The sequence below is a fragment of the Centroberyx affinis genome, unplaced genomic scaffold (genome assembly GCF_046629955.1).
Source record: "Centroberyx affinis isolate AG114_WGS23_722 - 3 ecotype Tasmania unplaced genomic scaffold, CSIRO-AGI_Caff_v1 ptg001577l_1, whole genome shotgun sequence".
NCBI classification, from domain to species: Eukaryota; Metazoa; Chordata; class Actinopteri; order Beryciformes; family Berycidae; genus Centroberyx; species Centroberyx affinis.
This window is the reverse complement of record NW_027280027.1, coordinates 30495-173148: the sequence shown is the minus strand read 5'-3', so window position 1 is coordinate 173148 and position 142654 is coordinate 30495. Positions and strand designations below refer to the sequence as shown.

The following is a 142654-nucleotide window of genomic DNA, read 5'->3' as shown; positions in this document are numbered from 1 at the left end:
GCTGTTTTGGTTTGTCTGTACTTTGTTGTACGTTAAATTGGCTGCATACCCCAGATTCGGCGGTGACATCATCAGTGATGACCTCAGCGCAGCCAGGGAGGCCCACGCCGTCTGATTGGCCGCAAGCCAAAAGCGTTATGTCAGCACATGCCACCCCGGGACTCTGCCTCCCCGCTGTGATCCCTAGGCCTCTCTCCTCCCTCTCAATCTGTCACTTTTTTCCATATCTCTCATTCCCCTCTCTCTCTCTTTTTTACCTCATCATACTTTCCACTGTCATTCGTCTGAGTTTAGCGTTGCTGTCTAATCTCCATTTTTGCCCTTTTTCTCACACACACGTTCATTTAAAAGTTTAGTACCTGATGCTCTTGTCCAGACTGACTTAAATTGAATGAGCAGGTAGGAGGTTCTGCGTCTCACTCAAGAACACTGCTAGAATTTAACCTGAGACATTCCAGTTTGAGAACGGTCTCTCTAACCCCTCTTTCATCACTTCTTCCATTTATGCCATGTTTCTTCCAATCCATCCATCCCTCTCTCCATCTACCTCTTTCTCCACCTTGACTTTTTTCACCATGTTCCTCTACTCCTCCCACATCTATCTCGCTCTCACCTTGGTCTGCCATTAGGACCCGGCTATAAATGTTTCAACTTGCAACTCTCTCTGACCCTTGGATTAGTGAAACTCTAGCTGTGGGTAGCGCTCCGGCATGACTCCTCCCTCTCTCTGTGGCTGACCACAGGCCGGTTCCCGGGCCGCTGTCCTCCCTCCTCCACATGAGGAACAGACAGAGACAACCCCTGCCAGCCTCCATGCCTGGCACCCTGCCAGACCCCGCCATGCAAGGGGCATCTGCTCAGCACATGCCCGTAAGTACCGGGTTTGTACTTGCGCTCACACACATACATTCACATTCAGACACGCAACGCATATGATTTATAGATGCAGCTATAGTGGCCAAAGTGGTCAAGAACCCCGAGTCAGAAATATTCATGGCCGACAGAAAAAATCACTTCACTCTTGCGGATGAATTAATCAAAAGTGTCAAACTCTAGATGGATGTGACCGTGTGGGGAACTCTTCATACTTGAGGTTATCTTTGTGTTAAAGCTTTTTCTTACCCCGATTTGAAAGGTTATATTTGTGTCATTTTTTTTTCTTTTTTTCTTCAGATGGAGAGACAGATGTCCGGTATAATGGGCATACCAGGTCCCGCCCACAACCCTTCCTGTTCCTCGCCTCAGGTACTGACCAGTTGGGGTGAAACACACATATTTTCCTTTGGTTAATTTCCTTCTCCTATGGCGATAACATGCAGAGTATGAATTCTAAAAGGTGATCTGTGTTGATAGTATTGACCAGTAAGTCACTGATCACTGAGTTTGAAAGCATTCTCCTTTCATGAAACGAGCTGAGACTCTTGTGGCCAGATAAGAAAGATACAAGCCCAGGCATGCTCAAGTGCACACACACACACACACACACACACACACACACAAACACACACACACACACACACATACAGTATATACACACACATACACACACACACACACACTAGGGTTCGACCGATTCTTGAAGACTGATACCGGTGCAAATGTTTTTGACACAAATGTTTTTCATTGACACTGTTGATAGCTAGTATATTGTTGTATTCATACATTTTATTTACTCAAAAACTACAAGGATTCAGTATTTCCCACAGCTTCTGAAATAGCATTTAGACAATTATGTGACGCTGAAACTCTCTATTGAAAGCCATACTAATGAAATTAGCTGGGTTAGCAGCTCTTTAGGCAGGGTGAGGCAGATTTCATTACAGGCTTTATGGACTGCCACCCCTGAAGCTAATTGAACAAAATCCTCCCACATCACACTGGAATGATATCTGATATAAAAATGATAATAATAATAATGATAAAAACATTCACTAGCTGTGGTCAGGAAGGAACCTCCATCATATCAAAAGTAGACAGTATTGGCTGACTGATATCCGATTTTTAATAAAAGGCCAATATCGTCCCGCTATATTGGCAAACTGATATACAGCATCAGTCTAACCCCAACACACACACTCACACAGGGCCCCATTCTGCCTCTGGCAAACCTTATTCCTTTCTAATCAGGATAGAGAGGAAACAGAGTGTAACTCTACACTTGAACACACACACTCCGGTCTGGATTAGAGGAAGTCACAATCTCCATGCTCTCCCTGACTTCCCTTGTTGTTTTCTTTTCCTTACGTCAACAAGCTCCCAAACTGTCCCTTACTGTGAATTTTACATTTCCTCTGTCGAGGTGTATACAGTATGAATTGTTAAAAATATGTGTGAAATCAAAAGCAATACCAAAACCTCAGAGGGAAAAGTGTGAAGCGCCCTCTATCAACACACACACACACACATACACATACACACAGGCAGACACACACACACACACACAGGATATGACCTCATGCACAGACCCTGTATATGGAGTAGCGAACGAAGAGTGGTTTCAGGTTTCAGAGCCTCTCAAGTCGCTGGTTCAAATCTGAGCCTCATACACGCACACACACACACACACACACACACACACACAGGCAGAGCTTTGTCACTGGGTTGTACTCAAGATGACGCTGTCCTCACTAGAGAAGAAAACTGTAGAGCCTTGGGCTAGTTGGAAACAGTAGACTACTCATATCAACTCCTCAAGACCTGTTCTACTCTAGTCTAGTCTTTTCCAGTCCAATCTAGTTTAGCTTAGTCTAGACTTGTACCATGTTGTCCATGTTGTGTATGTAGAGCTACCAACCAAAAGTGTATTAATTGATCTCAAAATATCAACTTCTCAAGGTCTATTCTATTCTATTCTATTCTATTCTATTCTATTCTATTGTATTCTTTTCTATTCTGTTCTAATTCAGTCTTGTGAAGTGATGTGTTGTGCATTTCCAAAGTATGACAAAAGGACTCTGCATTTAGAACTAGTAAAAAAAAGTGTATTAACATGCCTGTGTTGTACAGTAACTCTGCAGCCGTTTTATTGGAGTGGTCTGAAGGGTGGAAAGTAAACGTTTGACAAGTGGATCAGTGTTTCATGTACAGTATGTGTCTTCATTCACTGATCCCTCCAGACAGAAATATCAACCTGGTGTGTCATCCCGTCCTAGTAGAGATCGATGATGTAATCATAGGCCACGGTGTCAGGGTGTTTCTATGTAATAAACAGAGCTGAAACACCCGTGCCCTGTCCTGTCTAGTGTGTGTGTGTGTGTGTGTGTGTGTGTGTGTGTGTGTGTGTGTGTGTGTGTGTGTGTTTGACTGGCAGGCTGGCTGGCTGGTAGAGCTGGCACACACAGCTCACTGACCTCATTCTTGGCACCCGCTAAATGTGCTCCCTTTTTTCACCGCTGAATGGATGCGAAAAAAATAAACTTCTTCTCTTAAAGAAATATTGTGTAACAGGGAGCGATAGTAATATTGGTGCTGTGGGGGCGGGGGGTGATGTCATGCTCCAAACATGACCTCTCCCTCCCTCCCTCTCTCCCTCTCTCTCTCTCTCTCTCCGCTGCTGAGTGTAGGAGAAAGGTGAGATGAGGTTTAATTTAGCGCTTACAGTGTGTTTAGTCAGATGATACGCGGGAATGATAAAGTGTGAAGGTATCAAGCTGCAGACCAAGGCATTTATTGGAACACATTATTCCCCTTATCTACAGTTGTCTTCACGGCTGGGGAGGAGTAGGAGAGGCGGTGATGATGGACTAAGTGGGGTTGTTTGGCTGGCAACAGTTTACTTATTTACTGTGGAACACTTCAGTAATATTGAGACATTCTTGTACATAAATGCAGGACATCGAGGGGATCTAGAGAAAACGTTAGGCTACTTTGATGGCAAGGGAGCCTTGTTTGACCCGGGGTGGCCCCTGGGTTAGGATCTTATGTCCTGTTACTAATTTTGATGGTGGTAGATAGATAAATACTTTATTGAACCCGAAGGAAATTCTGGTGTACAGTAGCTTCCAATGTGTACTTGTGTACAAGATAGGAAGGTACAAATAAAAAATTCTGAAAAAGCACCATAAGAGACTAAAACAAATAGGAATAAACAAAGATAAAAACCAGTCCTGGCAGAGACTGGGAAAGAAAGAAAGTGCCTGTGCAATCTGCAGTATGTAGACAACTATGCATATACAAAACTGAGTAAACTAGATCTAAATATATACATATATACATACACCCACACATACATCATCATATACTGTATATACATACATATACTGTACATACATCTCAGTGGCCCAGATCCCGGGGGACCAGCCCCCTGAATAGTGGAGAGGCGTTGTAAAGCGTGATGGCCCAGGGAACAAACAAGTTCATGGAGCGATCCTTCTTATAGCCAAGAGAAATCAACCTGCCACTGAATGTGCTTCTCTGGCTGACCAGAGTACTGTGGTGGGGGTGGTTGGGGTTATCCATGATGGATAACAGCTTGTTTAAGGCCCTTCTCTCTGCTACAGTTGCTAGGATGTCCAGCTCCATGCCAAGCACGGAACCGGCTCTCCTCACCAGTTTGTCCAGCCGCCTTGCATCCTTCTCCTTTATGCTGCCTCCCCAGCACACTACAGCACAGAAGACGATGCTGGCCACCACAGACTGGTAGAACATCTGCAGCATTTTACTGCAGACATTGAAGGACCTGAGCCTCCGTAGGAAGTAGAGCCGGCTCTGCCCCTTCCTGTAGAGGGCGTCAATGTTCAGTATCCAGTCCAGTTTGTCATCCAGATGCACCCCCAGGTACTTGTAAGTCCGAACCGCCTCTACATCCACCCCCTCAATGGAGACCGGCCGCACAGGAGTCCCATGCTTCCCAAAGTCCACCACCATCTCCTTGGTCTTGGAGGTGTTCAGTTGGAGGTGGTTCCTCTTACACCAGCCGACAAAGTCCTCGACCAGGCCCCTGTACTCCTCCTCCTGTCCCCCCTTAATACACCCCACAATAGCAGTGTTGTCTGAAAACTTCCAGTACAACTTGGAGTTGTACTGGAAGTCTGATGTGTAGATCATGAACAGGACAGGAGAGAGAACGGCCCCCGTACTACTCACCACCGCCTCCGAGATACAGTCCCGCAGTCTTACGTACTGTGGTCTTCCGGTTAGGTAGTCAGTAATCCAGGTCACCAGGGGGACATCTACCTGCATCTCTGCCAGCTTGTCTCTCAGCAGATGGGGCTGGATGGTGTTGAATGTGCTGGAGAAATCAAAAAACATGATCCTCACAGCATTGCCCGTATTATCCAAGTGGGGGGCGGCCCGGTGCAGTATGTAGATGATGGCGTCATCCACTCCTATCTGCTCCTGGTAGCCGAACTGCAGGGGGTCCAGTGCGTAAGAAGACGGAGGATCAGCCGCTCCAGGGTCTTCATCACATGTGATGTTAGGGCCACAGGTCTGAAGTCATTCAGCACGCTGGGGTACCCCTTCTTGGGCACTGAGACAAGGCATGATGTCTTCCACAGTTCTGGAGCCCTCCTCAGTCTCAGGCTCAGGTTGAAGATGTGCTGGAGGGGCTCACCCAGCTGGGCAGCACAGGCTTTGAGCATTCTCGGACACACCCTGTCCAGGCCTGCTGCCTTACCTGGGCGGAGCTTCCCGAGCTCCCTCCTAACCTGGTCCGTGGTGGCGGTAAAAAAAAAATCCCACCCACTATGAGAGAGCTGGACGATGGCTGCGTATCACCATGCGCTCCTCATATGTAACGCCAAACGTGTAATAAGCCTGTAGGGAACATAGTGACAGCAATGGACAGTATTGTAATGAAACATACTTGAAATATGTGTTTAATTACTTTTGTGTATTTTGTAATTTGTATTTTGGCTGGAGTACTTTCTAGAAGAGATCAGATTACTATAAAACCCTGCAATTAATATTACGTTGCACCCAATGCCCCACCTTCCTCCCTTTTATTTTGAAACATCAGGTAACTGTATAGTGTCATTTTGGTTGGAACTTTTACTTTGAATGCCATTTTGATATTTGGATGTGGGTTTTTTTTTTAATATATTTTTTCCATCTCTGCCTAATGATACCTACCTAATAGAGTGGCAATATTCATGAATTTGTCGTCATTTGTCCTCCATCACATTCATCACTAGGTTTGGAAATATGTGGAGTATTACTGCACTGAATTATTCACACCATAATTATATAGGCATAAATGACCAAAAGTGCCTTAAATTCATTGAGATCCAAAAAGAGCTTCTATAATGTTTAGCAAATAACTATGACTTAAGAATATGAGTCTGGAAAACATTCATCTATTCATTGCCTGCTTATTCCTATTCAAGGTCATGGGGGACTGGAGCCTATCCCAGCATGCATTGGCCGATTCAGAAAACAGTGAAAATCAGATGAAATCAATCGTTTTCATATAATTTAATCCCCAAATCTAAGGTGTGACTACATGGTCCACTCATACCTGCTTCACAGGTCCTTGAACTATCCCACAGTGGGAACTGGTTGTCTGTAACATTCCTAGAGGCCATAGTAAACACAGACAGATCATGCAGTTTAGGTGAGAAGGGGTGAAAATAAACAAGGTATCATGGGAATGTCAGTTTCTGATGCTCCAGTGACCGCTCTGTTTATCTCCCAGAAATATAACTCAGTTCAGATGAAAGATGAGATGTTTATCTTTCCCCTCCCTTTGTCACATGTTATCTTTTTCCCCCATCTTTCCTATCATTATCAAGTAAAGCTATAATAATGCATAAAAAAGATGCATGATAGATTTGACAGAGGCACCCATTTTCAAGAATTATAATCCCAAATCCCAAAACCAAACTTTAGATTTTCACCAGATTTACAGTACCGACTCCTAAAAATTTTTTTTTAAATAATTTTGACAATTACAAGTATACATCACAAGTGTATTTGACATATTAATCTCAAGGCAACGTTTGGCCTTTTACCCCCATGCAGAGATCCAAACAGTCAATGGGGCACCACCACCAACAACAACACCACACAGGAATGGTCACCAGTAGCAACCACATGACATCCATGGGTCACATGATGGAGATGATGTCACAGCGCCAGCAGGCACCTCCGTTGCAGCACCACCATCCTCATCACCATCCGCTTCCAGCTCCGCCCCTCACCTACCAACAGCGATGCCATGCCCCGCCTCCGCAGCATCTGGGGAACACCCACAGCCGCCAGCTCCACCAATCAGGGAACGGACCGCACGCTCCGGCTCACCAATCACCGCCATCCCATCTGCACCAGGGCTCGCCTCATGTGCCGCCCCTCTCTGTTCCAGCACAGGTACAGTTTACTGATTACTTTGATATTACAAATAACACCTGATCTCATATTTCCTGTGTCAGCTTCAGGGAATGTGTGTGTTTGCAGGTATCTCCGGTGGCGCAGCAGATGCAGTCCTCCCAGCAGCCCCATTCCCAGCATGCAGTGCAGCCTGGTGGTGGCTGTGGTGGTGGTGGTGGTGGTGGAGGAGGAGGGGGAGGCGGTCGTCGCAGGAGGACATTAGAGCAGGACCCGGACGAGCGCAGACAGAAGTTTCTTGAGCGCAACCGAGCCGCAGCCACCCGCTGCCGACAGAAGAGGAAAGTGTGGGTGTCCTCGCTGGAGAAGAAAGCTGAAGAGCTGACGCACACAAACCTGCAGCTACAGGTAGGTACCTGGGCCCATATGAACATTTCATAGTGCAATTATCTTGACCAAAATTATCACGATATACAATATTATCTTGATAATTATTAAAAACATGAAAACTGTTAAAACAGATGCTTCAATCATTTTAAAACGAATCCTATCACAAGACAGTTGACTTTTTTCTTAATAGCAAAATTATAAAATGCTGGTTTAGCTTATAGAAACTGTAAGGATAGTTTTAAACAACACAAATAAAAATCCAAATAACAGCATTTACATGAAGTCAAATGAGTCTCAAATAAAGAGCTACTGGTCTGTATCAATTCAGTCAGCAACATGAATATAATTTTTATTAGTGGAAAATAAAACATCAATAATGACAGACGAGAGCACGATTATCACAGTGGTCACGATAATAAAATGAGTGGCGGTGTCATAACCGTTACTGTTTTTTTACTGTGATATATACCAGTCTCATCCCTAGGTATCCCTAGGTACACACTGTCCACACACAAACACACAAAAACACACACAAACACAACCTCCATTGATGCTCATTTCTTCATGTGTTCCCAGAACGAGGTGACGTCACTGAGGTCGGAGGTGGGTCAACTGAAGCAGATTCTGCTGACCCACAAGGACTGTCCTGTCACCGCCCGCCAGAGAGAGGTGCAGGGGTACCCCAGTGAGTAACACCCCTCCCCCACCCCGCACCCCTTTCTAGAAATCTCACCAGCTTTCCCCAGCGCCTGACACCGGCCGTCTCCACCTTCCACCGAGGGTATAATTTGGCTACCTTATCCCATCCCCAAAATGTCCCCTGTGAATATATGCAGGCGAGAAACAGCCCATGGTTGTAATTGTCCTGCTATGACAAACCAACCCCCCAAAAAACACTTCAGGACCTAGTACTGTACCTTGAGGCACACCACTGCTGCAACTACAAAGCACTTAAGAAGCACATCCCTGCTTTTCACCTCCAAGTACTAGCACACACACTCTTATTCCCATGGAGAAGCAATCAGCGGTAAACGCTGCACTCTTTATTCTCTTTTCAAGGGAATACTTCACCATTTTATGTTTCATACTCATGTCATGAATCGGACCTAGACTGATTTGCTATTTGAAATGCAATGGATTGCAATGCTACTTTGCTATTTTGCCTCGCATGCACCTAGCATGGAACAAAGCGCAGACCATGCCCATCTTGCACTCCAGGCAGGCTAAAGTTCATGTTCAATACCAGTTGAACCTGTAACTGGCCTGTAATGAAAGATATTGAAAGACACTCTGCACCTTGAGGCTTAAATGAAAGCATCCATTATGTTTTTGTTAGAGTACAAAGAGGGATGCAATATTGGCATGTGTTACATTCATATATTTCTACTGTTGTATATTTACCTGTATGTACAGTATTCGTATGTCAAAATAAAAGAGATATTTTCCTTTAATCTGAACTGTAATGAGTTTTTTTTCATTTTCGCTGTTTAGCTGTTATTAAAGTTGGTATTGAGGACGTTCTCCTTATGGTTAAACACTTAGAAATAGACATGCACTGCCTGTATCCACATAAACACAAACACATGTACGCTCACACACACACCCACACACTCAGAGACACATTCACACATACAAGCAAATGCAGAGAACAAACGGACAAACATACACACACCACGCAGTATCGCTGACTGTGATTGACAGCTGTCTCTGTGTCCAGCTGCAGGGGTGAGCCCAGGAGGAAGTCCCGCCCCTGCATGTCCTGGGTCTCATCTGCAGGCCATCCAACACAACAGCATCTCCACCTCCTCGACTGCAGGAGGCGACACAGGGCATGACCACCACCCGGGACACTAGCCCTCATCACATAGGGACCTTACTAGACTGAAACAGCCTCCTGTCATAACTGCGCTTTAAATGTCTCACCTAGCTTCAGGCCCTTGTCTCCTCTTTACTGTGTACATAGATGAACTTTTAAACTGGATAGGTGGTTTCATGAATCCAAATGAACACGCTTGAGGTATTTTTCAACATTGTTAACACCCTTTCTTGTTTATGTTGGAGAGGAGACAAGAGACGGAAGCCACATACTGAGCCATACGCCTAGTTTCTCTTCCATGACAGGTGCAAAAACGACTAATTCTAAAAGCCTTGAATCATTTACTGTTAAAAATTGAGATGGAAAACGTGGCACCTGGATCCTATGTAAATTATGTTCACAAAATGTCTGTTTCTGTTGACAACAATCTGACCATTGCCTGCTACCCATCGACTATGTATTTGTAAGCACACACACTATCATAACACTTTATTTCGGAACCTTTTGCTCTTATATCTTGCACTATGTCCTAACAAGACCTATATTATGTATTAGTTTGTATTTTTCAACTGAGTAAGTGCAAGCGCACACCTTATACCTTCTTTTAGATCCAGAGGCAGACTGTAAAAAAACAAATACAGTTGTGTATTTTGTAAAAAAAAAAAAAAAGGAAAAATATTTGTTTATTTTAAGATGTCCTTATTTCATAGTCTTGTAAAGCAGACCCACGTCTCTCTTTGAGAGCAGTTTGATACCTGATTGTACAATATCTCTTTGAAGCACTTGATATTTTTTAAGTATTTTTTATCATAACTGCCCTAAGACACTAGAATAACTTCTAAACCGCAACTTGTGTCTCCAGTCCTTGCTCAGTTTTATTTAGGTTACACTTTTTGTACTGTACAGATGTTGACAATCGCTGTAAATCTAATGCTAAAATAAAAACACTTATTCTTGGTATCTCCTTGTTTTTTTTAATTTTTATTCATTTCGTAAGGAATCAAATCTTTTGTGGTACCATAAATTATGTGAAGATTTTGAGTGGCCATTGCTGGTTAGTCTCAGTAATCAGAGTGAGGTAAGAAATGTGATTCTGTACATATACGGTCTAGTCTGCCATCTAGTGACTGTTTTTGCTAGTGGTTTGCCATGACAGTGGAGTGGACTGGAAGGTGGACCACAGCCTGCTTTATGTTTAGCCAAGTTAAAGTAATGGCTGCTCTCTTAATATGTGAAACATGACAAAGCAATGATGAGAAATGCTCTGTTTTCCCCCTTTGTTTATTCTGGGGTTTAATTTGTCTGACCACATTCACCGTCAGTAAAGGGCACTATACCACACTTAAAGACTTCACTTACTGCTGGTTGTGAATAGCCGACTGTAGTGCAGAACACTGAGAGCTATATCAGATGTCTTGATGTCTTCCTGTTCTGAGCTCTTGACTGTCTGCTGTTATGGTAACACTTTTCTAAAGGGCTCTGTCATACTGTATATATATATGTGTGTGTGTGTGTGTGTGTGTGTCTGTGTGATTTGGGTTAAGTGTGGGAGGTACTCCACCCTGTCTACTCAAACAAAGGGCCGGCTTAACTATTGCCAGACTTCATCTTGCTTGACACACATAGCCTACAAATGCATGCGTGTACTCCACCTCACACACACACACACACACACACACACACACACACACACACACACACACACACACACACACACACACACTTCTCAAATACACTCATACTCTCTTATTCCCATCTCACACTCACAGATTGTGTTTCTTTCTAAAAAACACTGACTGACACTGAATATGTCCTTTGCTTCACAAATGACATAAATGCTAATATTTTGTAAGTAATGTACTCAAGACAATTAATAACATCAATGATATGCAATAGTGAGTGTTACTTTAATGTCAGAAGGCCTTTTGTAGGAGTAGGTGTCATATTTCATTTATCACCACTCTCACTTGAAATATACACCCCTCTGCCTTATACTATGAGTGGCTTAAAATATATTGTGTCAGCCATGGAAACTAATATCTATTATGTATGTGAATATTGCACCATATTCATCCTCAAACACTCAAAAGACAAATCAGTCACATTGTTGGGGATTTTACTTCTCCTTCATGTACTGCAGAATAATACAAAGTTCCATATAAAAGTATAAAAACATAGTAGAAGTTATACAAAACAAGTATTTTTTTTCCTGCCAACCAGCAGCTATCATTACATATTGTACAAAATCATATGAAGAGACATTATGATGTCTATGAGTTCAATATTAGCACCAGTTGAAATCAGTGAACAATCACACATGCATACACACTTGCACTCACACACAAGTCACACATTTAGAAACACTTGCAGGTGCCAGGAAATGAAAGAGGAAAGACACAAAGCAGGAAGAGGGAGTCAGAGGGATCGATTTCCTCTAGTGTCTGAGAAGGTCCTGATGAGCTCAGCTGTTTTATTGTCACTTTAGTCCTGCCATGATAACTGACAGTGTTTTTCTTGTGGTTAAAAGAGACAAAATGGTGAGACCGCTGACTTTGGTTTGTTCATGACCACAAACACTCCCATGGTTTTAGTGTGATACTGCACTGTGTCAAGTGAAGTTCTAGTTCTGCATTCTAAAGCCTTGAGCTACACTACGGATAGCAACACAACACATAGCATGTCCCCTCTCCACACTTCCGTTTAATGTACAGGTAACATTTACAGGGTTCTTATGGTTCTAGTCAGAGAATCTCTGCATGTCACTGTCTCTGCGAGCAGTGTTGTTGTCAAGAAAGCGGTCACAGGGGAACTCGATGAGGTCCCCCTCCTCTAGTGGCCCGAGTCGTGGCGGACGGCTGCTCTGGTAGCAGGTGAAATCAGTGGAAACAGCGGCGGTGGCCATGGCGGGACGAAACGGTCGGCGGGTGGAGTACATGTGCCGCACGTGCACCGCCGACTTCCTCTTCTGCAACCTCCGCTTCAGGCTCCGCCCCAGCCAGACCCCGCCGATCACCAGCAGGAGCACGGCGTTCCCGGCCAGCGTGGCCACGGTCACCAGCTGCAGGTCAGAGGTCAGCCCGCCGCCTCGGCTGCGCCCCTCCGGGAGAGTGACCAGCCCGGCGCAGTGGTCACGGGGCGCGACCTGGCACACGGACCCTCCCACCACCCCTTCCACGCACACCATGTAGGTCACGTCCGAGGTGAGTTCGCGAAGGGTCACCGAGCGAGCTGCGCCATGGGCGTAAACGTAGCGGGGGAAGCGGTCCTGCGTGCCGAACCGGTCGAACAGAACCCGGTAGTGGACCTCATCTATCCCCGGGCCGGGTCCTGGTGTGTAGCGGTGATGCTCCCTGGTGGTCCAGTGGACGGTGACAGTACTAGAGGTGATTTGGTCCACCGACACATTAGTGATGAAATGGCGGTTGAACACACACGGGTCTGTGATCACAGGTAGGGCCTCCTCCTGACCTGACCTCAGAAGATCAAACTTCTCTCCTGATTGGACGGGGGAAGCGGTGGTGAGCCCTGTGTTTGGATCATCAGGGTGTCCGTCATGGTTGCCAGTGAGACCTGGTGTAGTTAGTGTGGAAAAGGCTGGTGGATCTGTTCTCAAAATGGCATTTGACCTTCGTCTACCTTTAGCACGTGACCTCGGGCTGACTGACTCTTTCTTTGGTTTCTTTCTCTCCACTGAAGGAGAGGTTTCTGCCACCTCTGGACCCCCTTGGTCTCCCTGTATTCCCACCTCTTCTTGACCCTCTCTCTTCCTTTTCTCTCCCTCTCTCCTCATCACCCCCTCCCTGCTTCCCTCTCCTGTCCTGTTCAAGTCTCCTGCTTCTGTCTCCTCAACCTCCTCCTCCTTCTGCATCTGGCCTTCTCCACCTTTCTGCCCTGTCTCCTCCTGCAGCGTTGCATCTCCCTCTCCTCCCCCCCGGTCCTCCACCTCCTTCTCCAGGACCCCCCCTCCCCGGCTCTCCTCAGGCCCGGCTTGGCTCCCACACAAGTGGGTCCAGTTCCCGAGGGGCTGCAGCTGGGAGCTGTTCACATTGTCCAGATATTTACCCCTCAGAGTTGCTGGGTGATGACACTGCACAAAAACAGTCAACAATTTGCCCTGAGAGTGTGCAGAGGTCATCCATCTCTTTAGTTCCTCCAGGCGACAGTCGCAAGTCCAGTTATTGCCATGGAGATCTAAGTCGTAAAGCACGTTGTTGAGGGCAAAAATGTCACCGGACAGGCTGGTGAGGAAGTTGTTCTTGAGCTTCAGCACTCTCAGATGTTTAAGTTGTGTAAAAGCCAAAGAGTCCACGGTGGAAATCCGGTTGCGACTGAAGTCCAGTTCCTCTATGCGCTCCAGAGGGTCGAGGAGAGCGGCGGGGATTTCCTCCAGCTCGTTGCCGTCAATCAGAAACTCTCTGAGGCTCGACAGTCCCTTCAGAGCTCCGCTGTCCAGACGGGAGATTTTGTTGTTGCTGAGGGAGAGTTTGGACAGCTTTTTCAGATTCTGGAAGACGTGGTTCCCGATATATTGAATTTCATTTTCAGAGAGCAGGAGAGTAGTCAGGACTTTGAGTTGGGAAAAAGTGAAGACATTGCGCACGGCTGACTGCTTGTTATGGGCCAGGTTTAGGAAGCGCAGGTTGGTGAGCTTCGAGAATGCGTTTCTGTGAATGTGCTGCAGCTGGTTGGATTCCAGATGGAGATAGTGTAGATTAGTCAAACTCTTAAAAACAGAGTCCTGCAGCAGCTCTATTGCGTTGCCATCCAGACGCAGCTTAACAAGGCTATCCAAGTTGGCAAAGAGCTCTGGTGTGATTTTTTTGATGTCATTATTATTGCTGTATAGAATAGTTAATTTCTTCAGGGGTTGTAGAGTCCCAGTGGGTATTGTTGGTAATAGATTATGTCCCAAGTACAACTCCTCCAACTTGGAGAGCTTCTCAAATGCTTTGGGGTGAATGGTTTGTATTTGATTGTACTGTAAATTCAACCTTATGAGGTTACTGTACCGTGTGAAGTCGAAGGCGGAGATGTTGCCGATGAAGTTTCCCCCGAGGCTGAAGACCAGCACCTCCTCGGGGACCCTGGTTGCGGTTTTGGGCACGGTGCGCAGCCCGCGGTTGGTGCACAGAAGGTGCTGTGGGTGCTGACAGTCGCAGCGGTCGGGACAAAATCCCGTCGCCGGTGAAGACGTGATAAGCCCTTCGAGCGACAGCAAGAAAAGGCATATCACCGCCACGAAATTCCCGGTATCCATTCCCACAAGGCAGTTGGCACAGCCGGAGTCTGATGCGGCATTCGCTTTGTGTTGTTCAGGTGCAGTCGCCCCTCTCCTCTCTCACACTGCCGGCTGATACGTCCATTATCCACTTGTTGCTCTGGAAAGTGGAGAGAAAAGTGCTGTACACATCGGAGAAGCTCCCGGGTCCATCACTAAACAGGATTATCCATAGAATAAAATAATTTGTGCAGTGCGCTCTGATGCCGTCTGAGGAAACGCTCACCTCCCCAATAAGCCTCCATCCCCCCAAGTGGTCATCTGCTGCAAATTACAGAGCTCCAGAAAAGCAGAGTTCAGCGCGGAGCGCGCTCACACACACACTCACTCACTCACTCACTCGCTAACACACACGCACACATACACATACACACTCACACACACACACACACACACACACACACACACACTCACACACACACACACACACACACACACACACACACACACAAAAGATAGTCCCTCCCCTGCAACTCTACGTCTCTGCCAAAACCAGATGTGGACAACTCTTGATGCACGGGATCCAGAGCTTTGTGCGCGTACGCAGGCAATCAAACACACACACACACACACACACACACACGCACACACACGTACGCACGCACACATGCATACTATTGCATATACAGTATCTGAAACTATGGTGAGAAGTAGCCTAAACTGAAAGAGGTAGGGAGAGAGTGTGAGGGAGAGGGAGATTGAGAAACCCTTTGACCGAGTTTTCTGCGCGCCCCCGCAGCCACCGGGGGTCTCGGATCTGGATCCGATCCTCGGTATGGACAAAGCAGACGGGAAGGTTTCCTTCCCACGGAGAGTCCCAGGGGGACCCCGAGCTCTTGGATTCCCTCGCACTAGAGTGCATATGGAGCAAACCAGGATCACTTATAAAAAAAAGTCTAACAACGAAAAATATTCCTAAAATGTACACTTTAATTGTATTTACTTGCATGTGATATATGACAATTAGTTCTGTAGCTATACTACACACATGCTCGTTGATGGGTTTTGCTCCCCACTACACCCAACGATTATCTGTCGGCTTACAAAGACTGACCGAATTCATTATTACTTTATTATAGACATTACTGAACAAGCATAATGGCGATCAACACGTCAACAGCCCAGCCTGGATCTACTCTGTACAGTAGGAACACTATCAGCATGCAGCCTCACTATAATTTACCCACATGCGCTCATTAACGCGCCTTGTGCTGCTTGGGGAGGGTCGCGGGGAGCACAGATGGTTCACATTTGCAGGGGAGGAATTCGGGTCGTGATGTGTGTGTTAAGACTGACGAGGCGAGGTGCCAGATCTGAGTTAAAGATCTGCAACTTGAAAGTCCGGGAAATAAACGCAGGGGGAATGTGTGTTCGGTGCAGCGGGGCATGTGTAGAGCTTATAGAGAGGTCTGCAGACTGAAGAATGATTCTGTGCAGTGGACTTTGAAGGTTTGTGCCCCGGTGTGTGCAAAGCACGCAGTGCCGTTGCCAAGACATCTGCACATTTATGGCACATGAGGTAGAGTGCTTACCCCTTCACACATAGGGGTACTCAGATTAGGCCACATTTTTCTGGTAACTAGTAACGTTACGCGTTAGTTTTTTATTATTGTAATCCGTTATTCGATTATTTTTTATTGCTTTTATTTTTATTTCACATTGTTCCATTTTTTGTTAGCGCAAATTACAAAAAAGCAGAGAAAAGCTTGAAATAGAAAAAAGTCCTGAAAACAGAGTAAAGTGACCAAAAACACTGTTTAAGTGGGAAACGCAAAAGTAGACTTCTATAGGCTAACGAGTTACTTTTAATAAAAAAAAAGTTACTTTTAATAAAAATCTTGTAATACTTTTAATAAAAAAGTAACATTGTTGCGTAACTAGTTACTTTTAAAAGTAACTTTCCCCAACATAACTCTCTCTCTCTCTCTTTCTCTCTCTCTCTCTCTCTCTCTCTCTCACACACACACACGCACCCACTCAATCTCCATGTTATAATCATCAATTTGAGACAAAGTTTTCTATTTTGCTATAAACTGACTCATGAGACCACGGCTGGAGATGTGTCAACCATGGGGAGGACAAACAGTCATAAAGCTCACTCACTCACTCACTCATACACACACATTCACATAAATGCGTCCACACACACACACACACACACACACAAACGCTTATTTAACCGCCCCTGAGAAACAAGTGATGCAATCATTTCCAGAGCCGAGCTAATGGATGACTGTTGTAGCTGTAAGCTCCTTGTATTTCCAGCAGAGCAGGAGCCCACAAAGCTCCATGATTAGCCTCATTCTCATGCATATCTATGGGTAGACATCATAGTCAGACATTAGTCTTATAGTTCTGTGTGTGTTCGTGTGTGTGTGTGTGTGTGTGTGTGTGTGTGTGTGTGTGTGTGTGAGAGAGAGAGAGAGAGAGAGAGAGAGAGAGAGAGAGAAAGAGAGGGAAATGCAGCCCTCGGGGAAGCCCCCTCTCTCTCAGGGAGGTCATTTCCTGTCTGCCCCCCCCAACCCCGTATCCCTGTCTTTCCATCTTTCTCTCTCTGTCTCTGTCTCTCTCTCTCTCTCTCTCTCTCTCTCCTTCCCTCCCTCCCTATGTCTCTTGCCCTCTCACAGGAACACACACACATTGAAACAACAGTCAATGAGCTCAGAGGTTTGGCCTCAGACACACTGGGACCAGTCCAGTTGTTTTATAGCAGTAGTCTGGCCAGTGTCAGAGTTACACTGAATAGACAATAGAATAAATAGAATAGAATAGAATACAGCAGAATAAGTCAAAATCTGTTATCTCTGTGTTATCAGAAACAACTGATGCTTAGCTTTAATAAAATACTACTTGCAGGAGGATAGCGGAGAGGGGGAACTGTGTAACGAAAATAGTGATCTGCTTAGGTAAATGTTTTCCCTCCTTTATTCAAGAGAGCTCGGCGTGTAAATGAGATGGGCGGATGGAAGGAAAGATGGAGAGAAAGAGGGAAAAGAGCCAAGTAATCAGACACTGAAAGAGGGATAAAATAATCAGAGGAACGAGAGAGCAGGGGGATGAGAGGCGGAGGGAACGGAGATCAATCGGTCGACGGATGCAGACAGAGTTTGCTGTGAGGGAAACAGTCTTCTGGAGTTGACCCAGATTCACAAAGACGCTCCGACAATAGGCAGCATTGAGGACCCCGGACAGAGCTGTCTGCCACCGCGCCTGCACACAATGAAGGCTGCAGACTGGTTTCGCCAGCCCATCCTTTCATCACCTCTCCCTCTCTCCTCCCAGCGGGCCTCTCACTGCCCAATCAGCAGGCCAGATGACATTTCATTCCCTCAACAGAGAGAGAGAGAGAGAGTGAGGGAGAGAGACCTAATTCTGTCAGAGGGAGAGAGAGAAGGTCTCATACATCCGTCTGCACCTGAACGTGCCTGTTTCATGGGACTGACTCATTTTCTGTGTGTGTGTGTGTGTGAGAGGGAGAGAGAGAGAGAGAGAGAGAGAGAGAGAGAGAGAGAGAGAGAGCGTGTCTGCATGAAATAAAGAATATCCAGGTTAATGCAGGTGAGTTTGTGTGTGTGTGTGTGTGTGCGTGTGTGCGTGCGGAAGCGTACACAGGAATGAGATGATACTGCAGTGTATGTAGGTCGTCTGGGAGTGTTATGTTTCTCCGGCGTAGTCTTCAGGTGTTGAAACACCTTCTCTTTGAAAGTGAGAGAGTGATAGAAAGAGAGGGAGAGCAAGTGTGTGTGGGGGGTGTAAAGTCAATTCGTTTTCCGGATCTACAGCAATGTGCATTGTCACGTGCACCCATAAGAAGAATGAATAGTGTATGTACCTATTGTCACCTTTATTTCATATGTTTGTACATTGAATTGTGTCCTCAGTCAAATAAAGCAAAGCAGAAAGCAAAGAAAAATAAAACAATGAGTTATGCATTTTGAGTGAACTGTCCCTTTAAAATCATATCTTGCTGCATGCCTAAAGTGAGAAACAGAGGTTGAATGCAACATCTTAGCATAAAGACGGCATACACACAAACAGAGATTTAGCATACACACACACGCACACACACACACACTTGCACAGCACAGGCGCACACATACACAAAGGCCTACAAAATCACAAACAACAGTGGGTGATGCCCTTGATGATTTACCACACACAGCTAAGGGGGCCCACTGAACACACACACATACATACACACACATAGCAGGGGTGACAGTGCAAGGGACTAATGGGTCTTGCACAAAGTCACAAGCTTGCAGGAAGCGGTGCTATTGGAAACATATGTGTCTTATTGTGTCCGAACTCAGGGATCTCAGAGGCTCACTTTTCCCCACAGGCCTAAAACGCGCCCGAGAGACGAGCCGTATATGTGAAACAGCCTCGTAATGTAACACTGCATAGAAGGAGCACATATCTGGGGCTCATGATAGCAATCAGGGCAAAGGATGGGCCGGGACGCAGATGAACAGCAGCTTTGTGCTTCGGATTAGCCCTCAACCAGAACTCTGATCAATAGGGAACTAACTCAAACAAACAGCAGATTGGCTCTATCTGTGTGTGGCGCTGCTGGAGCGCATGTGTGTGTGTGTGTGTGTGTGCATGGGTGTGTGTTTATGTGTGTATGGGAGTACGTGTTGTTTTGTCTGCGTGCTTGTATACAATTTCTTCCTCTGTTGCTTTAAAGAATCAATGGGCGGGGATGAAAGAAGCAAGAGAAAGGAAAGAGAGCAAAGGGGGAGGGAGGAGAGAGGGAGAGAGGTGGAGGGGGGGAGTTGGGGGTTTGAAGAGTTTACATGAGCAACAGCTGTTGGGATCATTAAGTGCTTTAGCTAGAGCCGGGGATCGCGGATCCAGCCCACACTCACATGCATGAACTGTGTGTGTGTGTGTGTGTGTGTGTGTGAGAGAGCGTGTTTAAGCGCTTAGAGGGGGAGATGGGGAAAGAGACTGCTTACCCTCTCAGCAACATGTGTCTGTGTACTGCGCTGACATGTTTCCATGAGCATGACATAAAAGCCTGTCGTTATGCTGTATTTATATGTTACACACATAGGTATATACTCCAGGTTGGCCTCGGTGTACAGTCTGTCTAGCCGGAGCTGCTGTCGGTGTAGAAGAAGAGTGTGGGAGCACCTGGGCCCCGTGCCTGCAACAAACCCCCCCTCCTCTGTCCCACCATTCCCCTGCTCGGCCCAGCTGGTTCCCATCGCAGCAGGGAGAAATGGAGGGAAAAGATGGAGGGGAGGTGTGGAGGAGAGAGAGAGCGTAAGGCTGAGTCCCACTCCAGTTGTACATACAGTATTCCCGGCAACAAAAAGACACCCTTCTCTCTCGCTTCTTCTCCGGATCCCATCATGATCGGAGCGACAGAAGAGTGAGTCACAAGCAGCGGTGCAGTGAAAACGCACAGTGGACCAAATGGCTGATTGCAATAACACTGGCGCATCGCGAAACGTGGGAAACGCATTTGCTCGGCATTCCTTCTCCGCTTCGGGAGAGCTGCGGCCTCCTCCTGACCTCCTGGGGTCACGTTTTGTCGCGGAGACGAAGACGTCGAACGAGCGGAGGGGGGAGGAGAGGGGGAGAGAGGGGAGGGGAGAGGGGAACGGAGGGAGGGAGAGGTGGCACGGCTATTGGGATTTCGGTCAGCCCTCTGAGAGTTAAGAATGGAGGGAATAGAGGAGGAAGGGGAGGGGGAGAGGGAGGTACTGGACATCTGGAAAAAATTATGGAGCATGCCATTACTCTGTTGAAAGGGGGAGAGAGGGGATGGAGAGGGAGCGGAGGGGGAGATAGAGGAAGAAGGGGAGGGTGGCGTAAAAGATGATGTGTGTGTCTGTGTGTGTGTGTGTTGGGGAAGGGAGGGGGCAAACCTTTGATCTCCCAGGTTTGATAGAAACTGTCTGCACGCACATAATCAGCCTCAATCACATAATGGCACTGAGGGTAATGCCTTTAGCCTTAAGATCACTGGGCTGGAAGATAACACTCCTACTCACGCACACAAACACCCTGAAAACAGTGATACACAGGGTTGTACACACACACACACACACACATGGAAGCATGCACACACTGGCTTTGCATCACTCAGAATAACATAATGCAAGGCAAGTTGCACACAAAGGACGGATTACAGAAAAATGGGGTCTTTATGAGTCATTAAAACAAAGTCGTCAGTAACTTAGAGAGCAGAGACATCTGATCTGCAGCTGTACACTCCGTCTCCCACACTGCTCTGTTTGCTCCTGTACAATATCGCCCTCTGCAGACTCACACCATTATAGCAAATAGAGGGCCTACAGTGCATACTACTAAAAATAATGTAATACTGTATTGGCCGGAGGTCAGGCTCAGCTAGAGAACAGAGCTTTTGGAGATAATCGGTGTCTTGCTCAAGGACACTTAAGCAGCGCAGACTTTCTTGCGGTGTGTAACACAACATCAAGGCAGTTTCTGTAATTCTGTGTTTTCTTTGCCTGCTTGTCAGCTGAAGTTAGTCAGCAGCATTGTCAGAATCAACTGAGTGACAAACCAGCAGCGGTCCATGCAGTGAGAGACATTTCCATCTACTGTATGAACACAAGCTGCTGTGGCAATTCATTTTGGAGAATGATGTCTGGTGTGCAGTAACCATATCTAACCCATAGATGACACTGTCATACATAATGTGTGTGTGTGTGTGTGTGTGTGTGTGTGTGTGTGTGTGTGTGTGTGTGTGTGTGTGTGTGTGTGTGTGTGAAAGAGAGAGAGAGAGAGAGAGAGAGAGAGAGAGAGAGAGAGAGAGAGAGAGAGAGAGCTGTAAAGTAATAGATGTCGTGTTTTATTTTGTTGCATAATGTATTGCATTATGTGGTTTTATGATTGATTGTTGATCAGTTAGTCATGGGCTTGTTCTCTGTAACGTCCTTTGAGACATGCTTGTGATGAAGAGCTGTGTAAATAAACCTGACTATATATAGTTATACTGGCATGTGCAGAATTTGATGTCGACTATCACCTATCACTACCCCACCTTACAGCTCTTTTTCACTCTCTCCTCTCTTTGTTTCTTTACTGAGAATAACTTCTAAATGTGTTACAAATCAATGTAATCAGTGTAAGTTTAATGGCATTTCAAGTTTGCTCCCTCATTATGTCAGTATGTGTGTGTAGACAGCTGTGGTTGAGAGTGTGTGTGTGCAGGTAGGTAAGGGTGTGGTACAGTATGTTATGGCTCCCACTGCCTTAGTTAATCTCGTAATCCACCTGGGTTTGTCTATGGATAGATCGGTGATACATACACTGATAATAACAAAGTCTCTCTCTTCCTCCTACTTCCCTCTCTCCCTCTGTTCTGTGTGCAGCACCACACACATCATGTGCCTACTTCTGCAATCAGCATTTGTTCACTCTTAAGAAACACAGCCAGTTATTATGTAGTCTGCATTCCTGTGAACTCCAAACACCACTAAAGAGCTTTGTCAATTCTAAGTCTCTGGACACACCCAATGCTGACTCTCCTTTCAAAGACTTTTCCCCCTTTTTGTTTTCCCTTCCCTCTGTTGCCATAGAAATAAGCCCAGCAGGAAGTGTCAGCCTCATGCCCATGCAAAGGAGGAAATTTGTTTCGTTGGGTAAACAAATCCAGGCATGAAGGTACAGGGAAAACAGAGGACTGACAGAAGAGTGCCTGCTCCAGAAATGACGTGACCAGGAGCATAAAGTAGACTGTATCTGAGAAAGACAAGGCAGAAACACACATGCTCGCTCACCCACTCACTCACTCACTCATTCAGTCTGGGTGCACTCATACTAGGTTTCCTACTTCTCTTACTTACTCATCATTTCAGTGAATAGTTAAACTGTTGTGGGTAAAGCCATCTTTTGCAACCAGAACTTATGAGGAAAATCATCATACAGTGTGTCATGAGGCTATGTACTGTGGTATGAAGCAATGAGTGTTGACAGATTATTAATACATATCTACATATGTATATACATACATATGTATATACGTATCTGTATATACATATACAGATTATTAATACATACCTCTGTTCATCTTGTTGTCCTTGTTTTTAGCTGTATATTTATTCTGTGTAAGTACATTGAGAGCAACGAAAAACCGGAGTCAAATTCCTTGTATGTGTACATACTTGGCCATTAAAGCTGATTCTGATTCTGATTCACATATATCTCTCTCTTTGGGGAAGCAGGCTTATATGAATGGACTGTATATACATTCCGCACCAGCCATTAAAAGTAAATGAATTCAATGGTATTTCCTGAGCTGGGAGCTTAACCGACGGGCTATGAACTTATCTGACGCGCTTTGAGTTTATCTGACCTTTGATGCTGCCTTCAAGAGCTCATACTTCCGAGTTCAAAAGTCAGAAATACATCTTGGTGCGCAGTCAAGTTTTGGATTGGAAATAATAACAAAACTGACTCTGAAACAAAGTTATTGTTTTTGAGGGGGTGGGGGGTGGGGGGGTTATGGCAGTTTGATAGAAGTCAAGCATCACATAGCTACGTTGTGCTGCAGCGGTAAAATGAAGATGAGAAAATGCACATCAGGCATGTAATAGATGTTATGTAGTTAAGTTATTGAAAACAAAAAATGCATGACAACTAAGGTTGAAAATAGAAACATACAACCACACTACTTATTTACATAGAACACCAAACAATATAATATAATTATAAAACACATAACTTTAATCATCAATTGTTGTGTATGTATAGAATATTCTGACTTCTCCAGTCATATTTACTATTTTATGAGTCGTTCATGTGCACTTTATTACAATATTTCCAACAGCACTTGAAAGCAGCATGAGGCTACCTGACGCACTATGAGCTTACCTGACGCCACACTCACCTGGAAATTTTTTTCCTAAGGTTTTTGACCACGTCACTGTATGGGTCAGCTCAAAAAGTGCCCGCCCTACCACTGTTTTCTTTTTTTCTTTTATTCTCGAGTGTGATTGGCTAGGCCGACTGTCAGCCACCCCTGCCCACCAGACAGGCCCCTCCCTCTCCACAATGCTCGGGCATTCAAGCGCGGAGCCGTAACATCTCTCCACTATCTCTGGATATGATGCACTAGTTTCCGCCTCAGAACCGTAAGCCTTTTGTGTTATTCATACTCATAACTTGTGTGAATTCATTCTGTGTATTTGCTGTTCTCGTCTAGCCTCCATTTGAATGAAGCGACAGAGTTGACAGCGCTCCTGTCGTCTCCTCTCGTCTAGGTGACCGTTTCGGCGCTGAAATATCGCTTTCGATAGAATTATTAATGGGACTTCCTCGACAGATAGGTATTGGATCGGCGTGTCAAAGGCTCCGTGTACAGGTTAACCCGGTGTTTGGTGGTTATCGGTCCTCTGTGAGCTCGGGCTTTTGCGGGCACATGGAATATGTGGACATTTTGTCTGTGCTGACAAGTTTGAGCTGCTGTGTTGGCTGCTGGCAAGAGGAACTGTGCTGGGCTCCGAATTTAAACGGGACACCTGTGGTTTCACCCCGAGGAATTTGCCACCATTAACTTTTACTATTTCATTTATCCATGCTAAAGTGGATAATGTGCTTATATAATCCCTAACAAAATATTCCTATATGGAATTCTAGTGTGTTTGTGGTACTCAATAGTCAGATTATGGTGACCTTATCCTACTTTATGGTATTTATTATCTCATATGCTATCGCTCTTTTGCTATATCGACTTAGATAAATGCGTTAATGTTTTTCTTATAAAATATAGTAGAATTACGATACTATTACTATTTTATTTAAGGAATATTCCATAATCAGTTGAATAGGTGTAGGCTGTACAAACCCTCTTTCAGCCAAAACTGATTTTAGTGTTGTCTGTGGGATTATAGTATGGCATTTCAAATGATGGTTTATAGCATATTGAGACTTCTGGATAGGACAGTATGGTTCGCAGCAGGCTGCACAGACGTTGATTCATAAAATGCTCATGAACCCATTTGCACTTTAACTTTTTTTTTGTTTAAATCTTCAGCTCCTGTCATCTTTGGTGGCACTTGAATCTGATTGTATTCGCCTATTAGAATCAATAGGTGGCCTTAATAGCACCTATCAATCCAGACATAATCATTTTATGCATGAGCGGTAATTTGGCCTCGCTGTCACTGTGTCATTCATAGACACCCTGCAGGCATGCAACACCTATTGGTGTGCAAGTGTTGCTTTGGCTCTCTAAAGGCCTAGTGATTAATCTAAATGTAAACAAAGCAGTAGCACTGTTGCACTAGGTGAAAAAATGGAGTTAGACATTTTTGTTAATCGCTGACTATGAGGACTGATAGCTACACAGGATTTATACATGTATAATGAAGCTGTAAAATGCTTGCAGGTCATTATGGTACAGCCAAATAGATTTTCTTGTGAGAAAAATGTGTGAGCCTAGACTCATATTTACATTTACCACTGACAATGGCTCTCTACCTAACCTGGTTTGCTTTGTGGCTTAGTGTTCAGAGAGACTGTCCTTCAACTTGACAACCATGGGTTCAAGCCCCTGTGCTGGCATGCATCTGCCCTGCTGAAGTGCCCTTGAGCAAGGCACTGAGTCCCCACCAGCTGCAGGGTTGCACTCTGGACCTGGAGTGAAAAGAGGATTTCCCCACAGGGATCAATAAAGTCTCACACCATCAGTCGATCACAGTTCAGGCAAAATGTTTAGCCTAATGCGACATGTCTGGGCTTAAACATCCAGCATGACCGTGACTCACTGAGTTATCTCTCTGTCACTCACTCCTTTACACGACACCCACTTACAAGCTGGGAAATACAGAGCACTCCTGCCTTGACTAATACACTGAGTGGCTACTCTGAAAATACCCTGCCTGTGATCTCTTACGGTTTTGTAAGGTTATAGGATGTTGTGCCCTACATTCCAGCCGAGCCGCTCGGTCGGTACTATGAGACTCAGGGAAATCACGTTTCAGCCGGTAACGGCACCGGTTCTATAAATAGCCCCATGTTTTATGCCCTCAGATTTTCCTTCGAGCCCAAACAAACGGAATATATTCTCGCCTTTGCCTTGGGTTTTGTATCCATGGCAACCTGTGATGGAGCGGTAATACACAGTGTCCCTTGTCTTAGCAGGAAGGAGACAGAAAGACATCTTTTGTGATGTGGCTTCTCAGAATCACAATGGTCAAGACTCTATGGGCTCGCTAATTCCCAAGTCTCTCTCTCTCTCTCTCCCTCTCTCTCTCTCAGTCTCTCTCTCTCTGTCTCCCTCTCTCTCTTTCCCTCTCCCAGTGCACATAGAAATTGCTGACTGTTGAATGGCTGCTGCTTTTTACCCCTTTGATCATTCACTGATGCTCACATTAGTTTTTCTGTGCCTACATACAGGACACATTAATAGACACTGTAAGACTTTCACATATTAATATTGTTTATGTTTACTGCCTGCAAACAGGTCAATGCCATCAGCCGGTGCAGCTGATCAGATACATTAGAGATCAGATGAGAGTCAGCGCCACCAGGCAATCCAGAACCAGATGTTGCAACACATCAATCTGTGGGCACCTACTTTTTTACCATTAAAGAATTTAGGTGTTGATGGATGATGTAGCCAGATGATACTGCCAGATGTGAGCCTATTTAAAGCAACTTACACTGGCTCTTAGTATTATAATCAGTAGATCATGCGAAGAAGCTTTGGCAGAAGATTCTGGCACATTATGGGAGGCAGAGTTACAGATGGGCTATCTGTATGAGGGCCTTTTTCCAGTCAGGCAGTAATAGAGGATATACAACTATGCAGACTGTTGGCTTGATAGCAGTCCTGCTGTTGGAGGAATGTATATAGGCAGAAAGCAGATGGATTGGCTACTCAGTGTGTGTGTCTGTGTGTTTGTCATGCCCAGACTGGAAAGTCCAGCCTGACAATTCCTCAGGCTTCAGCCTCATTGTCTTGAGATCCTGTCATGGAAACTGTTGAACAACAGGCCAGGCTTCACTCCAGGAAAACCACGGGGGTTGCTGTCAATGTATTGCTGTGTTGCTTGCAGCCATACTGAACTCAAGAAGGATGTGGCATTGGAGTTGATGAGATATTTAGTTGAATTAGGTTTGTTTGTGTCAGGCTAGATAACAGCTTGTACTCCCTAATAGGCCTCCAAAAGCTGCGTTCCAGAGCAATTCAAAGGGCAATTGCATGAGTGTTCATTTATCGTTTATTTACCGAGATGCAGAGTTTGAACAGAAAAAGTTTGAGGGAACACAAGATGGTAAATCTGGTGGCCAGACCAGCCATCAGACCACAGATGGACAAGGAGAGGGACAGTTGTGTGGAAGACTGAAGCCCTCCCAGCGGCCCGAACACATGGCTGGTTGCTGGGGATGGGATGAGTAGAAGTCTGTTGCCCTGTGTTGTCTGCATCTGTTTCTCTGCTGCTGCCTCCTGAAGTCATCCATTCGTCAAGGTCATTTTTCTTCAGTGCGGCAAACAAGAAAACAGGCTACTGGGGAAAAAACAAGAGCATGCCCGAGTTAGATTCATTTGCTGTGCATGGGTTGTTTGTTAGACCACACAACATTCATGTTATGCAAAATGTTACCTTTTGGTCTCCCATACAGACATTGGTGTTTTTTTTTAAAACTTCTTGCTGTCATCTCTCTGAAAAGTACAGCACTTACTTGAGGCAAAGACCACCACACTTTGCTGCTCTCCTTCAGTGGATGTGCTGATATGTTTGTCAACAAATGCTCAGCTCCTGCATGGAACAGTGGATTTAATTCAATTTTATTGTCCATTTGCATCTGCTCTATCTCTGCCTCTCTGCCAACAGCTGATCTCAAGAATGCTGACACAGCGTAAAAAGAAAAATCATGAACTAGTCAAATTTCCATCACCTCATAAAGTCTTCCGATTTCCATCACCTTTAAACTTTTATTCCCTCATTTAGGCCTTGTGACTCGGTGGCATTGGCCCTCTGCTGCGACAATGACCCCTTTCCATCTTAACAGGTCATTTACAAGGTGTAGTGCCATTAATGATTGACTCCCATTGCGTAAGACCGAAGGCAAAACCAAGCACTTCTAGTCTTACAGTGCAGTAGCTTCAGTGGTGTACAATACTACAGTACTCAGTTGAGGTAAGTAGGGCACTCAGTGGGACGTTTGGGGACTTTTATCTCCCAGCCTTGTGGTATTTACAGTGCATCCAAGGCAGATAGCCTCCTCTTGCTATTAGACTAACACTCTGCTTTCACACTAGCTTTTCAGCCACTATAAAGGGAGGAAGCAGTTTGCACGTAATGAGGCAGTGTCAGATAAAAAAAAACTCTCTGAATTGAAGCAGTGTTTTTGATGTTTTGCTGTCAGGAAGTGTTTTGCTGCAAACTTTGCTGCTGAGTTGTGTAAAAGGGGAAAAGGGTTGAGGAATGGAAGGCAGAGGCTGAGTGTGTTATGTAAACTGGTGCTTGGTGCTGCCCTCACTCACCACTTAGTGTGTATTTAGGTGACGGTTATCTGTATTCTCTATGGAATTCAGTTGGAGCTGGAAATTCACCATCGGGACCCTTGGCTCCTACACTTCATGCTGATACAGTGTGTTTTGATGGTTGGATGCACCTTTGCTGTTTGCAGTGCACCTAATATAGATGTATTTACACAGATCTAATTAGCGTATCATTTTGCCCAATCGCTAATTATGTGTAATACATCCCAGAACTGAGCACAAACAGTATTTTACATCCAAAAAAGCTCAGCTGAAGTTCAGTTGAACACGCCTACCATATCACAGCTTGAACAGTGGGAACATAACAGCCTGATGAGCTAAATCAAGCGCTCCTTAAGTTTGTCATTTGAAGCCTAGTCAAATATGTTGTCAACTCGTTTACTCTGTGCTACAGAGCTGCACAGTATGTGGGCCGTCCATGTGTTTCAGTCTGCTTTTAGCTGAGTGTTGACTGTAGCTAGCTGTGTGTTGTGTTGTGTCGGGGGTATCGAAGCACGGAGCACATTCTTTCCTGTTGATGACTCATGTCCTGGGCATGGCACTGACTTTAACTGAGGCCTTGGGGAGCTACAGAGTACACGCACACACACACACACACACACGCACACACACACACACGCACACACTCACAGAAACCACTAGGCCCTTTGCAGAGGATGCAGTTAGCAGCAAACTTTAAATCCAGAAGTTGAAACAAATTTGCATGCATGCGTACACGCGTGCCCCGAGGGCACTCGCTCACGGTATTATTCCACCAGACGGAGATGTGCACACGCATACACACAAACACACCTGATCTCATTTCACAGTTCAGACACTAAGCTATTGATAGTGTCAGTGTTCGAAGGGAGTGGCTCTATAACACACACCGGCACAGACACATAACACACACACAGCACATACACCTAACCAGGTTGGGACATGTCATTTGTGGTAAGGAGAGGAATGCATGTTACATCACAGTGAGAATGTGAACATGGTGTTCGCTGCTCAACCCATACAACCATAGACTTGAACGCCTCTGTAATTATGGCCCTATTTCTATCCTTTCAATGGAGGGAATCCTAGAGTTTCACTACCGATCCATCCAACATACTTCTCTTAGAGCTAACCACTCAACCGCACTGGTCAGTTTCACATTAATTGAATTAAGCATAAGAGGAAGCTGCATGTAGCACACTGAATCCTGTAGCCTGGACTCTTTTGTTTGCTGAAAACCTGAAATTGATACTGAAATTTATGATATTCTTGTATGGGAAATGCCCAGTATGTTCTGATGGGGATTTTAGCAAGTCATCCTAATGTGCTTGTCTGAAGAACCTTTGATGACTCTGATTGCCATGGTCATGAATGGTGACTTTGATGACTTTGATGTTTCACTGTTTGGTTAGCTGCAGTTCATCACAACAGTCCACACAAAGCCAGACACGTGGCTTCACATGACAAATGTTGAACTCTGAACTTCCGTAGTGCTCGTGATGGAAGCTTATCAGTCTGCTGTGTTTTTTCCTGGATATTCTTAAATCATGTCCAGCTTCCCCAAAGCAAAGCCACATTGGGCTGTGGGGATTTCATGTCCTTAATTGGGCTGTTAGACAGTCAGACAGACAGTGATTAAGTTTTTCCTCTCTGTTTTTATCTCTCTGATCCTACACACTGCCACCACGCTCTTTAAAATTAGCTTGCCCTTTTTGCCGTTCTAACATCTGTTTGTTTTAACCTTTCTCTGCAGTGCAGAGTGTTGCGGCACGGCCTTTATAAGGTCAGAGTGATGCTCCTGGCGCCTCCGCTGTGATCTCTGTTGCCGCGGTTTCCATAGAAACGAGACAACGGCGGGCAGGAGGCGGTCGAGTCGCACAAAGATGACGTCGTCGTCGCCCACTCACAGCGACAGCAGCGGCTCCTCTAAGCATGACAGTAACCAGGTGTGTGTGTGTTAATGCCTGTGTGTGTGTCAGTCTGTTTATTTGTATGTGTGTGTTTGCTGGATGAGCATTCAGTTGCCAAAGAGCTTGCAGCCACTGTTAGCATTTCAACATTGTTTGTCTTCTCAGTTAACATCAGCTGACCTCAGATGTGCTGAAATGAAATTCACCATGCACCATGTTGTCCCTAAGTCCATCTAACAGCCCTAATATGCATACAGTGTGCATGCATGTGTAACTGTGTGTGTGTCTTTGTTGTCTGGGTCAAATTAACATTTGAAATTGATTCAATTATTTCTTCTGGAACGCTTGTTTTCTATGACTAACCAATCAGATTTTCCCTAAAATGCAAACCACATCATCTCACATTCTTTGCAAGCTAAAGCAAATACTTAAAGTGTAATACCATTGTTTTTGCAATACCCAGTATTTTAGCCATTATTTGGTAGATCTTTGTGCTGATTCATCACTGCTATCACCATCCAGTGTATGTAACGCCCCATAACACCTCAGCAACCCACAAAATTCACCACACTTGATGAAAATGCCCTAAGCCCCACGTCATCCAAGACACGTTAACATTGTGTTATTGCCCTTTATGGTAATCTGTCTAACTCACGCAACACTCCTCTCCCTCTTTCTCGCTCCAGGACAGCTGGGAGATTGTGGAGGGGCTGAGGGGGGTTCCTGACAGCATGCAGGAGCCTGCCAAACAGGAGGGCTTCCTGCTCAAGAGGAGGAAATGGCCCATGAAGGGATGGCATAAGGTGAGCACCTCACCAGCCTCTTAAAGGCCCAGTCAGCAACAGCAGTATGACATCACTTGTTATAGGCCACCACTGTGACCCTACTAGCTGCATTTATTGGACTGAAGACCTATTTTCACTCAGAAATTCATTGTTTAAGAATTTATACAAGGGCAGTTTGACAGGTTTTTTAGGTTGTAAAGGGTTTGTTTGCATTTGTGGTGTTTGCGAAACCTGGAGTAAGATAGACCTGTATTTTGAGTTATGATGAGTTAACAAAAGTTTCACAATGCTTATTTTCTAGCTGCACATCAAATCTTTTATTACCCATAATTACCCATCCTTGGAGCAGGTCAGTATACATATACATGGGGGTTAGTTGCTCATACTCAGGTGCACTCTGGCAGTATTTTGCATTGAAAAGGTAGTTAAGTTTGCAAAGATGAGGGAGGTGTGCTAGCAAGCTGTTACTAGGTCTATACATGGTGATTGCCCAGACTAGTGATCACTCATTTACTGCTGCCAGGGTGAAATTTGAATGGCGAGGTCAAGGGGAAGTGGTGTTATCAGTGGCAAACTGCACTATGTCTACATACGGTTTCTTTCAGAGGAGTTAACTGCATTTGTATAACCAAAGACTGGAATAAGCATGCCGAGCACTGTAAATTCAGGGGTGGATATTAGAACTGTTGACAGAATACTTTGTGTGAATCATTATCAATTCAATTTGCTTTCTACCCACTCAGAGATACTTTGTGTTGGAGAAAGGCATCCTGAAGTATTCAAAGCGTGGAACTGATGTAGGTATCACCTCGAGAGCGCCACCTGTCTGTCATTCTTGCACACACAGACACACACAGACACACGCACGCACACACTAACCAAAGTGTTTTTGCTTAGCTGAAGAAGGGAAAGCTTCATGGCTGCATTGACGTTGGCCTCTCTGTCATGTCAATCAAGAAGAAAGCCATGTGCATCGATCTGGACACGGAAGATAACATCTATCACCTGAAGGTAATTTATTTCACCATGATTCAATGTACGCTCTATCTATGCACACACACACACAATTACACCAACACCTGCTCGCTCTCTCTTTCATTTACTCTTTATCTGCATACAAAGATACACGCAGCCGCTCTGTCAAAGTTACCACTCCTTATTTGACTCTTTGGCACCCAGGTGAAGTCTCCGGAGCTGTTTGAAGATTGGGTGTCGAAGCTGCGACATCACCGCGTGTTCCGGCAGAACGAGATCGCCATGTACCCCCACGAAAGGCACCTCTTCCACCCCCACGCCTCCTCCTCCCCCTCCCTCAATGACTCCCTCAGGAAGGTAAGGCGGCCCGATGCTTGTTGACATGAAAACATCTAATGTGCCTTGGTTTTTCCCTTAAATTTGAAACAGTAGAGGTTATATGCTGAACTCTCCCTCTCTGCCTTTATCTCTCTCTCTTTGCCTTTATCTCTCTCTCTCTCTCTCTCTCTCTCTCTCTCTCTCTCTCTCTCTCTCTCTCTCTCTCTCTCTCTCTCTCTCTCTCTCTCTCTCTCTCTCTCTCTCTCTCTCCTCTCAAACAGAGGGCTACTCTTACCAAGCAGGCGTCAATCCACCAGGCTAAGGTCAGTGCCTGGCTCCACTCCTCAGGGGATATGGACAAGTGCTGCAGAGGTTGGTCACTGTCTGTCTCTTGTCCTGTCTCACTTATTGGTACCCTCCTGTCTCACTGTTTTACTGTCTCTCTGCTTATCTGCCTCACTTTTTAATTGTCTTTTTGCTTACCTATCTCTCTGCCTCGCTGGCTGGTCGCTGTTTCCCTGTCTCACCATCTTGCAGCAGTGTGTCTATGTGTCACTGCATTGTATTTTGCGTTTTCTGCCTTATATGTCACTGTGTCTGAATGATGCAACCAACCTGTCATCTAATATTTAATCTCTCTTTCTGTCAGACTTGGAGGAGTGTGAATCCTACCTGTTGGAACTTAACTTGCTGCTGAAGAGCATGGAGGTCCTCCACCGCACATACTCAGCCCCAGCCATCAGTGCACTACAGGTATACACACACACACACACAGGAACACACACGCATTAGTAGTATTCCCACTGCTTTGATTTCATCAAGCCAAAGTATGGCAAAAACATTGGACATCAACACTTTGCTTCCCCTGGTCATTGACAGGAGAGGTGATTTATCTAGATTTTTTAACGTAAGAGATAAGATACAGTTGCCAAGTTTGTGGGTATAACAGAAAAGTAACTACTGCTCCCAGGGAGTAATAAGTAAAGTAAAAATGTTACTTTTGAAATGAGTAAACAGTAAAGAGAAAGATATTGCTTTGTTTGTGAGTGAGTGATAAGCAAGAATGCTGGTAGCCAACTTCCTTTTTCCTCCCTTCATATCTCTTGCTTGTGGTATCGCAGGCATCTACTTATGACATTCCCAAGAAGGAGAAGAGACCAAGGAGATGGCGATCCAAGAACAACGGCAAAGATGCCAAAGCCACACTACAGGTACATGCACAGCTTCTCATTTATCTGCTGATGAATACCAAATATGAGTTCCCAATGTTCAGCAACGCAAATGTAGGTCAAAGCAACGGCATCAACACTTTACAAAAAGTTACAGTTTCTGTTCCTATACTAGTTGAGTCATATACACTCCTTCACCTTGACCTCAATTTCTCCTCCAGGTCCCTAGCTGCATCTCCTCCAACACCCCCCGCCTCCACGCTTCCAACCCCAATCTCTCCACCACTGAGTCCAACACCCAGGAGGCCTGTCCCGAATCTCCAGACTCGCCCACAGACGCATCCCGTCTACAGGAGGACTTCTGCAGGCTGGCCAACAACAGTGAGTCCCTCCCTGGGTCTGGGCCAGTTTGCTGGGCCTTTTGAGAAGTTATAGTTGTACCTCCTTTTTTTTTTTTTTTTACTGTTTCTTCTCTCTTTTTCTTCCTGTCTCTTTGCTTCTCCCTAGTCCACACCTCACTGAAGTCAGCCTTTAGTTCCCTGTCAGCAGAAAGAGACAGGCTGAAACACACCATCGACCTGCAGGCCCCCCAGCCAGCACAGGTCATTGGCTTGAAGACCGCCTATTCTGCAGTAAGTGACTGTGTGTGTGGTTGTGTGTTTGTGTGTTTGTGTGTGTGTGTGTGTGTGTGTGTGTGTGTTTTTTATTCTTTGTGTTCTACATGATTACAAACCTAGTCTACCACCTAAGACCATAGATCCAGTTTTTCTCAGTTGACTTCTAATCATCCAATCAGGACTGTCCAGACGGCTCCCGCTCCCTGGTCCACCAGGCGTCCAATGAGAGCAAAGCATCCATCCCGGAGTCTATATCGGAGTTCTTTGATGCTCAGGAGTACCTCCTCTCCTCTTCCTCCTCTGAGAATGAGGTCAGGCACTGTCCTCTTCCTCTTCCTAATGCTTAGAACAAATTGCAGGGAGCTAATGAATCAAAGTGGAAGCTCTCTCCCTTCCTACACCAGCCCAGTTTTCTTTAGCAGTTCAAATAAATATGAATATCTGCCTAAACAAACATACAGTAGCTTGGGTACATTTTTATGTTTCTAGTCTGATGATGCAAACACTTTGTTGTGTGTTGTGTGTTTGTGCCCATGGGATGCTGAGTTTTGGTCGCTCACTGACCTTTTATCATTGACTTTGTGTCTCCAGGTGTCAGATGATGACTCCTACATCAGTGATGTTAGTGACAGCGTCTCCATGGATACCTACAGCAACGAGGGAGGCAGCGAGAGACACAACTCGGGTAAGTGATATGATCACGTTGTGTGTCTGTATATGTGTGTGTGTGTGTGTGTGTGTGCGATGACATATCAGCTCCCTCAACAAAGAGAGAGACTGTGAGAGAGAGACCTAATTCTGTCAGAGAGGAGAGAAAGTCTTGTTTATCGGTCTGTACTTCAGTGTGCCTGCTTCATGGGACTGGGTAAGGCTCTGTGTGTGTTTGTGCGTGTGTGGGAAAATGTTTGCATCAAATAAACAATATAAAAGTCTGGAATCACAGGGAAATCACTCACTCCTTCACAGAATATGCTCAACATGACCACCGCCAACTTCCAGACATGTTTGCAAAATGAACACCGTGTTTCTTCATATGCGACAAAGCACATCTGGATCCACAGCTGCACGGACATCAGTAATTCACTGTAGCAGATGGTGCTGGTTTCAGATGTTCAGCATGTTAATGAAATGGCTCAATTTCGACCTGCGACAATAAAAAAGTATATGGTTTTGTAGAGGCAGGAAATAGGCTCTAAGGTATGGAGCTCGCTGTTGTAGAGATGTGTCTCTGTTTTTGTTAATGGAGCTGCACCAAGGTAAATTCCTCTGAACTATGATGATATGGCAATAAATTATTGAATCTTGACATGGGCGAGCACAAAGATGTTGGTGTTCATTGGATAAGATAATTTATGATGTACAGTGTCAGTACAGCTTGTGTGTATGTGTGCTGAGAATAGAAAAATATACCAGACAAAAGAAAACTTGTTGAATGTGTAATTCCTTCAGTATTATTTATTCCTATGATTCCAGACTCAGAGTCAGTATGCACACTATGGTCGATTCCGAAGCTGCCAAGTAACAAGTATTCAGTGTTCCCCCATTTTATTCTTTGCTGGGTGGAAAAGACTATGAAACAGCAATTAGACCATGATGGGACAATAAAACTCTCCACTGAAAGCCGTACTAATGAAATTCTTCTAGGTGGGCTAGCAGCTCCTTAAGGCAGGGTGAGGCAGGTTTCATTGCAGGCTTGACACCCTTGAAGCTAGTTGATTAAATTTTATCCTCATCTCCATCATGTCAGCAGTGGACAACAATGACTGGCTGATGTCCAATTGTTTCTGAAAGGCCACCCTGTAAATTCAAGCAACCACTTTTCTCCCTCTTCATCTCCTTTCCCCTCTCATCTCCCCCCCGTCCTCCTCCAGTCAGCAGCATGGTGCCCCTGGCTCGTCGTCGCTCCACCCTTCCCTCTCCCAGCCCCAGCAGCAGCAGCGTGAGCCTGTGGAACATCCTGCGGAACAACATCGGTAAGGATCTGTCCAAGGTGGCCATGCCGGTGCAACTGAACGAGCCGCTCAACACCCTGCAGAGGCTGTGTGAGGAGATGGAGTACAGCGAGCTGCTGGACACTGCCAACCAGACCCACGACCCCTACCAGCGCATGGTGAGAGGGTGACATATGCACCAATGTTTTTGTGGGAACACACACGTTCCCAGTGAGAGAACACACAGACAAATACAGGGCTGAAGTTTATCCACCCTCTCTGTTGTCTGTGCAGGTGTATGTTGCAACATTTGCGGTGTCTGCATATGCGTCCAGCTACCATCGAGCAGGAAGCAAGCCGTTTAACCCTGTCCTGGGAGAGACGTACGAGTGTGACAGACCTGACAAGGGCTTCAGGTTCATAGCTGAACAGGTAGAGGACACACAGTTTACTAAATAGGTTTAAACATAATTCACTGCATGGGTGCTTTGAACACAACACACACACATTTTGAATATAGCACTCATATTATGACTCATTTACTGTGTAATACATACTGTGATTTGACTCGTATGTTAAAGGTGCTACATGTGGTATTTTTAAACATCAATATCTCAAATTAATTGTGATGGCAATTGGCAATTCCCATGAACCTTGTTCACTTGTTCCACCATCCGCCATTGCTTGAAACTCTGAACGCTCCTTTTGCGCTGAAAGAACAGCGCCCTCTTCCTGTTTTGTGCTGTAAAGCAATCCAGTAGATTTCCCACAAAATCAGACCTGATGGCTCACAGTAAAATGCAGCATTGAGGCTGGTAGAGGCTGCCAATCTACTCTGTGATAATCTTGTTTGTTTATTGTAATTATTATGTCTCAAAGTTGCAGTAATGGATTATTGCTGTTTAAAATGCTACACGTAGCACCTTTAACACTCTTTGTTTTTTAAATGACTAAGTCAAGAATACACCTTCCTAAATTATATACTATGGCAAAGCCTTTTATATATTGCCTTTTTCCCCCTCTTACCTGTTTCTCTCCCTCTCTCTCCCCTTTTCCCAGGTGAGTCATCACCCACCTGTGTCGACATGTCACTGTGATTCAAAGAACTTCACCTTTTGGCAAGGTTAGCAGGAGAGAGCATGTTTAGAATAAACAAGCCTTTTCCCCCTCTGTAGTAGAAGAAAGTGTGATTATCATTGCTGCCACACCTTGATTTCTGAGTGTTTATTACATGCTGTAGGTTATCTGTCTCCCAAGTGCTCACCTGTTCTTTTGTGGTCCATTTCTTTTAGATGTCCGATGGAAGAACAAATTCTGGGGCAAATCCATGGAAATTGTTCCCATGGGAACCACCCATGTCACCCTACCCGCGTAGGTCCTTTACTAATTGTGTGTGTGTGCTCACGTTTGTACATTTGCGTGTGTGTCCTCACTTGTACGTTTAGCATATGTGTCCACACTAACAGGTATCAGTGTAGGCTGTAGTAAGTGTAATATCATCCCTGATCTAGCGACACAGGACTAAAATGTGTGTGTGTGTGTGTGTGTTCTCCAGGTTTGGGGACCACTACGAATGGAACAAAGTGACGTCCTGCATCCACAACATCCTGAGCGGCCAGCGCTGGATCGAACACTACGGAGAGATGGCCATCAAAAATGTCAACAGTGACGCCTGCCAGTGTAAAGTCACATTTGTCAAGGTCAGGAAACAGAGATGTTTAATCCCTACAGTGTTTATGATTGTTTTTGCTCGCTGTCTGTTCTCCAACTGTGGTGAAGGAAGAGCTGCCTGATCCTTTTCCTATAATATAAGATAATACCTCTGCTAGGCTGTGGCTTGCTCTCTTAAACAGCACCATCTTATGGACAAAGAGAAGAACTCCATTTTGAAAAAAAAACTAGTGCATGGAAAACTAGGCAGCCATGCATAGATTTAATCTTCTCAAGCGGTGAAATAACATGGAAATCATACTTATTACATGATGGGATTCATATTTGGATATCACCTCTCTCTTAATGTATTTCTTCCACTTTACACAAGTGGCACGAATATAAATGATTGTTTCCCCATTTTTTTTCAGGCAAAATCGTGGAGCTCTGTAGTGAATGAGATAGAAGGCGTGGTTACAGATAAAAATGGAAAAGTTATACACTCCATATTTGGGAAATGGCACGAGGGGGTGTACCAAGGAGACCCGCCTTCTGCCACCTGCATCTGGAGAGCAAGTGAGTGATTGGTCCCTGGAGCTGTCACTCAAAAAACTTTTACACCTGGGCAATTCAATCAAACATAACAAAACTGAGCTTGACATGATGTGAAAACTATTCATTTGTATGTGTGTGTTTGCTTGTGTAGACCCCATGCCAGTGGAACAGGAACAGTACTATGGCTTCACCCAGTTTGCGGTGGAGCTGAATGAGCTGGATGCCACCCTGAGAGCCCAGCTGCCCCCCACAGACACACGCTTCAGGCCAGACCAGAGGTCAGCACTCTGTCTATTATATATTCTGTGTCCATTTCCTAGCGCTCTTCTCTGTTCCTCTATTTTGCTGTCTTTATCACATCAAAATACTTCACATTTGTACTCAATTAGTCTTATAGTATGCGTACTTTGGTTTGGCCTCTTCACGTCAACCTTTATCATGTGATAATCTCAAGCAGATCTAGGGCAGCTCATCTCTCTCTCTCTCTCTCTCTCTCTCTCTCTCTCTCTCTCTCTCTCTCTCTCTCTCTCTCTATCTCATGACACACACAGTTACACACCACTGTTCAGAGGCAGGGACAGCCAGGGTTTTCCAGTTAATGTGGGGGAAAAAAGGGGGGAAAAGGGAGGGAAGAATGAGTGGAGGTAACCCTAGCCGCTGAAGTAGCCCTCTAGTAGGGTCCAAATCCTACTATTCTCCTCCCTGACCCTCTTTCTTTCTCTTTCTTTCTCTCTCTCTCTCTCTCTCTCTCTCTCTCTCTCTCTCTCTCTCTCTCTCTCTCTCTGTCTCTCTATTTCTATTTCTGCCTCTCTATCCAGGTTGTTGGAGGAAGGGAACATAGAGGGGGCCGAGGAGCAGAAACAGCGGATAGAGCAGCTCCAGAGGGAGAGGAGGAAAGTGCTGCAGGACAACAACATGACACACCAGCCACGCTTCTTCAAGTACGCCCCTGTTTGCTTGTGTGTGTGTGTGTGTTTGTGTAAGAGATAAGAGACAGCATTTGTATGCATGTTTCCACGTAATGTGTCTGTCAAACATGCTCAGAGATCATGTGCTCAGCAGCCACTTCGCCTTACATGGTATAAATGGCTGTGACTGATGGGTCACTGAGGTATGTAGCCCGGCTGCAGAGCTAGTTAGAAGGCTCCACCAGAATTATTATTTTTTTTTGTAATTTTTTGGGCATAAATTGTCAAATAAGTGGAAGGTATGATGGGTAGAATGAGCTAAACGTTACATTTAAGAAAGTGTGACTGTACACTTGTGATGATCGGCCTATGCTGTCATGATAAGTGTTGGGCTCATCACTCAGAAAAAGTAACACTTATTCATTACATTATTGCTCATTTCTAATGTAATATTATGACATGACATATTACTCCCTGGGAGTAGTAATTTGTTACACTACTGGTTGTATTATTTTTCTTTACATCACCAGAAATTGGCAATTGCATTCTCTCTTACCTTCAAAATGTGGGAAAAATAATAAAATATAGTGTTTTAACTAAATTTTAGTGTTTAACTAAATTATTGTTTTACTTTTGATTGATAAAATCTAAATAGTGGGAATTATTCCACCCACAAAAAATTAACTTTTCTGCCATTTCTCATCTAAGCTAGGTGAGAGAATATGAATATTATAAAAAAAAAAAAAACAAATCGGGATGGGAGTCAGATATAGTTTTTGTATAGTAACTTTTTTGAATAAAATGACTGAAATTGAAATAGTAATTTGTTGCAATACTTGTTACAGGTATCAAAACATTTTGACACGTTGCTGAGTTACACGTTACCACCCAACAGTGGTCATTCGGTCAAACCAGATGATGCAATGTTTGAATATTATTCCATTTGTGTTGTGTGTGCAGGAAGTCTAAGGATGATACGTGGGTGAGCAGCAACAGCTACTGGGAGCAGAGGAGAGACCCTGGTTTCAGTAAAATGGACTTCCCCGTCCTGTGGTGACCGCTGGCTTCCATCCAGCACTTTAGCATCTTGCTTCCTCTACCACTAATCGCAGAGAGGGAAGTGTGAAACTGACCAGACACCAGCTTCAAAGAGTACTGACCTGGTTACCATGCATTAACTGCGTTGTGGTGACCCCGACCAAATACAGACTTGCTACTTCCTCTTTCAGGACTGGACGGAGCCTGTCGAGCCGAAGAGGGTGCTTTCAGTTGATTTGTTGTTTAAAACCATTTGCTTCTGTTGTTTCTTATGTTTTTCCTTTGTAGGGAACGTTTTTCTCCCTTATATTCTCATGTCCTTGCAGTTTTATCATAATTCCGATTTGCACAGTGTCAGTGTAGACGAACGATTTATATCATTATGTTCTGTTGCATCTCAGCATTTACCAAAGTGCCTTTTTAATGCCGTGCTGCACTCAAACAACTGCTGTAGCAGTTATGCAAAAACACTCATAGTCAGAGACTTTAATACGCCTCTTTTGGACGTGCTCGTTGTGTGATGTCATTGTGATATCCGACTCAAATGGAAACTGTCTGGGGAAAAAAGACTTGGATGGAGGTTGCAGGGTTGCAAGTGAACTTGTTCCAAAGGTCAAACTCGCTCATGTGGTTCGTCCATCCAGCCGGCGCTGCGACTCCAAGATTTCACGATTCCGTAAACCACTGGCTGGTCAGAGGTTCTAATTATGAAATCAATTATAAAATAGGAACTCTGACTACAGCCTGTATGCTGCCTTGTCATGATCAGTCATTACTGTCATCATAGATATATACAGTATCTCATCAGAGAATACAGCAATAATACTTAATGTCTAAATATGGACAATAAACAGTACAATGGATGGACAAGTTTGTTGTGTCACATTTTGTCTGTGTGTGTGTGTGTGTGTGTGTGTGTGTGTGTGTACATTGGGGTTCATCTATACGTAATGGGAACAGTGGGCCATTATCTGGATTTGAGTGACCACTCCCTGTCAGCCTTCAAAACATTGCTTATCATCATCGGCAAGCATGTCACGAACAAACATGCACCCACCCACACACACACACACACACACACACACACACACATTCTCCTAACCCTCATGCTTAGACCCTTTCAGCTTTAATCTGAACTGGTAGATATTGCTTTTGGGCCCCCAAAGCACTGACACACACACAACATATGATTTCCTTTCATTTAAAGGGGAATGCCACCCATTAAAAAAAAATGACATATACTGTGTTACTCATGTGCCCCAGGACAGTCAATACGTGTGAAGTAGCTCTTTCCTAAAGCTAGAAACTGTAGAACTGATCCTCAAATTTGTGATTTCACTAGGATGTACATGGAACTGCTCCATAGATAATGAATGGGGCGCTGACTTTGTTGACCCATACGATTTGTGTGCGATTTCTTGAACCCAAATGAGGTTTAAATTCTGCTTCATATCTGTTAGAAATGCTACAATATAAACTTCATTTTGGTATGAGGACTCAACTTAGCATCTTGTGGCTCCTCAAAGTCAGTGTCCCATTCATTGTCTATGGAGCAGCCCCTGCTTCTACTTGCCTCTCTCTGATTTCTAGCTTTATGAAAGAGTGCAAGTTAACAAACACTGAACTGTCGTGGGGCAGAGTTGCATCAAAATTGCATCAAAATAGGTGGCATTCGCCTTTAAATTCATGAGTAATGATGTGATGTGGCTGGGGTTTACATGTGGCGAGAACCACTTTCGACACTTATGAGCCACCATCATTATGCAGATTAGTAGCAAACGTAATATGAATCAATTAAACAAAATCTATAGCCACGGATTTTCCATTATTGGTTTATTGTCTGTTGTGGTCCTTTATGATGTAAAAAGCGTTAGAAAGGGAGTAATCAATAGAGGCAAGTCTGCTCATGTCCTAAATGCAGACACACACACACACGCACGCACGCACACAAACAGACACGCACGCACGCACGCACTAGTCTTCATATGATAGTAATTACCTCGGCGGTGAGTGGGAGGGGTGGAAGAAGTCCCATATCCAGCGCTCTGCGGTGGAATAACTGTACAGTCGATCGTTCTCCCACCACTGACCTACAGCTCTGATCGAACAGTACTTTTACCATCGACAGTTTCATCATTCCAACTATTCAACTTTTGGATAGGCTTTGTTAAAACGTTGTGAGCAAAGTCAAACTGTAATCGAAAATCCTACTTTTACGCATGGTTACATTGGTGACATTCCAGGAGTGACAACTGAACGGACCGGTATTTTGACAGCACCACGCTTAATCCACAACTTGTTGATTTTGATTATAAACTGAGTTGAGGTAAGCTTTAAGTTTATTCTTGTTTCGATCTCCTATCATATACTTTGGAAGACAGAAAAGCGGTTAGAACAGTGCCGTTAGGTTATAAGCATGTATCCTTTGGTTAAGCTGTCTGCCATAGCGTGGTCTGTTTATGTGTTTGCACTCAGAAAATACTGTATGGTGATTTATCTTTATTTTTCTGTCTTGGTCGTGTAATATCTCCAGTTTGCGCCTACAAATAGTCATAATCCGAGTCATGCGTCCTTAAGCCTCCTGGCCAGTGCGCAGCACATTTTTGGCGATGCAGCTGATCTCACTTCATAAGCAGGCACAGCGCACACTACAGCAGAGGAGGGCTACCGGGAAATGGTCCACACACACATACACACATACACACATACAGATGATTGATGTGGTGGAGGGTTAACCCACTTAAACTCAGCTGAGCCACCTGTTTGAGTGTTCTGAGTATGAGTATACATCACAGTGATTACTATTAAACTGATCTGTATCTTTAAAATCCCATAAATTAATACTTTTTTTTTTTTTTTTTTTTTAAGTATTATTGATTATGTACAGTACATATTGGTGTTTGTTTGCCTTGTGTTGACCATAGTTTACCCATTTATATATTTGACATTACATCACTGAATATAGGATTATTCATATATGCTTACTATAGGCTACACCCCACATAGCTGAACTTCAGTGAGATGTTCATGGCAAAGGTCATTAGCAAAATAGAAATATGCAAAAACAGATTTGTGGGTTTGGAGTTAGAGTTTGAGGTTAGGGAAAGTTCCCCACTGAAGTTGGTACTAATGTCTTAAATACATGACTAAACACATTGAAACTATGACAAGTCGAGGGACGGCAGGAGTTTATGTTGTGGCTGGTATGGGAAAGGCAACTGTGGTTTTTGTTCAGGGGAACGGTTTGAAAAGTCTTGAGCATTCTGAGCTTTCACATATTTCCCTCTTATGTTTATTCTCCCTCAACCTCTCTCTCTCTCTATCCCTCTCTTTCTCTTCTCCTCTTGCCAACATGGCGATTCAACTTCTGTCCTCTTGTTTACTTCTAACATTCTCATGCCAACAGGGATGAAGCTGTGACTCCGATTCTCTCTCTCGCTCTTCCCCCACGGCTCAAATCCCTCTTATGCCTGATTGCTTTAAATATTAAGCTATGAAAACTGAGCTGCCAGAATTTGCAGTCCGGGCTGTGTGTGTGTGTGTGTGTGCGGTGTGTGTGTGTGTCTGTGGTCACCCTGTTGTGTGAACAGTGTGCAGGGGACTTCCTTTATGGCCTGTGAGTCATGGCAATCTGCTCTTGAGTTAGGGTACAGTGGAGTGTTAGGTTACACAGTACACACGCGCACACAACACACCGCGCACACACACACACACACACACAGGGTCCTTGTGGCGTTCTTGGGACTTTTCGGTACCAGCACTCTCTGCAAAACAAATAGGGGGGAATTGGGGGGAAATGGCATCTGGAAATCACCTCCACACCTACAGCACTCTCTCTGTTTTTTTAATATCTTCAAGTGCACTGAACAAGATCAACGTGAAGCTTTACACCTCTCTCTTCCACCCATCCGCAGCCCTCCTCTGCTGAAGCAATGTTTTCCAAGGCCACCGCCAACTTTGTCCGACAGATCGACCCGGAAGGAAGCCTCATCCACGTGTCCCGCCTCAACGACTCACACAAGCTGCTTCCCATGGCGCTGGTCGTCAAGCGCAACCGGTTCTGGTTCTGGCAGAGGCCCAAGTACCAACCGCTGGACTTCACCCTCAGTGACTTGTTGCTGGGGGACGAACCGCTTAGTCCTGGTATGTAGGTTCATATTAAAATGCTACAGTATATAGTCTTTTAAGGACCACATGAAAAGGCATCGTTACTTCCGGGATTTTATGCATTTCCTGTTGAAACAGGATGTTGGGGCGGCACATAATGCAGCGAGCGATCATTCAAAAGTCCAAACCAATGGAATATGAGTCAGGGAGAGAAAGGCGATTTTATTTGATGGGAGGGGTGCGGAGGGGCGGGACTGTTCAAAAATCTGACGGTTTTATTGGTTAGAAATGTATATATTACGCCAGTAGTGCAGCATGAGGTCATCATTAAAGATACTGTTTTTTCCAGGAAGTAAAAGTAATATGGAAGTATATTTCATGGGGACTAAGAAAACTTGTTGGGGACTAAAAAAAAAATGTTAGCTGATGTTGACTGTGTACTGTAAAAATCATCTAAAATGTTTTACATGAGTAAATGGCTCATACTACCTAAATACTAAAAAAAAAAAGACTTTCATCATGAGTTTTACTTTCATGCCAGCAACTATTTTGTCAAACTCACATTTTTCATATGGCAGATTTCCCATTTTCAAACTCTTCATATGTGGACAAGCCACACACACACACACACACACACACCCCTGTACATGCTAACACCACATGTTCCGTCAGCTGTGTCTGAGACAGACTTCCTGACCTACCAGGGGACGTTTGGGGACATCCTCAGCGGGAAGCTGGGTGCCAAGGCTGGTGTTGTCACCGTCAACCTGGAGGGCCGGGGCTCCTCCAAGCTCCAATCATCATTTGGCAAGCTGAAGAAACAGGAGGTGAATGTGAAGAGGCTGCTACGGGACTCCAACGACAGGTACCTTATGTGAAATAATGCCATTTCCTGTTTGCACACTGCAACCAATAAGAGGTGAGATGATGATGTCATCACCTGGCGGACATTCATTATTCATGAGAAGAGCACTCTGAATTGAATGGGTCAGCTAACAGCCACTGCCTTCTAGGCTATTGATCTCATTTCAGATCAAAGTTGTTTTCCTCCACAAAATGTAACTTAACCCACAATAGACAAATATTCAAGGGGAGTTAAATTTTACTTCACCCTAAACAAAACTTTCCAGATGCATTATCTTCCTTGTAAAGTAAAGACAGATTCCAGATTCCAGGCTTTTTTCCAGTTCACTTCGGAATTCAATGGATGTACATCAGTAGACAAAACACCTAAAGCCAGTATGCCTATACAGTAAATTAAGGGTTTCATTCCAAAATGCAATATATCTATTTTGGGAAAAGTTGGTTACCTAAAATTCATCAGGCAATATTTGAAAAATATAAAAGATTCTGTCCTCATAAAAAAATATTTTACAAGCAAATGTCTTCAAAATGTCCCATAACATGCTTAACTTTAATGCCAGCAGTTGATATGGGAGAGTGGCTGTCTTTTTTTTTTTCAAATGGTGGAGCTAATGTTGAACACAATGGCCCTCTGTGTAGTATAACTGAACCAGATGCCTTCTGTGCCCCAGGCTGATGAACATGCAGCATGTGCTGGTGCAGCAAATGGAGAAGCGAGCCGATGTGCTGGCGGTGCTGAAGGAGAGGATCCTCACCACCAGCCCCTGCTCCGTCACCGAGACCTGCCAGGAGCAGGGCACCTGTGGGGGGGTGCTGGGGCTAGTGGGCAAGCTGGGGAACACTGTGGAGGTGGGTGTGGGTGGTGTATTATTATTATCCCGTGGTCTAAATGCAGTTTCAGGGGGTTTTCAAACCTACCTAAAATCACAGTCAGAAACACTGAATACACTGATGTTACTGATGTTTTTGGCATCATAAAATATAATCTATGAAATATCAAACATGCTATATCTTTGTGTGTGTGTGTATATACTTGTGTCCATAGGTGTCTGTCAAGGACAGTAACACCATCCAGGCAGACCGTGATGTTTCCTTGGAGATCCCCCCTGGTACGGTCATCGCTTACAGCCTCCTAGAACTGGAGATCAAGAAAGATGGACACTATGGTGAGTGTGTGTGTGTGTGTGTGTGTGGGTGTGTTACAGAGTGGTAAATGAAGCTTAGCTGGAGTGTGTGCAGTGGGCATAATGTGTGAACTAGAAACCACAGAAGCAAAATCACATCTCAGTTCCGATTTGCTTTCAGTTCCCCACAATTACAACCAAAATCCCAGCAACAGCGCACCTTTAGTTTTAGCTTTGCATTTTTAATCCAGAGAGATAGAAACAAATTAATCAGAACAGAAATTTGGTAATTTTGATAATGCAGTATAATAGTGCAGGTGTCCATTTTCCTATGGACTACTGAAGGAAGAACGAATCAAAATTGTTCCAACCAGTCAGAATTGAAGGTATATCCATATTGTAATTTTGTGACATCTCACCTACAATAGACTTGTACATGGAATAGACAACTGGAGCAAATGGCCACCTTTCATTTGATGTAATTGAGTGTGAGATACTCCATTTCACGGTTTTTAATTATTCAATGCATCGCAGGGTTGAGAACACTCTAAAATCCCTCACTTAATGGTGTGCAGAATTTGTTTTCACCATTTTTGTGCAGCCCTCAGTCTGACGTGTGTCTGTCCATTTACTCGGTCTCTCCTATATTGTTGATTGTGTCTGTGTCTGTGTGTCTGTATGTTTGTCTGTGGTTATGTGTGTGTTTTCAGAGCTGTGCCTGCAGCCTGGTACTCTAGGAGGCTTTGAGCCGGACTCAGGAACGTCCTCTCCATCCCACGATTCCTTTGACAACCTCTGTGTGGTAGACGGGCTGGAGTGGATTGAGGAGAAGGTTCCAAAGAGAGCACCGCTGAGCACGCTGCAGAACGGTTTGTGTCCAGTCGCTCAACATTTACTCATTAATGAACGTCTAAGGAACCGACAGCTGATTGAGCATTGTGTCCACTTCTTATTTTTCTTGTGTGTGTGAGCAAGTGAAAAGCGGTAGTGAAATTATTGGACTACTACTGAATAACTGATGAAAGATTTTGTTTCCTTTTTTATCCACTACATTGATGGCATTGTGGTTTAGTGTATCAAAAAAGGAAGTGTATTTTCAAGTGTCAACTTATTCATAGAATTTACTGTGTTTACTGAGTTGAGCAAACACATTTAATGTAAGTGCTGAGAACTTGCCTTTTGAAAAAATAAAAAAAATCAGAATGATGAAACCATTTATTGATACATTCAGCTTATCGTTGTTACCTTCCTCTTTTGTAACCGTCAAACTGACAAACTGATGTTCAAAGTAGGGTTCAACCGATACAGTTTTTTGAAGATTATTATTTTTGGATTGAAGTAGCTCAATGTTTGTGCTGATAATCAAATCTTTAAATTTGACAATTTTAACTACAGTAAGAAAATCACTAAGCTGCTTCTTGGTATGTGGATGTACAGCGCACCAGCCTAGAGCTGGTTGAGGAGGATGACACAGACAGGCCGATATCTGATTTTTAATAAAAACCCAGTATCATCCCAATATATATCCAATATATCAGTCTAACCCTAACTGAAAATCTGATGTGAGATCTCTCCCCATCTCTCACAGAGTTGCAGCAGTTGGAGGTGTGTCTGTCTCCGCTGGCCCAGCTCCCCCAGGCGACTCGATCTGCTTTGTTCCAGCAGCTCCATGAGACTATAAGGGACAGAGCCAGTCTCTCAGACCTGGAGCATATGGTGAGTGACACAGTGACATCACTTGAAAGGAATACACCAAGTTTTGGGAGATAGACCTATTGGTCAAGAAAGAAACACCAAAATCAACCATGTGTCCCCAGGAAGTTGTTCACTCTGGTTCTCCATGCTCCAGCATGCACTTTGTTGAGTGATAGTCGGCCGCTGGCATTATCCAAAGTAAGAAGTCCGCTGTTTTAATAATAAAGAAGTTGTTAGTAGTTATTATTATAGGGCTTTGTGGATTTATAAACTTTAAAATTAAATATCATTAACTGATGTACCCAGGTTTAATTTTGGAACTATTTCAGATGAGCAACGATGTGCTCTTTTGTTGTGCAGTGATTTTTAGCTTCAGAGAAAGTAGTCCCTGGTAGTTCAAAACATGTGGTATTTATACGTCATATTTTGTGTAAATTTCACCAATCTTCTATACAAACCTGCCAGACTTGATGACATATGATTTAAGATTACTTAATCATTTAACTTCAGAGCTGCTACAAGTTCGCATTTCTCACTTTAAGATAATGCTAGTGGTCTATTATCCCTCAACATAGTGAATGCTAAAACGTTAGCATGGGGCACTGCAGCAAATGGTCTACCAGGGACACATGGATGATTTCGGTTTCTATGTTCTCATCACTTAACATGTAAGTTGACCAGTGGACCAGTTTCCCAAAAACTCCTGTCAAAATTCCTGTCAAGACAATAAATCTGGTGCAACACTCAGAGAGACTTCTATGACGCTACTTCTCTTCCTCTTCCTTTTTCTCTCCCTCTTTGCCATTCCTCTCACTGCTTTTCTCCTCTACTGTCTTCTCCATTTTCCCTCTTCTCTGTCTCTCACTCTCTCTCGTTCAGCTGGAGCAGTGGTGCAGAGGTGAAGCACCCGTCATGGAGCCGTCAGTCAGTCAGAGCAACTCGGTGTCAGCCGTACTGGACCTGCTCACACCTGGCCAAGACAATCACATTGAGAACGGCGGACCTGGCGTACCGGCTTACCTGACCGCAGCTCACCTGTTGGTCAGCGCCATGGAAGGTAAGAGGAAAATTTGGACCTAAGACCAAGAGGTACAGACCAGTCTGTCAATCAGGGGAGAGACAATCCACTCCTCTGTGCCTGTGCATGATAAACTTCATCACAGCCTACAGCACTTGAGAAAATCAGTTTCTACAAATCAGGCATGTTGTTTATTAAGCAGCATCTTCTCAATAAAAGAAAGTAAAAGTTGTCCTATTGTGAAAATGTAACTTAACCATGGATCTTCCAACCTTAACTGTGATTTTTCACGACTGCCGCAATCCTCTTGACGTATTCAGAATGAACTACTTCCTCTACTTTGTCTTTCGCTTCTCAAGTCAACATCTTTGAGGAAACATCTCCTTTTTCATGTGTACTATTTCTAGGAAATGCATATTTTATGGTGCAGTTCACTACGGCCCCAGTGTGAAACACACCATTTTGTGCCTGCATATTTCTGTTGTAACAGCTGCTTGACGTGACAAACTGTGTTGTGTGTTTGTAGTATTTCCTGATGAGGCTCTGAGTCTCCTGAGCGAGTGCAGTGCTGATTTTCTGGAGGCCTTCGACACACTGGTCAGTCTAATGCACCTCATTTGTTGACTGTTCTGTGTGAGTTGTAAATGATTATCTCATTTAACGTGACTCTCTGACTCTCTGAAGGCGGAATAAGCCAGATCACTCTTAATTTCAAGAAAACGTCAATTGGTTCAAGAAGATAATTTGATCCATTTGATTTACATTGGAAAGTAGGAAATTATTTCACCCCCATTGTCCAATTTTTTCACTTCAGAAAAGTAAGATTTAAAACTCACTATTAGACTAAATAAGTAAATATGTTTTTTCCTCTCTCTCTCTATTTGTGTCTTTATTTATCTCTGTGTCTTTATTTATCTCTCTCTCTATGTGTCTTTATTTATCATTCTACCTATGTGTCTTTATCTCTCTCTCTATGCGTCTTTATTTATCTCTCTCTATCTGTGTCTTTATTTATCTCTCTCTCTATCTATGCATCGTTATTTATCTCCCTCTATGTGTCTTTATTTATCTCTCTATCTATGTTTTTTTATTTATGTATTAATTTATTTCTCTATCTGTCTATGTTTTCTATCCCTCTCATCATTCTCAGATATGCAGGTTAAAGGCGAGCTGCCAGCCTCTTCCCGTCGAGTCTCTTCCTGTCCCGCTGCAGGACGACCGGGCCTTCCAATTGGCCGAACAGCTGCTCCGCTCCGCCAATGTGATGCTGAGGAGAGAGACCGACGGGTTGTGGGCAGAAACAGGAAATAAACCAGGGGTGCTGCCATTGGTCCTCTGTGTCGCCATGCGTGGACTGTTCTGTCTCTGCCATGGGCAAGACTAATGTGTGTGTGTGTGTGTGTGTGTGTTGGTGCATAAACTTTTATTCTGCCCGTTCTTTCTTTCTTTCTTTATTGTGAGGTTTATTGCACCTTAAAGCCATACTCACTTTATATTATTATATCCCTATGCGTTTTTAGTATTTAATTTTTATGGTATGACAATACGAAAACATATTGTTATTTTATTGTTATTTTACATATATATATTTTTTATTATCTTAAGCACTTAAAGATATTTTTGTAAGAAACATGTATTTTATTCAGTGTGATATTGCAGTGCAGCTCTGACTTCCAAACCATTGAAGAGTTTGGTACCTAAGTGGACACAGACCAAGAATCACACAACCAACTTTTGATGCATGTCAATGGTACATAGAAATAATAACATTATTATTGCAGTGGTATACTAACATTCTGGCTGGACAGGATTTTTTCACTTTTGCTGTTTTTTATTGAACTGGCTGCTATTGCTTGAGCGTTGTGCATACGTTTCTCATGTATTGTGCAGCGTCTCCTGTTCCAGTTATGAAGCATATAAGCTATTACACTAGATATATTTATTAGCTGCCTTCAATATGTCACATTCCTTTAAATACTGGCGTTGTGTAATGAAGTATATATAGTATATATATATATATAGTATTTAGTATAATGCACTATTGTTGTTTTTGTGGTGTGTCTGTGTGTTTGTATGTGAGCTATACATTCTTAAGAAGTTAACTTTGCCATCTTTCTCTCTATCACTTTCCTATTTGTCAGTTAATATCCTGAGTTAATATTGTTTTGATAGACGTGTCACTTTATACTATAATCATGCATTTTGTAAAACTATTTACATTTAAGTCTGTGTGTCGCTGTTCTGTCAAAGGTTATCATTTTATTCAATCATACTGTTTTCACCAAGGCATACAGTATAGTTCACAGATGGTGTCCTATATGTGTCCTGGTAGTTTGGTACTTGATGAGACGGAGTATGTCACACAATATATCTACAGGCAGCATTGTCGTTTTTGTTGCTGCTATTGCTGAAACAGTATTACCCGAGCTACGATTGTCATCCTAGGGCATAAAATCATTGCACTAGATGTTTTCAATATGTCTTTAATATTTCATGTTCAAACATTTCACTTGAATTGACTAGAAAACTATATTATATTAAAGTGCAATGCTTGATTAAAAGAGTTCTCACACACTTTATCTGCAGATGTGTCAGTTTTGTCAACATATTATGCATGATCATAAAAGAAATTGGGTTAATTTCAGGCAGGGCCGGCTCTAAACTGCTGGAAGCCCTGGGCAAAATGTTCTGTGGAGGCTCCCTTTTGAGCTGAATCCTCCAAGCAATCAAGCAATAAAGACGGAGTAAAAAATTTGTGTTTAAAGCACTGTTTTGTTACCTATTATACAGTAGTGGAAAAAGTACTCAAATCCTTTACTCAAGTAAAAGTATCAAAACCATAATGGAAAAAAACTCCAGTATAAGTAAAAGTTGTGCATTCAAAAGTTGACCAGTAAAAGTATAGAGGTATTAGCAGTAAAATGTACTGAACTATGAAAAGTAAAAGTACTCATTCTTTCAGAGTGTTAAATTGATGCGTTGACCTGTAAAAAGTATTTTAATGTTGTAGGTCAAACTGCTCCATATACTGTTAGGGAGTTTAAACTCTAACAATGCTACATATTTTATGAGCTTATTGTAAGTTTTGCATGTAAAACCGTATTCTGCAGAGTAAGTAGAAACTACAGCTGTCAGATAAATGTAGTGGAGGAAAAAGTACAATATTTCCCTCTGAAATGTCTCATAAAATGGAAAAACTACTGAAGTACAGTACTTAAGGAAATGTACTTAGTTACTTTCCACCTCTGCCTAATTGTAAATTGCCAAGCGCCTAGAATGTAAAATGTAAGTAATAAGAATTTATGATAGGCTATTCAATCTTCGCCTGCAGTGAATTTTCCATTTCATTTTTTGGTAATGAAATCAGACGGCTGATAGTTGATGAAAGTGTATTTCAAGTTCAGCCTTTGTAGTCTATTTTTCTTTTGTATTTGAATAATGATGAATGGACTGAACTGATAGAAAAAGCCTTTGTATGACAATTAACTTCCTGAATACAGTAGCAGGAGAACAGCCAATCACAGAAGAGACAGTGGCTGGTCATGGAACTGGTGGAACGAAAAGTTGGTGAATTGCGGAAGTGAAAAGTTGCATTGCTTTGGCTGCTGTCAGAGAGGAAGAAAAAACTTTGAATGAAGGCAAATGCAAATTAAGCTGACATTTCTATAAGGCAAGAGTATTCATCATCATCACCACCACCATCTTCTTCTTCTTCCTAGTCCTAATGATCATTCTGGGATCGCGGGGATATTTTGAAATATTTATTGTGGTTCTGACCCTTAACCTCAATATTTAGTTGCTTATAATGTTGCCAATTTAAGAATTTAAGTTTCCTCCCTGTTTTTTCTCATTATTTTCTATTGGTTGTGATTAAAGGCTGTGTCAGAGTCACATTTTTGAACTTCATCCCCCGTACTGCAAAAGTTAATATACCCATCTATCAAACTTCAGCAATATATTAAGACTTCTTTTAGAGCTGCATTATATGAGTAAATTATTTTGGACTAAAATGTCAACTGGAACGTTAAAATTCCAAGGTCACAATGTGACTCCAGGTTGAGATAAATGTAGAGTAACATGGAAGCTCCACTTCCATTTCTGAGTTCATTTCATTTAGGAGAGAGAGAAGAGATGGCTCTGTTTTTAACAGCATTTAAATAGCAAAACCACACAAACAAAGAACAATAGTCTAGTTACACGTACACTATTGACTGTAGTGGAACTTACAAATCTCTACAGAAATAAAACCATACAGGCAGCGTATTTTTTTTGTTGATATCGTTGTTGATATCGTTTACTGAGAAATGCAAGGGTGGGAATTTGGGGGATGTAAGGGGGGGGGGGGGGTGGAAATGGATGGAGGGGGTTGGGGGTTGGGTGTGCGAGCACAGGTGTTAATGTGCTCACATTGAAGAATTGCAGGATTTGTTAGAGTCTGAGTTGAAAGTTGACTCCATCTTGTCCTCCTTGTTCTTCTTCTTTTTCTCCTTACGCTTTGGAGTAAGGGCATCAACGATTCTACGCAGCAAGCTGCGCTTCTTTTTCTTCTTCTTCTCCAAAAGTTCATTGAGGTCCCTCTCCAGAACAGCAAGCTTATCTGCCATGAAGGCTTTTCTCTTTGCCCACTCTCGCTCTTTCTCCTCCAGGGCCTGCTCGTTGTCAATTTTGGCCCTGAGGAGACCGGCCCTCTCCTCCTGCTGCTGGAGGAGGCAGCTCTCTAGCTTTTGCTCAGTGTGCTTCAGAGCAGCCGTGATTCTGGTTTCAGCCTGGGCCTGTGCCTGAGCCAGTTCTTGGGCCTTTTCCTGGGCATGGACCTGGGCCTGGACCTGGACCTGGACCTTTTCCTGAACCTGTTCTTGGGCCTTTTCCTGGGCCTTTTCCCAGGCCTGTTCCTGGGCCTTTTCCTGGGCATGGACCTGGGCCCTTTCCTGGGCCTGGACTTGGGCCTGTTCCTGGGCCTTTTCCTGGGCATGGACCTGGACCTGGGCCTGTTCCTGGGCCTGTTCCTGGGCCTGTTCCTGGGCCTGTTCCTGGGCATGGACCTGGGCCTGGGCCTTTTCCTGGGCCTGTTCCTGGGCCTGGACTTGGGCCTGTTCCTGGGCCTTTTCCTGGGAATGGATCTGGGCCTGGACCTTGGCCTGTTCCTGGGTCTTTTCCTTGGCCTTTTCCTGGGCATGGAACTGTTCCTTGGCCTGTTCCTGGGCCTTTTCCTGGGCATGGACCTGGGCCTCGACTTCTGCCTTTTCCTGGGCCCTTTCCTGAGCCTGGACCTGTTCCTGGGCCTTTCCCCAGGCCTGTTCCTGGGCCTTTTCCTGGGCATGGACCTGGGCCTGGACCTGGACCTGGGCCCTTTCCTGGGCCTGTTCCTGGGCCTTTTCCTGGGCATGGACCTGGGCCTGGACCTGGGCCTTTTCCTGGGCCTGTTCCTGGGCCTGTTCCTGGGCCTTTTCCTGGGAATGTATCTGGGCCTGGACCTGGACCTTGGCCTGTTCCTGGGCCTTTTCCTTGGCATTTTCCTGGGCATGGAACTGTTCCTTGGCCTGTTCCTGGGCCTCGACTTGGGCCTTTTCCTGGGCATGGACCTGGGCCTCGACTTCTGCCTTTTCCTGGACCTGTCCCTTGGCCTGTTCCTGGGCCTTTTCCTGGGCATTTTCCTGGGCATGGAACTGTTCCTTGGCCTGTTCCTGGGCCTCGACTTGGGCCTTTTCCTGGGCATGGACCTGGGCCTCGACTTCTGCCTTTTCCTGGACCTGTCCCTTGGCCTGTTCCTGGGCCTTTTCCTGGGCCTTTTCCTGGGCATGGACCTGTTCCTGGGCCTCGACTTGGGCCTTTTCCTGGGCCTGGACCTTTTCCTGGGCCTGTTCCTGGGCCTTTTCCTGGGCCTTTTCCTGGGCCTTTTCCTGGGCCTGAGCCTGTACTTGGGCCTGTTCGGTCAAGCCCAGAAACATGAACTGGAGCTGGGTCTGGGCAGAAGAGTCCAGGTCCAGAATCTCTTTAAGATGTTCATCTGCCTCCCTCATAGTCTGGTATTCCTGGCTGGTCCATTTCCTCTGGATGTGTTGCTTCTTCTCGGCAGAAGAGTCCAGGCCCAGAGCCAGCTTAAAAGATGCTTCTGCCTCTATCATCATCAGATGCTCCTGGCTGCTCCATTTCCTCTGGACCTGTTCTTGGACCTGGACCTGTTCGGCCAGGCCCAGGAACATGAACTGGACCTGGGTGTGGTCAGAAGAGTCAAGGTCCAGAATCTTCCTTACATATTCATCTGCGTCCCTCATTGTCTTATAGTCCTGCCTGCTCAATTTCGTCTGGGTTTGGGTCTGTTCCTCGTTCTGGACAGAAGAGTCCAGGCCAAGAACCAGCTTCACCTGTTTTTCTGCCTCTATCAGCAGCAGATGTTCCTCGCTGCTGGAGACTGGGTCCAGGAGCCAAGTCTTCCTCTCCACAGGGAATTCCAGGTAGGTCTGCCGCACAGTGCTGTGGGCGGGGCTTACCTGGGCATCCTCCGGCTTCGTGTTGTGCTGGATCTCCATGTATTTATTTCTCTTGTCTCTCTTTCTCTCTCTTTTTGTCTTGTGTGTCACCTCCATCGCGCCAAAAAGTGAAATGCCTCTGTGCTCTGTGCACTTGGAATTCTAACCTCACACTGCATTCACTGCCCTCGTTGTGACACCACAATGTATGAAGTTAGTAAGATTCCAAGTTCCCCTTGATTGACAGGACTGTCAAAGATTCTGTGTGTTTTTATTTGATTTTTTTATGTGTCTAGCTTCAGAGAAGTGAATAAAATTGTATTTTCTGGGTTTAATTACAATAAGTGTAATGTGATTTAAGATCATTCCAGTTAGTGAGCGTTTGGAAAGAGTATTTTGGTTCTTGTTGAGAACCACTGCACTATGTCATCTAACTAATGTCATCTACAAGATAGAGCACATGAATATCAAAATAAAATGTAATAAATACAAAGGTGAATATGGCTCTCTCCTCTTGTGTGGACATGAGTTTAAAATGAGGACATTCAAGACTGCAGTGGCTTTAGAACGGTTGACAGAAGAAGGGTGACTTATCTTGACCAATACTAGTACTTTTTTGTCCGGCTCACTGTTGCTGTCTGGGTCCTCTGTCCTTGTGGCTTGTGGTTCTGCTGCCTCAGTCCTGCCCAAGAATTTCAACATTGTTCCTATGAAATGTAGCATATGTGTCAACATTAAAATATCAGAAAATGGAGAGCAAAAAGTGAAATTCCACTGAGTGTACATAATACTACTCTAAATTGGAAATCATTACATACCTTCTCTACAACTAACCTAAATGAACTTGACAAAGTTCTGATACTGTAGAATCCAGTAAAATATTAACACTACTAATTTTACAAAAACACAAATCAGTTAAACGTGTCATTAACCTTTAAACTGCCAAGAACCATCTTAAATTTGCATCTATTTTCGTTACTATCTCATAAAAGACTTCCAGCCCAACTTCCCTGGACTAAATTTTGTGATTGGTTGAATATTTTGCGCTAGCTATTAGCCTACATTGAATACCAAGGGGACTAATGCCAGCTACTTACCTAGTAGTGTTAACTGCAGCTGCTACCACTTATCTGCAGATGAAGCAACTGACACCCAAGCTTTGTTCAGACCCACAGAACTTTCTTTTAAATTTTAGGGAAGATCCCATGGTTTGGAAAGATACCAAATATGTCATGCTGAATTACAGGGAAACGTGTATAAAATGATGCACAAAATTTGAATATTCACTCAATATAAGCAGCTAGAGCTTCACGAAAGCGTTGGAACGAGCAGATAGCCTACAGAATATGGATGTGGTGTTGCCATACAGTATGAAGTACTTTGAAGCTAAGGGGAAATTTAAGGGGAAAGTTGGGGTGCAAGGGGTGGTGTCAGGTCATGCCTATAAATTAATCCCACAGGACTCTATGGAAATTAGCAGGCATTCACATACACACACACACACAAACACACACACACACACACACACACAGAGATGTGATTATAAAATGTATGTTGTAATGGATTATTAGATTCATCCCAAATTTGACTGCTGTTAATGCTCCAAGGATTTTGATTTAGTTCAGCAATAAAGTAGAAAGTGAAACCAAAGATGTTAATTTTGTTTGATGAAGTTCCTTAGAAGTGTATCCTTTAGTGGTAGACTATTAACAGTGTGTTGATGAAGAGAAATAAGATGGGCTAAGATAGCAGCTGAGTTCACTAACGTTAATTCTCTCTCGTTGCTTCTCTCTTCGTGTTGCTTCTCTCTCTGTCCCTTTCCCTAACTTTTGGTGTCGGTTTGCTGAACAAGCAGCCAATCACATTTGGCTCTTGAACAGCTGCTTCCGGAATGGAAGCTGTCTGATGCTGAAAATATATATATATATTTTTTGAAAATCAGTTGATGATTTCCCGAGAGTAACGAGTCTGTTTTGAAAATGTAGTGACTAGAAAGTACAGATTTTTCTTTTGAAATGTAGTGAGTAAAAGTAAAAAGTCTTCAGTGAAAGAAAAACTTGAGTAAAGTACAGATACTTGAAAATCTTACTTAAGTACAGTAATGAAGTATTTTTACTTTGTTACATCCCAGCTCTGCTAGGCACAACTCAAGGTGTTAAGTAGTCCTGGAAATATATAAATTAAAATTATGAAATAAATTAACTGCAGCACTGTGAGGGTGTGCAAAATACCAGCAGTAGAAGTTCCTGAAGCAAAGAACAAAAAGAAATGAAAAATTTGTTCAATAGGAAAATGTGAAAAATGAAATGCAGGAAATTGTATTCAAATTTAATGTGATTTTATTCAAACTTTCCTGTATTATAAAATATTAATAAAATGGCTTAAGAGTAATCACTTAACTGAGAGATTTCAGAGATTTCAGAAAAGAAATTAAAAATATGTATATATGTAGGCTATATATATATGAAAATGTGAAAAATGAAATGCTTCAAATATCAATAAAAATGACCTAAGACACATTTCAGAACTGGCACATTTCAGAGGGTTTATTGCTGTAGGATTGTTCATTGACGCTGCTTTGTGGTAATGCAGGCCACAGTGATTAGTAATTTAGGAATGCCTTGGTTTAGAAATTACTGAATATTTTGTTGCATAAAACTATCACGTGGGGGCGCTGTCGTTGGTGGTGATTGCCGCCAATGACGTCAAAATCTTGCGACGCTATCACTGGTACTTTCAGTATGGCGGCATGTTGTTAGTTATATGAAAACAATGCGGAACACCGGCTGTTACTTTGGGAAACGTTAGGGCAACAGCCACAGTTGATAACAACGCTGTCGAGTATGACAGTGTGCAGCTTTTTTCTTCAAGGCCGCTGTCGTTACGGCGACAAATGCTGGAACGAGCACCCAAGAGGAGGGAGAGGAGGTGGAGGTGGTGGTGGAGGAGGAGGAGGAGGAGGAGGAGGAGGTGGTGGATATAACAACTACAGCCGTTCACCTCCTCAGCAACAGCCCAGAGGAGGCAAGGAGAAATATTTTATTGTAACGCACGAATACATGTTTTTGTACCTCGCATGTGCCACTTGAATTGTACGCCAAACTCTACTCAAGAATCTTTAACCTTGCTTTGCATTTCTTCAAAGGTACATAACCTACCTAATAGAGCATAACTTAATACTTTTTCTGAATCGTTGGAATCTTCTGGTAAATTCGGCATATAACAAGTTAGATGGGACAACAACAAGCAGCACTTTTTTGAATCAAATAACTTTTTGAATTGGTCCGACACGACTCGCTACCGCCCTCCAGGCGAACCGATGATAACAGTTTAAATTTTATTGAATGAAGTGCTGCTTTGGTGTATTGCATTCATGCCGAATCGTAGAGTGGCTCATAACGATTCGTAATAGCATTAGTCATGTTCTATCAGATAAGTAACTTTGTCAATCAACGAAAAGGAAGCATTACACTTCGAGATTTTTGAATGGAGTTTGGCGTGTGTGTTAATACTCGAGAGAATGGCACGTGTCTGGGCTATGTTTTTGATATCCAGAGTCAAGGTGGACTGACTTGCTAATTTAGCTACCATTACACTGTAAGTTACTGTAATGCTATTGGATGGTTTAACTTTCAATTTTATGCTCAATGTTGAATGTATCAAACATTCATTTATTGAATGTCTCAATGTTTGTTTAAGGATTTGGAAACAGAGTTTGGGTGAACCCTTCCCAAAGATCGGGAGGAAACTACATTCAGCCTTCATCGTTCTCCTCTCATGGTGGTGATGACTGGGGTGGAGGAGGAGGAGGAGGAGGGAGCGACTGGGGTAAAGGAGGAGGAGGAGGAGGAGGAGGAGGAGGGAGCGACTGGGGTAAAGGAGGAGGAGGAGGGAGTGACTGGGGTAGAGGAGGAGGCGGAGGCGGAGGGAGTGACTGGGGCAAAGGAGGAGGAGGTGGAAGAAGAGAGAACATCAAGAGCAACGAGTTCAGTTTCTCCTCCCAAAACAGATTTTCAGCGCTGAATACTCCCAGCACCTTTGATAAGGGAGGGAGAGGAGGAGGAAGAGCAGTCGGAGGGGATGAGAATGAGAAAAACCTGTGAGTCTGCTTGTTTCTAGGCTGTGCAGCATCGAATGTAACATTTCTGTGTATAAGCAATGTATTCATATGATGATGTCTGTCTCACTCAGGGAGGCCATTCCAAAGGACATGGAGATTTGGGAGACTTCAGGACAGTGGCGTTTCTCGTCTTATTCCATCATCAAGGGAACTATCTCTGGTCTGTATCAAATGTATATGAAGTACATGATTACTACTGTTTTATTTGTAATCAAAGCACTAGGTGACGGGTCACCAAGACACTGAACCTGAACTTGTTTGATTTTTATTCCCTACAGGTTTCACTGATCTCTCTCCAGAAGAGCTTAGGCTGGAGTATTACAACACCAGAGCTTCAGGAGATCTGCAGAGCTATGTGAGTTTAGTATCACTCACTTGTGCTGCACTGATGTGGGCACTAATATTGGATATCAGGCCAATAACAAACTAAAGAGGATATCTGTGTCTGGGAATTTCAATTGTGTCTTGACTTTCTCCCTTTTTGGATAGAAGGATGCTAGATCCCCTCCAATAAAGAAAAATTGGTTAAATCTCAATCATTTTTGTCCAGTGACCCTAAACCAAATGGCTGCGTTGTTCAGTGAAAACACTTAATAATGAATTAAAAGTACTGAAAAGTTGAATAATGGTCCAAGAAACTGTTCTCTGTGTCTTTAGGCTAATGGTATCAATCAGCTGCTCAGCCAGTGGACAAGCAGGGTCCAGGAACTGAGGGTTATGAATGCAGCCACCCGTGTTGCTTTGGTAAGACACACACACACACACACACACACACACACACACACACAGACACAGACACACACACACAGCTACTTTTTGGAGGACCGCTTAAATACAATGACCAAGCTCTGATATTTTTTCTTGTCTGTATCTCCTGCAGCTTGCAGAATTAAACAACCCAGCACCTCAGGCGTCTTCAGGTGGCTTTGAGACGACAACAGTGACTGGATTTGGGTCCTCTACATCCAGCTTTGGGACTGGAGGTTAGGATTAAGTATTCTTTATTGTAATAACCTAAGGTTTGAAGTAGCCTTTGTCTCTATTGTAAGGGTGATCAGTGGTGTCAGTGGTTGAACAGGTGGTTCTGACTTCAAGGAGCTGTCGTAGTGTGCTGTGTGATTTGTGACCACATGGATGCTCTGAGTTTGTTATATTTAGACAAAACAAAACACTTACGACTGGCTTTTCATTGCCCTGTTTGGATGAGCTGACAGCATATCCAGCTTAGCCATTTGCTTCTGTGTTAATTCGGAACTTTTCTGTCCACGTAGGCTTTGGGGCTCCAGCACCAGCCCAGGCCAGCAGTTTCAGCTTTGCTGCTCCAAGTGGTGGCTTTGGTTCCACAGCGGCCCCAGCAGCCTCCACGGGTTTCGGTAGTGCCGTAGCAGCTTCCGCACAGCCTCCCTCTGGGTTTGGCTCCTCCTCTGCGCCCTCCGCTGCTCCTTCGGCTTCTGGCTTCTCCTTCGCTGCGCCGGACGCCAACAAGGCACCGGCCGCTTCGGCGTTCGGCTCTGCTTCGGGGTTCAGCTTCTCCTCAACAGCAAACGCCGGAGGAGGATTTGGGAGCAGCTTTGGAGCCGGAGCAGCCGCCACAGCAGGAAGCGGGAGTGCGTTTGGACAGACGAGCGGAGGGTTTGGGGCGACTGCGGCTGGTAGTGCTGCGGTGGCAGGGTCTGCTGGGGGGACATCGGACAGTCTCTTCACCCCCCAGAGCGAGCTGACTCCAGAAGAACTGAATCAGTTTGGGGCTAAGAGGTTCACTCTGGGACAGATCCCTCTGAAGCCCCCCCCGGCTGACATGCTGGTGGTCTGATAATTCTTGAGAAGTTTGTCTGGACAGTGCATTTGCTAAACCTAAAACCACACTATTTTTTTAAGATGCAACTAATATAATGCTGAAAATGTGGCTTCAGATTAATTATCTCTGTGAAATTTTGCCTCATTATATTAGTTCCATTTAAGATTTATCTTTATGTGCAAGTCATACATTGTATTATGTACAGCTGTGCAAGATTTTTAAATTGTGTCTTGTTTCATATAGGATATTGTTATTGATTCATCATTAAATTCCTTCCCTATTAAAATATACTGGTTGGATTATTGTGAATCAGTTTGCCACTAATGCATTATCTGATGAGATGTTGACAGTAAACTGCTCTTTCGGCATAAAATAAACTTTTTAGTTCTGTTTTTAAATATTAACTAGCAAATGTCTACACATTATTCAGACATTCCCCATTGGGTTTAGATTGGGTTTCATCTCTAATTCAGTCAAGGAGGTGGTATACCAACTTAAAAAAACCCCCAACTAATTAATCTTTTTTAGCAAGTGTTCATTCACTGAAGATTAAAGGAAACAAGATATTTTCAAATTTCTGACTTCTGGAATATGGACTTCATATTAGGCAGTACTTGTTATCTAAAGTGGATCGATTATCTCACCATTTGCACGCTTTATCCCCTGATGTCATGCACTTAAAATGTCACATTTAAGATGTAAAAAAAAGAAAATTATTCTTTCTAACCCAAGATTTAGCTTGAAGATTTAGATTGACCTTTCTAGGTAGACCCTGAAATCATAGATCTTGCTAACATAAACAGCATATTTAGGGTCAACTATAAATTTTTTTAAGTGTAATTACATCCCTCCATCCCCCATTATCAACATTTCATGAGCAAAGGGCTATGAGGAATTAGAGCTATGTGCATGAGAAACTGTTTTATCTGCAACCTTTCCACACACAAATCCATGCAAAACTACTGTGGAACAATTCAGACATCACATCCTGTTACCAACAAATGTGTATATTTCCCTGAATGCTTCATAAGAATATTATCTTTTCCCCTGATTGGTGTGATAGTCTTTAATCAACCAAGTGAAGTCATGAGATCTGTAGTTCCACTGCTCAACCAGAAGAGGGAGTCAGAATACTGGCTCAAACACCTGAGGACTTCATATAAATCTCAATGGGGCATGAACTGAGATACTGGGCCAGTGTAAATGGCTGTGGTCTTATATAGCCTGGACACTATGGGACTAGCTACTTGGCAGATCAAGTAGCCTGTAGTTAGCCTCTAGTTATTATTCTCATTAACTTGGTTCTTTGTTAATCAGATCCTTATGTTACACACAGTATTAAAATAGGAGGGGCCAGGCGAATGAAACCAATATTATCCCCCATACCAGCATGTACATCCAATAAGAGAGAGGCTAGTGTGGCAGTGCATGGGAGAAAGTGAGTGAGTAGGCTATTCAGTAGGTATTCATTAGGTGTTGAGCATCCAGAGGGATCAAGAGAAGAGCAATACAGCGACCAGGAGACAGCAATAAGCTATTCTGCTGCTATAGGGGCTACAGCTCTGCTGACCGGGGCATATTTTTAGCTGACAGGGAGTTTGTGATATACACTGTTATCAGCAGGAGGTGAAACTGAGCTGCAGCCGCCTCCTGCGTGCTTGCGTGTGTGTGTGTGTGTGTATGTGTGTGTGTGTGTGTGTGTAGGTGTGTGTGTATGTATGTGTGTGTGTGTGTGTGTGTGTGTGTGTATGAGATCATCCGTATTCAATATCTTATGTTGGTCAGGTCAAACACAATGTACATATAGCCAATACAATTTTATGCATAGCTATTAATGGCAACACAGCATTGACATCAATCAGCCAGTCTGCCACATAGTAATTTTCTCTCCTCTCCTCTCCTCCTCCTCACTGTCTGTCAGCAATCCCCCCCTCTGCCTGCTAGCAGATACTACATAAATAATTCAGCAGATTAATGTACGGTAGAAAAAGAGATCATCTCATGAAAAGGCACTTGCATGCTCATTTCAGTGTAACTTGTTTAAAATCACCATCCGAGGACTCTTAAAAACAGCCAACCGAGAACGATGAGCATTTGTGAATTCTTGTTTCCCCCCCAACAGCAAATAAACAGATCTAATCACTTACAGTAACTGCTGCAGCATCAAATTGCCGTTCTGCCGTTCTTCCCGTGTTTGTGTAATGTATGCATGAGCTGCACAGTGGATCAGAGCAATATTAAAGATGAGGGATGAGTCTGCTGAAGCCTGCACACACACAACCAGACATACTGCATGCAGGGTCTCATACACACTGACACACATACTGCTTTTTTTTTTTTATTGCGAACACTTCATCACTGTAGAGTACATTGTAGACTTGGTATATTGCCGTGCAATTATTCTATATTAAATATGTTATTTATTACCAATGTCACTTCGGAGAGCCTGCGTGTTTAATAGTCAGGATACATGGTCACTTGTGAGTACAGTCATTTTCTCCTCCTTCCCTCTGGGGGGGATTGTTCAGTATTCCCAGGAGGGAGGTTGCTTGTTTACAATCCTCCAGCTGTAAGATTGGATTTTGAGAGATGACATTTGAGTTGACTGCATGAAATGATTATAGGTGACACACACACACACACACATACACACACACACATACACACCTGCGGCTGTGTACTGCTCCTGCTCACCCCCCTGTGAGATCATAGCTAACAGACCTTGTCACGTGATACACAACACACACTCACACACACACATGATGATGATGATGTGTACTGTAAATCAATTAACTGTGACCTGACCCCTGGCAGCATGCACCAGATGTATCTCTACGCCTGGCTCTAATACATTTAACACACTGCTCCACAGGGGCAAGAGGGTCTGCCTGTCTGCCCTGCTAATGCCCTACTTAGACTGTCAGACAATGTACTGTATGTTGCAGCTTAGTATGTATGTTGTAGCTCTGAATGGATCAATCCTTTGAATTATGACTTCTGCCTGCAGCTATTGCAATTCTTTCTCCCTGGCTGGCTTTCTGGGAATCAGCATTTAAAAAATAAAAGATAAAATATAGCTTCTAAATACACATTGTGTTCATTATCACACTCCGTGATCACTGCATCACCTGACGACAGCAACAGATGCTTGAATGCCAATGAGCTGATTCGGATTCAGTGCTGGTATTAATGTTTGATGGAGGCTGATTCCGGTCGACCCCCCTACCGCGGGAACAAAGAATCCCGCGGTAGAATTGATTGTGTTGTGCCACAGCGCTAGGCCTCTGGGAAACGGGACATTGATCCCAGGCCTCTGATTTATGCCTATTTGAGTGGCTCGTCGTATGGCCGACTGAACGGCACATTTGTCCCCTGCAAGGACCTGGACCAAAGGGCTGAAGATGCCATTTATATGGGCTCACATTAGGATCAGTTCTCCTAAAATACACTGAGAGCAATTCGTATGGTGATGATGAGATGCTGTATGGTGTAGAGAAGATGAGACTAGGTCAAAGCCTAGACTGTTTACACTGGGGAGGCAGTGAGAGAGGCTGGGCAGGCAGCTTAATTACATTACATTCATTATCTGTGTAGGTAGACAGTGCTGCAGACCCGCTAGAAGTGTGTGTGTGTGTGTGTGTGTGTGTGTGTGTGTGTGTGTGTGGAGAGGGCGGGGGCCATGTCTCTGTGTGCACATGAATGTATGTTTTGCATCAAATTGGATGATAGAGCCAGGCTGACCGATCTAACACTCTCTCTCTCTCTCTCTATCACACACACACCACACACACACACACACACACACACACACACACACTACATTCTACCCATAAAGCTCTGAACCTAAATATGCATTGCATCCCATAATTCATGAGCAGCTATCTGGGTTCAAGTGGATAACATCACCATTGCTGCACCATGCTGGTACTGCCAAACAAGTGCATACAATTATACTGGCACAGATTTCCACAAGCCTTTGAAATCCCATTCAGTTGTGTATGTCTTTAATTAGTTTGGGTTGCATAAGGAAGACAGCTGCTGCCTTATACTGTGTAGTGAAATGATCCAATGTGTCAGATTCTTCATATTCACAACTGGACTACGCCTATGCGCTTTGGCTCAGACTGATGAGATGTTTGGACGAGACCCACATTTATTTTTTATAGCCTTTTCAGTCGTTATGCCTCCAAATAAACAAACAGAAAACATTTTTTACCACTTATATCAGAAAGACACTAGCATGTGACGTTTTCATTTATCCAGGGAAGATTATGTACCTATGCTGATTTTCAGCAACGGCCAGCTTCACATCCATACTTTTACACACATTTGGAAGCTGCAAACAGTTTTCCACTCTTGACCACTGTGCAACGCCACTGGAGTAATCGGGGGTTGAGTGCCTTGCTCAACAAGTACTTTCATAAATATTCAGGAATCATCTGTGTCTGCTAGGCTGGAACACTGGAATGCGCAACTGACTTGGGGACCAACTTTGGGCGCGGCAAATGTCTTGGTGCCTCCATCCTGTCCCGACAGGCTACTTCTCTCTGTCTCTCTCTCTCTCTCTCTCTCTCTCACACACACACACACACACACACACACACAAGACTGGAGGTTTATTTATTTATTCACGCTTACCTTACCGTGCCACACGTTGTCGCTGTGCGCCATGCTGCTGGATGGAGCCAGGCCTATAGACCAGTAATCGCATCTCTCCTCTCTCCCCCTCCCTCCCTGCCTCCTCTCCTCTCCTCTCCTCTCTCCACCGTAGCGCGTCTCTCATCGCGCCTTGGATGCAGTGTGACCAGCAGTGAGCAGAGAATCGTTCAGCAAGCCGCCGTCCGCACACCAGCACAGCAAAAATAAAACCCAAACGATGACATTCTTACAGATACAACAGAAGCGAACAATCATTTGACAACTTCCGACGCACACCTTGCCTTCGCCGCTCCTCGCTGTTAAGTGGTAAGTGTTTACGTTTTGATTCCGTTTTAATTGGAGGGAATGCTCTCGCAGGGCTCAATATCCGCGCTAATAGTGCGGTATATGAATAATTATGATGATAGCGCCCGCCATATAGGCCTATTGATATTCTGAATAATGCAGTTAATAGCAGACCAGATGATCAGTGATAAGATATTAACCAATTATCCATATTACAGGGGCATGGCTCAAAGTAGGCACAGCCATCTGTATTTTATCTCGTCGTTACAATGTACAGGCCTATAGCTGGGAGGTTATGGACAGTAAAATGTGTTAGTACCAATTGGGGAGAATGTATTTCTTTTCTTTTCTCACCCTTGTGCCTATTGCATGGTAAGCCTTTTTGCAGTGCAAAGATGCACTTGCTGCTTACAGTTTCTCTTCAGCTTCTCTTACTTGGCAGCAAAGCTTTTTGTAGGCTATGGTCATATGAGATAGTATGGGCAAGATAATGCATTTTCAGCCTATAGTCGAGAGATTATGTGACCTAAATATTATTATCCAGTTTCACACTGTCCATACTATATATGTCAAATCAATATGTATTTTATTTCATATTCATTTTCCTTCTTTCCAGTCATTACACAAAGAATGTAAGCAACAGCTATAACTGTGCATCTGATTATAAAAGTTTACCTACAGTTCCCTTCCCTCTTGTACTCCTGGAATTTTCTACAACATTGCTGGAGAAATAGGAAAGTAATTGTCTGTAGACCTATTGACTTAGCCATATTAGAGAAAAAGTGAAACTAGACCCATGTCAAAGGTCAACTGCATGTTTCTTGGGGTTGTGTTGGGTCAAAGGCAAAAAGGTGCCTCAGGCCAAGTCAGCTATTTGGTTGCATGACTGACTGGAGAAGGCAATGCACCGTTACCCTTTCTGATGGGGTGTGTGTGTGCGAGCATGGGAGTAAGTGAGAGAGAGAGTGAGAGAGAGAGCGAGAGAGAGAGGGCAAGGGAGTGTGGGTGAGAGAATAAGCATATTCTGAGATGCTTGTCCTGTGCCAGCACTCAGGTCAAGCCAAGTGCATGCTGAGGTGTGAGATTATGTCAGATGGCCACACACAGGCAGGCATGCATGTAAACACACACATGCACACACACATACACGTGCACACCCACACACCCACCCACACACACACACACACACACAGAGAATAATGTCCTGATCTTGGCTCAAACTGTGTTCCCCACCTGTGGATAGGGGTAGAAACATGTGACGGGACTCTAGAACCTCTATATTTGTCAGTTGCAATAACTTGGTGTGCGCCTTGGTAAGAAATTATAGCGGTGTGAAAGCTATTTTATATTTTTAACGTGTCTAATTGATAGCATAAAGCGTCGAGTGTGAAGTTTTCTGTTTTTCACAGAAGCACATTAACTGTCACTAAAGGAGCGGGCCCTCCTTGGCTCGTTTTAAGGGGAAAGAGAATAATTATCAATGTGCTTAACTTTTAAAATCCTTGCCTGACTCACACTTGATCCTCTGAATAATCCATTGAGCCTAAAATGAGACAGTAAAAGCTGGAAGCTGACACACACACCCGCACTGTGGAGAGCCATAGACCTAAAAACACATATCTCCATGCTCACATAGCTCAAACATTTCTATGCAAAAGCCATTTTCCCAAACTCTGGATTCTGTGTTTATGAAGTGTTCATGCATATGTGGCACAGTTTATTCCACTTTTGGATGGGTGTGGCTACCAGCTTTTAGGGGCCGTAAGATGTGGGACACACAAGTTCCTATTCACCAGGACATTTTAGGTGAAGCGCGCGTGTGTGTGTGTGTGTGCGTGTGTGCGCATGCGTATGTGTTTGAGACTGAGTAGTAGAGAGAGATGCGTCAGATAGAATCAGATGAGCTGGCTACTCAAAAGGCCAGCCTGACTGTTATGCACTGTATCATCTTCCATCAAAGGGCCCCGCTCACACACACAGGGACGCACACACACACAATCCTCAGAATTCATAGTTGGAAAGGGCAAAGGTAAAGTCCAGCGCAACAGACACACACACACACACACATCTGACCACACTTCAGATCTGTAGCTGGCCGCTGCTGGTCTGGATCCTCTTTGAAATGAAAATCAAATGAAAACAACCAAGGGGTAGAGCAGACACTTATCATAGTAATGAGCGGGCTTCAGTATGAGTGTGTTTGTGTGTGTGTGTGTATGCATCGTATGCGCCTGTGTGTGTGCTTGCAGACAACCATCTGTAGGGCACAATACCCTGGCCAACTGGTATGTATCATCAAAGAGAGATGTTGTGATTGGTTCACTGAGTGGTTGTTCAGTATCGTGCTTCACGGCCCACTTCAGACTGGACTTGCTAATGAGACACTATAGTCGTGTATAACATCACTTTGCACACTCACACTCACATGCAACCACACACACTAGGGTTCAGCCACTACGGGTCTTTGAAGGCTGATGCAGATATTTTTGGATTGAATTTGCTCATAGCAAATGTTTTGTTTTTGTTTTTCACTATCTTTAAATTTGACCATTTTTGTGCCAAAAAGTATTAAGTGTTTCCCTTAGAATTAAATTTTTGGCAGTGTGGAAAAGCCTCTGAACCGGAGGTTAGACCATGGGACACTAAAACTCTCCATAGAAGCTCAGGATGATAATTATAATTTAATATTTGTGCATATTTGATTGGAATCGGATCAAAATGTCACATTCAAATCAATTCTGGTCAAGTTCCATTGATGTTTTAATTGATTATACATTAAAAATTTAATCAAACTGCATCATATCCATCATATCAGAGGTGGACGACACTGACTGGCTGGTATCCAATTTTTAATAAAAGGCCAATATCGGCCTGACCAATATATTGGTCTAACTCTAACACACACGCACTCACACACAACCCAAAAATGAGGTCAGAGATAAAAGGGAGATGGGAGAGAGATGGATTGAAAGCAGAAGATGAAAGTCTTAAAAACATGAGAGAGAGAGAGAGAGAGAGAGAGAGAGAGAGAGACAGAGAGAGACAGAGAGAGAGACATATATAGCTCCTATCTTGTCCTCCCGCAGGATCTGACTACGTTCCAATGCACTCTCCTTCCAGAGGTTTAGCAGTAAATAAGACACAGAGGCGAGTGTTGGTTGACCCCGGCAGTATCTCCACAGGCCTGTTCTAACCCCCCCAACCCCCCACCCCCCCTCCACCGCCGTACAGTCCATGCTGTCTAGCCTGGCACTCGGTGATCTGCACATGGTAAGTGGGGTGAGACGCTCTGTGCCACTCCGCCCCAGGCTGGCTACCAGCGTCCCAGGTGGGACGGAGAGATGGAGGGATAGCGGAAGGGTGGAGAGAGATGTCACTGGCCGCATTAGTCACCAGAGAAAGCAGGCCATGAGTCAGGAAAGCTCCCAGTCTCATCCATCACGCCCCTCTTAACCCACTTTCCCTCCAGCCCAGCCACTCTGGCTTTTTATTTTTCTATTTTCTGCTGGCCCTCCATCCCCCCTACTGCTGACAGAGTAACTTTTCCATCCCTCTTTTGATGGTGATGAAAAGGGGGAGGGGAGAGGGAGGGGGGGGCAAACGAGATAGAATTGTTCAACGCGGGACAGATTGTATTAGTGTGTTGTGGCAAGGGAAAAGAACAAGGAGAGATTAAGGGTCAAGCTTTTTTGGAGGGGGGTGCAGCTAGGAAAGTAGCTAGGAAATGTATTTTCTTTTGGCAAACAACTTTTTCGAAGAAAAATATGGGAGGATTAAAGGCGGTGTGTGTATTCTGTCATTGTAGAGAGAGGAGGAGGAAAAGATAGAGGAATAAAGCAGTGTGTCTCATTTTTCTCACCTGATTCCCCATGGCAGTGTATAGAGAGAAACCTTGTGAGCCAGTGAGACTGCTGTGGGGTGATAGTGATGATATGAGAGAGGTCCCACTCCTCCGAAAGGCTGCCTGCTCAAATCCTGGATGAGGTATTTGATTCGCTGCTGTGGCAGAAACACTCTGTTGCAAGCTCAGCTGTGGAGGCATTAATATGGAAAATGGAAGCAGCGGATGAGTGAATGAACACTTCAAATTATACTCCAAGGGGAAATGATTTGATGGATATCAAGGTGACTTAATGCTAGTGTTCCTGAATGATAGCACTTTCCTTTGTCATTTTGTTGTCATGTCCTCCTAAAAGTCTGTGTGTGTGTGTGTGTGTGTGTATGTGTGTGTGTGTGTGTGTGTGTGTGTGTGTGTTCACCTATGATTTATGACCCAGCATCCCATAGATAGGAATGTAGTGGAGGGTAAACCCACCTAAATTCAGTTTTATTTTCTTGAATGGAGTTTACTCACTTTTTCAGTCTGACATATATCTTTATGATGTGAAATTCAACAGTATGATAATCCGTATCAAACTGCTCCATATCACCGTGTCTTTAAGGGAAAAAAAAGCTTAAAAATCATGTTCATGGATGCTATTCTGAAAATATAATAGATTTTTATTCTTATGATGATAAGAGGCCATAGTTTACCCACTTTTTTATTTACCGCGATATCGCAGAGGTACAGCACATTTTAATTGAACATTACAATATTACATTACATTCTGAACAGCTTCAAACAGGCTAATCTCACCTTTTATTCATATATCATGTTGTTCTGATGCAGAACCTCTAAACCTTTGCTTCCCTGCCACGCCTACAGAGCGTGATTCAGGCAATTTGTCTGAAAACACGGTGTGACCGATCGAATTTATGTCTGCTGTCACAAGGTGATGTAGAGGGAGTGACTCAATGACTCACCTCATTAAAGATTTTATTGGATAAAAATTTGATTGGGCCAATGGGAGAGGCAAAACCAAAGCTCCTTATGAATTCCTTTTCTGTTCATTTCACGGCTGTTAGCATTTGATTTGGATTTGCGCGCGTGTGTCACCAGGCATAATATTGCTCCGCAAAGTGTGAAATGTGAAATTTGTGAACACTTAATCGCTGTATGACTGTATCTGGTCATTTTTTTTGCCTACACCCACCGTGAGTTTGATACTGGAGAAATCTAATCTGTGTCAGAGCAAAGTGTTTTACAAGAGATCTGGATGTTTATCAAAGTCCATCAGCCTAGACATCAGTGTCAACGCCCTCCATCATTCAATATTTTGGCTCTTTCTTCTCCTGCACTCTGGCACGTACATTCAGTACAGCATGTGTGTGTTTGCGGCGTGCTGGGTTTCTCTGTGTGTGTTTTTGTGTGTGTTCCATTTGGCTCTCAGTCGTCCTACGGCCTGGCACTCTCACCGTGTGTTTTTGTGTGTGTGTCTGTGTGTGTGTGTGTGTGTGTAGCTGCAAAACCAGCCTTCTGCTCTCTCGCCTTGAGAGACCCCTTATGATCAGAGAGATACATCAGCCACACACACACATACATACATACACATACACACACAAGACACAAGGCCAAACAAAAGGCAGCAGGCACCAGGCCTCCCCATATCGTAACCTGGGATATTGCCATGGTAACCTCAACAGGAAGTACGTTACAGCTCCTGCCTGCCCTTGTGCACTGCCGCTGTGATTCTGCATCATGGATTTCTCCCTCATCCTTGCTCATTCTGCTGTTGCACTCATCGCAAGTCACTCTGGACAAGTGCATGAGTGTCTAAAATGTCAAATGAAAAAAGAAAAAATGGCAGTTCCACTCCCTGATACAACCAATATGAACAGACTATGATGCATACACCAGCTTCATCTTCTCAAACACAACCGGTTCCTTGGGTATGTTGTCACAGCTCTTTTCTTTCTGCACAGAGAAAACAAAGACTGTTTATGACAGGAATATACTGTCTGCTCTGTAGAGCTTTTCAGCCTTTACTTATCAAGGGAAGAGTTTTGCTGAGTGTGCAGGCGCTTTCTCAGCATCGCCCTGCTGAATATGGATATTATATGTATCTTTTCATATGTATATTATTATGCAAACACAGTCTTCTACTGTTGGCCACTGAGTAGCTCCACTGCTCCAATCAATCTTGATCACACACACACACTCACACACATAAATAAAGGCCAAAAGAGGGTTAGAGGGCAGGGGGTGGATTGGGGTGGAGATGGAGGAGGAGCTGATGGGGCCACCAGGCTGCGTGTGTGTGTGTGTATGTGTGTGTGTAGGTGTGTAGGTGTGTGTGAGTGTGTGTATGGGGGGTTGGGGTGATGATGCTGACGGGAGGAGAAATAAATGAGCTCAGAGATGAGGAGTTGGAGAGCACAGAGACATATGGCAGGGGAGCTGTCTGGCACTGAGATGAAGATAGATGGGCTCCGGTCTACCTTTAGGTCCAGCAAAACGCTCCGTATGGGGGCAGGCATGCGGCGGCACCTTAAAGGGGAGGCACTGCAGATATTAGAGACTGCAAAAATCCTAAATTGCATAGTGGATTTTCTTCAAAATTCAAATACAGATCAACTTTTATCCATATCCAGCATTTTTAGAAATAAAAGAATAAACTGCATCTAGACAAAAAATGTTGTTGTTTTTTTTTTTTTTGCTGAATATAGATTGCAATCTAAATTGTGGACATGCATCTTTTAGGTTGGGGGTTGCGTAATTATAGTAATGTTTAGATTTTGTTCAGTTTTAATAAAATATAGGATTTTTTGCAATGTGTGACTTGATTTGTAAGCCAGCAAGTTTTACAACACCAGAACTGAAACAATTTCAATTTTGCAGTTAGAATATTTTTTCAATTAATTATGCTGCCCAAGAATAAATGCTCTGCCATTCAAAAATAAAATGCAGTTTCTATTTTTTGTCACTGAAGGAAGTATCTCCCAGGCTTGATCTTTCATTCTGACTGCTGAACAGCCCTTAAGGCCATAAATTTGATGTGCTGGATCTCAGCCTAACAACTAAGCAGTCAAACCTTAGCTGCACAGTTATGAGAGCAGCACCTATAGACAATTACCAATGTCAGTTTGTCAGTGCAGTGCCAAGGCGACCGGTACTGCTAGGGCAGATATCTTCTGGCCATTCATCTCTATATATACTGTAGCTCACCCTGTGTCACTTAGCAGCATCTCTTCTCCACCAGAGAGAGAGAGAGAGAGAGAGAGAGAGAGAGAGAGAGAGAGAGAGAGAGAGAGGCAATATTGTTGTGAACTTTGATGCTAATAAAGCATGTTGAATTGAATTGAAATTGAGAGAGAAAGAGAGTGAGAGAGAGAGAGTGAGAGAGAGGTCATCATTAAGAAGAAGGGAGGCGTGGATGCATTTCTCATTTGTTGCCACTATCAGTGTCATATTCTTCTCTCTCTCCCCGTCTTGCTCTCGCTCCATCATTTCACCCGGCTCTGGTCTGGCCTTCCCGCAGTGTCTTTTCCTTTATGTCCATTCGTTATGAAGCATCCTCTCCTCCCACGGTTCTCCCTCGTCCTTCTTGTTCCTTCACTCATTTTCCCTGTCCTCACGCCTCTCCAAGAGAGAATTATTCTGTTTATCTCCTTCCCCTCGCAGCCTCGTCTTTCCCTCCCCTATCCTCATTTTCTCCTGCTCTTCCTCGCTGTGTGTTCAAAGCGCAGCGGCCCCCCCAGAGAGCCACGAGAGAACTGTGCACGGCACGGAATAGACAAGAGGCGAGAGGGAAAGTAGGGAAGTGGGGGGGGGGGGGGGGGGGGGGGGGGGGAGAAAACGGGAGCGTCGGCTCACCTGAATGCAGGTCTGACGCCCTCTTTCTTTCCCTCTCTCTTGCTCTCTCCATCTTTATCTGGCCCTCACTACCCATTTCCAATCCTAACAAATGTCACTGCAGTAGCTCTATATAAAGCATGTAGGCTTCCCCCCTCCTCCCCTTGCTCTGTTATTATGAGTTTCATTACAAAATGCCAAAATTTGCCCTTTGCTACATCAGTACATCTTTCCTCAACAGCACCCACCTTGGTTATTGCTGTTATTCTAAATGCAGCCTGTCATAAGCGCCTGTCAGCAGACTTTTTTTTTGGGCAGTAAGCATCATGGCTGCGCTGGTATGACAAGGCAGGGTAACGATGATGATTTGCAGCGACATTTGAGGCGCACTACTTTCACATTTGCAAAGTCTTCAATTCCACAGGGGATGAAGACATATTAAGGGCAGTTTCGCTCTATAGAGTTTATGTATTATTTACATTTTATCCATATAGGTTCAGCTATGGGAGTGTGTCAGTTTTTGTGCCATCCAACATTTGTGCACCCTACCTTGTAATAATTTCTCCTGTATGTCGCTGTGTATGTAACAATGAAGCTTTTATATGATCATGCATGCATAACTTGCATGTGTGTGTGTGTACAGGTACATCTTTGCTGTGTGTTATCAGGCGTGTGTGTGCCAATGTGCAGTCTCCTGTGAACCGCCTGTGCTACACTTTTGGCATGAACCAAGTTTTGCAAGTACTGATTAAAAGAGTTCTGAGATATCACAAGACAGCAAGGCTGCACTGTCTGTGTGGGAAAGAGTGAGGGGAAAAAGACAAAAAAGAGAGAGAAATGAACCAAGCGGGAGATTAAACAAGTGATGAAGCAGGTGGAAAGAGGGGAAGCCTACAAAAACCGGAGCGGGATGGAAGAAGAGAGGTGAAGAAAGAGAAAGATAAAAAGAAGTGTTGGAGCACGGTGTGCAAGTGGAGCGGTCGACCACAGTGCACCTACATATTTAATGCGCCCTTGGGCTGTCGGTTTAGTCTCAGCATAATCACACTGCTATTAGGAGAGAGGGAGGAGAGGAGAGGAGAGGAGAGGAGAGAAGGAAAGGAAAGGAGGGAAGGAGAGGAGAAGAAGGCCGGGTGGTGCAGGGAGAGGAGCTAAACGACAATAAGGACAGTTGTTCCTCTTCAACCAAAGAGCGATTTGTATGTCGGTTGGATGGTGCAAAGTTTATCAAAGTTCGGCGTGTGAGTGTGTGTGTGTGTGTGTGTGTGTGTGTGTGTGCGCGCATCGGTGTCCTCTCAGGACTCGGCCAAACAGTGATGACTTGTGCTATAGAGTTTATCATCTGTCACTTTTTAAGGTCAGACACAGAATAAGTCTCCAAAATAACACACAAGACAAATACCAGTTGACAGGGTCACCCCTCAACAGCAGGCCAGTCCTGACATTTGTGTGTGTGTGTGTGTGTGATTGGGCATATTTCCTAACTCACTTGAACAGCCTGCTACCATCTGCACTGTCCTCGCCTGTTGACCTTTGTGTTCTGCAGTGTTATAGTTTCTTTTTGTTGTTTTCTCAGTTCACAAAACTATTGGAGATCAAAAAGACTTTTCAGAGCCTCTCGCTTTTTATCTGTCTTCTATGGGGCAGCAAGTCATTTTCTGCTGCCTCTGCAATAAGTGGCTAATTTAATTGAAAACTGAACAGTGGTTGAAATTCAAACTCGGTGTCCTTCAGCCCCCGGGGTGCGACTGCAGCTGTAAGACAAGCCATTATACTGTATTTCACCAGGCACACTGCACATCAAGACGTCTTCATATTTGTGCTGCTCTACACTTACCAGAACTCCTCCCTCTCCTCTCTTCTTTGCTCCCTATCTTCCTCTTCCTCTGCCTCCCCTCACCTCGTCTCCTCCTCTTCCCTCAGCCCGCCTTTCCCGCCCCCTCGCCCCGCCCACCGGCCCTCCAGCCCAGTGGGACCATGATGCTCAGCAGCTCGGTGGAGGTGCCCAGCCCGGGCGGCCTGAGCGGCCTGAGCGGGCTGAGCGCGGCGGCCCGGAACGTGGTGCGCTCCTCCAGCATCTCGGGGGCCATGTACAGCCTGGAGAAGAGTCCCGGCAGCGGGGGCCCGGACTCCACGTCGCTGGCCGGCAACAAGAAGAGGCGCTCCAGCCTGGGAGCCAAGATGGTGGCCATCGTGGGGCTGTCGCAGTGGAGCAAGAGCACACAGCAGCTCAACCAGCAAGGTCAGTGTGCTCCTGTCGGTCATGGACTCTTAAGATTGAATTTTCACTGCCAGGTCTAGTCATGAGGCTGTTTTTTCTCACTCTGTGTCCGAGGTGGGGCCTCGAGTCACATGACTTGGACTTGAGTCAGACTCGAGTCACAATTTTAATTACTTGAGACTTGACTTGACTTTGGATCAGCTGACTTGGGACTTGACTTTGACTTGTACTTTGATAACTTGAAAAGGTTTGTAAAGTCTTGAAAAAAAATCCTGGGTAGGTAGAAATTACTTACATTGAAAGTTGTGAAATTTGTTCCACTAGACGACTGAAATTAAATAACATTTTTATGGAATGATTTTGAAGTTGAAAAATGACAGAAACTAAACTTATGATGCTCTTTCCAAGTTTTTATCCTATTGCAAGGATATTGCATTGAAAAGTCCTAGATATTTTGTTTTCCTCAAGACATTAAAATGATACTGAACTCTTAATTTGTTCTGACTTGACTTGGCGTTCTACATTTACATGGACTTGACTTGGGACTTGACTTGGTGTTCCACATTTAGACTTGAGACTTGTGCCTCTTTGCAAAAGACTAGCAAAGTTGGTCACATCTCTGCTCTGTGTGTATCTCTCGCTCCGTTTCACCATCATTACTTTTATTGCACAATATTTTCAGTCACTACTTGTTTGTGCAGTTATTCTTTCCTTCACCCTGTACTTCCCACCACTACAAAATGTTCCAAGAGGGTCAAAGCAACTTTCACATGGAATGCATGCTCAATTTTTTTTTTCTTTTCTTTCTCTGCTATGCTCATTTCCCCTCTCTCCTTTCATACTCATTTGCTCATTCTCTGGCTTGCTTTCCTTCACATTACTTTTGTACCCCCATTTCCTTTCATCTGATTCTCTCTCTCATAACCTGTTTTTCTTCCAGTTAGCCCCCCCACCCCCTTTTTTCCAGTCCCACCATTCCAGCTAGGTCAGTGTGACTTCAGAGCAGCGCTCTCTAACTCCCTTCCTCCCTCTCTGGCTCCTTCACTCTTTCACTTCTCATTCTCAGCTTCCATAATTGCCCTCTCACTTGTCCTTATTCCCTTTCTTTCCTGTCCTTTCTCCCTTTGGCTTCTGTTTAATGGTGGATTCTGATAGCTATAAAAGTATGGGAATATGATTCTATTGGTTCAGGGCTGGGAGAGATTTGAAGCCGCAAATTATATTGATTTCCAAACGGAGATTGGATTTTTAATAGGAAAGACGTTTAATCATCTTTACCCTCCTTGCTTGGGTTTCTATTATCATGGCAAAATCTTTTATATGCCTTAAGAAGTATTAAGTGCTTTGCTGCCTCAGTTACATTGGTAATTGATGCTATAACTGGTGTAACAGAACATCAGTAATTGTTTTCCTAGTACGTACAATAATATTAGCATAAGCCATTGTAAAGGGTATTTGGCAGTGTGAACTATCTGCCTCAGTTATATTACTTCTAGTCTCTTCTCTTATTCAACATGCTCTAAGTGGCTCTACCTTTTGTGGTATTATCATTGTAATGATTCCTTTTCAAAAGGCAGCTCTACTATTGTGACCATCATGGTGTATTGAACTCTGAAGTGGGTTGGTAGCCTGTATGCCCAAATAGCAGCTAGAGAGCTTGGTGGCTGTATGACAATGATAGTGGCACTATGTTCTAATATGTCTCCTGTGGCGTATAATTACAGAGGCTGTGCAGCTGCAACAAAAGTGTTTCTGACTTTGCGCCTCAGTGGCAAACACAAACCCACTCACTCCCAGTGGGAAATAGGAAAACATGTCACACACGCGGGGTTTGGTAAAGACACAGAGGCAGGGCCAGGAGCGGCACGAGATGCTGCTCATTGCAGTGCCCTCTATTTCTTTCTCATTCTTTTCTGTTTTCCTTACAATACATTGCAGTGTAACCTTCTAGAACCTATGTAGGCCTATCTATGTGTTTTTTTTTGTCTTTTGTTTGCGCATATATGTGTGGTTGTATGTGTGTGTGTTTGTGTTTCTGTAAGTTTGTGGAGATCTGAGGCTTGTTGTTGTTGTTGTTGTGTTCTGGTGTGTGTTTGAGTTAGTGAGTGAGGCGAGCCGTGGTTCAGGATGGTTCAGGATGTTCCTCCTCTGGTTACAGCCCATTTTGAGGTGAGGTTCCCGATAGTTGCCTGGGTCCAGACCTTTGAATCCGCCCACTCCACCGAGTTGACTGATTCTGGTCTGGCATCGTGACATGAAACAGCGGTTTCTCGGTTGAAAAATGATCCAATGAGCGCCAGGGGGACTAACCATTAGCCAATCAGCGCCACGGGTGGGACTAACGCCGTTGTCAAGCTGTTGTCAAGCGTTGTCAAGCTGTGCGCCGGAAGGAGGAGTAATAACAACAATGGCGACCGCTATAGACAAGATAGACACTGCTATCGAGGCTGTTCTAAATCGAATAAAGTACCAATTACTTTGAAATCCGAACAGCACTCTGCTTTGAATGCATTTATTCAAAGGGGAGATGTTTTTTTCGCATCAGTGTCGACTTAAAATGACGTTAGATTCAGGCGGATACGTTGGTCTCTAGTGATTGGTTTGGGAAAATCGAATCCCCCTCCACCACGGAAATCGGTAAGAGTGGAGGCAATGTCAGACTGAAGATGGAAATGGAGTGTAACGAGTTGACAATTCTGTCTGATATCAGGCAATCCCGATAGTGAATGATCTTGAAAACTCAGGACATACTTCATGCACAGTTTCAAGAAAGTACTTGAAAATTTCATGTGTGTTGCCCAAAGGATATACTTAACAAGTCTATTATTGAGTCCTAAAATCATAATTTTCTTAAAATAAGTGAAAAAATCTACCAATGTTGTTAAATAATTTCCCTTGTTTCCAGTGCAAATCATTTTTTTTTCAAGAATTTTGGAGAATCAAGTGTTTTTTTCTTGATAGTAGTGCAGTGATCTGCCTTTTTCTGCCTTGTTTCAAGATATTGACACTCACTGCTTGAAAATTCCTGAAAGAAGTGAGACTGCATTGGAAACAAGTGGAGTTATCTCACCTCATTGTCAGAATTTTTCTCTTTTTATTTGAAGGCTGAATATGAGACTAAAGGACTTTAAGAAGGCCATTTTTTGCAGTGATATCGTGACAACAAAAAAAAGAACTACTTGAAGATCAACTTCAAGAATCCCGTCGCCATAAGGCATTACACGTCGATTGAAGAATCATTAATTAGCAAATAAAATGCTACATCAGATATAGGTTATAGTATACATCAATGCACTTTCTCATGTAGATTTTGAACTTACATACTATTTATACTAATGGACAAGTAAATTGCAGGTAAGCTGTGAGGTAAATTGTACAAGTGTATTGCAGTTTGATTCCATGTATCACCTATAGCCCAATACAGCACAGAATACTGTAAGCTCATTCCTGATGACATTACTGCTGTGTGGCACAGCATGAGCCAAATGCCTCATCACTCAAGCGACTCTTTTCATTAGCAATATAGAATAAATGATTATTATTAATTAATTTAATGTCAGCAAGTTGCACCTACTCATCATTGAACCTCATGACTTGCACAACCTCAATGCAGCCTACAGCAAACGCTCGAATTTGGCGTAGCCTAATAATAACGACATTGGTGAAAGAGATGGAGCTTTATTTATTTATTTCTACTTACATTATTTCACTCAATTTAACAACAAAACGGTTGGCAAATGGGATCCAAAAATCCGATTCATTTTCACCATAGGCAAAAAGAAAGGAATCCTGATATAATCCAAAAGCCCCAAAATAAAGATGCTTTTGATGCTGTGGAGTGGCCTCTATCTGCAGTATAGGATCTTGCCTTCACAGCACTTGCAGAGAGATATTTGAAATCTCACGACTGGTGCCAGGTTGTTGTGAAAGAACCAGAGATTTCACCTACTGCTTGAGTTTCGCGGGGTTTCGGGAAACAATGAATGAATGTCTTGAAGGACTACTTTTCGGGAAAGCCAACCGCCTGATCTGTTCTGCCTGGCTGACATGCTGCCGCTGTAATGGGTGGGGTTGGGTGGGGTAGGGAGGGGTTGGGTGGGGTAGGGAGGGGTATTCATCATGTCAAAGCCTCCATGTCAGCCAGCGTAGCTCTGATCCGTCCTCATCTCCTCTCACTGCACTACACCGCACTGTTCTGACACGGCCTCAATCCCTAATGGTACACATCTTCAATGGGCCGTGACCGTATGAAGTAAATATAGCAAGACTAGGCAGGTTTTCTTTTCTCTCTTACTCATAGCTGTGACTGCTGTGAAATGATGGGAGAATGGAGAGATATAAGGGAGAAGACAGTTGGCCATTTTGGAGGAGAGAGGAGGAATGTGGATGAGAGAAAGAGAGATGGTAGAAAAAGAAGTAAAAAAAGAAAAGAAAAGTGGGAGGGGGGTTCTTCATACTTGTTTTCATGCCAGCTCTGACATAGTCACCATATGGCCAACGGATAGTGCACATGCACACATGTACACACACACACACACACACACACACACACACAGACATGCACACACACGCTCACATACAAATCCTGTCTCATTACCTGTACCTGGCACTCATCAGTTTGAGATGGCTGATGCTCTGCTACACAGTGCACACACACTCACACACACACACACACACACAAACAGGCATGCACACACACACGGTGAGCTCGGCGCACTCAAGCACAGCTGACACTTGTCTGACGCAGGGAGAGCTGTCGATATTTTCACCAGAGGGGCTTTCATGTCTCTGTGTTCTTCGTGATGAAGAGAGCACAATGGAGGGGAAAGGGGGGATGAGGAGGCTAGAGAAGGAGGGGTTGAGGAGATGGAGGAGAGGAAGGGGGGACGAGGTGGGTGGGGGTGGGGGTGGGGGGGGTTGTCTAAATTTAGATGTTCTCAGCTGCCAGAGGAACACATCGCGCCTGGAACAAAATCACAGTATCATCCACCGCTCCCCCCCTCTTCTCCTCCTCATCTCTTCCTCCTTAATGCGTCTCTCCTTCCTATATGGCGGCATCATCTTCAGCTCCTGCTGCTCCTCACCGTCTCCCCTGCACTCCCTCGCTCTCCCGATGTCAGTAGCTGTGTTGCTCAGATCTTTGCCGCAACACTTTTGGAGACGCTTTCCCAATACCGCTCTGTGATTGACTGAGCTCGAGACTACAGCTAAATTGTCTCAGGCAGTTTCAACCGAATGCTCCGATTGATTCGAGTAAATTTAATCACAAGCCCAGGTTTGGAGCTGTTACGTAAAATTCAGGATTACATCTCTGCACTACCAGGAATAGACCGTTCTCTATCGACTTGACCAGGTTGAGCCTCGAAGCCTATTCTTGGAGGCAAACAAGGCTGTTTACTGAGCGACCTGGTCAAATTAGAGGGGGGAGAGAATGGGCAACCCTAATCTGTTGTTTTCTCTGCCACAAAATTCACTGCAGCTAGAGGCAAACAATGGCTGGATATAATTAGATGGGTGACCCAGACAGACAGACTGAGGGTCAGACAGATAGACAGATAGAAGGACAGACAGTCTTCCAGTTTGGTCAAGTTAGATTAGGGCCCATGTTGTGTTCCTTCCTGGCGGTCATTAACGGCCCAATCAGGTCGGCTGTCACTGCTCCATGTTCCGAGTGGCAGATGCATTGATTGGCTGACGGGGCGGGTCGGCCCGGGTGCTGGCCCCCTGCTCCGCTCCGTTGGTCAGCTAATAACCAATCAACCACAGGTTGAATCGCTCCCCTGAGCAAGGAGAGTGAGAGGAAGTGTGTGGAGAGCAATTTGGGATGTTGGGATGTAGAAATGGAAAAATAAATGAAATGGAAAAAATCGTATGTCTTTTGATACATTTGCCCATTGATTCATTGATTGAAAAGCAGATATTATTGAACCACTTGCTGTAGTTGTTAACGGCACATTGTAGCTAGCTGAACCTTGTGGAAGAAAACAAATCTGTTAAAAAGCCTTTCATAATTCTAAGTTAAGCACTGCACCCTTTTAAACTTACAATTAGGACTAGCCAAGTAGAATAAAGGCTTTTAACAGAATTTTAGAGTGCCTTGGATCTCTCTTTTTTCCACATGATTACCCAAGGACCTTTTTTTATCTAAAGAGCACCCAACCTCACAATCATATAACATTAGATACTAAGAAGCATTCCAGCCTCCTATCTGGTAACTGAATCTCTTTATATTTGTTGTTTTCGCTTTGGCATGAAGTACCTTTGCAGAATGCAGGGAGAATTAAATAATTAGATATAGAGGAGAGGGGAATAAAAGAAAAGAAGTGGAGGGAAAGAGAAAGAGACTGAACATTGAGGCGACCGGTAGAGAAACAGAGACGTAGAAAAGACAAAGCGCACAGAGAGAGAGGGAGAATATGTCAGCGTCTCACCATTAAAGTGCTATTAAGAGGTAATGTGGTTATAGTGTTGTTATTGTGTCAGTGTATCTGCAGGGCATGTTCTAGCCATGCTGAATTTGTGAATTGGATCCAGTCGATGCACGGCTATCAGTAGAATCGGCCCCCGTAAGCTCTTATGCAAGTAAGTGTTTTCTTAGATGTGTGCCTTATTTGTGTCTTATTCTCGAAATAGCGTCAAAGATGTTTATTTTCCAGCTGCAGACAGGAGCGGTTGGTGTTGCTTCCCCTGGAAAAGAGAGGTGTTAAAACTAACCGAAAAGAAGAATCATGGTTCCAAAATGCAGATCTGCCTACTTAATCAGATTTTGAGGCGCTTAGGGGGCTTAAACTCGCCAACTCCGGCTTGATTACAGTCTAGTGATCAGGCCTTTTAGTCATCATTATAATCCAGCTGACCCATCCCTGCTCTTATCTGCCAGTGATAACTGTGAACTCTCTTTATTATGATTCATAAAATAATCTAAGATAAGAAAAGCTTTATTGATCCCTGAGGGGAAATTGGGTCATTACAGCTGCAAAGCACAGAGGTTTAGGTTGAAAGAACGACAAGTAAAAAAGGTAATAAAGGATATGAATATAAATAACACAGCATTAAAGATCGAGCCTGTCTATGACGCTAGTAAAACTTTTCTTTCTATGTATCAAGGTGTACTTCCATGTAATAGGTGCATCTGTATAAGGTGTGCTTCCATATATTAATCCTCATGTTTGATTTATATGCTCAGGCCAAAAGAAACCTGCTTGTTTGCCATAATGGCTCTCAGTTTCCCTCATGTTATTCCAGTCTTAACACAGCGCTGCCTCCAACTGTGCCACTGTCTCATTATTCTCAGTTTTGTAACAGGCGAGTGTTGGGGATGGCATTTTGGTTCTGTCTGTGTTCTATTTATTACCTGCTATTATTAGTATCGGTGAGGAGAAAACACACACACACACACACACACACACGGTTTCTCAGGTTTAATGGGTGAGTCACTCCTCCACTGAACACAGTCTTATCTCCTGAGCAGGTTTATCCATGACTGAGGAAACGGAGCCAGCAGAACGGCTCCCAGTGCACTGTCAGTCTGCGCAGAGGGACGGGGCTTGATGAGACTCAGCTCACCAGGAGAGTTAGATTAAAGGAAACCATGCATGAATGTGTGTGTGTTTTTGGTGAATGTCCCAATAAAAGGCTTCAACTCCAAGTCGCCCCACAGCTTAGAGTATATGTGTGTGTGTCTGTGCCCGATGTGTGCGCATGTGTTGGCTGGTGCACATTCACACTCAATCGCCTCACTCTTTTCTGCTCCATTTAGCTCTCAACCCACTCAACACCCATCCTCTTCGCCTCTCACCCTCTCCTTTCTTCTTCTTTTAAATCTGTTTTTTTAATCTCTGTCCTCGGCGTCTGTATTTGTGCGGGGCCATAGCTGCTGCTGGAAGAACACCAGAGAGTGAGGAAAGACACAGAGACAGAGAAGGAGAACAGAGTTTCTTTAAGTGTCTGACACAGGGAAAGGATCCTTGTTAGTTTCCTTATTAAATGGGGTCCAACTCTCACAGGTTTTCAGACCACTAGCAACCACATCACTGGATGTACTACTGTCAGACAAACAATTTTGAGCTATCGGAGCCATCTAGCGCTAGTGCTGATGGTGTTGCAGCAATATATAGAAAAGGAGTGGTGCTTCAACTGGTAGTGAGAGTATGGGAATGGGTTCTCAGCGCTGCCAGTAATGTTTAGAAGCCCACTTTCCGTCACCTCTGACTCTGTCTGTCATCACTTATTTTGTTTTGTTTCAATGAAACGTATAATATAATACAGACATTGTCAGTGTATTTTTCTGTTTATTCTGCACGACCGCAAAAAAAATGACTTCATTCAGGGTCACAAAATGCTAACAGACCAGGAATTATGTTACACAGTCGTGACGTCAAAAAGACAAAACAAAAACTAACAAGCTAACAAGCTTTTCTCTCATGAAAATGCCATAGTTGGCATTGTTTAAGACAAGTGAATTTTAACAGTAATGCATTTGTTTCTCAAATACGTGACAGAAGTAAAAATAAGACAACAATGTGTTTATTGTCAGCATACAGAAATACTTCACCAGGAAGAAACAGACAACAATAGGATTTTAACACCACACATTTCAGGGCCATGCACATGAGCTTTAATTGGAGCCTACTGTTTGCTAGTTAGTGTTACGTAATGCTCTGAATTGCACCAACAATATCTTTTACAAGCTAGTGATAGTTGATAGCCTGACGAGCAGTAACCCACAGAATAAACTCTAGGCAAGGCAAGGCAAGGCAAGGCAAACTTTATTTATATAGCACATTTCATACACAAGGCAAATACAATGTGCTAGAAAAGTTAAAGTTATTTGCTTACCTTCACAGCCATGGTCACATCCTAAAAACCAATCAAAATTTACGATGAATGCACCCAAAACATTAGCTTGGAAAATAACAAATTACCATTGGTGTCGTTGCCAAGGTAGAGAGAGAAACTACTTTGAAAAACTAAGATAGGGACTTCCCATACAAATTATTATGCAGGCTTTAGAGTTTGTATCCAATTAATGCTATGTGCATGGCCCTGGCTTTGAGTTTTCCATCTTTATAGATTACTCGCTTCTGGTCACGTCCTTCCCCTCTGTTTCTATCCATAGACTAATAGCAGTGCTGATACTGTATGCCGTTGGCTGCTGACAGGATAATGTCCCCCTAAAGTTCTGCTCCGGCTAAGGTTTGGACAACTGCAACCATGCTCAGAATCCGCCAATTTATCTGAAGGCGTAGAAAATTAATGGACTTGTGGTTGAGTCAAGTGCTTGCAGTGTGAACACATTGCCACACTCCCCCACACTGAGACAGTTCAGTAGGGCAGGCTAATCTGATGCAAGTGGGAGATATCTATGAGGCATTTTTCTGATCTTCCCTCGCTATCTTTGACACAATGAATGCACTCTGAGGGTTTCTGTTTCTATCTAAAATCAATGGAAATGTGTTGGGGTATCAGCTGTAGCCGCGATCTGATAACAGCTACAACTCATTATTCATTTAATCCCTCACATTAAGGAAGAAGTATGTAACATATACTGTAGCTGAAAATAATTTTTTTCCATAATGGTCAAGTTTGTTTCAATTCCTGCTTCGTCGGTCTGTTATTGTGACAGTGTGTCATGAACCCAGCATTGTAGATTGAATCAGGATGTCGGCATTCTTATCTGTCCTGCTCAAACAGATTGATACAGATGATTTTATGGCATTCAAGCGGATGAAAGTGAGCAGAGAGAGAAAGAATACATGATGACAGGATAAAAAGCCACAGACTAGAAAGCTAACATTTGTGTCTTTTAGACTGTGTTACAGTGGCCCACATGATAGACCTGGCATTTTGGTAGTCGGGGTGTTTTGTCAGGGTGACTCACACATGCCCTACTTCTAGCTCCATCTCTGAGTCACAACTAGGAAACACAGTTTAGGAATCTTGGCAGAGACATTTTGGAAAGCTCGGAGTTATCGGATCCTTCAAGGGAAAATGAATTCACAAATGCTATGCTTACAGTCTTAGACAATTCAATCGATGCTTGTGAACAGCCAGTAAATGCACTTTCAGTTTAAGAGGGTATTTTCCTTTATATTTTAGCTTGAGTGAATGAACACTTCAAATTACACTCCAAGGGGAAATGATTTGTTGGATATCAAGGTGACTTAATGCTAGCATTCCTGAATGATAGCTCTTTTTTATTGTTGTTTTATTGTCATGGAAAGGTAAACCACCTTCCTCCTAAAAGTGTGTGTGTGTGTGTGTGTGTGTGTGTGTGTGTGTTTGGAATGATAGCTATTCCACAGAGTGACTCTGTTTGATTTTGTTTTCGCCATGACTAACCTAAAAATCCTAGTGTGGCTTTTGAACTTTCTATTTCAGGTGACTCTGATGCCCTATTCTCTCCTTCACACACACACACACACACACACACCTCCGCCCCCCCCCCCCCCCCTCCATTTCTTTTGAAGCATATTGAGTCACTCTCCTGGCACATAAAATCTGAAACCTTACTCGTGTCTCTAAAAGCTTTTCCTTCCCCGGCAGTGCTTTTAGAGGCTGCCTGTCTGTGTGGACCAGCGATCGCGTTCTCTCCTTCTGTCTCAACTTTCTCTTTTTCTCATCTCTCCTCTCGCCGCACTCTCTCATTACCCTCTTTGTATTTCCTCCTGCTCACCAGACATCCTAATTCTCTCCCTCCTTGATCTCTCCTCCCTTCATCTCCGTCTCCTTCGCTCTCTCTCTCTCTCTCTCTTTCACTCAGACTCTCTATCGTGTTTTCTCAATCTTGCCCCCCACCCCCCACCCCCTCGCTTCCATGTTCCATGCTCTATTCTTAGCCAGACGGATTGGTGAGGCATTCAACTGTGGCTCTGTCTTTCTTAGTGACTATGTACCTGCTGTCATGTGTGTGTCTGTGTGGCTATGGCTGTCTGTGTGTCTGGATTTAGCCTGAGATAATGATTGCTATGGATGTAAAACAGCGTCTTTCAACCAGGTGCAAATTAATCTCACATGTAAAACACCGCACCTGCAAACTGACGCAATGGCAGCCTTTATATTTAACTACAATGGAGCTCTATGATATGAAGCTTGCCTTTACCACGCTGCACAAAGCTTGAGCTTGGCTGGTGAAAATGATGAATTTGCTATTTTGTCTTCTATACTATAACGTCAGTGTTTTCACACAGCAGAGCCAGCTGAGGTGCTATCCCCTGTGTGTGAGCTGAAAAGTGTGTTAGGTGAGTCACCATGGCGTGTGTATGTGTGTGTGTACGTCTGTGTGTAAGAGAACTATAATCAGGGTTTCATTACCACTCCTTTCTGCGCAGAGTGCTGTAAACACACACTTACTCGACACACAGAACATACACAAGCCTGCTGCTGCCTGCTGTGTTCCTCTGGCTCCCTCTCCCTCCCTGCCCTCCCCGTCTTTTGGCTGAAATGGTGCAGCGAAAGAAAAAGAGGGCACATGAGTACAGCTCTTGGTGCATAGGAGCAACACACGCACGCACACACACACACACACACACACACACACACATACCATTCCATCTCAGCCAAGGCGGACATACGGGCAGGTTGATTTTTAAGTCTGTTTCAAGGCCTACGGAGACTGTGCAGCTACACTGCAAAAAAATATTCTTCTTAAAGGAATAGTTCACCCAAAAATGAAAATTCTCACCGCATGTCAGTCAAAATATCGGTGAAGTTTGTATGTCCACATAACACACAGCTAGTTAGCTGGCACAGCTCCATGTCATACAACTAAAGTGGCCAGGTCCTGGTTCTTTAGAGTTCCACAAAGGGCAAAAAATGACCATAAAATGACTCCAAACATCTTGTGCTACAGAAGTGTTCTGAAGCCAAAAGTGAGTCCAAAAGTCCAATATTTACCTTCTTATCTCTTATATTTTCTTCACAAGTCGTTTAGTCTAGTATTGAGACTTAAAATGTTATTTCCTCTTAAAACAAGTGAAGAAATCTGCCAAGATGGTGAGATAATTTCCCTTCTGTTCAATGCAAATCAATTTCTCTCAAGATTTTTCATGAATCAAGTGTCATTTCCTTGGTACTAGTGGAGCAATCTGCATTTTTCTGCCTTTCAAGATCCTGACATTGTCTTGTTTCTAGGAATTACCTGAAACAAGCCAAATTGGATTGGAAATAAGTGGAATTATCTCTAAACCTGAGACCAGACAACTTGTTAAGATTTTTTGCACTGTAGCAGATTTCAGTCTGCTCTCTCTCTGTCTCGGTGGGTATAATAGTGGTACATTATGTTCAGTGATTGACTTGAGAGAAGATTAGAAGAAATATTTGTCACCGAGGCTTTGACTGTCTCTTTCTCTCTGTCTCTCTGATTCCATCCTTCACTGCACTCCTATTTCTTCTTGTCTCCTTCCTTCCTTTGTGTCGTTCACCCATCTTGCATCGTTTAGCCATCAGCATATGAGTGGAGTAATCAAGAGGAAATTACATCCAAATTAGATGACTCTTTTCCTCATTGTAATTAATTGTCATTAGATAGGAGCTCGTGTGGCATATTAACTCCCTGACAGACATCCTGCCTTACATAAAGGTTTTATATTTCAAGAAATCATTTCCTATGGAACATGTTACTGAGAAGGGCTAATCGCTTTGCATTGACCGCTCCCTGGCTTGTGTCTCTGCTTGAGTTGTTAATGTGATTCACTCACACATTCACACACACACTGAGACACACACACACACACACACACACACACACAAAGATGATCCAGGCCAGTGAGATTTGTTTTGTGTAATTATCCCTCAACACGCCAATGCATTATCGTTAAGGACAGGACAACACTTGCCGTAGCAGCCTGCACTTAACTCTCCACCAGATGTATTTGTGCTTGCATGCTATGTTTGTTTATGTCATACAACTGACTTAAATATTTGGACCAATGTCAAGAAGTGGCATTAGCTCAAACTCGTAAACAGCTGAATTAGGAAGAAAGGTTATAGCACACACACAAACACATATACACACACACAGTCATGCACAAGCAGGCAGGCAGGAAAACACAGGCATATATTTGCACTCATGCACACACATACACACAAGCAAACACACTCGCATGTTTGCACACAAACACACATACACCAATCAAACAGGAAACACCACAAGTTTGCTGGTTCAGCCTCAGGTACTGAAAGGAGGTTTTATTCCACTGGTGGGCTGAACTGTATCACATATGATTCTCTCCAACCTGCTGAGATGCCCTTGAGCAAGGCACTGGAACGCTGAATTGTGTTGCAGGGATGCTGATTCTGAGCTCTCATTTCTCAAATATAATGAATATATGCACACGGCTATGCAAGTGTGTGTGTCTAGGCAAAGACAAATACTTAACCTTATGTAACCATGAATGTAGTGGAGGATAAACTCACTTAAACTCAGTTTACCCACCTTTTTTATTTGCCCAATAGAGTTTACCCACATTTTTTAGGCTGACACCTTTTTGATGTCAATTCATAGTACAGGTCATAGGCAGTATTATCAAACTGATGTAAATTATATGAGGATAGGGAATTAGGGGGGAAAGGCATAATTTAAGGCTTTTCTGAAAATAGAATAGATTTTTGGGCATGTTGGTGGTTGTTTGCCATTTGATGATCAACCAGTGGTCATAGTTTACCTACCTTTTCATTTTCCACTAGATCACTGGCTATAACCTTATGTAACCTCACTCTATGTAACATGAATGTGATTCTTACCACAGATGCTATATATATACACCCTATATATACCCTCTTTTCTCCTTATTACTCATACCTCTATATGGATCTTCCCTCTGTCCAAATTTAGCAGGGGTCCGGCGGTGGAGACACCACAACAGATCTTTCATCTCCAACACCCATGCCTGGTTACTGTTGCTATGCATGGCAGATCGTTGCCGTCACCGGTGCATCCAATAGGCATGTCGGTGCAGCCGGGGAGTCTAAAAACAGCATTCTATATTACAGCATATAATGAGAAAGGCTTCATCAGTGTTCTATCCAAATGTCAGAGCAGCCTTAATGATCTACTGAGCGCACACACACGCACGCACGTGCGCGCACACACACACACACACACACATACACACACACACACACACACACACACACACACACACGCACGCAGATGCTATACATCATGTGTGAATGTGCATGTGTGGCTCTTTTCTGCATTGTTGGCATTTTCAGTAATCCCACCCTTCTTTCTTTCCCTCTATGCTATTAATTCTCTCCAATGAAACTATTAATTCTCTCCATCCCCACTTCTTCTCTCTCTTCTCTCATCCTACTGTAATCTCCTTCCCTGTGACGTGATCTTGCCATATCATGATTAGCATGCACTTTGCTCGAGTTTTTCTCCTGAATATCATACCACTCTCTACATCTCTTTTTCTTCACAGCCTCCTCTTCGCCATCTCAGTAGTTACAGATGCGGTAGTGGTCAAGCTTGTGGCTTGCATAAGTCTGTTCAATGACACACTTAAGGAAAGTTTGTGTGTGTGTGTGTGTGTGTGTGTGTGTGTGTGTATGATTGCTCCCCGGGTTGCACATTTCTGTGATATCCATGAGTGTGTCTTCAGGGACTAAGTAATACTCATCATAGTGATGCCAACAGGAAGCGCTTTAACTGCGTTGTAGCATATGTAGATCAAGAAGCCCCCTCCTCTAGCACAGCGCAACACAACAACTTATGTAATGTTGTTATTTTAGCTATTGAACGCTACTTGAACACCATATATATCTGACTAGGTCTAATTACCTCTCCGAGGATGTGTGTATCTGATCGTAATACTGTGTAACAAAGTTGGTAAACAGGACGGGGAGGAGAAAATGAGTAATTTAGAGATTGGATGGACAAAGCAAATAGATAGGGATGATAGAGATGGACAGAGGCCAAAAGAGGAGTGCCAAAAAAAAGAAGGTGAAAGTGATAGGGTGATTAGGAATGAGATGAAGAGGAAATGGATGTACGTTTGTATGGGGACGGAGGGGGAGAAATGGACAAGAAAAAAGACAGCAGGGAAACAAAGAGATGGACTTATGGAGTGGCAATAAAAGGAAGAAGAGTATTGTGAGTAGTGACTTAAGAGAGAGACAGAGAAAGAAGGGGTGGGGGGGTTTGGGGGGGTGGGGGGTGGGGGTGATTAAGAGCGAGACTTCGAGAGAGGACAATGCGAGCGAACGCGAAGAGAGACACAGAGAGGGGAAAGGCTTATGAGCGAACGCGCCGGGCCGGGGCTCTTGGTGCAATGCAGACGGCATTGCCATGGAAACGAATGGAGGGAAAGCGCAGACGAGGAGGAGGGGATTAAATAGGAAGGAAGAGATCACTGCTTCGCACCACGGGGGGGTGGGGTGGTGGGACGGTGGGAAGGGGTTTGATGAGAGGGGAGGGGCCGGCTGGCAAATGAGTAACAAGTGTGCATATGAAGTTGACTGAATAGCTATTTGATCGTCCAAAAGATGGGTTTGAACTGAAGATGTCCAACTCATGTATTGCTGTATGTGTATATGTTCTTACTGTATCACTGTTTCACCCAAATGCACAGTCCACGGTTTCATAATTCAGCCTCATGTTCCTACATGTACACTCAATCGACCCTTATGAAATGTCATACGCAGATTGTAACCTTATCATGCTTATAATAACTTTAAACAGTGAAATTCCTGGATCCCAGGCCTGCATGTTTCAGTTATGAAACAGCTGCAACCAGGACAGCAATAGAGTTAGGATTACTATTACAGTGACAGTGTTAGTGCAGGCATTAGTATGAAGTTTGGGTAAAATTTTGCCTTGATAAATTAATAAAAAAAAGTGATAGGGGATGAGGCTGTCGCCATGGCGCCAGTTGTCTCAGGTGGCATTGTCTGGGTCCATATCCGAGGGCGGGGGTTGTCATGGCAGCAGGAGTGCATGGAGTTTGTCTGGGTGTGATGTTGCACACACACACACACACACACACACACACACACACACACACGCATGCATGCGCATGTACAGACACAGAGACCCACACACACACACACACACATTGTCTGTTGGAAATATTCTTGACTGCAGGATTATAAATAGAAGGCAGCAGAAGCAGCACCCCTCTCCTCATCTACCAAGCCCATGGGACCCCATCATTCTCAACTGCCTCTCCACCCAACACTCATTTCTACCATCCTTTCTTTTCCCATCTCTCCCTCTTTCCCTCTCTCTCTCTTTCTGTCTCTCCTCTGTCACTCTCTGTTTTCACTATCACTCTATCAAAGCCCTCTGTCCTCTTGTGAAACCCCCTCCCTATCGCATCAAGTGTCTTTGTTTGCTATCTGTTTATCTCCATAGTGATGGCGATGATGCGGGGTGTCTGTGGTTGTCATGGTGATGAGATGGGCACGGTGAGGATGCTTAATGAGCTTGGAGTTGTTCAGGCTAATGAAGTGGGACGGCTGTACCTGGGTGTGCGCTTTACTGGCAACAACGAGCAACTGCTTGTTAAAGTCTCCTCCGGTGACTTCACTGCACCATTTAAATATCTGAGCTCCTCTCAAAAAGTGATGTATGACTTTCTACAGCAGCCACAACTGCACTATAATGAACCACGCTGGAGTAGCACTGCAACAGGGAAGGTTGATGGAGTCAGGGTCGTTACTGCTTTGTAAACCAATGATTTACTTGCAAGGCAATCTTCAAATTAACAAGTTCACTGGGGGGGAACTTAAAGGCGTCCTCTTTAGAAAAGGCTGTCGATGTCTATAAAAGATTTAAGGCAATATTTTCAAGAGACAGATTAAAGCCTTCGTGCAGGATTAGAACATTCTGCCACACCAGAGAGTCCCTGTCAAAAGGAAGTGTCTGAAATTAGTCGTAGACTGGGTTGAGGCTAATGTCTTTATGAAGCCGCTGTCACACACTCGATTACTCTCAGCAGCTCCCTCATCCTCCTGTCTGAGTCAACAGTCATCCTCCAGCCCAGACCACTCACATGCAGACACTCTGTGTGTGTGTGTGTGTGTGTGTGTGTGTGTGTGTGTGTGTGTGTGTGTGTGTGTGTGTGTGTGTGTGTGTGTGAATGTTGTGTGGAGATGCAAATATACAGACACTAGAGCTGTCTAGTCTCACTGTGACACTTGTGTGTGTGTTGGATTTATGTGAAAGTGTCTTTATGTAGCACTGTGTTAAAAAGCATTAGCTCTGGCCATTGGTGGATTTAATATTGGTATATTATGTACAGTGATAGACATCAGAGAAGGAAAATAAGATAAATCTCCCTTTCTCTCTCTCTCTACCCCCCCCCCCCCCCTCGCTACCTGCATCCAGCCTTAAATATTTCATATAAACTCCTAGTTAACAGCTATCCTCCTCCTCTAAACAGCTCTTTACACCTTATCAACAGTGTGTGTGTGTGTGTGTGTGTGTGTGTGTGTGAGAGAGTGAGTGTGTGTGTACCTGAATGTTTTCATGTGTCTTGTGTGTGTGTTTTATGTACATGTGTGTGAGTGTCTGATGTGCCCACCTGGGGAGATGTTAAGTTGCATTGCTTTGATGCCCCTTTGGGCCCAGGGAACTCTGGGGAATATGGGAGGAGTGATAGAGAGGGAGATGAAGAGGGAGGAGGAGTGTGTCAGGTGTGTGTGTGTGTGTGTGTGTGTGTGTGTGTGTGTGTGTGTGTGTGGGTATGACTTAACTCACTTTCAGGGACACAAACCAGACTTAAGACCAGTTAATTGGGGACGGCTCATGCAATTGGGGACAAAAGCCGTGTCCCCAATTGGTAAAAAGCTGATTTTTGGGTCAGTGGTTAAGGTTAGGGTTAGGTAAAGGTTAGGGTTAGGGTTAGGGTTAGGTTAAGGTTAGGGTAAGGGTTAGATTTAGGCAAGTAGTGGTTATGGTTATGGTTAGGGTAAGTGTCCAGGAAATGAATGTAAGTCCATGTAAATACCCCAAAAGTGACATAAGTAATACTGTGTGTGTGTGTGTGTGTGTATGGGAGGGGGTGGGGGTTGTTGGAGGGGAGTGGGGTGCAGGGCCACGCAACCTTACATGGCCCATCCTGACCCAACTCACTGTTCGACTGTGCCCTATACTACTTCAAACTCAGCGTGCCAAGACACACACACACACACACAGACACAGACACAGTGTGTCATTACAGGGGATGATGCCCTGAAAGCTGCTCCGGGGGTTAGCTCGCCAGCTCGCTCCTTTTCTCCTAGCGTCAGCAGAGCTGTAAAGCCTAAATACCTCTCCCTCCACCTCATCCCATCCTCCCGACTTTCCCTCTACCCCGCCACCCACAACATTCCTCACACGGCCAGTGTATGTGTACGTGTGTGTATGTGTGTGTGTGTTTGTGTACTTAGCAAGTCAGGCTTGGCAGGCCTCCTAAATCCTTGCCGCCCCCTACTCATAACAGCCATTGTAAAAGCGGCTTTATGCGTGTGTATCCACATTTTTATCTATTGTGATACCTGAGAAATAGAGAGATTTTCCAGCAGTTCAGGGACGTGAGATTGGCTTCTCACCTGAGCGAACACGCTCCAAAATAAGCGACGGAGAGATGTGTGTTCTTAGGACCGACTCAAACTTCCTCCTCTCTCCCAGTGAGTAGTTGAGCTTCTTCAAAGGCAGCAATCATGTGGATAGTTCTTGTCTTGTACAGACATAAGGAAGTCTGACAGAGACATCCATCCTGTGTCAGGTTCAGGTGTTTCTTATAAACTCAGAAACTAAGACACTCTTTGAATGGGAAGTTATTTAAATCTTCCCTGAGGAAACGTCTACTATCAGATTAACCTGTGTAGGGCAAGATGTATTGTTCCAGTTCTCAGGCATTGCTTCCGATCAGTCATCTCATACCAATTCCTCCTACATGAATGACTTATCATGCAGGCACCGGGCCTATATAATACCTGACTTCCTTATCAGAAAAGCCGATGACTCCCTCCCGGGAAGCCGATTATTGCACTGAGTGGATTATCCTGCTGAAATAAAGGCAATGAACGCTGGAGTTGTGACCTGTGTGTTTTCAGATGGCGGGACGAAGAAGCTTCGCAGCACCATCCGGCGGAGCACGGAGACCGGCATCGCCGTGGAGATGAGGAACCGGGTGACGCGGCAGGGCAGCAAGGAGTCCACCGACGGCAGCACCAACTCCAACAGCTCCGATGGAACGTGAGTATCCAGCCGTCCGGTCATCTGTCCATCCTTCCGTGCTTCCACCTATCAGTTCATCCAGCCGTTCACCCATCCGTCTATATGCGTTTGGCCTTCCATCTCCTTTCCACCCATCTTCTGATCTGTCATCCATCCATCCATTCCTCTATCCATCTGCGTCTTCCCATCTGTCTATCCTTCCACTTTTCATCCATGCTTTGATTGAATGATCGTTCCATCCATCCATTCATCCATCCATCCATCCATCTATATCTGCCTTTTGATTTACATTTCTTTTCAGCAATTTTCATGTGTCCATCCATCATCTCAATTTTATGTTTGCGCTTCCATCTCTCCTGCCATCTTTCCCTCCATTTTTCATTCTATCCTTTCATCCATCCATCCATCCATTAATTCCGTTTCCTCTCTCTGTGTCAGGTTTGTCTTCCCTACCACTCGCCTGGGGCCAGAGAGCCAGTTCAGTGACTTCCTGGACGGACTAGGCCCCGCCCAGATTGTAGGCCGGCAGACACTAGCCACGCCCTCCATGGGTAAGTCAACAAAGACATAGACCGACGACGCCAGTCTTTTCTGCTCAAATCGTTTTGTCTTGTTATGGCACTGTTCTCAGGTGATCACAGTACAAGCTAAGAGGTTTATGTGCATCATCTTGTCTGTGTTTGCTAGCGTTTGATTGCCTGCACTCATGTGGGTACAGAGGATGTTTGGTGGAGATACGAGGAAGAGGTTGTGGATGTGATGGAGGGATGGAGAGGAAATCAGGAGTGGAAGTAGAATCCACTTTTCCCTTCTTAAGCATCTGTCAGACTAATGCTGACAAAACAGCAAATCACTCCGAAATACTCCACAGTTAATGTGACTCATTAGCAACCAGACACACTTAGCTAATTAATGGCGTAATAAAAGAATATGTTAATATTTGTGGACAGGCTCTTGGAAAATCTAATTCAAACTGCTACAGCCATATGCCAACAGAACTGAAATGCTATGTTTGAGATGCACAGCAGCGCCTAAAAATGGAACACAATACTAGTGTTTTCGCTCAGCAAGGATGCCTTTATTCTTGCATGAGATATAAATCTTTCATGCAAAGGTCATTGCTTGTGGAAAACAGAGCAGAACAGAGCAGCGTTTCCAACCGTGCCTGCTTGTGAAAGCAGACTTAAAGCTCTGTGTCGCCCTCTGCTGTTCAACATTGGCACCTGCAATCTCAATGAAACCAAGGTTTCTGTTGGACACCACAAAAACTCAATGGTGGCTAAAGCAGTGATTTGCACCATTAGTAGCTATAGTTACATACAGAGTATTTTGTCATTCTCAATAAATTCCTTCTGACTGAAGATTCCATGGACACTAAATAAATTGATCTGATAAGGTGTGTGTTATAATCAGAATAAACAAGAAGAAGGCTTTAGAGTTTCCTGGAAACTCACTGATGTGACTTAATGTGAGTGAACGAACATGCACAAAAATTATGATGTATTCCAAGAAAAGAAAGTAGTCCATTTACATGGCTATTAGCTGCTAAAATTCTCCTAATGAACAGATTATCAAAGATTTATACCTTCCCCTTTTAAACCAAACAAAAGTTCATTTGGAATGGCTAAGTCTTTTTCATGTGGCTTTTTTATTCTGGTCGGGCTATCATTTAGATAATTAATGTAATATAAGACTTCATGTAAACCCAGCTAATGTGTGAACACATAGAGGTAAACAAGACTTTTCGGATGGTGTGTGTTTTCCCTCCATAGGGGATGTCCATGTGGGCATGTTGGACAGAGGAGGGCAGCTGGAGGTGGAGGTCAACCAGGCCAGAGGGTTGACCCCCAAACCAGGCTCCAAGAACATACCAGGTACCCTCAGCTGACTGTTTGCCTGCTGCTGGGAAAAATTCCGCTTACTCAGCTGGTTCTTTCCATTTGTATGCCCATGTGGGAGGGTCACCGTGTTGTTTTTGTGTTGCACTCTCTGCAGCGACCTACGTTAAGGTGTATGTCCTGGAGAATGGAGTGTGTTTGGCCAAGAAGAAGACCAAAGTAGTGAAGAAGTCTCTGGACCCCACCTACCAGCAGGCTCTGTTGTTTGATGAGAGTCCTCAGGGTAAAGTCCTACAGGTACAGCATTCCTTCCTTCCTTACTTCCTTTGTTCATTCCTTTCTAAATTACTTCATCTTACATTTCTTGCAGAGCGTACTGATGGTATCTAACCAGAGTACCAGTTTAACAATTGCAATGTCTGATTACCTTATTTTTCTTACCCCCCCCCCATCTCTCCTCCAGGTAATAGTGTGGGGGGATTACGGGCGTATGGACCACAAGTGCTTCATGGGAATGGCCCAGATCCTGCTGGAGGACTTGGACCTGTCTGCCACAGTCAGCGGCTGGTACAAGCTGTTCCCTACCTCCTCTCTGGCAGATCCCAGCATCGGACCGCTCACCAGACGCCTCTCCCAGTCATCCCTGGAGAGCGCCACCAGCCCCTCCTGCACCTAGACATACACACCCACACGCACGGGCGCAGACAGAGGCGTGCAGACACGGACACACGTACTGTATATACACAACGACTGTATTTGAAATGCAAAAGACAGGTAGGCATACACACACATACACTCATGCGCACCCGTGCAGGAAGACACACTTGACATATAGGCACAAGTACCTGATCTCATCCGCATCGAATTCACACTCTCACACCAATGCTGCCATATCCTATATTGTACATTTACACCTCGACATCCACATACCCACCCACCGATCAGTCTCTGTAGTTAGGAAAACTCAAATCCAACATTACGTAGATGTAATTTACCAGAACATGTAGCATTTTTCACCCTCGCATCCCAACATGGCTCACTGGGTGCCATACTCTGCATTCCAAGATCCCAGATTTCTGTGGCACGACTCATCCCAGGGCCATCCCGATGCCAGTTTCTAAACTCTCTATGCCAAACTAAGAAAAAAAACTTTATTTTTTAAAACCAAAGCAATTGTTATTGTTATTATTATTACTATAAGTAGTAGTTGAACTAGTATACAATATAAAGTATGGATATGTAGCAGAGTCAATGACTTAGATGTAATGCAAAAAAAGATACATTCTACACACAAGAGCTGAGAATGGTAGGCCAAACACATAAACATACTTGGGTGGCAGGCTTGGATATTCACATAATGGCTATTATGTGAGGTAGCAACACTGCTATTCTATAATTTTCACAGGGCAGAGTTTCTATATAGATATATAAATATATATAGGTAATATACTTATTTGTGTTCATGTACGTATCGGCTGCATTCTGCACGTTTGCTTGCGACCCTTGTAGAGACATTTTAAAGTGCTTAAACCTTTTTATTTTAGCTTGCCTTGAACAGTGTAATAGGAGTATAGCGCTACTTTATTTATTTTGCTATCCGTCCTGAGAAAATAGCACTGCACTGAGTTAGGGAGGAGGAGGGGCTTTGGTGACAGGGAAATCGTTAGCAGCATCATCTGTAGAAGAAGAGAACAATTAGTCGGCCAGCTCACCATTTGCTGATGAACAAATTTCTGATCCTGCCTTCACCTTAGAGTATTGGACTGTCGTACCATGGGGCACTCAGCACAAAGGCGTTCTGGGAAATGTGTCCAGCTCTAGTCTGGGGGGTTCTTGTAGTCCACATCCAGGAGGTGCCGCAGTCTCACTCTCTGTATACCAGCACCTGGACTCTTTCCAACCTCCTGTTGATTTCCTGTTTTGATGTCATCTTTTTTCACACTCTTCCTGATTGATGTGGGAAGTTGGCATGTGTGTCTCTCACAGTGTTTCCACGTCTGGACCGATCGCATCCAGACACACAGCTGGTACCAACCTTTAACCTTTAACCCTACTTTCTCTTAGGTCACTCCTTTGTCAGACTGACTGTAACTAAACCTATCTTGGACAAATGCTGGAAACATGTATTTTGTTCCAGATAGATTTTCCTTTTGATGGCTGACTTAACAGCTGTTTACGTCAGTATGATTTTGCCGGCAGGGTAATTATCGACCTGTTTTACTTGTTTCAGGTGTAAGAGGCATTGTGGGACACTGCAATATGCCGATCCTAAAGCATTCTTTAGCACTCTGGGGCGATAAATCATTTTCTGTCAGGTTTTTTTTCTTTTGTTAAAAATGGCACTTTACTGTAAAATATGTGTTTTGTTTCAATTACAAACCTGCAGTGTTTAACAACTTGTTTATTTTTTTTTATTTGGGCACTGCATCGTGTGAATCATTTCTATTGAATGCCAGCATGAAAATGTATCTAAAGTGTATTTTGAGGTTTGGTGTAAAGGCCCACTAGAACAGCCGAGATTCTATTACCCCATTTAACAGGTCACTTTTACCCTGAGCAATTTCTGCCATTGATTTTGCACTAAAATCTGAACAATCGCAACAGTAATATATTTCTTACAAAAGGGCATGCTTGAAAGAATCAACATAAATCCTGTACAGCATAAAACTATTCATAAACTTGATAAATTACTATGTAGGAATTAAGAATAGATAAATTTCAATCACATGAAAATCCCTTAAAGACAATAGTCTCACCATAAGGCAAAACATTTAGGGTATCATTTGTGTTTGGTAGATAAAAATACTATAAATGCTTATAATTTTCGGTTTTTCTTTTCAGAGGATTTTTTACCTCTTAAAATGAGCAACACCACTGAGTTTTATTTGAACAAATGTATGTATCTGCATTTGAAAACATAAAAGGTAAGAATGACCTGTTGGCTGTTCTAGTTTAATGTACAATGGTTGAGTCTACATTGACAGCAGAGGAGTAGCAGGGCAACTGAGCTACTGATGTTTACTGTTTTTTTTAAGATGAAGATTTTTATCTTTCTCTCCAGTAGCTATTTTTGAACTGTTGTGAAGCTGCCTGTCTTGAGACCAACACCAAACCTATATGGATAAAGACACTAAAGATAAAGACGATCATGTTTCATCCTCAACACATTTTAGTGGTGTTAGGAGAGTTGACAGTCTTAAAGCTACAGGCTATTAAAAGCTTGTGTTCATTTATGAGCTCACAATTTGTTTTTATCACCGCCATATGTTCAGACGACTGCTGAGATGTTCTTTGAACTGTATCGTTTATTCCTGTCTTCATCATTCTGCGAAAAGGGAAAATCCAAGGCATTTTGTCTTCTCAGCGCCTCAGACCAGCAGAATTCACATTTCAACGCTCTTTGAACTTTGGAAAAAGGGATCATTCTTGAATTTTTGGGAGGAGGATGATGGTCAGTTTCGACCTTCCTTTTGGCTGGTTCCTCTCCCAAAGCAAGTACACCACCCACCCCACCCACCTCCACTCCACATACCCCTTTACCCCCCCAGTCCCACCATGTGTACAGCCCTTCCAGAGGAACCATGGGGGGTAAGTTTCGGAGCAATTCCTCGCTGGATCTGTAATCGTATGTTCATGTATATGAAGTAATTTTATGTACCTTATTGATTTGTATCTATCTATTTTTGTGGACAGCTGGCATGATGTAAAAATAAGGACTTATATTCTTGGTATTTGCACACGTTCTCTTCAATGCGCGCCTTTTGTGATTGCTAGGAGGCAAAAAAAAAGCTTGGTTGAAAGGGGAGAGAAATTAAATGGAAAGAAGATTTATTCAAAAGACACTTAAATTTCTAGAACTGTATAACTTAGAGCAAAAACATCCCTGTTCACTGCTGAATGTTTAGTCCTTGGTAAACTCTATAAAATTACTATTGATATTTTTCCATGTGATTTCCAATGTTTTGGAACTTGTATGAGATTGTATGTGTCCCTTTGCTGTATATTAAGTAGCTACATGATGTTAACCAAGTTGTGATGATTGAAAAAGAGGGAAAGAGAGAATGCACAGAGATGTATGAGTATCCCAATGAGAAGCTTTCTTCATGGGGGGCAGATAGCATTTGCCAAATTTATCCAAATCCTTCTTTAATTCCTGGAACTAAAAGGAAAGCTGGTAATGTTGAAATATTGCCTTTCTTTAAATTGTAGCGTGGGTGTGGTTTCTATGTCTTTTAATGAGGTGTATTTATTGAACTGCGTGATGAATATTGAGTCGCAGGTCAGCAAGACGTGAGTGAGAGAGATATAAATATGTAGATATTTATTATAGAGCCACTTGTAAACTCAAGTTGTGGACCACAGCAAAGAGCTCTGTTTGAGAATTTAAGGATCAGGGTATTAGAACATGAACATTCACATTCACACACTCTTTCTCTAGTCTGGTACTCTCATGGTGTTTACATTAGAAAAGAAAAAAAATGTAGTATCACATTATTGACATGCATTGGCTCACACGGATCGCACGGTTGTTTTATTTCTCTGGACACAGACTCTGACCTGTTAAAATGAGCTGTAGAAATGATAATGAAGCTGATAAAGGACAGGTGAAGCCTCATAAGTAGGAGGGTTAGCGAAGCCGGATGAGAGCAGGCTTGAGCGAGAGTTAGGTCGTCCGTCCGATCCAGAGAGTCTTTAGGGGAACCATGAGTTCGCGGAGCTGGGTGATGCTCAGACGTCCTGGTGAAAGGATGAGCCTATAGCACACACCCTGATGAGCAGGGAGATGGATGGAAGCAGATAGATAAATAGATTGATTCATCAATATGTCGATGGGCAGATGCTTGGGAATAGATTACTGACACATCTGGAAATAGCATGGTGGATGTAGAGCATGGTGACAGTGTATGTTTGGATTTTGTGAGAGAGGTGATATTGGCTTGAGATGACAGAAGTTAGACAGAAACTTACAATCAGAGAGAGAGAGAGAACAATATATTCTCTGCTCCTGAATTGACATGTGACAGAAGGTTTTGTTCAGAAAGCCAGGTCCTTCTGTATGTCCACATGCAGTTTTAGACGCCAGAGCTCAGCTAGGTTTTGAATGTATAGGCTGTCCTCAAGCACTGAGATGTCTCTGTAGTTGTAGGTTATAGAAATGCTTGTATAAGACATTCCCATTGGTCTGATTGCTTGGAATGTAACCCCCGCCCGTAAGCTTGCGCCCCCCGTAAAAATCGACATTGAGCATTCTCAAACTCATTTTTATCGTGCAAAACTTCTTAACTATTTTATAATGTATCTTAAATCAAAACTAAATCGTCTTGAGCGCTATGTTGAAAATGTATTTTATTTTTGTAAGGAGAAGGGACGATTTATTTAGAGAAGAAGTGCGGAGTAGGATGGAGAGGCGGAGGGATATCTGCCTTTACATTCTTGTGAAAATGAGGGCTTGTTCAGTTTACAATGGCCTTATTTTGTGTAGGAGACGTTGCTTCACTATTGTAGCACACAACTGAAAGTTTTGACAAATGTATTTTGCTTGAAATATTGTACCGAAGTTATATATGTGTATATGTATAGTTTTATGAATGTATTTCTTAACCCTTACACCAGAACTGAGTGTAATTTTTTTGTCATTTGTTTGCTACTGTCTCCTTTCCAGGGGTTTTCGCCTGCGTTGGTTCAGGCTGGCCCCACTTTTACTGTACTGTACCTGTCTTATTCTTTGTGTATCCATTTAAAAGAACAGCTCTGTGGGTTAGGGTTGAAAAAAAAAAGCATGAATTCTATCTGGCGAAATGTATTTGATTTATTTAAATCGCCATGATGGGTTTCAAAGAGATGATTACTGCCCCCCAACCCAACCCCAACCCCAACCCCGACCCCCCACCGCACCACTTAACTTGTCAATTTATCTATCAAGCTGATGGAATTGTAATGATTTTTGTACTTTGAGCCAGAAAATGTTTGCCGCATGGTTACTCTGATGATTCTCTTGTATTTAATCTTCATGATGGTATGATTATGATAATGATAATGATTATAATGACGATGACGAGCGGCAGTGATGATGATGTAGTCGATTAGAAGTACACTCAATACCATATCAATGGCAATTCATTGAGATGGAGTAGAAGAAGAAGAGTTGTGAACAATGCTGTATCTTAAAGTAGCATGGACTTAGCCTTCCATTTTCTGAAACAGTTCTTCTGGCAATAACCACTGGCTGTAGCCTCTGATGTTGCTGGGGCCTTTCCACTTTGCCCCAGCCTCTTTCTCACTCTTTAGAGATGGAGGTGTGGATAAGATATATATAACAGGTCAAATCACATTTTCAGGCACCTGAGTTCTTAAGCAATTTAGACTCAACAAAGCATGCAATGCATTGTGAATAACTGCTATTTTATGATAGCCCCCGTACTTTCCATGAGCAGCAAATTTTCGTTTGTAAACATTGTTTGTCTTTTTTTTTTTTTTACTTTTGTTTCTTTCTGAAGAAGCATGCAGTCTGTGTATCGGCTCGCCAATGTAGCAGCTGTCAACAAACAAAGCGACCAGTGTCTTTTGTTTTGTTACCCCCTGAGCTGATGGGCAAATTGGAGTCCCACTGCTGCCTGTTTGTCATCATCCATGTCTATAAATGTCTAAATCACAGCACAAGTTCCTGAGTAGCCATTCTGTCCTTTAACTGTCTGCCAGACAATATTAAGGCCACAGTAGCTCCCCTCTCCTCTCTTAAGACAACCTGCATCTTATCAAGCCCAGCAAGGCACAAACCCTCCATCTATACAGCCTGAATCTGGACCGAAGGCCTAACTAAGAACCTTCGGACAGTGTTGATTAAATATTGTGGACTAGAGTGACATTCCCAAACACACACATACTAGGAGTAGATTGATGCCTGGGCATTAGATGTAAAGGCTGATTAAAAGTGTGGTTAAGTGTGGCTGATTAAGTGTGGTTTTAATCAACACATTGACTGATCTGGAAAAGCATATAGGTTTTAATGCAGCTGGTGAAATTAGCAACACTGGAAAAACATTTGCCTTGGACCCGGTTGAGTTTGCTGGTGTTGGTAGATGAGTGGTTGTCTTTTCTAACTGGCCTTACCTTTCCACCAAGGAGTGTTCACAGAGTACGTTTTAAAGGGCAAAGCATTGCAGGACATCTGATGAAAGGATGTGGTTTATGGCGAAGAAGAAAGGGAGCTGTAATTTTATACCTGTGCTTTGTAAATGTTTTCTATGTGCAGTATTTGATAATGTAAAACTGGTATTTTTGTGGTTTGTACGCTGCAGAATTGATTACTTAAGGTGCACGTAGTTTTGTAAGAAAATAGAACCAAACTGAGGAAAAAAAAGAGAAAATTTCAGATTCAGAAGCCTGTATTTGCATGCCCTTTGACATCTGGACGCAAAGTCAATAAAGTTTATTTGAATCACTAACATTTCTCTTGTGTTTTTTGTAAACAGCTAATGTATCTTAACAATGGACACATGAATGGTTATCAACATAAAATCAATACGAGGTATAGAATTTAATCAAAACAATTTTTATTTTATTTTTTTCCACAGAGACAAGTATTGTATGTGACATATATATTCACAAATCTGATTGACTAACTTGTGTGGACACAAAAACAAAAGGGGCAAAGCATATGAAAAATGCAGAACTAATATACATATTGTTCAATCTTATTTAAGAAACATAATATACAGGAATATCATTCTGATAAAGAATAAAGTACACAATATCTTGATTGACAAGTACATAAAAGATACATTCTTTTATTTGCTTTTATTTCACAGAAAATATACAAGCCAAAAAAAAAAAAAAAAAAAAACTGATTTCAAACACACCTAAAGTCAAAGATAATCACAGATGGAGAAAAGCTGAGGTGAAGCCATGTCACCCGCATCATCTAGGGGTGATTTACCTGGCACAGACCGATTTCCACTGCTTTTCCATGCAGTTTCATTGCTGACAGAGCAGAAACCACACATTCCCTTACAGTAATATTGCTCTTAGCTGAAAAGGTGACTGCTGCTGTCGAGCTGTTCGCTGCACTGCCACCAAATAAGCTAAAGTTGAACCAAAACCCTGTAATAGACAATGAGTTGATATGTGGCGGCTCTGCTGTATGCTAAATGGCAGCACTTCATAAGAATCCTTTATCATTCTGCCACTGTAAGTCGATCTGTTTCTCCCCTAGCCGCCCCTTCTACCTCTTCACCTTCGACTGTCAAAGTGGTCAAAGTATTTCCCCACAAAACGGAAAGGCTGAGATTATATACAGTATCAGCTTCATGCATTTATAAGAATAAACATGTTTAGAATAATAGTAACCAACGGATAAGACATTTAAAGAGAAATCAGGTCAGAGATGTGGCTTGGCAAGGCTTGTGTGCAATATGGAAGAGGTGCGGAGGCGCCAACCAAACATTGAGAGGTGGCAGATTGCGGAATACGATCGGTTTTGCTTCACAATGTCATTCAGCCGAATTGTAAACACCCCCAAATGACCTGAAAATGTGTCAGCCGGCTCACAGCCTGCTCCCAACTTGACACTGAGAGCTCCAACGTACAGCAAAACTGAGATGAACTGAGCAGTTCACCAGAAACTGACGGGAAGTTGTTGTCGAACAACGACAGAACATTCAGAAGACACAAGTGTACATTGTTTGACACACAAGTCAAAGGATATCAAAAAACACACCCCACGGCAATATTCAGACAAAGAGATGTGTGTATATTCACAGCGAGTCTGAATACAGTCGTCAGACCGCAGGCGACACATTCAGGACGAACATTCATCGAGATTTTTCTGAATCACACGTGTTGGTCTTGGTCAGCATGTGGGAGACGGATCGACACGTAGAGAGAGACATTCGGAGATACACATTCCAGAGACACATTCATAAATCTTAATAGACACACAGTACATACAATCAGAGATAGATACACATTCCCGTCATGCAATCCAGTGGGAGCATCAGTCAAGGGGTAGTGGCTCCTGAATCATGACTGATCTGTACCTTAAACTCGAAATCAACTCCATCCTTGATTTGAAGTGTTTATTTTTGTCTCTGCCCCCCTTCTATTTCTCTCTCTCTCTCTTTTATTTACACACATTCAACCTTATTTGAGGCCTCTATTGTACAAGGTAGATTCTGAACTTGAGGTGTGTGGCCGTTAAACTGAAGATTTACATGACGACATGGCATGCAAGCGATCCTCAAGTGTCCCACCTTTGCTGAGAGAATAGCACAGTGAATTGATATGCTCAAAAGTCCATCGAGGAAGAGCAGGTATGACCAAACATATTGTTAAAAGATTGCTAAGCACTGAACTGAATCTGAGTTGTCTAGTAATCACTAGTAATCCCTTTAGCGGCCGTACAGATGCGACAAAGCACATCTGAATATTGTACAGCCGTAATAAAGCTAGCGTTGATCTTTGGTTTCCCAAAATCCCGTTTAGGACTTTTTACACTTAACGTCTAGACTAGATATTGATTCTACAAGAAGCCCTCCATAAATTGAGTAGAAGACACCATAGTTAAGGGTTCTTTAGATAGGTAGGGTTTGTAGCTGCTCTATGTGAGACAGTGAGGGACTAACTTACCAACACATAAAGGGATTCCTTGAATTATTAATATTATTGGATGGGTAGGCAAGCTTAAGCATTTAGAAAAGTACAAACCGAGTCAAGTCAAGCAGTGAGTGGATACCCACACACAGTCGGTACACACACACACATACACACACACACAGGCTAGGTACAAGATGAGTGTGAGGTCCTAACCTCTGAACCCTGTTGTCTGGGTTGTCGCGCGAGAATGTTCCGAAGGCAAGCATGGAAATCTGCAAAACATGGCTATGGATGAGATGGGAAGAGGAAGGATGGGTGGAGAGGAGAGAGAAAGAGAGGTAGTAGTAGTTTCCCCAAACCTTATTCTTCAGACCTGGCTCCACCCACCTCTTCCTCTTCCTCCTCCTCCTCCTCCTCCCTTGCATTAAAAAAATGTCTTATGGAGAGTCCAGTCCAGTCTATCGCTCGAGTTTCCCAGCTCCCATGTTGGTCGTTGATGTTACATCGCCTCCTGGACGGATGAGATCATTTCCACACGTGCGCTGCCATGTGCGTGGAGCTTGGAGCTGTGGATCCTCCCATGTGTTGCCCGCTGTATCCCATCATGCTGTTGGAGCCGTAGAAATTCATGCCCGCCATGTGCTGAGTCACCTGAGAGACACAAAACACACACTACTCCGTTATTAACAGTACTTCAACACACTTCAACATTCATATTGTCCAGAAAATCTATTTGGAGAACATACACGATGTTTACACACACACACACACACACACACACACACACACACACATATAAACACACCTGGGCGATGTTCCACTGTAGCTGCTGGGCTTGCTGCACTCCATACACCTGCTGATGAGGTAGGGCGGCCAAACCTCCCATCTGCTGCTGTCCCATCATGCCGTTCTGCTGCTGTCCCATCATGCCGTTCTGCTGCTGTCCCATCACGCCGTTCTGCTGCTGTCCCATCATGCCGTTCTGCTGCGGTACCATCATACCGCTCTGCTGCTGTCCCATCATGCCTTGGGCCATCCCTGGCATGTAGGGTGACGCCGCGACCCCGCTAGGCTGAGCCATGGCACCCTGGGCACCCATTAGGGCATTCTGTTGTCCTATCATGCTGTTCTGCTGAACTCCCATCATGCCATTTTGTTGAACTCCCATCATGCCACTCTGCTGCTGGCCCATCATCGCCATCTGTGATGCCATCATGGTTCCTCCCATTCCGCCCGCCTGGGCCAAGGAATGGTACGAGCCGTACGGGTGCGTGGGGTATCCCATTTGATTCATGTACAGGCCAGCTGAAAACACAAGCACACACACAAAGGGCCATGGGTTCCAATTACTAATGCTCACTTGAATGCATTCCTTGATGAACCTATCTCTCCATCTTGACTAAGACTTAAGGAAAGAGTGAGAGAGAAGAGTGAGAAATGCTTTTGCCTATCAATCCCATAGGTCCTTTTACACAACAGTAAATTGTTCATAAAAATAATAATGCTTCCAAGCACCTTCATTTGTACCTGTAATTTTGATCATTTTGCACCAATAGTACAATAGCATATGTATTTGTATATATATTTTGGATAATCTTAATTGTGGATGATGATTGATGATGACTGATGATGATCGATCCTCTTTCAGGACTCCTGATTTTCTTGCTATAGTCGACATTGGCATTTCATTTCATATTAGAATCAGCTACAATCAATTGCATCATTTTCACCTTTTTTTTCTCCTATGTGTGTATGTTAGTGTCTGCATGTTTCCTCTGTCATTTGGTGGTCTGTATGTTTGTTTGTAATTATTTGAAATTGTGAATGAAAAAAAAAAGAAAGGAAAGGCTGAGAAAACAACATTTGAGAGATAACTCCCTAGCTCTCACCATGAGCGGCCATGCTGTTGGCGTGCACCGAGGGGGCGGAGGCGTACAGGGAGAGGATGGAGTCCTTGGACAGCTTCTTGACGGTGCTCTCCTCGGCTTTGGGCGCCGGGTCCAGGAACAGACTGAGGTTCTCGGGGACGGAGGCGGCCACTCTGCTCCGAGGCATGGAGCTGGATACAGGCTGGAGAGAGGAAATGGGGGAGAAAGAGAGACAGAGAGAAACAGAGAGAGAGTGAGGGGGAAGGAGAAGGTCATCAACACTGGTGGCAGGATGCAAGCGAGAGTGACAGGTTGGACAAATGATAGACAGCTATAGGTATAGATTTAGAAATGTCTGGATGCAGGGTTCTGCAGAGATCAGACAGTGTGTGTGCAGTGTGTGTGTGACTCCTACCGTGGTCTTGGTGGAGGAGGCAGAAGAGGAGGCTGGCAGAGAGCTGAACAGATCCAGGGCGGAGTGTGCCAGCGCTGGATTAGCCACCGCTGGGCTGTCTTTCTCCTCTGGAACACGAACACATGCTCCGCCATTAGACACTGCGGGACTGGGGGCAGGGGCATCTACCAGGAGGTGGATGGAAGCATGGTTATAATAATAGCTGTGTGTGTGTGTGTGTTCAGTAGATCATTAAAACATAGCTCTGGCCATTTTCGACCTCATCCCTATTTTCCCATGTTTTGGAGAGCTGTGCACCCAGGCAAACAACATATAAGTAGCTCTATAGTGAAGCAACTGATGAGATTTTGTCCAGAATCGATCGGTATGATGGAAAATGATGGAAAATGGGGTCCAGGTCGAAAATGGCTGGAGTTCTGCTTCCAGGCTGCTCTGATATTTGGAGAGAAAACTATTGAAGCTTTTCTCATTATATGCTGTAATTAATTATGCTGTTTTTAGACTCCCTAGCTGCACCAACATGCCTATTGGATGCACCAGCAAGGATCCGTCATACATATATATAACACCGTGTGTGGGAGCATACCTAATCCAAGCAGGTCTGTAACGGACTGGGACTGCGTCTTCGGGCTGATGTCTTTTTTCTGTCATAACAGAAAAAAGTCGATACAATGGATGCATTATGTCTGCATGGACAAATGGGTTCAGCTCCAGATCAATCCCCGGTGGTGGAAATGACCACTCCAGTCAGAGTCACAGGCAGAGTCACTCCTCCATTTTCCTTCGCAGGCTGGAAGCGCCTCATGTCACCTTCTCCCCACTGAACAACACCCTCTCTCTATTCTCGCTACTTGCTCTCTAAAAATAAGAACAAAGCCCTCCCATCTCTATCCTTAGCTCTTATTCTATTTCTTCTCCTAACACTTTGCTCATTTATAGTCACAGGAATATTGTAAGGGAACTAAGACTCTGACCTTTGCCCTCCTGAATTTGGTTGTTTGTAATGTTGGTGATCTAGGAATTTAAGCTCATCCTCATTGTAAGTCGCATCAGCTAAATGCATAAAATGCAAAATGTGACAATTCTGCTCTGTAAATGTTGTGATACAACCAATTTGAACATACTATGATACACTCACCAGCTTCATCTTCTCAAACACAACCGGTTCCTTGGGTATGTTGTCACAGCTCTTTTCTTTCTGCACAGAGAAAACAAAGACTATTTATGACAGGAATATACTGTCTGCTCTGTAGAGCTTTTCAGCCTTTACTTATCAAGGGAAGAGTTTTGCTGAGCGTGCAGGCGCTTTCTCAGCATCGTCCTGCTTCATATGTATTATTTATAATATACATATTATTATGTAACCAGCGTCTTCTACTGTTGGCCACTGAGTAGCTCTACTGGAGCAGTTGAGGAGGAAGGGCTTTGCTCTGCTGTGACACGAGTGACAGTAGTTGTTGATGCAAGAGAGAGAGTTTATTATTCACATTCCTCACTGAGATTTTCCCTGCTGGTCCCGGGATTCAAACCACAAACTTACTTCCCTACCCTTTAGGCTACTGCTAGCAAGGTAGTCGTGTGTGTGTGTGTGTGTGTGTGTGTGTGTGTGTGTGTGTGTGTGTGTGTTTGTGCGTTTCTGTGTGATGACTCACCCTGAGCATCTGGATGTCAATGACTTTATCCATGTACTTCTTCTTATCGTACTTGTCCCTGATGAAGATCTCTGCAGACCTACACAGTATGTCAAGGACAAACACACTAGCTTTGCATCTCTCTCTCTCTCTCTCTCTCTCTCTCTCTCTCTCTCTCTTTAACACACACACACACACACACACAATGGTGAGGATACTGGTCTGTCTCAGGGCGTTGGAAACACTCAGGTAAGAAAGCCTCGTAGAGTCGTTTGGCCTTGGCATTCCCCATCTCCTGAACACACTGGTGACACAGAAACACAACAAACCATGTCGCAATGTCAGCCAGTGTATGCAAATGCTGAACAGAAAAAAGTACACTAAAGGAAACAATGACCAATGTAACTAACCCTGCTATCATTTCCAGGGATACAAGGGGGGATAGATTAAATTCCACACAGGCAAAAGACAGTAAGCTGAGTTTACGTTTACGATCCCTGATCATAGAGTGAGCTGTTATGTGGAGAGCTTTTCTGGGTGTTAGAGGAAAGAAAGGTGCTGAGTATAGGAATTTCATCATACTGTGGTGCATGATGCTGACCTTCCTGCCTATGGGACCCAGAGAAGTGGAAATGCATACTGATGAGATAGTGTTTACTTGCTCAACTGCATGCGAGCAGTTACTTCCCGGGCCTCTTTCCCTAACCATTTCCAATCACAGACAGTACCTGAAACCAGGATGTCCGAGTTGCAGCCATCACACAAGTCATTTTTGATGTTTTGCCTATTGCTGCAATGTTGCTTCACCTTTGCAGAGCTAGTGGTCTAACAAGCAGTCATTTTGAGACACACAAGTTTTGTGCTATTCAGTTCAGTATGGAATTTGCAAAACAAGAGGCTGCAGCAGCCACTGCAGAACTTAAGGAGGACAGATGCAAATGCAGGTTCCATAATAACTGCCACTGTAGAGGGTATCTGTGAAAAGATGGTGTATTTGAAAGAGAATAAACATGAACTGTGATGCTTTATAGCCTATTAGGGGCATATTCTTGATATTGAGCTCCAGCCCTGTGCCTTTGGCACAATCCACGTCTCAATTATCTCAAATCTTAAAAATCCTTCTCTAACTCATCTAACTTGTGCTTCTCTTTATTTACATCTCCTCCTTTGTGATTGGTATGAAGGGAAATCAATAAGGGATAATGGGCTTTTACCTTGATTCACCTCATCAGTGTACTTCATGAAAAGAGTAAATGTCCCTAATATTTTGTTCATTTAGTTTTGTTTGTGGCTCAAATGTCTGTCTATTCCCAGCCCCATGACATGTAAACGCAATTAATATTCATGATGTTCCTCAATCTCGTTTGGTCATCATATCTGCATATCACATATCAACCTGGGTGGGCCATTCTCCCTGTCATGACTATTTATGACAATGCTAGTAGATCTTGGAGGGTCATTGTGATATTATAGATTCAGTAGGCCTCAGTAGGCCTAGCTTGTGTTGAAAAGCAAATCTAGGCCACCCCCATCGTAAAGTTTGGGTCAGCAGTGTGACCTCTGACCTGGATCTGCTCCTGTGTCCACTGGTCCAGGTTGACGGACTTGACCTTGGAGATGTGGACCCCCAGGTTTCGATGGATACCGGCACAGCGGATACAGATGAAGATGCCCAAGTTCCAGGACGCCCATCTCGGACCTGTTAGATGGGAATGGAGAGAGAGAGAGAGAAGAGTTGATATTGATTTCAAACGTAGACTTGAGGTGAGAGAGCAGAGGGTCTTTAAAACAGCGGAACAAAATAATCAGGCAACAGAATTCAAATTGAGAGAGGAAATGGAGAGGTAAAATCGAGTTGTAGAGTAAGAGGGAGAGGAAAGCAACGTAATTTAGAGAGTGAGAGAGGGCTGGGTGGGGAGGCTGAAGAATGATGAGAAATAGTCTGATTAATTTTAGTCCAATTATAGATAGACAAGCCTGAAACCTCAATTATGAGTCTGAATTCAGCAGGGAACATATCTAATCCCTTGTAAGTCATGCGGTGTCCTGACACATAATAGGATCCAATAGGAATGTTAGCCTACATAGCTGAGACTAGGAGAGAGGGGGAGGGAGAGAGGGGGAGTAGAAGCACACACACACACACACACACACACACACACACACACACACACACACACACACACACACACAAGTAATATCATGTATATACACATTTTCAGCCTGGATACCTGCAGGGGTGATTACTCATTTGGTCGTGTGTGTGTGTGCGTGTGTGTGTGTGTGTGCGTGTGTGTGTGTGTGTGTGTGTGTGTGGGCGCACGGGTATCTGAGTGGCTGTTTGAGTGGGCCATCATGTCTGTATTGCTGCCATATGTGTCTTAAGGGATGCATTTAAGTGTTGTGTACACATACTCCCTGACACGTTGTATAGGTTCATGCATGTGGTGATGTGTATGCCTCTGTGCATCTTCCCTCCATCTGCACAGCTGTCAAGATGCAGCCTGAACAAGGAGCTCTGGGGAGGTGGGGGGGGGGATAAAACATCGCTCTCCGGCTATTTTTCTGCTCAAATTATGCAACAGTCCTCTTCAGAGAATACAGCGAGCTTCAAAGAGAATACTGGAGCTTGGCGCCTCTCTCTCCCCATCTCTCCCTACATCTCTCTCTCTTCTTGCCCCTCCTCCTCCTCCTCTCTCTTCTCTCTCTCTTCCTGCTCCCCCTCCCTCTCTCACTCTAGTTGGCTGAACCGTTCTCTCCCTCTCCGACCTCCCTCTCTTCTCCGCTATAGGCTCTACAATGCTTATATATCCCTGTTGAGCGTTGATGCAGTGTGGCCTTTGCACCACTAGATGGAAGAGCAGCTTTTGCTTTGGCTTTCTCGTTGGACTCTGCTGTCAGCCGATGTCACAGCGCAGTGTTTAAAGAAAAGGCCATTCTATGTAAATGAAAGAGGAAGTCCATTTTAAGAACATAAAACATGGCAAACCTCCGCTGCCACAGCGGAAACACTGTGTCTGGTTGCAGCCAGTCAAATAATAGCCTCTTGTCTCGGTTGCATCCTGGGCAATGAATGGCAAAACAAACTGTTATTTTGTTTGCATCATTATGGGACAATCATGGGGCGTCTGGTTTCGTTTGTGCATTGTGGTGGTCTGCGTGGTAAAGTACACCCAGGCCTTCGCTTTCAAATTGCCCTACTCTGAAATACAATTATGGAAGGCAGACACAGACACAGATAGGCAGGAATGCAAACAAAAAGACAGGAGCGCAAACCAGACAAACATGAACAGAGAGACAGGCAGACAGACAGAGTGTGTCTGTGTCCATCATCCTGACCGTCTGGCTGCAGTATTAGCTGTCATGCTGGCTAATAATAGTAGATTTACTCTGCAAAGCCTACTTAACCGCTGTAAACACTGGCACTGAGAGAGAGAGAGAGAGATTGCCAATTGAGAGAAACCCCCTGAGCCCTGGAATTAGTTTGTTTGTCCTCCTCATCCTTATTCTAATGCTCCTCTCTGTTCTGGCCGCCATTTCTTATCTCTCTCATTCACCACTGCTGCGCCTCCCTCCTTTCCTCCCCTGTCTGTCCATATCTCTCTTTCACAGTTCTAATTCCCCCTTTCTGCTACATTCTCCAGTCGTATTTTCTGGGTTCGCCCAATCGCCGTCTCCCTATGTTTGCTCCTTTCTTTGCATATTGTACTGATCTCTATTTTTGTATCTCTTCTTTCCATACACCGCCCCATACCTCTCTCTATTTAAACTGAGTGTGTGTGTGCCTGCGTCCAGTTGCGTATGCATTAGTGTAGGTCTAATCTGCTTGCAGCAGGGTATAATGAAAGTGCTGTTGGCCGGGGTCCTGGTGCTCAGGCGTGTGAGGGAGCGCGCTGACCGAGTGAGCCCAGGGAAGGACCCACATGGCCTGGCAGGGGAGGGAGGGCGGAGGAGGGTGAGCGGTGGGGTGGTACCCGTGCCCGGGATGACTGGTAGACATGTGAAGTGAATCACACTGCAGCAAAAACACAGCCTCTTTTCCCCGGTGCCAATCGATGCGGTGGCTCAGCAAGAACCCACGTATGTCCAGCAACGACGCACACCTCAACATACAGTGAACAGATAAAGTAGGAGGAGAGTGGGAGGAAAAAAGACACCTAAAAAAGAACTGAAGTTTGAACAAACAAGCTCTACAAATAATACTCTGTGTACTACCGGGTTTGCATTACAGTCTACATTCCTTCTCTGTTGAGTAAGAGCAGTGTGTAAACTTCCTCTTGTCTTTTTTAATGAGAGAAATAATGTCAACACCTTTGCGGAGGCTTACGCAAAAAAAAGCTCCGCGTTTGACTCACAAGCCTGTCCTTGTTTTTAGAGGACCGCACTACCTCAAAGCATAGGCAATTGATGAATCATCCTGGCAAAACGACTGTGGTTGTGGTTGTCAAACATCCAGCTTCAAGCACATCAGGGGAGAAGAAGGCAGAGCCGGGGCGCGAGCCAAAAGCAGAGAGAGAGAGACAAACAAGAAGAGATTTTTATAGTCATCAGATGGTGGACTTTAGCTGTTTGATGACCTGCTGGGTATGTGCAGGGGGTACGATGAGCAGTAAGTACAAACAGAGCTCCGTAATGAACCTCTCTGCCACTCACTCACTCTCTCTCTCTCTCACACACACACACACACACCACCGCACAAAAAAACAAACACACAGTCACAGACTCACACAGATTGACACACACATATGCAAACACACATAAAGCGATACAGCTTAACATCTCCCCAGGGGTGCCCTTCAGACACACACACATACACACTTACACCCCAGTGCACATACAGTAACACACACACACACACACACGAGTGCACATGCAAATACATAAACACACATATCTGCACATAAACACGCACGTTCATGCACACACACAGATACACACGTGCGCGAGCAGGTGCATATGGCTCATTAGCCCATATCCCACAAGGATAAACAGCGCTCTCTGCATGCACCGGGCTAATCCCATAAAGGATCATCCATCATCGGATCCTACGCAGCCACACACACACATACACACACTCCATTACCCAGCCTTCAGCAACTAACCCCATCCAGAAAGCCTGGGGCCGCCTAGTGACCCGATACAGGACCAGTACCAGCAAAAGCCAGTCCAAGCTAAGCAGATGGACCCCTATTGATAATTCACTACTACACACCCGACAACTGTGTTAAAGTGCAATATACAATCAGTGCCAAAAGTACTGCGACTGTGATCTCGCTGATGAGTCATTTTGGCTGTATGGGTTTCAAATCAACAGATGAGCAAGGCAGCTTTAGATTCTGGTTCTTCTTAAAACTTTATTTTATTTTACTTGCTTTTAAGTCACGTCTTTTATTATTTGTTTTTACTAGTAGTAACTATAGTATTTACCCTATATTCTTATTTTTTATCTTGTGGTGGCTTCTTGTGTTTACTTGTTTTAGTATTTATGAGCATATTTGCTTTATTGTTAAAGCATTTTGAAGAAGGTTTCGGTTGCGTCAAATCAAAGAATGTTTATTCTAAATAGCATTCAAACTGAAACGATTTCAAATGCCCTCTCTCTCTCTTCATGTGGCTGACTGGACCAAAAGGCGTCACTGCATCACATGGGGGATGACATGCTGCCTCATGTCTTCAGGTAAGCTCCTGTATCCCTGACATTTGGAGCCTAATTGCAAAAGCCTGATCACCCTCTGCTTTTTTAGAATCTATGTTCTATAAAAGTTCTATACAAATTACATTTTTATCATTGCTATTCATTGGACTCTACCATAAACCATGTTATGGATAAACCATGGAGAAATCAATGACACCAGCACCTACAACAACAACAATACATATTTCAGTTTGCTCTCAGTTCAGACCCGATTTCCCCACTTTACACTTGAGTCTATAGCTACTGGTGGTGACATACTGAGGTGAGGTAACTACCAGGTAAACTGGGTGTACCTCATAATTTTAGTCTTAAGAAACAGGTAAGATTTCTTATGTACCTAAGTACTTTGAGTATTTCCATAATAGACTAGGAGTGATATTGACTGTAGCACTGTGCCACCCTCTCCTTGGCACAGTGTGACTCAGTGCCAGCCAGGGGCTCTAACAGCCAATCATCTCCTCGTTTCAATAGGACTCCCCGCAGGCTGGTGATTGGACGAGTGGAAGGGGTGTGGGATAAAGCTTGACATCGCCAGGTGATATCTCCACGGCAACCAGGGGCCGGTGTGTACGTAAACACAAGTACAATGGAGACAATACAGGAGGCAGGCTTTTACGCAAGCACAAAAACACACGCACACACACACACACACAAACACACACACACACACACACTCACCACATCCACACACACGCTGCCCCTCGAGACTAAAGCCAGAAGGGTTGACTGCAACGTTCACCTGCCTCACCCTCTCTCCCCATATCTTCATTGTTTCTCACCAGTGTGGAGGATTTACAGTAAAAGTGACACATCGTGAGGAAATGAAAAAACAGGCCGAATCATATATCATGACACAGGGACAGGAAGAGAGAGAGAGAGAGAGTGAGAGAGAGAGAGAGAGAGAGAGAGAGAGAGAGGGAGAGAGAGAGAGAGAGAGAGGAAGGTCGGCAGCAGAATCAGTAATAAACCATTCTCAAAATAGCAGAGATATATTGCTATCTTACTGTGATATCTGTACAGTAAGCATGAGGTTTGTCTGGTAAGTCCTGTCAGTGTGTTTGTGTGTGTTTTCATACTGGGGGTGTAAACGTGAGCTCCATACATCTAACCCCTTCCTGTTCAATCACCCAGAGGGAGGAAGGTGATAAAAGCACAGTAATCTTTGTCAAAGCAAACAAGATTAGACAAAAGCCTCATCCAGGGCCATATGGCCAAAAGCCTAACTGCTGGGAGGGGAGGAGAGGGGATAAATGCATCCATACTGGTGTGTACATGTGTATGTGCATGTGTGTGTGTATGTGTGTATCATCCAACATACAGTATAGTAACAAGTTCAACACAATGTGCTAATCAGGTAGGAGGTAAAATCCCTCTTGCACCAGCCTAGATTATAGTGTCAGCTTATTCATTAGCACATTTTCATGAAAAAAAAAAAATGATAACAGGTGCTAGGTATGAGCAACGACTTTCCATTCATTTTGAATTTGGCCATTTGGCTGATGCTTTTATCTTTAGCGATTTACAATGAATGGCTATGTAGCGGTTCATTGTCTTACTTCCACTTCCACAGGATACATGGCTGATGAAGGGGATCAAACTTGTGACCTTTTGATTACAGGACAAGTCTCCCTAGCTGCTAGGCCATGTGACATGTCACGCCTCATATCAGCATGGACCCATACAGCACGACATCTGTGTAATAATCATTATAAATAAGCCATATTTTTTCCGGTTAGGTTGACAAATAACATGCATCAGTTCAAGTATTAGGTAAAGCAGGAGGAATCGGCTGTAAAAGCAAAGGCAACAGACCGTTGAAGGACAAAGGAGAAATATCAATTTGCTTAATTCTAAAGCTAGAGCTTCTGCATCCTGTGTGTGCATGTGTGTGTGTGTGCGTGTGTGCATGTGTGTGTGCATGTGTGTGTGCGCGTGCTGTTATTTTCTCTCCTAACCCCTAATCTCATCTGCAGTCTAATTAGACTAGGCCGTTGCAAAGTGAAGTCACGCCAATCAAAAAAGAAGTGCACAGACATGCTTGCCTCCGTGTGTGTGTGTCTGTGCATGTGAGAAAAAGAAAGAGACAGTGATGGAAAGAGAACGGTTGCGTCAAATCGAAGAATGTTTATGCTAAACAGCATTCAAACTAAAATGATTTCAAATGCCCTTTCTCTCTCTTCATGTGGCTGACTGGACCAAAAGGCGTCACTGCATCACATGGGGGATGACATGCTGCCTCATGTCTTCAGGTAAACTCCTGTATCCCTGACACTTGGAGCCTAATTGCAAAAGCCCGATCACCCTCTGCTTTTTTAGAATCCACTTTGGAACAGTCACAAGAGTATTTGTCTGGAGACTAAAGGCTTCACTTCTATTTATATCTCATTAAAAGACCACCTAGGGGCCGTATACACTGGAACAAAACCATGTCTTACTTCAGAGGCAATCAATCAAATCTTCAATTCAATTATTTTACTGGCAGCCACTGTGGTGAAGAACGATATGCTCAGTTTTCCTAGTGCTGGTCAAAATGTGTGTATGTGTGTGTGTCTACTCTTTCTATGGCTTTAAGTAGGTACATTCAGCAATGTATAAACCTTGCCAGCTCGCTACTGTTGTTGCGATCTATGTTACTCTGGTGAATACTACAGACTTGTGAACAAACAGTGTTGGTTGCAGAGCTGTAAACTGCAGCTAATCCTGCCAAATGTGTGCATGTATGTGTATGTGTAAGATAAGATGAAACTTTATTGATCCCCATGGGGAAGTTAGGTCGTTGCAGTGACAAAATGAATACGATACAGTGAGGAAAAACAGAAAAATAGAATATAAGCACAAAAGTAAAACATAAAACTAGAAGGGCACTCGGAGAGCGCAGACCTCCACCAAGGTTCGTGCTATTATTGCTTGTTCGTGAGTCGGATCCGGATCCCCTCCAAAATGTAATGGGTTCTTCCTTGGCCCATGCTACACCCTTCCACGAAGTTTCATGAAAATCGGGCCAGTAGTTTTTCCGTAATCCTGCTAACAGACAAACAAACAAACAAACAAATGGCACCGAAAACATAACCTCCTTGGCGGAGGTAATAAACTATAAAAATAGTAAAAACAATAAAGCGATGAAGTAGAATATCAACAACTGTGGAGTTATATGAACATATGCTGCTGATAGTTCCAACACTTGTTAAGTGGGAAGTCTGGGAAAAAGCATTGATTACTCACAGTGTTCTCACTTACAATTGTCACATACAGATGTTTCTAACAGCCTCAATTGTTCACTTAAATATAGATTACTAACAGAGCTTGAAATTAACTTTATGGCTCACTAGCCAATGTATTCCAAGCCACTCAGAGTTTTCACTAGCCAAAAATTTGTTTTCCTCAAATATGATCAAAGGGTTGCAGAGAATGTAACTGCATGCATTTGATCATTTTATCAATAACGATGAGGTTGATTTGTTTTCTCTTTTTGATCGACCACCAGCCAGTCGACCTGCTTGCCATTAAATGTTCATGATGTCACTGATAACTTTACTCAACCACCAAAGTGACAGCCAACCACCACAGCCAATTTTTACTTTCATTTGTCTGGGTAAATAATATGAAATTAGAGATGCAGCCTCAGCATGACAAAAGAGCAGAGAGAGATGGAGAGTGAGAGAAAGAGAGAGATGACCTAGCCAGCGATGGCCTCATCTAAATGAAGGACGGGCATAAAACTGAGTGGGAGCAAAGAGAGTAGGGTCAGCTCACTGACTGGAGGTCAAACAGTGCGTCTGCCTGCCTGTCTGTCCATTGGTCCGCCTCTCCGTCTATCTTCCTGTCTATACTGCATGTAAAAAAAACACATTAGAAATGCTTTCCTTTTCCATGAAACAGACTGGTGGATAAATCCAGGGGAAAGCTACCATCCCTTATTGATTTCAACTATTACATCGCCTTCGGTCATGAAGCGGAAATGTAGTCTAAGGCGCAGAGACAGATTAAAGGAGGGGACACCAATGAGATATGGATGTGCTTTGTACACTCAGTATCTCCCTCTGGCTGTTTGCCTGTCTCTGTCTCTGTCTCTGTCAAAGCAGCAGACTTAGAGTAAATCTGAGCCTGAATACAATGTCTGACCCAGAATACATTTCACTTCCTTCTTGTTACAGTAAATGTGGGATGCTGCTTCCTTGTATCGTTTTTGAATGTCTATGAAGAATCCCAAGAGTGAGTTGGTCATTTAATTCTCAGGGCGTTCCCTGCACCTCGTGACAGCGTGCAGTGATTTGCATGCATGGCCTGCGCTTCACGATTTATGACTGAGGCGGGTGTGCTGCTGGCCATGTGGAAACACACTAGGTGACATGCAGCTGGCCTGCTGACTGATTTCAAGGACAAGGTATAGGACCAACACTAACCTCTCTTGATAACACTAACAGTAAGACCAGACCCGCCTTGAAATCTATCTTAGGACAACATACAGTAGAGAGCTGAGTTTTTAACACATAGAAAAATATTACATCTCTCTAATGAAGATCCATATTAAATATCCATATAAAAATCCATATTATAAATAATGTATTATTGTCAAATGACCAAACTAGTTGTCTACAGCGATATTGTTCAGTAAATGTAATGCATGACATTATATGCATTACTGATATTCAGTGTTGGCTGATACTTGAGGTTCCCTTCTGGGAATCTATACTGGCAGTGAATTGTTTTTGGTGCATCACTATTTATACATCCATGTGTGGGCCTGCATGGTGGCACATTACATGAATATTTTTGGCATTTTAATGTCACAGACCTCGCCAACCAAGATCCACTACTATATTCACAATTAATCCTGATGCAAAATTTTGATGAAATTAGTTTATTCTTATCTTCTTCAGAGTGTTGAATCATTGCCCGTTGCTCTTCGTGACCAAAACAGCAATGTTTAGCCACCAGTATGTCAAAACAGGTTCAGCAAATAACTGGTCACATAGTTCAAGGCCTCTACCAACAGACGGAAGGGTCAGTGAACACACACATGCACACACACATGCACGCTCTCACACACACACACACACACACACACAAAAACACCTATACATTGAGAGTCTTGCTATTGAGCAAGCATATCCCATAACTACAACCTTATTATACTATAACTCATTAACACACTATACACTAATATACTATAATACATAAAAATAAGACATTACAACTCACTATAGAGTACCAAAGACACACTAGAAGTCCCTACACAAATATTATAGGAACACAATAGAATATTATAGTTCTTTTTGTTAAGAGTCAGGCTTAACTTCCCTCTGTCCCCTCCTGCACCAGGGACCCAGCCTAGAGGAACAGACTGTTCATGGCGACTTAAAGCCAGTGCAGCTGTCTCTGACTTTACTCCCTCTGGCCCAGTGGTGTCCAACCTGGGGTCCGGAGCACCCTAGGGGTCTTTGAGGGTCACCCCTCTGCATATTTTGATAGTTTTCACTCTTCCAACCCTGCAGTATATATCTAGTTCTGTGCCAGATCATATCCAACGACTGAAATATTCTCAGATGGGGGAATCCCTCAGACAAAACCTTTAGTAAATGTGGCTCCATGCCCCTAACGGGGGACCATGGCATGATTTGGGAAGCCATGCTCCAGCTTGCTGAGGATGTGGCCCCGTGGGGCCCTGACGTTTTTGCAGCATAGTACAATGTAATTGGTCGGGGGGTGAGGAATATGCAACACCGCATTTTCTAGCGTAGTAAAAGAAAAGGAGGGTTGATTCATACACTTCCCATTTGTAGGCTACCATCGTGTAGGCAGGTAGAGTCGGAGAAACAGACAGACAGTAACAGAACAAAAACACCTACCTTTTGATTCGCAGTCTGCGCAGAATTTATTCTCCTCCAGCGCCAGTAAAGAGTTGAGGACAGCCTGATATCTGTCAATGTCTTTCACAGATTTGCCCGTCATCATTGCACTATCCCACCACCTCCAAAGCCCCGTAGTCCTTGCAGGCTATTGTCAGACGGGCTATTATTATTATTATTACTTAAAAAAAATGAAAGCAATAGGCACAATGCAGAGCCGATGCGCCTCGTTCCTCTTCCTCTTCGAGTAAAGCGAGTTTGTTTCACCACGATGGGATGGTTGCCTTTGAGCCAGCCAGCATGCAGGTTATTCGAAGTGTAAAGACCCTAATCAAGATATCATTTGGAAGACAAATATTATGTGATTGCTAGGTTTGGAAATGTAATTTAATCCTCGACTTTCAAGCGCATCTGTATCCACTGATTTGTACCGAGTCCTCTCCAGCTCTCTGACAGACGGTCCTCCTCCTCTCACCTCCCCTCTCTGTGTTACTGACAGCGGCTCGTTACAGACACACACACACACACACACACACACACACACACACACACACACACACACAGTGACATTTCGAACGTGTTTTCTTAAAATACAGCTCTTTATGTCAATATATAGTCACCATAGATTATAAACAAAGAAAAAACTGAACCTTTGTTTGTCTGCTTTATAAAAATATCACAAAGTATGCCGTCTCTTTCTTGGAGCACATCTTCAATACATAATGTTGAATACCGCCACCGTGTGGTCGATTTTAAGAAGTATTTTTGAGAAGTAGCTTTCACCACTATCTCCTATTCCCCTCCAGGACGCAGGGTGACGCTAGCACAACCTTTTTACGTTGAGGGAAAAACAGCAGAGGAAGAGTCAATTTGACAGCTGACTGGAAGAGCTGCGTCAAGCTATTGAGGTGACCCAGAATCAGACCGGAAGTAATACGCCCTTGCATTCAAAATATAGGCATAGTTGTTACTCCTGGAAACAATAATAACATTTAAGTATTCGGATGTACAGAATAACATGCGGGTATTTTCACTTACCACACATTTGTCTTCAAATGCATTGATTGTTTTCACTTCTGTGCTTTGGTTTACTAAAAAACGTTGAAGCAGGTTCTTCAATGGGATTTTAGTTTGAAGGTACACAGGAAGTCATTTTTATTCTCGCTAGCTTCTCATTGGTGAAAGCAAGAGCGACCAAACTGCCGATTACGGGAGCAACTGCTTAGTGAGAAACAAATAAATAAAGGATTAATATCGAGTCGCCACCTGTATAAGCCTGTAACACAATCCACCATGTCCAGGCAATCCAACCGGACGGCAGACAACAAGAAGATGGTAGGCGGCTCTCAGGATTAACGATATAGACATCTAATCTAGCTAGCAAAATGCTAACCGTAGCTAACTGCTAACTAGCTATATAATTTAGCTATCCTAGACTATTGTCAGTCATTCCGATATCTCACTATTCCACAATTGGGGTTATACGAAGTGCAGCTTAGTTAACATTTAATTTACTGTTGAACATAACAGGCTTTGACCGAATAGCGGAAGTGAGCTGTAGGAAACAAGCTAGCTAGCGTTGGTCCTAAACTACCCAGCCCCTCTGTCCATATGCTCTGAAATGACATTGCACCTAGATGTATAAATTAACTTTGCGACTGTATTTATCTGGATGCATTTATCTGTAAACTGACGAGATTCTACTGAACTAGTGAAGTAGTTACTACTTACTACTAATAGGCTGGACCTTGCTAATATTTTCTCCCCAAACCACAAGGGGGTACTGATTATCAGTGATGTGTTTCATCCTGGGCAGGACCCATCTCCCCTGGTTGCTTTCTGCTTCAATTCATAATTGGCAAATCTTGAGAGGGGCTATGATGTTTACGGGCTACCTCAGTCAGATTTGCTTTGTAATGGATGAAGAAATGGGTCATGATATTTTCCCCCAGGCTTAGTCTAATTGAATTTTCATTACTGTTCAGTTGGTCACTCTCTGCTAGTATAAATGTTTCCTACCCTCCTTTCTGTGTGATCTGTGCAATTCTGAACTGCACAAATAATGTGAGAATGCTGTTGTTTTTGGTCTCTCCTGTAGAACTCTGAGCTGTTCACGCTGACCTACGGGGCCCTGGTCACCCAGCTTTGTAAGGACTACGAGAATGATGAGGAAGTCAATAAACAACTGGACAAGATGTGAGCGTCCCCAACAACTGTCATTAGTTGTGTTTCCATCCAACTGTCAAGTGAATTTTAAACAAACTTAAAATGCAGTAAAAAATAAAATGCCAAGTAGGTGTGCTCAAACTACCTGGGCCTGAATAAACAGGCTTCCTGAGCTTAGAACGTAGCTACAATAGTGAATACATCCGCAAGAAAACAGGAAGTCTTTACATTATTTCGTCATTTATTCAACAAATGCGCTTCCATTGCTATTTTATTTATCACATAATTTCCGTTGTTTTATTTATCACATAATTTCCTTTGTTTATCACAAAATCAACATTTCCATTCAGCTTTATTTATTTGATATGTCATTATTTTCACAAAAATAGTTAATATAAACCCAGCTGAAGGCTACAGAGAGAGCAGTGATTTGTGCGTGACAGCACCAGTATGTACGTTGGTGTTTATCGGTTTCAGGATGCAACCTATTGTCCTGCTCTCTGTGTATTAGATTGACTTCATACTCTGTGTGTGTGTGTGTGTGCATGTGTCTATGGTTGTGTGAGTACATAAACTTAGCTGCTTGTCTCCAACATGTGAAATGTGTCACTCATATTCCCTCACACTTAGAGTTTATCTGTCACTTGCTTGACTGACAGAGTAGAGGTCTTCCATTAACTCACACCTTCGCACTACTCTCACACATTCTGCTGCACTCTACTGATGTGATCTCCAGGCTCAAACTGGAGCAGAGTGATGATATAAGCAGGTATTAATCATCTGTCACACCACCATGTTGGAGGTCTTCCTCCTGCTCTCGTAATTACTTGGAACTGACAGACTTCTTCGTTACCTTTTTGTTTTTGTGAGAGAAAATAGCTCTGTAAAGCCATACCAGGCACAGTATTCCCACCAAATAACACAGAAGAAAAAAGGGGGATCGTTTTTTAACTCTGAAATAACAATCATCTTGTCATGCTTGACAGAGCTTGCGGACTGGATGTGCTTTACTCCTCTGGTTTTGCCGAGCCACTTTACCCTTTTCTCACTAAGCTCTCTCTAAGCTAAGTCATGCTGCGAGACAAGGCTTGTCTTACCTGGCCTTAGAAGGCAGTGAGTCTGCAGTGCCCACTCTGCCTGTTGCCAGCCTACCGGTCAGAGGCAGACCATGTTAGGATCAGGATGCATCACTTGGCTTCAAACTCTATGGTTAGGATAAGTAACCCCGACCCCCTAATCAGAATTACTTTCATTTGCCAAGTGCGTGAACCAAGAATGTCTTGGAGCATTTGGAACTGTCTTCTATCTCTCTACAGTGCAGCACAGCCTATCGTTTTTCCTCTCTACTTTCTGTGTAGCGCTTTGTCTATTTTTTCCGAGCGTCTTTCCAAAATGTTAACGAGGGGAATGACTTTATCTCTCTCTCTCTATTTCACAGGGGTTATAACATCGGAGTGCGTCTGATCGAGGACTTCCTGGCGCGCTCCAGTGTCGGCAGGTGTCAGGATTTCCGAGAAACGGCCGATGTCATTGCTAAGGTAACGGGGAGGTTCCAGGCCAATCAGAGCGTGACCGTGGACTTCTCCCAAGATGGAGGGAGGACGAAGGAGAAGGAGGGAGGACAAAAAAAGACAGATTGGGGAGGGAGGTCTTGGTGAAACGGCTTAAAAGTTGATCAGAGAGAGGGAAGGGAAAGGTGGTGGTGGGAGAAACTGTAGTGTGACTGTGACTGAGTGAAGTGAGGAAAGCCAAGGCAGGAAGGCTGCAACAGGAATTTAAACTCCCAGCTCGCAGTACCCTGCATCATTTCTAAGCTTTAGAGCAAGATCCCATTCCTCTTTGCTTGGTGTCTTAGTTGCCTTGATAGTCAGAAGGTGAGGTTCACTTACACAGGGACTGAAATGTAATCTAATTTCCCAGAAAGGTGTTGCACACTGAATGACACCCCTCCTCTGCTCCACCGTCCATGTTCCACTCTTTTCTGAACTCTCCAACAGCTATGACATAGTAGTTGTCTCTGGTGAAAACACACAGTAATCTTGTCATTCTTTTAATCGCCTGGCCATATCGCTGTTTTAAATGAGCTGTCAGTTATGACCCACTTGACAATCTTTCTCTTTTCCATTCCTTTCATTCCTGGCTTGAGGATCGGGGATTTGGGACTGTTTTAGCATTTCCTTGTCTTGTTTCGTAAAAGTCAGACACCCATTGTGACTGAAAGACAAGAGACCTACGCAGGCAGACAGGAAGGCTGCTCCGAGGCTAGACTAATAGTGTTCAGCGCTCCAGCTGTTCTCAAGGTGCTGCTGCTTGCTAGTGAAGTCATTCCACAGATGTAACCTCACACTAGCTGGGGGAACTGGCTCTTGGTCATGAGGAGTGGGGTTGTGTCTGTAAATGGAGTACTACTATGGGACAGTGAAGGTGCAACGATAGCCTTAGGGTATCGTGTGACCCGCAGCTAAACTCTGAAATCACCTCAATCATTCCTCAGTTGAACATGTGCAGAAGAGGTCCGTTGTCTATTCAAAGACACGTTTTCTACAGTATTAGACCGTGAATAGCGCTGTGTTAGGAGGTGAGGCCTCAAAACATACACCAGTCAATCTGTGGCGCTTTGTAGATGTGGGTGGGTGGGGCACTGCAGCTAGATGAATGTATAAAGAAACACTGCTGTTTTGCAGAATGCTGGCTTCCACTCTTTTTTTTTTTTGTCGAGTAATCACTGGACTATGTTCTATTCTGTCCTATCCATCCCTCACCGTGCTGTGGTTGCTGGTAGGTTGCGTTTAAGATGTACCTGGGCATCACCCCCAGCGTGACCAACTGGAGCCCAGCGGGAGACGAATTCTCCCTCATCCTAGAGAACAACCCCCTGGTAGACTTTGTGGAGCTGCCGGATAACCACAACGCTCTGATCTACTCCAACCTGCTGTGTGGCGTCCTCAGAGGAGCCCTGGAGATGGTAAGATCAATGCACCTGTATTTGCGTAGTTTGAATGTGTGTGAAGAGTTCCAAAAGTATGTGTAACTAAGTTGACAATAGACCTCTCTACCAATATCACCATGACAAATTCTTTGACATTGTTTGTACCTTGCAATTAAATTATATTATATTCATCCAAATTATGTTCACATTTAATTAAAATTAAATGTGAACCTGATTCAGGTCCAGATGGCGGTGGACGTGAGGTTTGCCCAGGACACTCTGAGAGGGGACAACGTGACAGAAATCCGCATGAAGTTCATCAAGAGGATCGAAGAGAACCTGCCTGCTGGAGACGAATGATGGAAAGGAGGAGGAAATATTCCAATATACTTACAGACTGAAAGAATGAATGGAGAGAACTCAAGAAATCAAGATGAGCTGTGCATCTCAATAGCCTAAAGTATCCTTTCTTTCCTTGCAGCCTTGACATTGTCTGTGTTGAGCTGAAAGACTTTGTATTAACAGGGGATTCCTGGTCCCTTGCTTGAAATGGTTGAAAGGAATCAAGGTTGGAATTGAAAAAAACTTCTCCATTCCCAGTATCATCTTACCTGCTTTTCTTTTCAAAATCTATGTTCTGAGGAGAGGATGCAAGGAATTAGGAACAACTATTGAGATTCAGCCATGGGGAAAGAAACACTGTAAAATATTGAAACACACCACATGATATGTAAATGGCCTTGTATCCTTGAATCCCGCCTGGATAAAAAAAAAAAGATTACTTTGCACTGACCTAAGGTCCACTGTGGGTCCTGCTTTCTGGATATAGGGTCAGAGTTTGAGGAGAGAAAGGTTTATGTTAGGTCTGTGCTTAAAGGGCAGCAGTGATTTTACTGGGGAAAGAGAAACCATTTATCTGTCACCATCCCACATGGAAAGTGGCTGTTTCTTCAACTGATGTTGAAACTGCTGTCACATAACTCGAAAGAATGCCACATCGTTTTCATTTGGCTACGTATAGACTGGTGTCTTTCCTTGTGCAAGGCTGGAGACCCTTACATTGAAATATGTTTTTATGTTTGTCTTGGTATGTTTTTTTTTTTTTTAACAAAATCATATATTCCTGCCAACTGTATGGCATGTTAATTTATGTAGATGGATATGTCATTGAATAAATTAGACATATTTGATATCAAGCTGTGGTTTCCTTAGTGTAGTGTGTGTGTATTTGCGATTGTGAGGGTGGAGAGAGGTGACACTTCATAACATGCCTGTTAGGAGACCTGGAACAGGTTAACTAGTCACACAGGTCCTACACACACACGCACGCACGCACACACACTCTGTCCGCTGTACCACCTTGTCAATTCTGCCCCAGAGTACTGTGGGAGTGTTATTCCGTTCTGCAAAGTCAAACAACAATAACAGACCTAATGCGTGTCATATGTTTGTTCAGGGTACATGGAAGCAATCTGTGCGTGTGTGTGTGTGTGTGTGTGCAGAGAAGGAAGGGCAGCCTGACGTTAAAAACCTCAGCAGCGGTTGGTTCTGGCCGTAACACCTGTGAATGGCTTTACATCATCCAGAAGTCACGAACACAACTTCTCATTTAGACCCGCTGCTCACCTCGTCAATCACGAAACACAGACGGCCATTCACACACACACACACACACACACACAAAACATCCCTGGTCCCACTTTAGAAGCAAGAACAATTTGGTCTGGATACCATGAGAACATTTACCATGTTTTTCTCATTCTTCCTCTTCAGTGCTTTATTGAGTAACCGTACAATAATATTACCAGATTCTTGAGTCTGCTGATATTACTTAGAGGATGACATTGTCAGATGAAGATTTCCTTTTGGAGGAATCTGCCAGCTATTAGCTACATGAAACCTCGAGGTTCCACACATCCTATTTCATAGCAGCATGAACACTTTTCTGGTTTTACGGTTTCAGTATTAAAGCAAATGCACCTTAAGTGAATTCTCAAAGCGACCACCAGAGGTTGCTGTGTACATTGCAGTCTTCAGCTGTAGGCAGTTCTTTTTCCAGCTGAATTAGAATATGGCTGAAGTTATGTACCTGTAGCATGTTGGCTAAAGATGAGCAGTGTGGTAGGAATACATTCTCTTCTTTGTGGGAGTATAGGCTAGAGCTGCCAGAAAACATAAATAAAAAGGCCCATTTTGAAATTATGAATATGGAAAGACCAGACAAACTACAGTAAACCTAGTTCAGCGGAGTGGCCGATGCCAATAAATTGACTGTAGCTTTGATTTGGCTTGAGATTAGACAACCAATGACAACATGCAGTCTTTGTTCTTTATAATCCCAGGGAAGATCTATTAGGGCGGGGATTCTTCATATTATTCACTGTCTAAATTCTTTGCCCACTCTCTCGTCTGGAGTAGCACTCATTTAAAAGGATAAATAGTGGAAAGTGGATGCACAGTGAGAGGGCTGTCAGCATGCAATAAGCCCCGCGGCCCATAAAGAGAGCTCTCAACACATTACACGCACATATCTATGCATTCTGTAGGCCTGTGATGTGGATATTGGATGGAAAGCAAAGAGGAAATGGTTTTTGTGCAGACGCTCAATGTAAATTACTTGGCCGAATTAGAGTCCCGTATCTGGAGGATGGACAGCTGGGATTGTGTACTTATGCGAAAACCTGTATCACTCTGCCATATGCTCCCAGGAATTTCACATGACAAACACACACACACACACACACATACATTTCTGCCCTGCTCTCAACCAAAGTGATGGTGAATGTATTACCACCTCTATACTCACATATGGGTGTTTATACTCACTACAAGGACCTTATCCAAATACACAAATAGGCCATTTTCTGCTTCCTATCCCTCATATTCTACCAGTATATCTTGTTTGTGTTTGGTGTTGATTGTTTCCACAGTTATACCCATTGAAGAAGGCATGAAGAATATAAACTAACAACGCTTTCTAATGACTTCACTCCTCATATCCTGAGGTCTATGCACCAGTGATTTCTATTCCCTTTCCAAGACTGCAGATGTTGATGTCGCAGGATGAGAAAATAAGAAAAAAAAAAGAGACAAAAACACACTTAAGACTCTCCCAGAGCCATGAGGAATTGGAGGCTATTTTTGTCTATTGTCTTTTCCCCCCTCTCACTGTCTCTCCCTCTCTCATGGTTGTTACACACACACACATACACACACACACTGGGAGTAGGACATTTCCCCATCACTCATTTCTTCGGACACACAATTTGTTCGGTGTCTGCCATCGGCGCACATGCTGTTTTTTTTGCAGCTGCCTATATTTTTCAGGAAACTTTATTAGGACAGCCCTGGCAAACAAGTAGCAAATGTTACGGACCTGAGACGACGTGCACCGATCTGCTTTAAGCCGGCTAAACGCTTCCATGTGGCCTTTATGGGAAACAAATGGAGAAAGGCACGCTGTGACAGTAAAGCCTAGCGCACAGCCCGGTATTGACCGGCACTTATTGAATACTGCATCTCCTTCTTCTCCCTCCGCTCCATCCATTTATACATCCATCCACTGTTTGTCTTATTTTGCCCGCTTTATTTTTCCAATCCCTTAAACGACTTCCTCTTTCTTTTTCATCCATTTCATTCCCCCTCCTTCCCTTCTCTCAGTCTCTTTAATGTGTGGCTGATGAGTGATAGTCGAGTGAGGCAGAGAGGGGATGTGGTGTGAAGAGGCCTTTCGGGAATGCCCTGATGTCGGGAAGTGCGCTGTCTCTCAGGTGAGCTAAGGGCCGACCCGAAGATTCAATCTTCCAGGATTTCCAGAGGTTTCTGGAGTGTGCGTTTTGCGTCTGGTCAGTGGAAGCGGGGAGATGACAGGAGGACAGACAGCGCTCCTTAGATTTCACGGAAGAAGAGAATGCAACGAGTCAGCAAACAATTTGTGGTAAAAAGAAAAAACCCAGACAGCATGAATAACAGGCCGTGCAGTGAAGTGGGAAGGTGGTTGATGCACCTGAAAAGATGCTTACACATGAATGGGAGTCCTCTTGCATTTGGGAAGCTTACATAATTCACACATCCCACACTTGTTTATTAAATTGTACACCATCCTAACTGAAGAATGTGTGATTTGAATGGTTTAAGGGAGCTTTCTGTTGGGGATTTATGTGTATAGGCCCACTCACAGTAAATACATTTGGATGTGATTCTGAGAGGTAATTTTGAGTTAATTAGGTATTCAGTCACAGTATGTACCCAGTGAAATCTGCTACTCCATCTGCAAGCCATTTGGAATATGAATCATCACCCACTTCCAGACAAACTGTTCAGCACTTCCTTTAAATCGAATAACTCATGCCTTTCTCTACCATTTAGCATGCACAGTTCATCAAATAAAAAAGTTTTCAGGCTTCTAGACATTACGTTTGGGTCATCAGAAGTTATGGCAGAAATGAGAAATAAAACTAGTAAAACATAGACTCACACATTTCTCAAAGCTCCAAAAGTGGCAAAAAAGGCATGGCCTAGGTCCAGCAAATCTATACAATAAAGTTCTTTGTAATGTTCTGGATCACAAGTGTCACCAGGGATTTGTGTTGTAACTTAGAAAACATATTTACAATGGGAAGACATGTCGGGTTGAAGTCGGTCCAAAGCTGGGTCACGTTTCTGTATCACAGCGACCTGGCCAGTTGCGTCCATCCAAGGTTTTAGGCCTGAGCCTGGCCGAGGCAAAGCCATTCGATGCCTTGTTTTTAGTTTTTTCCTCCTTGCCTTTCTTCCAGGCTTTTTGGATGGGAGCTGCTAAGCTGCCCTCCCTCTGCTTCCAATTTCCCCCTGCTCTTTTGTTCTTCCTCTTTCTACAGGATCTGATGAAGAGGGTTTGTTTTTTTTTAGACATTCTTGATGATACAGGTTTTACCCATTCCAAATCCCCTCTATCTCTGTGCCTCATTTTCCCACAATATTCTCAACTTTTTGTCTTTTCCTCTGTCTCTCCACCTCTCTCTCCCTGTTTTCCTCCCTTTTTCCTGACCCCTCAGCGGCTCGAGGTGGAGTTTATGTAACAGAGGCAGAACTTTCCAGCTTGGAACGGCTCACTTGAAGATGGAGCGAGGAGAATGAGTAGGAGAGAAAGAGAAAAAAAAAAAAGTGTCATGTTTAATTTTACACCGGTTGGCCCTGAGGGCAAACGGCACCTCACCTTAGACTTCATTATTCTGCGGCCTTTCCCTCCAAATGCACATATGTAAGCATATATTTATATCAATCTCCCAGGCAGTAACGAATATGCTAATTCCTATTGAAAAGCAGGAATGTGAGAGTCCTGGTTTGCCCTGGACTAAAATCAAACCAGGCTTCCCTCCCAGAGCACTGGGCTGCCTAGAGGCTGCACACCAGCTGCACTGGACGGGATATCACCGCTCACTACTGCCAAGCATGAGCCGACTGTGTGTGTGTGTGTGAGAGAGTGTGTGTAGCATATAGTCTAAGTGCATGTGAGTATGTGTGTGTGCGAGTGCGTGCGCATCTGTGTTAGCAACACTTAAGTATTTGAGTGAGAAAACGCACACCGCACATTGATTAAAGTGAAGCACCCCTGATGACGCATGTCTCACAAGCAGCCTATCTGTCTAACTTTAGAGCGTGATATCCGAGCTAATATTACAGCATAAATCTAGACACCAGCTCTAAAGCTTTATGTCTTCAGCAAGTCATTTATTATCCGCCCACTTCAAGCACTCGCATCTCTCGCACCAGTCAGTGTGATTGTAAGGGGGTCTGGATGTCCTATTATGCAGGCTAGACATTTCAGGTCTGTGAGTATGACTTTCCATATAAAACACCTCAAGCTGTCACACTGGAAAATGAGACAGAGACTGACTGGAATCTGAAGGGTGGACTGGGGATTATGAAAACTCCCCAACGTGGGAGATGCGTGATGGGGCATTACTGGCTGTGTTTCCAGCCAACTGTCAAGTGAATTTTAGGCAAACTTTTGAAATGTTGCAAAAACTGAAATGTGAATTAGGTGTGTTCCCATTAGCTGGGTTGAAGTGAATAAGTAGACTTCCTGAATGTCAATAAAACACATCCATGAGAAAAATGGAAAAAAGTCAAGAATTGATTGATTGATTAATAATGGGCAAGTTGTTATTATTCGGTGATATTTCATGCTTTCATCTGAAGATGAAAAAACAAATGCCCCTGGCAATATTAAAACTAAAGGCCATACAACCACAATGGGAATGGTGGTCAGATGTTTTACAGTCAAAATTTCAAAGACAATTTTAAATGTAGTGCAATGAAACTGAACCATTTGCCAAGACTATGTCATTGTCTATGTGGTCATTATTCACCAAATGTATTTCCATTGCTACTTATTATGTAATTTCTTTATCAACAACAACAAAAAAATCAGCCTCTAGCAAATGTAAAAGCCTTTTGTGATATTGAGGAAGTTTAAGCGAATTTTGCTGTTTCCGATTCAGCTTCCCTAATACCTCATAGTTGGCAAAAAATATACTTGAATGGAAACTCAGCTACTGAAGGCATAAATCCTCTATTTCTGCCCCCTCTATCCTTCTGCCTTTCATGACAAGGCTGGACAATTGTTCACACTCCGGGTATTATTCTCATCAGGTATAGTGTTTCTCCATGCCAATGTTCCTTCAGTATGTAGTACAGTGTGTCTGCCCAACTGTAAAGTCTTCAAAGTCTTTCTGTTGTTGCCAGAAGACCTCTTGTTCACCTGCTGGGCAGGGACACAAAGGCCTCAGGGTGATGAGAGCTTTATGTAATGGGCCATATTTATCAGACAGGCCGATGTGCACAGAGCGTGCCTTTTCACTGATCCATAATGGAAAAATTAGAGGTCAAATGAGATTAGAGACACAGTAGATTCAAAATTGCCAGTGAAAGATGGAGTGCTAACAAGAGGGGATTTTACTGTGCTTACAGGTGTGTGAAGTTCCAAATGGGCAGTCTTGGATAACTATGATAGACAATAAATAACAGCAGTATGATTTAAATATTGGCATAATAGCAACAAAGGCTTTTTAGCGCATTATTAGCACAAGAGAAGATGTTTTAGATGGAGCTTTATCTCACTCTGCCTAAAGGGTGACAGTTTGTGTGTGTGTGTGTGTGTGTGTGTGTGTGTGAGAGAGAGAGAGAGAGAGGGGACATGTGCATGAGCGTGTGTGAGAGTGAGAGAGAGAGAGAGAGAGAGAGAGGAGCGTGTGTGTGTGTGTAATCAAGTGGTCATGTGCACACCAAACATGCATAGCTGAATTTTCAAGTCTCCCTTGCCTTGCTCATGTCATTCAGCAGTGTGTTATAAAGTCAGCATGGTGCCAAAAGTCCTGTTAAATTTTTCTGGCTCTGCACATGAGAGTGAAGCGTGATGTTTGTGTCTGTGTGTGTATGTATTTTTCGAGGATTTATCCTCTGCACGTGTGCAACTGCTTCACGTATGTGCTTTCCCCCGCTCCCGCTCAAAGTGGAGGTGCTGAAAGCGCTCTCCGCGGGCCTCGTAACGCACAAACCTTTTTCCAATTAGCTGACCGGGTTGGGCTCATCGGCGCTCAGATCCAAATCTGACGCAGACGTAACACCCACCGGGTCCTATTCTGGAGGGAGACAGAGAGAGAGAGAGAGACGGAGAGAGACACACAGAGAGAGAGAGCAGTCAAAACCTGTGTGGCATTTTGTTGGATGGCGTCCGGCTCTCTCTCGCTACAGGTCACTGTGTCTGGCCCTCCGACTGTCGTCACTCGCGCAGATACGTCTCGGCTGCATTAGCCAACGAGAGGACAATCATATGGTTCCATTAAGGATTAATAAGCCAGACAGATCCTGCTCTCTGTGGCCATATTACAACCACAAATGCACGCACACACACACACACATGCGCTCACAAACAGCCCCACACACTAACATCAAATCTCTCTCCTCTCTTTTCTTTCCAGATTGACTGGGCTAGAAGCATGCCTCTTGTCAACAGAAGGGTCTCCTGTTTTCAGTAAACAGCGGGTTGCTGATTGTCACCAAGTGGGAATTTCTTTGTGTTTGTTAGTCTTTCCAGCCACTATCATCTGAGCACGCGATGGTTTATGTTTCATGGTAACTAGCAGCCAGTTTTGTTGTTAATATGTTGTGAGGCCATACTGTTATTTCCTTATTTCCTCTCCCTTCATTTTTTAAAATAATTTGAATGTTCTTTCTTTCTTTGGTTCAAAAATTTGGCTGTAATCATTTTAACCAAAGTTTTATTCACCAAAACAAAGGAAAGTGAAACATAATCACAGAAAACAATCTGTTTTCAGAATAGCACATTTGGTTTCTTTCGCATTCGGTATGCTGCATGCACCATGGAGACGTTTTCAGCGGACATAAAAGCCAATGGAGCCGGGCAAAAGGGACCTGGATGTCGTCAGAGATGTGCTTTGGAAGACAAAAGCGTGACTCTAACTCCAAGGGAGCATCCAGCGTTCAAATTCACATGTTGTTTTTCTCTTTTCTCTCTCTCTCTCTCTCTCTCTCTTTCTCTCTCTCTCTCTCTCTCTCTGTTTTATCTATTTCTTGGCACATGTGAATGAGAATGAATGATGCTATGAGAAAGAGGAGAATCGACATGCACTGTGCGAGAGCAAAGCGACCACAACCTCTTAAGTGTTAAGTTTATCTGGCTACTAACCAGTTCATCATGACCTTGTCCGCACAGGGCAGCAAACCCAATGATTCCACAACACTTCTGGAACAATTTATATTTTTACAACTATTTTCATGACAGACCAGAGCATTGAACTACATGATCATCCTCATCAAAAGCATATCACTCTGAAAGTGTTGTAACTTGAACAATGCGTCTTATGCAACATGTAAAGTATTTTCCAAACTCTAAAATTGGTTTCATAACAATTGCAAAACCCTAATAGAAAAGGAGCCTAGGCAGAGTAGTAAAGTGATCTCACTGATGTTGCCATACTTTATGGAAATAAAATGTGCTGGAACCAGAATTTATTTTAATGATTAGACCCAATCTGACACCTGAGGCCAGAGGCACCAACCATCCCGATGGCGACACCTCCACCATGAATGGTTGATCCGCTAGGGTGAATGCCGTAATGGAAGCTCAAAGAGTTGACTGTTCAGAGACACAACCCCCCCATTCACGCCCCAAACCTGGTGCTACATGGTCTGGTTCAACTTTACGACATGAGGGGGGTCTCAAAAACATGCTCTGTCACTACTCAACCTCCCAAAAAAAAAAAACGTATGGACAATCTCTCTCTCACCTCCCTCTCTGATTCGCACACACACACGTACACATACACACATGGGTCACCGATCTTTGACACGTGCGGCGAGGTGGGGCCGCAACGCAAGCTGGGTAATAATGATATCATGGCATCGCCAGGCCAGGTGATGGAGTGCTGTGTCATGCTGTGTTTGGTTTTCCAGCACTAACCATATTAGCAATAACACCAGCTCTGGGAAAACATGTCAGCGGAGGCTAACTGAGATTGGCGCGCAACGGTGAGGGCGAAAAAGGGGGGGCGGGGGGGGGTTAACATAAGTGGGTAATTATAACAAGCTGCCGTCAATCACCGGCTCAGCTGCCCCCCCCTCTTCCTTCACACCTCTGTCACCCCTGACCCCACACACACTCCCCAACACTAACTAACACTGGGCTCCTTTTAGACACACGAGGCACCTCTCAACACCTATATACTCAACATACTGTATTTTGGTCATATGTGTATAGACACACACACATGTAGGGACATTGAAATGCTGGCTGTAAACCCACGGGATTCATAGAAAGAGTGGAGGAGGAGGGAGTGGAAGGATGTAGGGAAGTGGTGTGGACAGATGAACAGATATTGGGATGGAGGATAAAAGTCATGCTGCAGTTTGACAGAAGCCAGGGATGAGTCCTGTTTAACATTATCATCACATTACTGCACAATAACAACAGGGGTTAGAAACACACAGAGCGAGAAAGCGAGAGCAGCAATATTTACTCCAAAGACGAAAATAACAGAAGGATTAATGATCAGTGGCGTGAAAGTAAAACAAGGTGTGGGCGAATGAATCAGCAAGGAAAGAATGACAGGCGCCTCTGCTGGGTGAACGTGCTGGATGCTGCCACGAAAGGTGAGTCATTCATTAGCACCTCTTAACGCAGTGGTGAACCTCGTTACGAAAAAAGGTGCATTGTACCCAAAATTAGAAACCGATCACGTGTTGCGGAAAACTATATCGGGTATTTCCATATACACATTCCGTGCGCTTACGTAAGGTGTGTGAGGCGCGTAAAAGCAAAATGATGTGTCACACACATCACACCACCCTCGCTACTGGTGTTCGGGACGCCCCAAAGGCCAAGCAGCACCACTCCATGTCTGCTGCGCCAATCACTACCTCCAGGGAACTACATCATTTCCTGAAAGGGCTGGAAATCCTATGTATACATCCTTTTGTGTGTGTAAGTCTGTGTGTGTGTGTGTGTATAGTATGTAGGCTATTTGACTTAAAGGAATAGTTCACCCAAAAATTAAAATTCAGTCATTATCTGCTCATTCTCATGCCAGTACAAACTCGGGTGAGTGTTTTTTCTTCATACAACTTACCTGGAGTTCTCCAGGCTCGCTGCTGGAGGAGCTTCTTCCAGTGAATGGGGAGCTGGACGTTCTGCTTCAAAAAGGGTAGTAAATGTCCATAAAATTATTCCATAAAGCTTGTGTAGTATAATCAAAGTCTTCTGACGCCTGACGATCGCTCTATGAGTCAAAAATATTGTTATTTCATGAGTCGATCGCCATTGCATGTACTTTCGCATTCCCAAACCTCGCAAAGCCACCGTGGCCGCGCAAGGTTTGTGTGTGCGATAGTGCACGACCTCCATCTCGTGAGGTTTGGTAATGCGGAAGTACATACAGTTTGTACTGGCATGAGAATGAGTAGATAATGACTGAATTTTATTTTTTGGGTGAACTATTCCTTTAAGCCCAAATATAGCGAACAATTATCAGTGACTTGGAATAATTCAAGATGATTCACTATATTATAGGGTTAGGGTTAGGGTTAGGGTTATTAGACAGGGGGTTAGGGTTAGGGTTAGGGTTAGGGTTAACAGGGGTTATTAATATTTCATTATATTAAATACTGGAAATTGCTAGTAATTAATAATAACAATAACTCCCAAAGCCTCCCAGTCAATAAAGCCACTGCATACGTGGATCCACTGTATCAAATTGCAACACTTCAAATCTGCATCACTACATGCATACTGTAGCTAGCCAGCATGTATGAACCAGGCCATTGCTCAGCCTGGGGACAAGCCAACACAGACATCCTCTTGTTGGGAGGACGATGGGATGGTCCAAGTGTTTCCTGTCCAACGTTTCCGGTTTGGGGAACCCAGAGACCGAGGTGGGAGGGAGTACTGAGGCCCGCCGCCGAAAGAAAGATGAGGTCACTGTCGGAAAAGGGGGTGGGGTGCACCTGTGTGACCCGTCAGCTGGGCTTCAGCTGAGGAAATGTGGATCGTGCTCTGGCCAAGTCAGTCTGTCTCTGTCTTTTGCACCGTCCCTATTGGTCCATGCTCATTTATTATTGGTGAATTTATTATCCATTGACAAACTGGAAGGACATAGCACACATAAATCTAATTCAACCAATCATCTGTGATGGGAGGAGCCCACTTGATAACCCTAATGACATACCTGCTCTCAGATAGGTTTCTACATAGGTGCTCTTCCAAAATAGCACTAGGGATAGTTACATCCTGTGCGTAAAATTACATGTTTCAAGAAAAGTTTTGTTTTTTGTGCAGCGTCTGCAGCCAGGTTTATCATATCCCAATTTAAGGTCCTGATAGCTTTCCCTTGACAAGCTTGGCTATGGTGGTGAGGTATTTGTCATAGAGATCCCCCCAAAGTAATTATGAAGCCAGTGGTCCGAGATAATTGGCTTCTATTATCCTTGTCTGGATGACTGAGGGCAAACAAAGCCATCCTCCAGAAGAGGGGAACAATGATCATCCCTCTGCCCACATAATGTAAGCCTCTTTGGGGATGAAACTAGAGAGGCCAGTCCCTGCTGTGGAAGATCTCTGGATGGCTGAGAGTCAGGGGCTCAGATCTGGAAGAAGGGATTACAAGACACATGATTTGACATAGGCTTGTGTAACTGAGGTGTCACACACAACTGGTTCACATACACACAAACACACACACAGGTGGGTAGAGGATTTGAGGTTAGAGGATGGATTGAACAGTTAAGTTGTATGAGGTTTGGGCTGAGCACTGTATATGTGTTTGCGTGTGTGTGTGTGTGTGTGTGTGTGTGTGTGTGTGTCCGAAGGCCGAATTATAGAGAAACCACAGGAAAACCCTCGATGCGTTCAGCCATTCCGGAGCAGCGTTTGGCATAAACCACATATTAATTTTCCTCTTTCCAATATCCCACTCCGCCCCAATCTCCCTCTCTCTCACGTCTCCTCTGCATCCGTTTCTCTTCATGGTATTATGGTTTTCTGACTGATAACTCCAATTGACCTCCATTGGTTTTGCAAGCCTTTGACACACAGTATATCTCTCTTTCACTGGTCTTCATGGATGGACTCAGTACCACATAGCAGGCCCAGCCCAAGCCCACTTTCCTTCATAAACCTCTCGATCCTATTTCCCAGACTATTATGCTTGCATATTTCAATCGCCATGGCGCACAAGTGAAGGGTGGAGGAGGAAGGGATGGAGGGGGAGGGGGAGGAGGGGGAAGAGAGAGGGGAGGAATGAAAAACACGAGGTCAGCGAGAGAGACATTTCTTTCTTTCACACCATGTGTTACTGTAAGATATTCATTTCCTCTGCGATTCCTCTCCCTCCCTCCAGCCCTTTGTTTTTCTTCTCCATCACTGTCAGTGGACTGGCTGAAGTAGTCCAGGTCGCATGGAGCCCGCAGGATCCCGTCTCCATCTTGGATCCGTCCCTCCAAATCGGTTTCCCAAATTCTGAACTGTGCAGAGTGCAGCTGTGGTAACCTGAGAGCTTTCTGTTGTATTTCTGAGCCGCCAAAGCCCATTAAAATGAGCATGTTTGACTTCTGAGCTTGGCTTCGTGATTTAGCTAAAGGGGCAGTCCTACTAATCAAATTGAATCTAGATTCAGATTTGTTGATTGCATTCAGATTTATAAATACAATATACACTCAGGGTTGGATCCACAGTAAGGTAATACAGCAGCAACAGGAGCCAACAGGGCATTGGGTTGCAAGACAGAGAAATGTTATTGATTTATTTGATAATTAATTGAATTATTTACCAATCAAGGGCGGAAGCTTACTAAGTTACAGAGAACCTGAGATTCCCCATCCTTGGTTTTTCTTTATCCTCTCATCCTTCTTCTTTTTCCTCCCCTCTCTCTCCGTCCATTCCTTCTCCCTGGCCTATACTGGCTCTCCAGTAAGCCTGAAATGATTATTTAACAGCGCAGTATGCCTCCGAGTTAAGACATCCTCATCATAAAATCATAAAAACACCACTGTGGTTGTATTTCAAAATGCAAAGTATTCTGGCACACTAGCACCGAATATAAGTCATTCCATCTGGAAGAAGGGGAGGGTTGCTGAGGCTGGATGTGTCACATGCTCCTGTTGACTTGTTGTCAATTTGATTTAACTGCAGCTCTTTGGTTCCCATGCACAGTAGTCGCAGATCCTCATGAAATGGTGTGTTTTTAATTTTTTATGGTGAATTTTTTATTTTTATTTTGCTTCTTTGTGTACTGTCCCCAATTTGTTACATCATGGAAAACGAACCAAGTAGGGAACAGTGCGTTTTTGATTTCCAGCATGATACAAATGTGATCCATTATTGCACCAGATGTACTGTGATAAGCGGATCAGAGGTCAAATAGACAGACACAGGCACTCACACACACACACACACACAACCACACACACACACATACACAGTGGTTCCGTATGTTGTCAGGAAGCTGTCTGAGGAATTGTTCCTCTGGGTAACCATAAGGCGCCATACCCCTCTGTCCCTCCTGTCCCTCTTGGGCGTTTATGGTTCCAGTCTTTTTGTGTGGTTGGTGAGACTCAGGTCAACCATGGGTTCCTAAATCAAACGCACCCTCCGAAGGCCTGTAGCTGTCCAAACAACCTCCATTGTTCAGCCTCCGAGGTGAATGGCGAGAGTCTGTCGAACCACAAATCCTATCAGTCTCATTCTTTCAAATGCTATTTTTGAGGTTTGGTGTTCAGCCCTTCATGTTTTTGGGGTTTTTTTGTTTTTTTTTGAGGGAAGCAATCCAAAACGGGTGCTTTCTTTACAAATAGCAGATAGATAGCATTTACAGATAGCATAAGTGGCTAGCTGCGTGTCGTCAGCCGCGACGACAAAGTATTTGGTCATTGGACAAAGTGAATACTTTTGTGTTTTCTGCGGACGTCACCAAAGCATTGCCGGGATAATATTTTGCCAGGTGCTGAATGTGGATTGGGAGACGTTTATATAGCTGAGTGCTTTATGGAATCCATATTCCTCCTCAGCAGGCCCTCTTTGGGACCGGCGCAATAATATGGACGGCTGCCTGCAGAATGTACCCCAGAGAGAGAGAGAAGAGAAAGAGAGAGAGATGCTACACAGTTTGGGAAGATGGAGTGAAGAGGAAAGAGTACGACACATTGATGGAGAGAGCGGAAAGAAAGGGAATACCAGACACAGACAGAGACAAATACCAGTGTGTCTGACAATGTCAGTTAAGTCCAATACCCTGCGATGCCGTAAATCAGCTCCTGTATTCTTGCTATTCCCAAACAATTTGTAAGGGAGATAATCACGTTCTGGATCGAAAGACTTCCATTCCGCAGTAAAGCAGAACTAAAGAGCACCGCTAAATTCCTGCCTGTGGAATTCGGATTCCTGTGTTTGGAGACATGCTTTATATACGAGCCTGGACTGGGCCTACGCGCTGCTTTATTTTCTTAACTAGACACCCACTGGCATGTAACATAGCTGCGGTCGAAATAGGGAGAGGCTTTTGCAGTGTCCAGACCCCACCCCGCCTGCCTATGTCCGTGCACCTCGCCTCATACGTGTTTAACTGTACTGTACGTGTCTATGAGAGAGAGACACAGAGAGAGAGAGAGAATCAGGGAGGAGAATAGTAGGATTTGGGCCCTACTAGAGGGCCACCTCAGCGGCTAGGGTTACCTCCACTCATTCTTCCCTCCCTTTTTCCCTCCTTTTTTCCACATGAACAGGAAAACCCTGGCTCTCCCTCCCTCTGAGTGGTGTGTAACTGTATGTGTCCATGAGAGAGAGAGAGAGAGGGACAGAGAGAGAGAGGTGGGCCGTGCTGGATCAGCTTGGCCTTGGGAAAACCAC

General features: G+C 43.9%; 9 protein-coding genes across 12 annotated transcripts in view; 6 read left to right on the top strand and 3 right to left on the bottom strand.

Moving 5' to 3' along the window:
* creb5a (cAMP responsive element binding protein 5a) overlaps positions 1-10384 on the top strand; it is an 18465-nt gene extending 8081 nt beyond the window's left edge. Inside the window, exons 6-11 of the mRNA XM_071527805.1 lie at positions 744-870; positions 1174-1245; positions 6961-7305; positions 7393-7671; positions 8230-8338; positions 9371-10384. Coding sequence (XP_071383906.1) covers positions 744-870; positions 1174-1245; positions 6961-7305; positions 7393-7671; positions 8230-8338; positions 9371-9507 — 1069 coding nt within the window. The 3' untranslated portion in view covers positions 9508-10384. The remainder of the gene's footprint in view (positions 1-743; positions 871-1173; positions 1246-6960; positions 7306-7392; positions 7672-8229; positions 8339-9370) is intronic.
* A 1212-nt stretch (positions 10385-11596) lies between these two features.
* On the bottom strand, positions 11597-14803 carry tril (TLR4 interactor with leucine-rich repeats). Its single transcript, XM_071527804.1, has one exon. The coding sequence runs from the start codon at positions 14724-14726 to the stop codon at positions 12207-12209; it is 2520 nt and encodes an 839-aa protein (XP_071383905.1). The 5' UTR covers positions 14727-14803; the 3' UTR covers positions 11597-12206.
* Positions 14804-23798: 8995 nt separating this feature from the next.
* LOC139650978 (oxysterol-binding protein-related protein 3-like) lies at positions 23799-40932 on the top strand. Its single transcript, XM_071527794.1, has 22 exons — positions 23799-23857; positions 29969-30161; positions 30812-30928; positions 31654-31707; positions 31808-31921; positions 32090-32242; positions 32485-32575; positions 32853-32956; positions 33325-33414; positions 33594-33753; positions 33880-34004; positions 34169-34300; positions 34581-34674; positions 35861-36099; positions 36215-36352; positions 36980-37043; positions 37213-37291; positions 37476-37620; positions 38002-38146; positions 38277-38403; positions 38944-39066; positions 39994-40932. The coding sequence occupies exons 2-22, from the start codon at positions 30099-30101 to the stop codon at positions 40088-40090; spliced, it is 2454 nt and encodes an 817-aa protein (XP_071383895.1). The 5' UTR covers positions 23799-23857; positions 29969-30098; the 3' UTR covers positions 40091-40932.
* Positions 40933-42283: 1351 nt separating this feature from the next.
* LOC139650998 (gasdermin-E-like) lies at positions 42284-51444 on the top strand. The gene is made up of 10 exons (XM_071527822.1): positions 42284-42397; positions 43986-44214; positions 44851-45043; positions 45714-45891; positions 46088-46208; positions 46877-47035; positions 47755-47882; positions 48741-48918; positions 49406-49476; positions 50030-51444. The coding sequence occupies exons 2-10, from the start codon at positions 44004-44006 to the stop codon at positions 50261-50263; spliced, it is 1473 nt and encodes a 490-aa protein (XP_071383923.1). The 5' UTR covers positions 42284-42397; positions 43986-44003; the 3' UTR covers positions 50264-51444.
* A 1838-nt stretch (positions 51445-53282) lies between these two features.
* On the bottom strand, positions 53283-55409 carry LOC139650990 (golgin subfamily A member 6-like protein 22). The gene is made up of 4 exons (XM_071527813.1): positions 54726-55409; positions 54270-54671; positions 53922-54215; positions 53283-53807 (listed from the first exon to the last, which is right to left on the bottom strand). Exons 1-4 carry the CDS (start codon positions 55407-55409, stop codon positions 53283-53285), a joined length of 1905 nt encoding a protein of 634 aa, XP_071383914.1.
* Positions 55410-58100: 2691 nt separating this feature from the next.
* nup42 (nucleoporin 42) lies at positions 58101-61538 on the top strand. The gene is made up of 7 exons (XM_071527823.1): positions 58101-58319; positions 59049-59448; positions 59541-59629; positions 59748-59824; positions 60127-60213; positions 60350-60452; positions 60741-61538. The coding sequence occupies exons 1-7, from the start codon at positions 58193-58195 to the stop codon at positions 61280-61282; spliced, it is 1425 nt and encodes a 474-aa protein (XP_071383924.1). The 5' UTR covers positions 58101-58192; the 3' UTR covers positions 61283-61538.
* Positions 61539-66170: 4632 nt separating this feature from the next.
* rims3 (regulating synaptic membrane exocytosis 3) lies at positions 66171-97786 on the top strand. The gene is made up of 7 exons (XM_071527826.1): positions 66171-66232; positions 75807-76125; positions 95149-95290; positions 95711-95823; positions 97045-97146; positions 97268-97407; positions 97574-97786. The coding sequence occupies exons 2-7, from the start codon at positions 75861-75863 to the stop codon at positions 97784-97786; spliced, it is 975 nt and encodes a 324-aa protein (XP_071383927.1). The 5' UTR covers positions 66171-66232; positions 75807-75860.
* Positions 97787-104728: 6942 nt separating this feature from the next.
* On the bottom strand, positions 104729-122613 carry smap2 (small ArfGAP2). 2 transcript variants are annotated; one of them, XM_071527814.1, is made up of 10 exons: positions 122160-122613; positions 112181-112314; positions 110834-110919; positions 110637-110715; positions 110123-110182; positions 109571-109628; positions 108985-109148; positions 108591-108771; positions 107507-108006; positions 104729-107352 (listed from the first exon to the last, which is right to left on the bottom strand). In XM_071527814.1, exons 1-10 carry the CDS (start codon positions 122263-122265, stop codon positions 107227-107229), a joined length of 1494 nt encoding a protein of 497 aa, XP_071383915.1. In that variant the 5' UTR covers positions 122266-122613; the 3' UTR covers positions 104729-107226. The 2 variants fall into 2 exon arrangements, with proteins under 2 accessions (XP_071383915.1, XP_071383916.1); XM_071527815.1 differs by lacking the exon at positions 110123-110182.
* A 725-nt stretch (positions 122614-123338) lies between these two features.
* Positions 123339-128444, top strand: trappc3 (trafficking protein particle complex subunit 3). Of its 3 annotated transcripts, none has more exons than XM_071527810.1 (5): positions 123339-123494; positions 124258-124353; positions 125738-125863; positions 127108-127290; positions 127495-128444. In XM_071527810.1, exons 1-5 carry the CDS (start codon positions 123453-123455, stop codon positions 127612-127614), a joined length of 567 nt encoding a protein of 188 aa, XP_071383911.1. In that variant the 5' UTR covers positions 123339-123452; the 3' UTR covers positions 127615-128444. The 3 variants fall into 3 exon arrangements, with proteins under 3 accessions (XP_071383911.1, XP_071383912.1, XP_071383913.1); XM_071527811.1 differs by having other exon boundaries at positions 124258-124355; positions 125764-125863; XM_071527812.1 differs by lacking the exons at positions 124258-124353; positions 125738-125863.
* Positions 128445-142654: the final 14210 nt, after the last annotated feature.

Bases quoted from the DNA above. Each gene is read 5' to 3' on its own strand.
- LOC139650998 (XM_071527822.1), top strand. From the start codon at position 44,004: ATGTTTTCCAAGGCCACCGCCAACTTTGTCCGACAGATCGACCCGGAA. The intron at 47,036-47,754 runs GTTTGTGTCCAG...CATCTCTCACAG, and splicing joins GCTGAGCACGCTGCAGAACG to AGTTGCAGCAGTTGGAGGTG. The intron at 48,919-49,405 runs GTAAGAGGAAAA...GTGTGTTTGTAG, and splicing joins GTTGGTCAGCGCCATGGAAG to TATTTCCTGATGAGGCTCTG.
- nup42 (XM_071527823.1), top strand. From the start codon at position 58,193: ATGACAGTGTGCAGCTTTTTTCTTCAAGGCCGCTGTCGTTACGGCGAC. The intron at 59,825-60,126 runs GTGAGTTTAGTA...CTGTGTCTTTAG, and splicing joins CAGGAGATCTGCAGAGCTAT to GCTAATGGTATCAATCAGCT. The intron at 60,214-60,349 runs GTAAGACACACA...TATCTCCTGCAG, and splicing joins CAGCCACCCGTGTTGCTTTG to CTTGCAGAATTAAACAACCC.
- LOC139650978 (XM_071527794.1), top strand. From the start codon at position 30,099: ATGACGTCGTCGTCGCCCACTCACAGCGACAGCAGCGGCTCCTCTAAG. The intron at 30,929-31,653 runs GTGAGCACCTCA...CTACCCACTCAG, and splicing joins CCATGAAGGGATGGCATAAG to AGATACTTTGTGTTGGAGAA. The intron at 31,708-31,807 runs GTAGGTATCACC...GTTTTTGCTTAG, and splicing joins ATTCAAAGCGTGGAACTGAT to CTGAAGAAGGGAAAGCTTCA.
- rims3 (XM_071527826.1), top strand. From the start codon at position 75,861: ATGATGCTCAGCAGCTCGGTGGAGGTGCCCAGCCCGGGCGGCCTGAGC. The intron at 76,126-95,148 runs GTCAGTGTGCTC...GTGTGTTTTCAG, and splicing joins ACAGCAGCTCAACCAGCAAG to ATGGCGGGACGAAGAAGCTT. The intron at 97,147-97,267 runs GTACCCTCAGCT...CACTCTCTGCAG, and splicing joins AGGCTCCAAGAACATACCAG to CGACCTACGTTAAGGTGTAT.
- LOC139650990 (XM_071527813.1), bottom strand. From the start codon at position 55,409: ATGGAGATCCAGCACAACACGAAGCCGGAGGATGCCCAGGTAAGCCCC. The intron at 54,672-54,725 runs GTCCAGGCCCAG...GTCCATGCCCAG, and splicing joins AGGAACAGGCCCAGGAAAAG to GAAAAGGCCCAGGAAAAGGC. The intron at 54,216-54,269 runs GTCCATGCCCAG...GCCCAGGTCCAG, and splicing joins AGGCCCAGGTCCAGGCCCAG to GTCCAGGCCCAGGTCCATGC.
- trappc3 (XM_071527810.1), top strand. From the start codon at position 123,453: ATGTCCAGGCAATCCAACCGGACGGCAGACAACAAGAAGATG. The intron at 123,495-124,257 runs GTAGGCGGCTCT...TCTCTCCTGTAG, and splicing joins CGGCAGACAACAAGAAGATG to AACTCTGAGCTGTTCACGCT. The intron at 124,354-125,737 runs ATGTGAGCGTCC...GAGGGGAATGAC, and splicing joins TCAATAAACAACTGGACAAG to TTTATCTCTCTCTCTCTATT.
- tril (XM_071527804.1), bottom strand. From the start codon at position 14,726: ATGGATACCGGGAATTTCGTGGCGGTGATATGCCTTTTCTTGCTGTCG.
- smap2 (XM_071527814.1), bottom strand. From the start codon at position 122,265: ATGATGACGGGCAAATCTGTGAAAGACATTGACAGATATCAGGCTGTC. The intron at 110,716-110,833 runs GTATCCTCACCA...CATACTGTGTAG, and splicing joins CAACGCCCTGAGACAGACCA to GTCTGCAGAGATCTTCATCA. The intron at 108,007-108,590 runs GTGAGAGCTAGG...TTGTGTTTTCAG, and splicing joins CAACAGCATGGCCGCTCATG to CTGGCCTGTACATGAATCAA.